Source organism: Solea solea, chromosome 8, assembly GCF_958295425.1.
Source record: "Solea solea chromosome 8, fSolSol10.1, whole genome shotgun sequence".
Classification (NCBI taxonomy): domain Eukaryota; kingdom Metazoa; phylum Chordata; class Actinopteri; order Pleuronectiformes; family Soleidae; genus Solea; species Solea solea.
Genome location: NC_081141.1, coordinates 13840439 through 13962334, shown reverse-complemented (window position 1 = coordinate 13962334; position 121896 = coordinate 13840439). Strand labels below are relative to the sequence as shown.

The window sequence follows — 121896 nt, the reverse complement described above, 5'->3', positions numbered from 1 at the left end:
TGAGGAAATACTGCAATTTCAGCTTCTAAATAATAACGTTCTAGTTTCTTCTGAATATCTTTGTTTTCAGAACAGAACGTTTAAGGATGTCGGTTGGGAAACATTGGTGGATATGAGACACAAATTTATACACAAAACATCAATCAAAACAACAATTTTTTTTCTAATTGACAGATTAAAGTTCAGAAATGAGTGACATCTAATGGTGAGACTGCAGATTGTAACATACTGAGGACAACGACTCTGTTCACCTGACTTTTTCAAACACAGTGAAGTATGTCGCTCTTATTTGTTTGTGCAGTAAGCTTCTGGTTTGTACGTTTAGGTTGTGTAGAAGCACGGCGGTGTAAGATGGTGGCTTCTGTAAAGTTACATATAAAAGGCTTATTCTAAGGCTTTAAAAACGTGTGGCAGTGGCATGAATCCTCAGCTGCTGTAGAAGCTGCATCTCAAAACGATCTAACTTCTTTATATACTCACTTTATCACCTCTTCAGTGGGAACTCACAAACTCAAAGTCTTTGTAATAAAATACACTATGGACCCCGTAACAGTGAGGGCCAAGTGTAACTACCATCAACACCCTCATTTCAACACTGGGTGGCAGTACAGTTTCACAGTCAGGAGGAGTTGATCTTTTGCAGTGACTGTTTGAGTTAGAGGAAACACCCCCTCTGATTCTTTACTGTACAACCATTTGACTGTGAAATCGTTACGAGCTACCGGAGGCCCTGTGTCCCGACATCGATTCGTCTCTGTGTGCTGGCGTCCCAAGGTCTGTTGAATAGAGAGACTCCAGAGGAATGAGTCAGCACATGCAAGAGGGGACAAATGCAGAAGGATGATTCGTTTACAAGAAATGAGATCTATAAGAATGCAACTGTAATAACAACTGAAACACACTTCACTTTTTTTGTGTTGGATTTATAAAGAAATATGAACACATTTAAAGGCGTCAATTTGTAAAAACAAAAAGCACAACTAAGACAAATAACAAACGTAACAACTTTAACCTCCGTTATAACAAACACGGATCAAAACACACGCCGCCACTGAGCGTCATTCTCCTACAGCAAAACCTCACAACTGATTACAGAGACCTCATAATCTTCGTCTCCTGTGGCTTTATGCTAATGCTATTACTAAAGATAAACTTCAAATCAAAGTCTCAAAATCAAAATACAATTAACCTGAAGGGAAGAGCATCCCAGCTCAGCGTGAGTCTTTGTTTTTTAACACTAAACACAAGCTTTTCTGACACCAACATAAAAAAAAAGAGGTCACACTCTGAAAGACAAATGCGTTGAGGCCGTGAGTCAACATTTTAATTGTAGAGGTACTGTTTGATGAAGTGCTGCAGCTTCTGCCTGTTTTCCGGCAACTGGAACAAAGGACAGACGCGCAGGAAGACGCCTCCCTCCTGACGTTCCTCTGTAATGACCTGAAGAGGAGATAAACACCAGCGCCATCAGAACCACAGCCCTTTTTTTTATTCTCTAACCTTTGACATGGTGAGCATGCAGCTTCTCTTATCTTTAGAGGTGTGCTTTTTTTCACAAGGCCAAATAAACAACGCTGAATTAATAGAAGACCTTTCAAAACAAGAACACTTCAACAATTTTCAAAGAAAAACACAAGTGAAGAAGTTACATAAATAAGACTGCACAACCTCATTCACTTGGCAACGTCTGGAATAATGAGAGTCGACTGAGACGTCCTTTGTTTTGTCCTACAGTTGCATAAACATTAGAAATTTGTCTTGACATCAGGAATTGTAATTATCCATGAAAATGCCAGATAACAGCCATTTGTGACTGACAATTTTAATAAGAAAGCGAGATTATACAGGTCAATGTTATTCTATTTTTAAAGGCAGTGAATTCCACGGTACAGACTGATCGGTGCTGTCTTCAAAGTTGAAAGGCTGAATGGTGAAATGTTACAGGAGGCAATTTATGCTGAAACTTACTGTATATATATTGTAGATATAGAAAAATTCAAGATTTATGAAGGAGCTTTTCCATTTTTATGACTACAGTAGGTCAGTTTCTCTCCATTTCTTCTTGGGTTTTTTCAAGTTTGTGTCAATCAGTGAGGTTGTTCCTTCTCCTGATCATTATTCCTTACTGTCGCCTACGACGGCAATACGATAACGAGATGCTCATATTGCTATCCGCAGGACAGACCATTTGTTTCTTCCCTTTCCTCACTGTATGAAAAATAACACACAAATGTGAGCATTGCTGCATGATAATCCATCACCATAATCCTCAGTTATTGTGCCACAGTGGAGTATTTTCATCACAATGCACAGGAAGAGAAGAAAAATATGTTTAACCCCCGCTAAATATTCTGACTCTGTCCTTTGGTAAAAAAAAAAAAAAATAGCAAAACCTCATTGTAATAATAATATACTACAATTAAAGTCTCTACTTGGGTAGAGATTTTAATATGTGTAGAAAACTCACTTTGGTCAACGGAAATAAAGGTACTGATCGTTTTAGTAGTCACTGAAGTGGAGCAACAGATAATTACTTTATATTATGCTTGGTAGATCTACCACAACAAATCCTACTTGAAAACAGATTGTCAGTAAAGATTTGAAATAAAAAAGCACAATATTCGCCTCAGAAGTATAATTAAGCTGCAAAGGAAAAAGTATATAAATGTAAGTACAAACACATACACTTGTCCCAGGAAGGTGTTTTTATTGATAAGCTGTTTTGTTATTCTGCACAGCTGTTTAACTTGATAAAAGTTTTTTTTATTAGAGATCATTTATTTTCTGTTTCTAAACTAAAGTCTTCTATCCAAATTCAGTGGCACTCTGAAAAGTAATAACGTAGATACAATAGACAATTGTATAATAAATACAATAATAATAGTAATAATAGACAATTACTGAATTAGACACGTAGATATGGACATTAAAGACATAGTTCCAAGTGTTAAGATTAAGTGTGGTTATGTTCGAGCAACTCTTATCAGACCTTTCTTAGGAGCTCTTGGAATTTATCTGTGTTTCATTTCTTTCATTCTTTTCATTTCAAGTCTAACCAAGACGGCAAGAGGAAATTGTTTCTCCTTATCTCATTTTGCTTGTTAATGACCATACGAACTTTGTTTTACTTACACAGCAGAAGCTGCATCTTTGTTTATTTAAATGCCAAAAGGTGTAATGACTGTCATTGTGTTCCTCTGTGTTTGGACAGAATAGGAACAGGACGGCTTTTCCACATGTTGATTACAACTGTTGACTCAGAACAGCTCTGTGTGGAGGCGTGTCTGTTTCATTCTAGAAACACTGAAATGCACATGCTAGTCTTTGTACAACCGATGTTTTTTAGGAATTCTGCCCTATCGAGCTGGATATAAAGACTTTGTTGTATTTTTATTAACATTGTTGTTTATTACATTTTTAAGGACAATTTGATCTTTTAAGAATCCTCATTTTTCTAAACATAGTTAGCACTGACTGCAACTGACAAGCTTGAGACACGGGTGCTCGCTCTCAGTGAAAAGATTGTATACGTTTAACAAAAGGCTCATCTTATGTACACATGGTATGTTTACTGCTTTATTTTGCCATTGACAGCTTTTTCCAACTGGAAACATGTCACTTTATAAACTATTTACTCCTCACGTCAAATTCCATACCCTGCCTATTGCCCTGTGTCAGCTGAGATTGGCACAGCATACCCCGCGACCCTCATGTGGAGGAAAAAGCGGTGGAACAAGGATGGATGGATGGATCAAATTCCATCGCGAAAATCAGTGATTTTATATCACAGCACGTTGGAGTTGTTGATCCACTGCTGCCTCCATGATTAAGTTCAAATGTGGTTTTTTTTTTACTTTTGTTTTTGAAATCCTTCCTTTGGATTGACCAAAAGGACTCAATCATAGCAACTGCGGCAGCAGGAGATCAACAGATCTTCATCCCCATGAGGTAACAATGCTGGTTTTCTCTTTGGACTTTTTATGTGCAGAAGAGTGAGCAGTTTACAAACTTCAGTTTCCATTTGTAAAAGCAAGATCAAGCATCATCATCATGTCGTACGCCATCTTATTGGGTGAGCCTTGTGTTAAGTGGCTAAAATCTTCTCTGGCAGTGAGAGTGAGCATCTGTGTCTCAAGCTGGTTATTTCCCCTGGTTCCTGGTTCAGTTAGTGTTGACTCGTAACAGAACCACAACATACAACTACACTTGAAAAGACCTGAAATATCATTTCAACTTTCCTGTATCTCTGACTTTACTGACAGACTCTGTTTACTTTATTATAATCATGATGTTTGATTTAATGCCATCCGCTGTGTCCTTTTCCATATTTGTTATGGGCTAAGAGCCAGGTCCTGACATTCTCTTACTCAATTTCTGCTCTGAAATGACTTGTATCTTTGACCCAATGAATCCTGTTTATAGAGTAGAATAACATTTCTGCCTCAAGCCTGACTAGACAGAGTTCACAGAGTCCTGTTTTAATAATATATCACAATCATGTTGCATTCCTACTGACACTTAGAAAGTTGAAACTTGCCGCCACAGATTAACATCTAGCAATTTTGGGTTGTTTTGTGTTCAGGTTCACTTGAGAACAGATGGATGTTAGAACTCAACTTTTTGGGAAGTTTAACTGTGCTTTAAGAGTCAAGCCTTAATTCTTGGCAGAAAGAGAGATTTTGACAAACACACACAAATAGAGAGGCTGTCACTCACCCCCAGGTCTATTAGTGTTCTAACTGCAGTGTATGCAGCCTCCTCTGAGCAGCTCTCTGTGAGACACGACACAAAGGCACACATGAATCTAAAGAACAGACAGATATCTAATACAGAAAAATCAGGTCAGGATGACAGAACAAAGTCGAAACCAGTGGGATTGATGGGATTTTTCACTGTGTATTACTGAAGGGTGTCATTTTGGTAGTTCCTGATTGTCTTGTATGTTTTTAAGAAGAAGAGAACAGGAGCTTGTGATGCGACTGAGGGAGGCAGCTGGGCGTTTTCTGCGGTCTACGCTGACTTTGAGTCAGTGGCACAAGAAAGTTCAGAAGCTTTTAAGGATCTGAGTGTGTATGTGTGGATTTGAGAAGTTGTGCCTATGGGAGGGAGATGTCAGGTTGAGCTCACCATAGTGCTGTTTCTTCTTATTTGCTGTGTCACACAGACAGGAGTGTATCTGAGCCACAAACTTTGACTCTGAGGCACGAAAGACATGAAAAGTGAGGCAATTATTCCAGACAGTATTCACAGTTAAGTGACATGCTATTATACACATGGAGAACACCACTAGCATTAATATTGAACAGAACAATCATTTTAGTGTGTTAAAGTATAATATGTAATGTGTCGGCACTAACTAACTAAAGACGAGACTAATGTTATATATTTGGTTGAGTGGTGTACTTACGTTAGACAAAATGTTTCCAACATTCTTGAAAAGGAAGTAAACATTCAGTACTAACAGGTTAACCAGTGTGTTGTCTTTTTTTTATTTTTATTTATTTTTATTGTGTGTATTTCACTAATGAAACATGACTACTCATTGTTGTTGGAAGCTGTTTCTGTAAAGTGCAAAAGCACAGGAGAACCCCACACTGTTTCCTGATGTTCTGTTACTGAGAGACCCCCTAGTAGCAGACATTACATACAGTGCTTTTAACTAGTGCTGTCAAACTCAACATGTTAATTGCTGTGATTACATTTAAATATTTAACATGATTTGAAGAGAATAAACACAGCTGCTTTTATGCTTGCTGACATATGATCTTTGATGACAATGAACTGACAGGAATTATTCAAAGAGCATTGGGAGAGACATCTTAAAGTGACCACACTATATGGTGAAGAAAGAGGATGAAGATACTTGAACAAGCACTGGATGCTGCCGCTCTTATAGGAGACCACTGGACTTCTGTGAGTAATGACAGTTACTTGGCTGTCACAGCACACTTTGCTGTTGAAGAGTGGAAACTGCAATCATCTGCATTTACAGAAACTGATGGGCAGCACAACACTGAGGTACTGTATGTGCTCAGCAACAGCACTTGTGATATGGATGTGGGTTCATGGCTGTGTCCATCAATTATTGCAAGCATTACTATTAAAATAATCCTGATTTATCACAGCAAATGATTTTATTGTTTAATTGTTTTTAGACTGGATGCGAGCCCCGGTGCTAATTCAAACACAGTTCCATAAAGACACTGAAAATATACCCGGCAGAGGTGTGTCAATGAAGTCCAGTGCAGTCGTGGTCCAGCACAGCGCCCTCAGATGTCCGGCCAGCAAACTGCAGAGGAAGAAGAGCATCTCGGGACATTGGCTAGGCTGGCTTATCTGGGAAAGGTAGAAGAAAAAAAAGAAAAATAATATAAAGAGGATTTTCCACTACAGCCAGCACATGATAAGTCACTGTACAGAGAAAAGCTGTAGATGTTCTGTAGATGTACAGCTGCAAGATATAGAGGTATATCTCTCTGGTTTTGTGGTGTCTGAGACTTCAACACTTGATCGGGCAGCAGACTCTCATGTGGGAGTTCAAAATCCCCTAGTAAAGTGTTTTTTGGATTTCATTTTGTGGATTAAAACACAAGAATGTTCATTTTGATGTGCCTTAAAACCTGGGAATACAATTTCATAACCACAGTGCCACTGACAATGCCACTGCGTGAAATTGGGGCTTAGTGACACACCATGTACAGCACATAAAAATTGGAAATATTGTCTTATTTGCCTTGTGATGGCAAAGGATACATATTAAATATGTTCATATAAATACATAATACAAAACAAAATATTTACACTTAGGCTCTAGACTAGAGCTTAACTCTAAGATATTAACACATATCTGCAAATTCACACAATGCCGATTAAGCCATCATCTTCACACGGCTCTCTCTGTGTTTCTCAGTATAGCAGAGTATAAGATCTCATGTCGCCTGGAAACATTCCCAAGTTGCACAGAGGAAGTGATTTGTTTTATGTCAAGACAGACGGAGGCACCAGCAAAATTGGCTGGTGATGGCTGCAACCAGATTGGAGCATGACTGAGAACACAAAGAAGTGCCCACGAAAAGGTTCAGATGTAAATTCTGCTGCTAAAAAAAAGCAGTTTGATGGTATAAACACTTCTTGCCCTCACTCACCCCCTGCACTGCCCGTGTAAACACTCAGGTCATGTGTGATAGTTTTGCTTGAGAGAGCCCATTTTCAGATGAAGGACACAGCATACAAATGATGTTGCACTGTTTCTGTTCACAGAGACCAAACAGAGGCAGAATAGCAACATCAATAAAAATGAACCAGCCCCTACCCACTCTCACAATACATGTGTGTGAGAGAGGACGGGAGAGAGAAGAGCGTCTTTTGATGTTGTTTCTGTGATACTTTGGTTAATTATGTGTTGTATGTCTGTCTTTTAAAGTAGTTAAAGAAACAGCAGCAGCTGTGACTGGCACATACAAACACACTTCATGGCTGTGGGAGGAGCATGCATTTTCAATATCGGAAGAGCACGTCCACAAAAGCCAAAATCGTGATTGTGATCAAAATATGATTATGAAGTCCTACTGTAGAATCAACTTTGATATTATGAAGCTGTCTCACTTGTGCGGGAAGGTCGTCACATCCATACAAATAAAAGAAAAAACTGCTATACTGACAAACACAAAGAGAATCATGTGGCGCTGGTTGGCTTAATGCAGTGGTATTGAAATACACTACTGAGAACCTGATAATATTTATTTATTTATCAGAATAAACCACTGTATGAGTTGTCCCGCCCTGCCTCTCACTGCGCCCCCCCCACTGTTTGAGGATTACTGGCTTGATATTGAAGTACTGGCTTAATGTAACAGTTATATTATATATTTTATATTTAACAGTTACAAACTACAGCTTTAAGTAGGTTAATAAAAAAAAAAATATAAGCAGTGTGGTTCCTCACAGGAACCAACGTCCTCATATGTACTAAATGACATGTAGTGGATACTTTACATTGTAAAAGGCATCTGCTAATGTTATTTTAACTGTATTGTATGTGCATGGCAAAATAACACAGATGAGGAGCATAACACCAAGGCTGAACCACAGATTAATTCAAACCTGTGATAGTTTGATCCCTGCTGGATCTCTGTAAAGTCAAAATGTTTTAAACCATAACCACTCAGTTGAACAGTATGACTCAAAGGCTCTTGCAAATATGAGCGTGGTTAACTATCCAGCCAGCACTGGGTGATAAACATTTGAAAGCAGTTAAAAGTTAAAGCAAAACCTATTCAAAAGCTGAGATTGGATGATAAGACCTGGCTCAGGTGGATCTGCACCATCAGTTGAATTCTTCAACAATCACATTAGGGATTCCTTTTCAGTGTGAATTGGGGCATGTTTCTGTTTAAATTGAACAGGGGTATAGAACACAAACATACAGTTAAGTAGAGGGTGCCCATATCATGCTTACTGTGAATGTTATTTGGTATATGACACATATTTCTGTTCTGCATTTATGTGTTTAATATAAAGATTGTGCTGTTGGTTGCATTTAGTAATGATGGGGTCCATAAAACTGGGGCTTCGTGAAACCACTTTATAAGTGGGTTCAATAGTGTGTACTGGGCTATTATAATCATATAATATGCACAATATGCTGCTGGTGCTGTATAAGTGTCTTGTATATTGTTAAGTCTCACAAGGGATGAGTTCCCACATCAGCAGAGCATACTAAAGAGTTTGTAGTAGATAGTGTGGTTTCTATACATTCAGTGAATCAAAAACCATCCTGGTAAAGTACAAAAAAAGGACTGCAACAACAAATAGATGAATATGGACGACTAAATTAATCACCAATTATTTTGATGATTGGATAATCGATTTGAGAGTTTTTTGTTAAAGAGTTCAGGTTATTAATGTGAATATGTCCTAGTTTCTTTGCTGGTCTATGACGGTGAACTATGACATTTGAGGATGTTGTCATTCTGAGGTTTACAAAACACTTATTTTGTGGACCAAACTAATTGGTCGAGACATTTCTTGAAATCATTAGCTGCAGCAGTAAGAGAAAACAAAGTGTATTTGTACTTGTCAGAGTTAAAAAAAAATAAAGTTATAAAAGCTTAGGGGTGTTTGAGCATAAATCTTTCAAACAACACAGGAGAAGCAGCCACAGGCGAATTACTGCCAAGACCACCTTAAGTGATATTGTGAATTTATGCAGTCAAGCTGGTAACAGGCAGTTGAGTAGGAGGTGAGGGAATACTGGATGCAGCAGAGCAAAGGCATTGGCAGAAAAAGAGTGAGTGCACTGAATGGAGAAAGTTTAAAGATTAAAGATGAGAAGAGTAACACTGGACAAACACAGGTGAGGCTGTTTTTCAACAGACTAAGCTGAAGTTAAATAACAGCAGAATGCAAGGAGGATGGGAGTGTAACAATCTCATCCCTATTTGGTGGAAAGTGAAAGTCAGAGGCTATTTTTCAGACAGTCCACTCATTGCATTTTACAAGACACAGTGTTTAAAGAAACCATGAGGAGTATCTGGATCTGTGTAGTGGAAAAGCACCAATAGTGGACTGATCTGAGCTGCTCTATTAAAGGTTAGATCCAACCACAAAACTCAGTATTAAATTAAATTAAATTAAATTAAATTAAATTAAATTAAATTAAATTAAATTAAATTAAATTAAATTAAATTAAATTAAATTAAATTAAATTAAATTAAATTAAAATTCAGTATTAGTCTTATTGACACATAGCTACAGTTTGACCCTTGAAGCTGTCACATCAAAGTCATTCTGCAGTTTTTGTGACTGCTACATCTGCACTGTGTGCGCCTCATGTTGCTTTGACAAATCATATGTAACAATTATGAGAGTTAGATTTACTTCAAAGCTGTCATATACTGCTAATTAGCATTCAAGATAGACAAGTGATTTGTGAAATGGAGATTTTCTGTAGACAATTCATTTTCATGTGGTGTTTCTTGTATTTCTGTATTTTCCTCTTCATCCAATCTCAGGTGATTCTCTATGGGATGTGAGGAAGCCAGAGGGGTTCAGCAGCATTTTTTTGTACCTTGTAGGAATGCAGGTCCTGCTCTTCACAGTCAGAGTCACTTTGGTAAGGGTCGTCAGAGGAGGTCCAGGCCAAAGCACCCTCCTTCTTCCAGAAATCACAGATAGGAACATCTCTGGGAATCTATGTAGGTTGATAGAACAGACAGCATAGTATGTGAGCGCAACACTTGTACTGTTGCTGCAGAAAACATGAGATGACCTCAGTTCAACATCACTCCTACACTTGCTGGACCAGGTTTCTGTTTCAGTCACTGACAGTCATCAAGTTATACTTCTTACTGTGTTTCTGTCTGTTTCTGAGTTTCAGGTGCAGAGTGGGAATTAAAGAGGCAGCTTTATCCCTGCTTTAATAATAATAATAATAATGATAATAATAATGCAATTTATTTATGGGTGCCTTTCAAGACAGCCGAGGACACCTTCCAGAGACAAAAGGTGAGGTGGGATTTGAAGGTGGGAAGAGAGTCAATGTTACAGAGGGTTTGTGGGGGAGAGAGTTCCAGAGATGGAGAGCTGCGTGACTGAAGAAAGGCATCAAAATTAAACCTTTTAGTCTGAGGTGCATTAGTCTCGTCTCCTTTTTACATTTGATGTCAAATGTACTAAGATTTCCCTTTCAGACAACAAGACACAATGCCTGTTACAATTAACCTAATAATATCTAATATTTAAAGAATTCACAACTATGAACAATCTCTTTTCCTGGTGCATTAATACTGTGTACTGTGTACATAATACTAATGAAAGTTCATAAAATGCAGATCAGATCACTTACATTCCTAAATAATGAAAAAAAGTTAATAAGTTATATAAAAAGTTAAAATTAATAATGTTTCAGAACACTCTTCTTTTTTTTTTTTAAAACTTACTTCTTCCATGATCAGGATTCCACAGCGTACAAGACTGTCAATGGCATCGAGAGCAAAACTCTGCGATGATTGACAGGGCTGGAGAGAGAAAGTAGAGGTTAGCTCAATGGTGAAGAAAGGTTAACAGCAAAACAATCATCAGTCCATCTATCATATACGTAGGAAGTCAGACAGACTGCATGAGGTATGTAGTAGAGATGTAGCAGAGAATAATAGATGGCCAGAGGGGATATCAGATCAGGAGCCACATGAGAAATAGTGTTAGAGGCATAGCTGCAAGCAGAAGAGACAAGAAAGAGCAGCTTCCAAAGGGAAAGGTGTGCAAAACAAAGAAAGAAATTGTATTTCTGGTTCAGATTCTGTGCCCCTAAAGTTATTCTGATGGAGTTTGTAAATATATATATATATATAACCACAAAAATAAAGCAACACACACACACAACCAAAAACATCTCAAAAGAAAGAAATGCCTGTTCAGCTTCAATAAACATCCACTGAATGAGACCCAACAGGTACACGTGTGTGTGTGTTTGTGTGAGTTTTGAAACTCACTGGCATGAAGCCTGGAGGAAGGAGATGGCAAAGCTGCAGGGCGCGCTCAGTCAACTCAGACTGGCAGAGCACCACATCAAAGTCCATGTCACCTCTGACCTTCACTCCATCCACGCCGTCACTGTTCACACTGCTGCTGACCACACTGACGGCAACTTCGCACAGCATGGCGGACACTGCGCACGCTGAGGACAAAAAAGAAGTTGTTCATGCACATACACACTGTAAGAAAATGTTTAGAAGTATTCAAAGTACTATATACTGTATACATCAGTCACTTTTTGGAAGGAGTGGCACCCAGCGTAGAGGGTCTTCTCTCCTGACCTCTGGCATCAATAAGGCCAGCGCACTCTCAATATATTGTGTCATTTTTGGACCATTCTCTATATAATAATAATAATGATAGAAAATAGAATTACATTACTTAAATCAAATTTCTTCCACATTCTGAAGCTCTGTTTTGGTTACAGAGCATACATAATGTTTCTGCCAGTTTCTGATGAAGATATTTGTGTTCACAAGCTGTTGACCAGGTGTTTTCTACCACATACATGGGTATTGTTTCTTTAATTATAGCTTGCATCCTGCTCTTAATGTGCTGGTGGGCCTGAGGTGCTGCGTCCACACTGTTTTATAATGTTAAACCTAGAGGTTCACTACTGAACAAAAGTCCTTAGAGATTAGGAGATTAAAGTGTATGTGTCCACATATAAGTGTTTTTATATGGCTATATAAGTGCTTCAATATAACTGAATTAACTTGTTTTTATTACTTGTTGACTAGCACTGCACAGCCCACTGTGCAGTGACTTCAGTCCAGAAACACCCAAACAGGTCATGCAGGAATAATGAGTCATCCTAAAACAGACTTAATTCCAAGTGGGTTCCTTTACTTTGAAACAGCACATGTCTTCTATCTCCTCCAGCAATGTTAATATGAGGCTAGCGAGGCTTTCACCCCAGCCGTCTGTCAGCATGTTCACTAAAATCTGAATATTTGACTGAGACAGCGTCTCTTGGCTTCAGGATCAGTTAATATAATATTAAGTGAGGATTGCAGACCTAGGATTCCCATCACCATTGATTACCACACATGACTCATGCATGTACAATGCTGTCTTTCCTCTCAGACATGAACACCAAATCCTTTGGCACTTCTGCCAAACCCTGGATTACGATCATGGCCAGTGCTTTCAAAACTTTCATTTTCTGCAGGTATCAGCACATGGTAGGTTATGTCAAATTAACTATGACTGGAGAATAGTTCAAATTGACATAACAAAGCAGTTTCTCTGCTGCGTTCCTCTTAAAGTAAATGTCATGCATTTTGGAGTTTTGAACAATCTTTTAATTAATAAAGTGGGTGTGCAGCTCATTAAAAGTGGACTGTAACAGAGAAAAGGCCTGGTTTGAAGTTTTTGAGTATGCCAGCTGACTTACAGTCTACTTGTATGTTTCTACTGCCTGGTTTCCATAGGTGGCTTACTTATTATGAGTGCATTGCTTATTTATGCTTTTGATATGTGTCTACACATCACATCTTGACATTTAGGGGGAAAAAAGCTACAAAGAAGAACTGACGGTTCAAACCTGTGTAAAAATGTCCGTTCCACTAATGTCCTGCCCACATATCACCTGCTTTTTAAAATTTGTTTCATAGAAGTAGGGGGAAAAAATATGACGCATGTGCTGCACCGTGACATAGCTTGGTCTCCCTTACACATTAAGATTAAGTTTTAATACTTCCAAATGTCATCGTCAAACTATTTTCTATAAGAACATGCCAACAGTCAGAGCAACTGCCAAGGCCTCCCACAAAAAATAAGGTGCCTGAAAAACAGTGATCCTTGAGTGTTATCAGTAAGTTTTCTCAGCTACACCAACTGTAAGTTACTTACCACCAACAGCTTCTGGTATAAAGGTGTGTATGACAATCTGGGCCTGGAGGGAAAGGTGAAGTGCTGCAGTGAGGGAGGGACGAGGCACAATGAAAGGGTCTTCCCTACAAGTAGAAGAAAACATTTGGTATTTGATAAGCAAGAGTTTGGGTATAAGCAGCTTATCTTGGTTCACTGAAAACCAACCTGGACGGCAGTGCAGCAATGATGAGGTGAGGTGCAAGCAGGGACAAGGAATAGTGGAGAACTTCCGTTAGATTTCCCCCAAAGCCGACATCTTTGTTTCTGAACAACAGTTCCTCTGTGAGCCAAGCGACATCACGACACAAGACAGAAAGTCTAACGCCCTGTGGAGAAGGATGGAGAGGTTAAGCAACAAAAACAGATACCAGCATTCACCATCTGGTGACACTGTGTAGAGACTGGTGAGTATGACTCAGAAAATCCCTGTCACACTCTAATAAACTAAAACAATTTCCAATTCTGTTTATGGGCCTCTTAGAGTACTGATGGATCCTTAGAGGGGCAGATTTTAACAGCATCAGGGGCATAAAGATGATGCCTGTACCTTGCAGTGTTTATAAAGCAAAAGACTGGACACCAGACTGGTGGACATCACAGCCATGCAGGAAGTTGCCGCTATAAACAAAGACACACACACACAGATAGAGCAGCACAATTTGCATGACATTAAAATGACAGCTTAAAAATCTAATTTTTTTAATAATTCAGCAAAGGTTGATAATCCTGGACCTACAGAAGACAAGGTGGAGGATGATGGCAATACTCAGGGTATCTTTATCTGGAGGAGTTGGCTCTTTAAGCTCAGATGCACAATGAGAAGGCAGGAGCCACGACATCTGCCTCCGGCCAAATGCTCTGACGGTTCTTGAGAGTGAGATGAGAAGAGAAGAGAAAGGCGCCAGGATGAATAAATAGTGATCTCACTACAGACTGTGAATTAAGATAAGATAATATTTAAATTTTTCCAAATGTTTTGTGTTCTCTTTAGAGTTTTCTTATTTAATAACCATTCAATGTACTACATCCACTGACTGTTTTATATATCAAAGTTGTCTTGATTGTAAGTGGTGGAGTCAATTTATCACTCCCTCACCATTCAACGTTGGCACTCTTCTAACCGTGTGAGAGCTGTATCACAATAAATAAAAGTGATTGACTGAAATAGTATGAGGTAGCACTGAATGTGATCTGGCCACAGGAAATTTGACTTTATATTGCAGTCACTCCTAACTGTGACTGTTTATAAGGAGTATGTCCACAAAAGATAATAACCACAAAAAGTAGCAGATTCAAATATGGCAGTGAGTAGTGAACAAGATGGAGTCGTTGGATGAGGAGCTGCGAGGCTGATGCCATGATGGAAAATTACCAATTACTGACCAACTTTTGTAAGAACTTCAGTTTGCATTTTGGCATTTGGCATATACATTAGCAACCTCCTCCAAGGGAAGGGTGGGGCATGGAAAGGACCCATTTCAATTATGACTATGTGATAGGGTGTTTTGAGCTTTAAAGGGACTGTTATGTGCCATTATAATTAATGTTTTTGTTAAGTATCAACTTCACCAAATAATACAGGACTAAAAGATAAGTTGGTGAACTTTAGTTGCTTTAAGTTGGTGAAATTGTTAGACTGGCCTTATATCATTTGAATGTTTTGCAGTGAATTTCATGAATTGCAAAGACAGTTACATAACAAATCATGCAAGTCTCATGTGTATATATTACTGTATATTAGTGTTTTTTTGTTAAAACTGAATAAAATGGAATGGTTTAATTTAATTATATCATATGGAGCATGCAGCCACTTGATTAATTGTTTGGTTTATTGCCTACTGCAGAAATACTGTTATTCAACACTTAATGACTCTGGTGGGTGGACTTTAGTGCAGTGTTTCTTTTAATGTGGGTATTGGGGACTCACCTTTTAAACATGACAAACCATTACAACCACATTAACAATATAACTCGTGACAGAAGCAAATCTGTGCATAACATAACTTTTCTGTTTATTTTTACTGCCATATCTTTAACAACTAATATTATTTTGAATAGGTAATGAGTTACATGTTGTATGTGGTCTACTGATACCAGTGCTTGTTGTACAGTCTTACAGCAGCAGAATAACTGACTTACTGCTGTAGTGTATGAGTATTTCTTATATGGCCTGTGTCCCTCTCCCTAAGAAGAATACATTTTTAACGAGAAGCCACACTGCTCATCAGAACCCAAGCAGTGGATGTTATTTTGCTGTTATCTTTTCCACTGGTATACATGCTGATGAAAATTGGACTGGAGTCTAATAGGGTAAAAACTCTCATCAGGGCTTCGTATCTGTGCCAGATTTGTGGTTTGAAGGAACGTCTATCTTCAAAAGTTCAAAAGTATGCAACTTTTCAATTTCAAAGACGCAAGATAAAAGACTAAATCTAATTGTGGTTCGCTCACATAAAGTATCAACACTCACGAGTGCATACAGGTACATACACGGGGGTTTAATTACCCATTGTCGAGGATAACAGGCAGCAACAGGTCCTGTAGAGGGAGCCATTCATCTACTCTGCACCTGCCTGACTCACACATCTCCTACACAAAAAGAAAAATGCATAGAAAAAGGAAAAAAGATAAAGGACAAAGAGCTACAAAGTAGAATCTGGGAGGGAATATTTTTGGTAAATTGCTCACAGCTCCTATAACATGTTAAGGTGTCACAACTTGACATAATGATGTGTTTTTAAAGGTCACAAGACTAAAAAAAACACTAATGCATATGGCAAATAGGTATTTTATGAATAGCTCTTTCTGATGTGCACCTTGAGAGAAAAGGGCTGAGCAAAGTGGATCCTCACACTTCCTTCTGGTCTCTTCCACATAACAGACCAAAGCCACTGAAACACTGTGCTTAAACTGACCTGCAGGGACAGATAACACACATATTCATAGGAGTCCCACATAAAGCAGAATAAGTGATTATACCATAATGAGGTCTTCGCCTTTGGAGGTAAAATTCCAGCAAAAATACCACTAATGACTATGATGAGCCCCCATGACACAAAACAAGTCGCAGAATATGTATAAGTACATGAACTGTGAGTACAATACTGTGTGTGTACTGTTTCTGAATGGCAGAACAAAATGATAAGGCAAGCACCTTACGGTAATTAAAGAAACATAACAGCCACTGTCAGTATCATAAATTGAAATTGGACAAGATTGGGCGTGAACTGGGTGATGTGGCCTAAAGCAAGGGCAAGACAAACGTCATCAGCTAAATAAAATGAAATGCAAACCTTTAACTAATGAATCAACACCCGGCTGTGAGAAAACAGCCGGGTGTGGGCAGTGTTGGCTGTGAGAAAACGGTTTCATACAGCTGTGAAACATGAATCTTAACGTTGAGCATGAGATCCTCACTGGCAGACAAAATGGAGACAACTGTACTCACCACTCTTCCACTCTGATGTTACAAGCTTTATGGAATAATAATTCTGTAACATAACATGAGTTAACAATAACAAAACTGCTATTATTTTGATTACTGATAACGATTTGGGGGAAATTACTGAACTACAGTTCTCCCAGTTTTTGCGAACAGGAAGTAAAATGTTAGGATTTAGGCTGCAGCTAAAAAGCTGCTTTCAATTTCTGTCCGCAATATTCCCATGGATACAAATACAAACATGGTGATTTGCAAGCTGTTAGGAGCATTTTAAAGGTTATTAAGCAGATTTATGAGCATTTATTAACAAATGAGTGCCAGCTTACAAAATATAAGAAAGATATTTCAGTAATTATACAGTATGCATCATGTCTGTGCATTAAAAACTGACTGCGTTATGACCTTAAGTCTAATGTATTATTCTAAATTGGATACTAAGAATTTTAAAATAATGGATTTTGAATCACGGCAGTTGCTGCTCCAGCTGTTGACCTTCATGGTAAGCTGTCTTAGTTATGGTGCCTAACTAGAAACTTGGTAGGCATACTGTTGTTTTTAGAGCATGTACCTGTCCAATACTCCTCATACAGAATCTCTGCCTCTCCTCTCTTCCTGCTAGTCATTTCTCTCTGCTCTAAATCAAATCTGTTCACTGGCTTCTGAGGACACTACTGTTACAAATGGTTCCTGTTAAGTGTGTGCTTCAACGTGTGTGCTTGCATGCACCACCTGTATGTTGGTTTCGGGCACACAGTCGTAGGAGATGCCCACAGGGACCAGACTGACGTCGGGGACAGATCTCTCTTTGATGAGCTGTCTGATGTGAGCCAGCCACTGGCCACCTTGGCCAGACTCTGCTGACACACCAACACTTATCGCCTGGCCCTCATGTAGCAGCTCACGTACCAGCTGAGGACAGAGAATGGGGAAGTGGAAATGTGGCAGGTACAAAGGTCTGAAAAGCCCTGGCAGCAGGGGTGCAATTAACATAAAATGCTTACCATGCATTTAAAAAATATAAACAAGCAATACAAAAATCAGAGCTAAGAGAGCAACACTGAGAAAGAAGGCGGAAGGACAGGGAGAAAAAGGGACAGTGGTGGACACTACATGACATTCAGAGATACTTCCCTTGCCCCAAGTACTGTTTTCTCCTCACAGATAAGGAAAATTCAATTACCATTGAACAGCAGCTAAACAGGCATACACTCAATAAACAATAAAGGTCTATTAACATTGAAATACATCCAACAAACAAGGCTGCTTTCTCATGCATAGCCAATATGCTTACTCACATCAATGGTCAATGAAAAAAAATTACTCTTGCTGCAGTCATAAACAACCTGCTCATGTTCCACAGTGGCTTGACTCTTGTAGATTAATGTCAGACTGAGTCATTGTATTGAGCTTTACAGCACAATATTGATCTTAATAAAGCCAGTTGCTTCCCTAAATGAAATACATCTTTAGGCAAAGTGATACAAAGCACAAAGGTCTCTCTTAATACAAAGGCAGGAAGATGTTATGATGAATGGCCATTGATCATTGATAAAAATCAAGTAAATAGAGGTACTTAGACAAAAGGCTCATCAAAGGTACTTGAGAAAACTGTGATACATGCAAAGGAGGGGAGAGAGCCTTAAATAATCATAAATAACTTAAAATTAAGGGGGAAAAAAATACACAAATTGCCTAAACCAAGGCAACCTGCTCAGACCTGCCAAACCCACACAATCAAACTAACCACTTTTGTTTTTCCCTTAATGCTTTGTCACTCCAGCCATCTCAAAAGCGTCAATCTCTTTAGCAAGACTGCACTCCCTTGGTAGTGGTATGAGAATGAATGAAGGGTGAGTGGGGAGAGGCTGCTGAATGGGAGAGGGGCAAAAGGACAGGTTGTATTCTGATAGTGAAATCGACTATGATAACACTCCATTATGGAGTGCAAAGAAAAGTGTGTGTATGTGCAGAAAAATGAATACAAGTGAACGCAGACACATTGCAAGGACAAAATGATTTTGCTTATGTTGCAATTTTATACAATAACCTGCTGTCAACAAATGTTTTGGTTAAAATGCATTAACATCATGTTTTCTCATTCATGGCCCTGTGTAACGATCTCATACACAAGTGAACAGGCTGTTTCTGGTTTCACTTTGACTGCTAATGAGGAACTGCTTCAGCAGTCAGCTCCAACAGCTCAAATGATATATACCAAGAGGTTGTTTTTATGGTTGGTGACTGACAAGGGTACATGAAACTTGAATTAATTCTGACAGTTGAAGGGGACATTTGCATATGGGAAAACAGTTGCTAAAATCCTTCTGTGCCTCAAAGAGCTTTGCAAAACATGCAGCTGTTAATTCAAGTCTCTTCTCACTGGGGTTGGAGATGACACATTTAAAACAAAATCAGAGTCTTTGATTGACGTCAATATTCACAAGCTCCAATTGAACATGATGATTATAAAAACTATATTATAACAACTTGTAACCATGTGTCGCTTTTCCAAATACACTGACAATGTTCGAAGGACTGCTTTGTTGGTCTGTTTGGTCAAGGCTGAAATATCAGGACTGTAACAAGATTCTGTTCAGCTATACATGTGGTGAGAAATATTCCAGATTCCTTAGTTGCAGCCACAGGTTATGTACAGTATGCAGTTTCTGGAAATGATGGCAGACACTTAAAATGTGGTCATTTCTGAGAGACATCAGATTCTCTTCCTCTCTTAAAATCACCCATTATATGCAATGAAAATTAAAATAAGACAATGTGAAAAATCATTTTTACATGGTCTATTTATATGGTTCTACAAATCTTTTTTTTTTTTTTTTATTTGATGTTGAATTTGAAAAACAAATAACATCTAATACTTTGGTGTAAAATGCCAGTCCCTTAACTGTGCTTCACAATGGTGGTACTATTGAAATGAGCCTTCAGATAAGTAGCAAATGTCTAATAAAGATTTCAAATCAGGTCAGACTTACAGAGGCCATGACAGGTGAGTACAGGCTGTCCATCTCAGCTTCCTGCTCAGTCAATGCAGACAGTGGAAGGAGGACCACACCTACTCTCTGCAGGATTGATCTGTTGGATAATTAGAGGATATTGGTAGTATCAGTTAAAAGGTTGGGAGCGATTTACATCTTCTACATTCTTCAGACTATCCATGTGTGTAAATTTGTTTTCTGAATTCTTAGAATAAGCCTTTTAAACACACTTTAGGCAAGGAAATCATTTGATACAGGTCACACCACCATCTCGCACCACCATATTTGTATAGCACGCAGAATGGACATGCAATTCATGTTTTGAAGCAGAAACCTACTAAGCATGGAGGAAAGGCTGATGCATAAACCAATGATGGAGGAGGAAAGAGTGGAAGAGTGGAGAGACTTGTGAAAATGTGTTCACAGCTTTTCTGGTATGCAAAGTCCAACGTAGTTTCACTTGGGAAAGGGAGAGGTGTGAGGAGAAGTCCTCAATTTGTTGGACTACCTTTAAAATCGAATTGACAGGCTTAAATAGGGTGTAAAGGATTTAATTTCCGTCAAAATGTTGTCCGTGTTATTTTGGCTGAAAGACGCTGGATGTTTACTTGTTTTCATGGGGCAACTTCTCTGACAGCTTTTGTGTCTTTGTGTGTTTATACCTTAGGGGGGAGCTGTAAACCTGATGAGGACAAACAGTGTATGGAACTCTCAGGTTGTGACAGAGAAGCACCAGAGGGATGAGAGCACAGTCCATGATGCTCTGACGCACATGGACATAAACCAGCAGAGATCCCTGAATAAAAGAACAGAGGCAGTTTTAGAGGAACAACATTCTTCACATTGCAATTCATTATGGCAAACAATGGCAGACTTTGCTGACTAGAGTGCAGAATAGGAGTGGTTCTTGTAATCTCATATTTAATCAACATTGTAATCAGACATCACAAGCTTCAGATGGAATCCTCAGAACAGAGTCGAGAAAATGCAGGTTTTATTGAAAACCAGACAATCGTTCTGTGTGTACAATCTTATACTGAGAAGTTTGAGATGCAGGCAGAGATTGTGGTGAGTTTGTTTTTATGACAGTGTGTACTGGGGGAGGTTCCAGCATACCATGCATTTCTTCCCTACGGTCAACAACAGCTCTGTTATTCTGTATGTGGCACTTCTGTGAAGAATTTAATAATTTTTTATTTAAGACACAGAAATAAATAGCCGCAGCCACAAACTCAATTATATATTTAGTGAAGTCAAAGCAGCCTGATAAAACATTATTGTGCTTTTATGGATTTGATAGTTTTAAAGATTTGCAACAAAAGTGCTGAAAAAACATGTTCTTTTAAAGCTTTTTTCTTTTTAAAGCTTACTTTGATACTAACTTATCCATCTGACAAATATGTCACAAGAATCAGACATTATCTGTGAGAGTTGATGTGATGACAGTGATGTGATATGAATATTTAAGTTGTTATATTTTATCTGTTATAAGCAAAACTTTCTTGATTAGGATTTAAGTGAACTGGATGAAGACATCTGGTCAAGATTTCCTTATTTTTCAGGTATTCATATAATGTTTCTAGAAAAAAAAAATTAATAGATAAGAAAGGACACTATTCAGGGGACAAACCTGAACACTCTTGACAAACGGCTGATACCCAGTGAAAACCATCTGCCTCAGTAGAATGATTTCTTGCTGAATTTGCCTCAATTTGTGGATGTAATTCATTTATGCCAATTTTATGCCTCTGCAGCAGCATTAGCCTTATTTACTTGTTTTTATTCAGTCAACCATGAAATTAGAGTGTGGTCTTCAGCAAAATAATTAAGTTTAACTTGACAGGTTAGAAAAACTTGAGATAAAAAAAAGTTCCATAATATTTTAAAGGAGCAACTGACACTCCAGTTATGGACACATTTATTTTCCTATGAATTAAAATTAGGATATTTGATCTGGATAAGCATGTGTGTGTGTGTTTAGATACTGTACATGTACCTCTTGTGAGACTGAGTGCAATGCAGACAGATGGTTGAGGTTGACTTGAATGTTTCCAAAAACAGAAGATAACATCTTCAGCATCACCCAGCCCATGAATCTAGTAAAGAAGATGAGAAAAATGTAATGACAATGAATGCGATTAGTACAACAAACAACCCCTAAAAATTTGATTGTGAGCAAAGGGGAGCTGTAACAATGAGAATGAGGTATGACAACATGAAAATATCGGGAGGTAAAGAGGCATCAAGATATGAAATACTGTAAAAACACAGGGAAGAAACTAAATGTCAAGATTAAGTCAGAGACAGACGTTTCAATTCAGCTTCACACACACACACACAACATCATCATCAGATAAAACTAACTTTTTTCACAGAAATGGAAAAGTTGGTGTGTCCATGAAAGGTAAACGCAAAAGACAACGCATTGGAAAATAAGAGAAAACTGGGGATATGGCGGATAAAAGGAGGAATGTGTGGATGAATGTAGAAACCATCGAATTCTTTAACTTAATGCAAGACGCAAATATTACTACAGTAACAGATAAAAGCCGCATTAACTGTCAATCATGTTGAAGAGCATTATAAATGACAGAGAATCAAGCACAAGTAGGTTATAAATGAAACATAACCATGGCAACCATAGCAACACCAAGCAACTGTGAAACTGTAAAAAACAAACAAAAAAAAAACAGAAAGAAAGCCGTCTACAAAAAAATTATTTCCTTGGTTTCTCTTCAGAGCAATGGCAGCTGAAGCTGCTGGCTACAGTTGGTCTTAAGGCACTGTCAGGTACACTATAATTTGGTTTTGCAAACAAGCAAGTGGAAATTCTCCTCCAGTTTGTCCATTTGCCTCAGTTCACTGATTCACACTGAGGAAGGAACTTTTTAAAAGCATTTTAATTTTGATTTGGACAAAGACTAAAAGCTGTATATCCGGTGCTTTTTTATGGCAGTGGGCCAGCATGAGGATTTTTGTAATCTGACAATGCTTATTAAAAGTAATAATAATAATAATAATACTACTACTAATAATCATTTCTGTATATTTCTTGTTTGTTCTTGTGAAAGGCTGGCATAGTTCACCTTATAATCAATACACCAAGGCATCTTATACAGCATAAACAATAAGCAACCATCTTTAAACTTCACCCTTTGCCCTCCACTCATTATGTACACTTGAAGAAACACACAAACCGTAAGAGGCCAGGAGAGATGCAGGTCTTAATGAGAGGGAGGAATGGTGTGAGGCGGTTAATCTGCCCTTGGCTGTCTTGCCCCGCAGGTGTTTTCTGGTCTGCTGCAAGCACCTCCTTAACCCTGAAAATACACAGTCACGGGACAGCAGGGTTAACACCACACAAAGCCTCTCTTGTGATGCACACAGACAAGCAACCACCTTCCAGCAAGACAACAACATCATTCTCATGTTGAGGGGTTACATAAAGGTTAAACTCAATTACACTGAAGGGGAGACAGCACCACATACAAACTGAGTCTAGGACAGAGATAGAGAAAGTGTGATAACAGTCCCAAGTTATCACCTTTTCCTTCCTTCATGATAGCCTTCATTTAGTATATCTGTGTGTCTGTTATCTCCATTCCACCTTCAGTTTCCCTTTCTCCTGAACTGCAGTGGCCAGTTTCCGATTCTGTATCTGTCTATCATTCATTTATTCTCCTCTGGCATCCCTTCTCCCATCCTTCTCCTGCTCATTCCCCTTAGGTACCTGTTGCTCTGACAGACGTTCTCCAGTCTGTTGACAACAGGACTCGCATACACTTTGCACCCGCTCACAAACAGCATGCAGCAAACCCTCCGCACCAGCCAGCCACGGAATCTATGATAGAAAACATACAATTCAGAGGCAGGGAAATTAACATGATGGGACGGACACATTTATGTGTTGAACTGAATATTGGATCACTACCTGGTTTGCGTTTCATTGACACTCAGCAGGTTACGAAAGCCAAGTGAAGAGTTTTGTCCATGCTTCTTACGCTTACACATGACAAAATACATAAACAGACAGATGAGCTCCACTGATCACAACCAAGGTCATTGTATGCAGCTCAATGATGCCATCAGGATGTATGTGTGTATGAAAACATCTTTAAAAAGATCCAATATGCAACAACTGAGAGCCACAAGTGGATGCAGTTGAGCATACATATCAGACCAAAACATAAGTGATTATGAAAGCTAAGGCTGACCGATGAATCACATCTTTATCGCCATTACGATATGCGCATGTACGATTAACACATCGCAAAAGCCTGGACAGTTGTATTTATTGGAGGCTTCATTGTGAGTTTGAACTGTTTGTTTGCTTGTTGTTGGTCTGTTGTGTCTCATGACATATTTACGGTTTTAAATTGCACACCTTGGGTCATATCTGCTCCACTCGTTCATGTCCATAGTCTGTCCAAGGACGGCTACACTAGGTTTCATAATTAGTTGTGGCACTTACTGGAGTTTATGGACTTTATGTTCTCCGACAGCCTGAACATCTGTTAATTTATTGCAAATTTTATCATCACCGATTAACCAGTGTAATCGCACATCTCAGATGTTGCTCTAATGCCCTAATGACAGTCATAAGATATAGCCATTTACCAATACAAACAGACATGCAACACAATGTATGCATTAAGTTTGTTATGAGGCCAGGAGGAGAATGCAAGCTCCCTGTGAATTCGAAACTGTCTCAGTGATTTTAGCGCTCTCCATCCTGGAAATGCCAGACCAATATTAAACCTGGCCTTATTTCTGTCCTTGTCTGAAGCCTTTTAAGCCAAAGAACATGCTGTCTTTAAAAGTAAATCCAGAGAGACCCTTATTAGCTGACACTGTGACCCATTTTCTGCCACTACTGATTGGCTTGTTACGTGCTGTGTCTATTACTACACTCAAGTGGAACATGGAATCACAGCATATACATTGTACGTTCTGAACTAAACTCAGAGCTTTCAGAAAACATGTAAATTAACAGGTTGTGAGTGTGACAAGGAAGTATTCAAATCAAGTTTTCTTGTGAAACATTGGAACACTTATTCATATACTGTACATGGTATGGCATTTTCTGCAGTACGCAAACGCAACGACCAGGCAAGCTTTTTTTAAATTGATGAATTTGTTTCCTGATATCTCTTATGATGCAGAATGTTGTGTATTGCAACTGTCTTGCAACTGACTGTGACTGAAAAAGCTCAAGAGTGTTTTTCTCAGTTAGTAAATCAGTTTAACTATAATGTGGCCTCTGAAGCAAAACAAAATAAAGTCTCTGGATGCTCTCAAAACAAAGCCGACCTCTTTCATTTGATTAGTCTCACTTTCTACCATCCCTTTTTTCTCCTTTCTTTCTCTAATCTTTGACCCAACACTGCACACTCACCAGGCTGTCCGGAGTGCACTGGTGGCAGCACTGACCCACAGCTGGTCTGAACTTGCCAAGACAGGGAGGCACAAGCGTCATCTTGTCCTTGATTGTAAATTGCCATGACAACTGAGGAGGAAAGAAATACACAGGGACTGAAACCACATCTACTTAGGCAAGGTAAGGTAAGGACAGTTTTATTATCTCTCATTTTGAACAAGGCAAATGAGAGATACCTGATGGGTGACCGAAATATTCATGAAATACAGTAACCATTGCATTTACTTAATGAGGTTGTTGTTTGTTTCCTGTAGTAAACAGATGAGTTATTTTTATTAGATTAGAGAGAAACACAATTCCTGCAGAACAAAGATTACACAGTCATGTATATTAATAAGAAGATTTCAGATTTTCATTATTACATACAAGTATGTGTTTGACAAAGACTGTGACAGCAGAAGGAGGGAAGGTCAGTACACCAGTAATGCATTGTACACACAGTAATGTGTCATGACAAAGCAATGCATTATGCAGTTCATAACACAAAGCATCTTCCACAAGTTTGAATATGTAACGGCTTTTTCCCACACTTGAGCAAGTGAAGACTCCCTCACACATAATAAACATGTAATGCCCCCAAACAAAACTAGAACAATGGGGACAATCTGATAACATTTTCACACTCTCATTGGGTTGTTTTTAAGATGTGTCGATATAAAGGTTTATCGCTAAAAATGTAATGGTGCATTTACACATCACATCAGCGTCACTGGACATGACGTGGGGGGGTCACATGACCAGTTCACTTCAGATAAGATGGTGTGGTATGTGTGGATAGAGTTCACCCACTGCCTTTGCCATATGTTGAAAACAATCACAGCAACAACAATAGTGGCAATCGAGATCACTGTTCCAAAACCATGGAAAAGCAAAAATGTTTTCGGGCCATCTTCCTCAAAGTGGAGTCTCGCGGGACGAGATTTTAAGAGAAAATGTTGCGAGACTACTCATCAACTACTTACTACTCATGCTCATCAACACCCTTCAATGTAAACACCTACAGGTAGCAATTGAACTTTGTCGAAATCTTCAAAATATTTCAAAGCTTCGATTAATCAATTAATAGTTCTAATGACTGTACTATTTCAGGGGAAAGGTGTAATAAAAGAAGGGAGAATTGGAAACCATCATATGGTTTTACTTTAACATGACGATCAGCTCACAGAGCCTCTTTGGAGATTAGTTAATGCCCTTTCTCGTTACGCCAAGGTGAAGGCCTCTTTTCATTGTAAGATTGTGGGATGATTGTGAGATGCAGTTGTAAGAAAAAAGTGTTTACATCTCTGATTATCAATATGAGAAAGTGGTCCTAGATCACAATCTACTCTAAAATACTGATGTCTTATTTGGAGCTTTGGCAACAAATTACAAGCTAAGGTAAAATTATAATAGTGTGAATAACATAGACAAAAACCATGAAGACATGTTTTTTAAAAACACAAGAACAATGTAGACGGATGACATCGGCTGATCTCAAATCTCTGCTCTTATATAGTTTGCCTGCTTACATCATATTGCCATAGTTCACCACACATGCACAGCAAAATCAGACATGTCTTGACCAGAGAAGTCTGAAGAAGATTCTTGGACTTTGTTATAATGAGTTCCTTTAAGCTTATGGTCTTATGCTAACTGCCTCTTGGGTCGAGCTCAGGCATGTTTCTAGATACTTAAATATCTTCCTTTAACATCTAAATGAAATCCCTCTACATTTCATGACTGATAAGTGTGACTGACACATCACAATCTGGTAAACAGAATTAAGCACATGTCTGTGCACTATTCATGTTCTCTAGTGAGGAAAAAAAAAAGAGTGATTTATATGTAATAAGTGGGAGAAAACAGTAGGAGAGAGTCATGCAGACAGTGTGCTTACTGTAGGTCTGTTGTCTTGAATTGGCGGAATAATCATGTCTCTGTTTATCCCGTCATTCTCCTCTTGCACCATGGTGAACCCCCTGCAGACTTTTACCCAGAAACCTACCACAGAAAAGATTGGGAGAAAAGAGAATATGATACCATAGGACCATTTCTGAGCACATGTGAATGTGAGTGGGAAGTCATTTTTAGGAGAAAAGGAATCATCTCTTCATTTTAAAATAAACACATATTCCCAAACAAATAGATTTAATTTTCTATTGGAGAAAATGAATTTTATAAAGAAGGGTTAGCAGCCATCATCAATCCTTCATTTAGTGCCTAAGCTACAATTTACCCCCTAAACAACAACTTCACAGACCACAGAGCAGTCATACCCTTCATTCTTTTCATGCTAAGGTAATGTATCATCTTGCTGTTAACTTCATTGTGTAGGTTCCTCATTGTTTCATCTTACTGAGCTTGTTAGTTTGCTGTATACAGGTAGAAAAAAACAAAACCCAAGGACAACAGAGCCTCTATTACGAGGGTAGAGATGAAGAAGAACTCCCAGGATGTGCTCAGCAACATCCAGGTGGAGAAGGGCAGATACTCACTAGTGGCTTATAAATCATTTCATGACAAAAAATGAAAAAGAAAAATGCTTTTATGCAACAAATGCTGACTTATATGGCCATGGAATTCATACAACTGAACTTGGAACAATGTAATGTGATCAAACTGAAATTTGTTACCTAATTGGATATTACAAATTATGTCAGAACTCAAATGAGCAATCGTGTGGGTTTAATGCAGATCAAGAGCCTGTGCATGCTCTCTTAGGAGAGATTTAATAATATCAAAGCCACCATTCCCTTCAGCCTTGTGTGGGTCTGTTTCTATTCCAAATGGACATTCACATCCTGTCAAACCAACTCTCTTGAAATAAAGTGTTCTCCTGCTAAATCTTACATGTTCAACCTCAGGTTAAGGCGTCTCATTAGGTTCAGTGGGAAACATTTTCATTGTATCCTGCTCTGTTGATCCCACTCTGCCCCATTAACTTGGGTAATTAAAACTTAATCCTTCCCCAAGGGGAGATTGGTCTATTTCAAGTAGCACACGTTCCCACATTCATTATCAACTCCAGTGGGAACCAAGGCATTGATAGGAGGTTCCCAAGACCCTGTGATGTTTTGCAGGTACTAGGGTGAAGAAAAAGCCAAGGCAGCGAAACAGGTAGTAAATGGGGTAGCAGCATACATCACACAGCCAAAGAATGAGCAAACACTGTAATAGGGTTATATAAGCTACACCACAGGGAATACAAGACCACATGAAAACAGTTCACAAACTTGTTCATACACCACATTCCAAGTCACACAGGTTTATCTGCATACAACATCAAATATAATTGCACAGTGGTAAATAAGAAACATGACACAAACATACATTCACTTGACATATTCAAATCTGGGACACAGGTTCTTCCATGCTTATATTTATGCTTGCATTAGTACTCCCGGGAACTAAAGTGGCCCTGTGAACCAGCAAGGATGTAAAAATTCATAACTCGCTTCACTCTTCCACTCTTGTATTCTCTCTAACATTTCACACATAGGACCCATAGTGATCAGTTATATTCTTCCATTAAATCACTGTAGTTTTGCTCATGTGATATCCAAGACCTAAATGGGCCCATGATGAGAAAGGTTTAAAAATTAGAATCTATAATTAACTGCCAGATCTGATTAGGTTGAAGATAAGCACGAAGAGATCAGTCAAAATGCTGTCAGCTGGTGCATCTTAATCTATCCTCAGAACTGCCCAGTGATAATTCTTGTCTTTTGATGCATCAATATGAAAATGAGCCAAACATGGAAAGTTAACACATTTACAACACACATCTTTATATTAAGGGCACATTAGTTCATAGTACCTAGTACCAGCTGTGATTGTGGAAATAAAATGTAGAGATTATGGAGACCAAGGTATAACCTCAAGTCAACAACAAAATCACTCACAGCTGAAATCCTAATGACAGTTAATATCAAACCAACATCATTTGTCTATCTGTGAAGAAAAAGGAAAATTATACATTTGAGTTTCCATATTTTTAAGAAAGAGGGTTATAATTAAAGTTTTGTTACATTTATCTCAATATGTTGCCAAAAGACAGCTATTAAATAAAGTTAGGAATTAATAAAGCTGTGTAGTTAGGATGTCTATATTACAAATTATTAATACAGGACAGACTAACTGGTGGATAACAGACACACAGTGGTATTGCAATAAAATTAATTACACCAATATACAGTATGAGCCAAACAAGATGGCAGATTACCAGTCATCCATTGATTATTGATATTGATATTGTGCAGGAGCTTCTTTTTTGTTCTATATCATCACAGGTCAAACATAATAGTGGTTTTCTGACAATAATAATTTTGTGTAGTTGCATTATGTGTAAAAACATAAAGCCACTGCTGCCAGAAGCTGTAACAAATATTTCCTGCCAGTTGCTGCTTATGGGCCTTTTGAAACAAACCAATTAGGAACAATGATTCTACAGACTGAAGAGGCAGTCAAATAACACCACAGGGAAACAGGGTTCTGGGTGTAAACCGACCTTTTTGAAAATAATGTTAATACTGTCATACTCACACCATATATCAGTCGTCTATTTAACACACACACACACACACACAAAGAGACACACATTTACACAGAAAATCAATTTGTGCATCAGTAGCTGTGCGTCATAGAGCCACAGAGAACCATTGATTTATCCGAACAAAGGGAATTCTTTACATTTACTCTATGCTCTCTTCCTCCCTTTTGCTTTGCACTTGTCTTACTTCAATGTCCACGGTGCGACACTTTTAAACACTCCAGTGCTGCTATATAACTGAAAAAAATTAGAGGTCTGTTATATTCAAACCATTGTCAAATTAGTTCACATAATGCTGATTAAGCTAGATTAAGCTCCACACACTCTCCATATTCCTCAATATTGCAGTGTTTAGTTTTTGTGCTTGTGCTAACAAAGAGTGATGAATTTTACATCACAACTGATGGAGAGAAGCATAACAGCAATGGTAATAAAATGAGAGGGCAGCAAACTTAAGGTTAAGGAGGCCCGCTCCGGCGCTGGTGAGGTTCCAAACAAGCTGAGCCGATACTAAAATGTGATGTCAACAGTCTGCCAGCCACTGATTGTCAGAGAGCGTTGTCACTGGAAGAGTCATGAGCGTGACGTCCGACAAAAATACACCGTGGTCTGTCGACAAGGTGCAGACGTGCCTGTGTTCGGGGGCTGACGAGAGGATCCAGAGAGAGCTGGACGTCGCATAAAACAATGTCACAGCAGTTTTGCACAGCCGTGCTATGACGACTCCACCCATGTTGAGGAGGTAATATAAAAACAGAGTTAAGAAATTAACCCTGGGTTAAGAAATAAACCTTTTGGTTAAGAAATTAACCCTTGGGTTAAGAAATTAACCCTTGGGTTAAGAAATTAACCCTTGGGTTAAGAAATTATCCCTGGTTCTCTGAAACATGAGTGAGGTACTGAAACAATTTTTAAAAGAAAACAGTTGGAAAATGGACCTAAAGATTCAAAAGTCTAATGACCAAAATCTGGAAACCAGGAGTTAAGACAATCTAAACAATATATTACAATATAAAATCCACTGTTGTTTCATGTCACTCATCAGGATTGATGTGTCAGTCAGAGTTGTGTGGGGGGTAGATCACATTAGACAGAGTGCAGGAGACAAATGAGGCAACAGGTGTTAAGTTACATCTCCATCAGCTTGTAATCGTGCAAAAGCAGATAGTAGAGATACTGCGATAAGCTTCAATTTTAACCTATGTACAATTAATAATGGAGGCCTTGTGACAGAGTAGGAGCCCAGTAAAAGGTTGCAAAAGCAGCAAACGACACAGCCACCCCTTCCCATATTCCCGCCCATCAAAGCAGACAAAAAAGAAGCCTGAAGCCGAGTGGAGAAGAGAGCACCTGGAGGGCATGCAAGCCATCCCAAATAAAACTATTGGTAGTGTTTATAACAATATTGTGAAGGCTATAGACACAAGAATATTTACTTTTATTTTTGAGTTAACTTTGTTTTACTGATGGCTATTGGGACATGAAGAGGATTCCAACAGATAAAAATCATTTTAAAAACAAACTGGAGAAGGCAATTTCTGAATAAATTGCAGTGGGATTGCTGCCTTCTGCCCGAGCTGAAGCCAATTTGGCATGCTGCACTGAATTGTTACGAACGAGAATGAGTGTGAGTGTGTAACTCCCATGGAAGTATCTAGAACTAGTTCATGGACGAAAAAAAACGCTGAGCAAAAAGATAAAGAAGTAGAAAAAAAATGACAGCCGCAGAACAACATATGGTGGGAGCGATCCCACTAATAATGAATTTCAGCATTAAGTTCAGGGTGACAAACACTTAGAGCCCTATTTAGTTTATTCTAAAGCTTTAAAAAGGTTTAGAGAACTTTAACGAATTGTGCAAAAGGAAGGTTTAATGTTAAGAACAAGCGCCACAAGTCGATGGTGATGAGACAGGAGCGTGCAGTCACATGATGTGCAGCTGTGACACAAATAATTGTTGTTTTCCATTTAAGGCGACACACAGTGCTGGCACTACTGTGAAAGATACTTTGCTTGTTCCAATTTCAAATCTCAGCTTAATCAGCCATATAACAGTTTACTCATGGAGAGGAGGAAGAGACAGAAGTGCAGTAGCAGATATGAGTCCTGTAACCAAGTTGTTGAGGATGAAGGATGTAAAAGACTGATCATGTAAGTTTTTCGGCTGTGATTGGATGCAGACTTTTTATAACCTTTGGGTGACCCCACTCATCGAGTTACAAAAGTTACGATGAAAAAGATAAAATGATTAAATATAAATAGAGAAAGTCTGAGGGGAATAAAAGAGTGATGTGTAATGATGTTTGATGTACAACTTGCGCAAACACTGTACTGGGAAGAATTCACACTGATCATTGCTAAGTGGTTTGCACATGAAACCGTCACATTGTACATTGTATTAGATTCATTAAAAAGAAGAGACAGTAAATAACACTTCAGAGACCATCATCTCTATCACCTCAGTCATCGCCCTTTGTTCTACCTTTGAACAGGTTTTCACCCTTTTCTGGACAGCCATGTTTTATTCACTACTGTGGGATACAAGACTTTTGAGCCTGATCTGCCAAGTAAGAAGAGATTGAGATAAGCAATTGTGATTTTTCTGAAGAATATTGCGCTGTGATTTCAGGTGTAATTAGAGGGATTCTTTTTAAGTCAAGTACACTATATTGTAATACATGGATATTAATTTAAGATATTAATTAATATTACAAAAAAATCAGATATGATACTTATCACCAACCTAAATTGCAGCCTTTGTGATTTGCTAATTGCATTGTTTCAAATTGCAATTTTGATTTTAAAAATATGAATTGTTCAGCCCAAATCCCCATGCTACTCCTTAACTGTAGGCTGCTGGTGGCACGTACACCTGCAGTGAACACAGATGCATTAAAACATGTGCAAATATGTGGACAGATAGGCAGGAATCCTTTACAAATGTTTCAATCACAGTAATGCAAACTGATGTCTTAAGCAACAACTTGGGAATAAATATGTGAAAGAGCATGTGTTGGTGCCGCATCAAAGGTTGCATTGATAACTAACAAGGAAGCTTGTTTACGCGCCAGCAACTGCCAAATAAGACACACATTTATCCTGAAAGCGTGACACAAACATGTATACCGTTATAGTTGTGCTCAGTTAAGAGAAATTCCACAGAAACTATAAATAACTCACTTACAGAGAGAATTTAGTTGATTATAGCAAGGCTTTGCATTAAAGCCAGTAAGGAAATGCCGCAGATACTGCTGAAAATGCTGAATGAGCGAGTATGCAAATGTATGTGTTCGATGTGACACCATGTCAGTCTATTAGTTTCACCAAGATAAGGTTAATGCTACCACTATCGAAAATCACTTCTTCAACACTCAAAAAGAGCAGTTGCACTACTGGCTCATACTACAGAGGAATGAAGAAGAAATGATTTCCAATAATAAAGCATTACCCAGTGGGAGTTAAAATAACAACAGTTATGCTAAACATAAAAAATACCATTTTCTTTGGACAGTTTAAAATTTCAAAGGCCTTTTCATTTTACAAACTAGAAGAAATAGTGCTTTATTCCTTGATTTATTTATCTGTGTTTCAGTTATGACTGTCAAGCTAGTTATCACAATTTATTTTTCTCTAACTTTCCCTGTCTACTGTCTGTGCTTTGTTTCCAAGCTGTATACTAGGTCACTGAAAGGAGGCCATGCAGTTTCAAACTCCTCCCATTTTTCCTTAGGATAGACCAGCGACCATGGACCACCCACAGCCTCATGATCATGACTAATGACTAATTGTCTCTCTTCTATTAGTTTCTGTTATAATTCCTATCGTCTACATTTTACATTTCTGTGAATTGTGTCAATTCTTTATAAATTGTATGTTTTTGTAATCTGCTGATTTTTTGCTCACTATAATTTTTCCTCACTGGATGTGAGGGTATCACTGTAAAGGCTGTAAAGCGAGATGAACCATGCTTGTGATGTTGGGCTATATAAGTACACTTGACAAAAAATCAAAAGCTGCACTCGCTGTATGCATTTATTTAACATGAGCCAGTTTATCCTGATTCAGGCCGTGCAGTGACTGGAATTGAGTCAGTCAGGTACTGAAAAGGGAGGAAATGGTATCAAAACATGTCTGATTTGAACTGTATATTTTTCCTGTATTATTTTGCCATATGTTTTGCTGCAAAACAGCAGCCTAAATATCCTGCAATTTTATAAATAAGTCAATTATCAATTAGAATAAAAGGTAAGTTTGACTTACTAAAACCTCTGCTGCTGCTTTTAATTCTGTACATCAGTTACTCATCTCTGGCATCTCCAAATGGCTAATGAAAATGACAGGTCTGCAAATTATTTTCATTAAAACGGTACTGATAATTAGTTAGCTTCCCACTCTACAATGCGTCAGCAATTAGCATAAAATGCTAATTATACATTTGCATATCTAAAATATTCAGTTTCGCGTTCAGTTCAGTCTTGGTTCGCTTCAGGTGGCCATTTCATCTACTGATGTTGTCTATAATTAATAATAACAGATTCATTAGTCAAACATATGGCCAATGAAATGCTTCACTGGAATTTTAAGAGTGCATTCAATTGTTGCAAATCACTGTTACACCTACAATCTTTGTATGTATGAGAGCACTGAACACTCTCTCACACACACGCGCACATACACACACACTAGGGTTCAATTTAAGTGTTATGGACGTGGGAGACAGACTGCACTATAATGTAGAACTGAAAGGATGCTATATTAATCTAGTAACAAGGACTGAGTGTGTGTGTGTGTGTGCAAGTTATGTTCTTCAGTGATGTCGACCTGGAGATGAATAATGGGAGAGAGGATGGTGTATAATTATCTATATTTATCTTCATGGCCACAAGAGTTATAAAGCTGATGTACTAAATAAGTTGACAGCAGCTTTAAATTGCACAAGGAAGTCGGTCTTTTCCTGGAAACAAAACAGACCTGCTCGAGAATCAGATACATTGTATAGCAGGCGAATTTATCTTGAAAACTTGAAAAATGAGCTATTGCAAAATGACAGTGTTATAATTAAACTTAAAATGAAATGTTGCTTGTGTACTTTGATTTGCATTTTTCTCTCTTTTTTTGCCCATCTTGGATTTTTTGAGTTTTTTCATTACCATAAATTAACAAAGATTCTGTCTGTTGCTGCTTCATTTGTCCAATAAAATGTCAGTCACATCCTTCTGTGAAACAGTCCAAAGCTGAGGCAGCAGAGGCCCAGATAAGCGGACTACCAACTCCCTTTATGATATAAGCTCATGGATACTTTAAGAAGCTGCCACTCGGCTTAATTTGCTGCCAACTGAAAGTCTTTGTCTCATATTCATTTTTTAGACATCCAAAACAAAGGAATTAATCTTGCCGTTCCAATAGTTTTTGAGGATATTTTGGCGACAAAGTTGGTGCTGGAGAAGCCTTCTCAGAGCAAAGACTTGTGGTATGTATTACGTAATGATCCTGATAACAGTCACAACTGTTAGCGGATTAAGTTTTGCTGATTATTTGTGTATAGTCACTAAAAGGGTTATGTCAATATGCATGCAGTTTTGCCACATGGTTTCTGAGAAAAAAAAAGAAAAGAGGAAATTTATTGAGGTCTCATGATCCCAACTTTAACAGCAGATAACTCTGATACAATCAAGGCTGAGGGCTCTGTGGTTACATGTCAGACTGGGAGAGAGAGGCATGTGAGGGTCATTATTGGTTTCAATGAGGGGCCTGTGGGCTGAGGGTGAATATTATATGCGAATTTCAGCTCCACTCTCTATTCCTATCTCTACCAATGTGGGTCTATGGTTAAAGGAAGACGATAGAGTCAATGATTACCATTTTTGCTAAGCTCTAACACTTTTCTGTGAATGGAGAATATTAGACCCTCCTCTAAGGCTAATTCTCAAAGTTGCAATTGTTTTTTGAGTCCAAGGAAAACACGACCACACACACCCGGCATAAAAATATTTCCAATTTAGAAACAAGGAAACAAATTAACTTAGAGGATGTGAAACATGAGGAAAGGGAGGGTGTTTGTTTTTTGTTTGAAATTTAGAACATTTAAGGAGGCTTCATGAAGTTGGCTGGAAACATAAATTGTCCTGGGAGTTTCAACAAGACATAGCTTCCTGTTAGTTTTACATGTCGTAAGAAAAACAAACTTCATTCAAAACTATGTCAGACAAACATTAACCCCTGCTGCTGTTATAAGTGGGCTTCCTGGGGTTGGAGCCAATCCCAGCTCAACATTGGTTGAGAAGCAGGGTTCACCCTGGTTAAGTCACCTGCCTATCACAGGGCCAACATACAGAGAGAAACAATCATTCAAAGTCATAGGGCTGTGATATTTTCCAAAAATCAATTTTTTGTGCTCTCTGCCACACAGGTGCCACCTTCACTGATCTACTAATAGTCCACATTAAAATGTTACTAATTACAGATTACAGACTAATTACAGATTACAGACTAGATTTCATTTTTGGACACGCTCCCAATTTCTTTAATGGGAGAATTAATGCTAAAAAGATGATTTTCCTATTGTTATACCTATTTCAAAACATCCCAATTCTACTCTTCTGTAGTAACACTTCTTCACACAACTTTGCTCTGTGCCCAAGGGTCCAATTGTTCTGGAACAATATATGTAACTTTATGTCTGAGGTCATAAATACTTCAATCAAACCCCTGTTCATCATTCTTGGAATGTCGGAGACCTTCAGGAAACTGAGTGTGGTGCAGCAGTGTTTTCTCTCTTATTGTCTTATAATAGCAAAGAGATGAATGGTCTTATGGAAGACCACAACTAAACCTACCTCTAAGAGGTGGCTAGAGGATTTAACTAACACACTTCATTTGGAAAGTCTGCAGTCTGCATTCTAGCACACAATATATTATGATTACAATGGTTTTAGAGTGAAGGTCTCTGCGAGGGAGGGTGGATGGGATGGCGATACATGGGAAGGGATTAGTTGGGGCGGATAGGAGGGTGGGATAGTATGGGGGATCATGGTCAGCAAAGTGGCAGAAAAAGGTGGTTCTAGGTGGTTGTGGATCAGGAGGGGCGAAGAATGGAGTAGCACACTGCTTGCACACAAGCCAGTGTCTGATCAACCCCACCTGCGTTGCCCAGCTGAGACCTGAAACACCCCGTGACCCTGGGGTTCCTCACTGATGATGTATCCAAGCTTAAAAATATTGAGATATTATTTATAAGCCATATCGCCCAGCCTTACAGAAATATTGATTTGATCAATGTTCTGATTTCCACAAAAGAGTGGAAAAAGGATAAAGGGCAATACAACACAAAAAAAATGTAGCAGAGGTCAAGCACAGTTACAGCAAAGGTTTAGTGGTTGACCTGCAGATGTTAAACTAAGCTAAATTAAGCCCTGTTTCCTGCATCATTTACTAACTGGAATACCATTTCGGGCTCCTCCCGGTGAATCATTGAAGAGTCCCAATCACAAGACAGCACAGTGTGAAGTTCGACCCCGCACAGCAATCCTACCACTGTAAAAGACTGTGTAGTGTTAACTCAGCTATTTCCCAGTGGTTTGATCCTAAGAATTGATCTTTTTTACTCCATTCCCTCCTGAATTCCAATTATGTGCATGAGAGCATCAGAGTCATGATGTAAGCTGGTGTAAGGTAAAAGCAACCTGTTCAAGAGGACTTTGGAAAAAAAAAACAAGCAATCAATGCGCTTCTTAGCTTAAAGGGTTTTTTAGAGTTTAAAATGTTGAAAGGTGTTTATCCATCTGCCCAATGAGTCGTACAATATATGATTATACAAAAATATAGAAATCAGTCATTTAGCTGGTTTGTGAAAATTCCTAAGGTAAATGCTTCATTTGAAATAGCCAGTTTTCATAATTTACAGTCTAGGGAACCTCAAAAACACTAACAAGGAAGTTTAATAGTAAATACTCTGATATAATAACTTAAAATATTAATACTATTGGTAAACTAGTGGTTAACAAAGAATTAGATCAGAATAGATCAAGTTGGATTTGCAGTAGCTAACAGGGTTAGGTAAGTTATTTATAAAACTAAATGTGAATTCTAAATTGCCTCCTGTGTCTATATTTTACTGTGTCGGTTTCTTCTTGGCAGCACTTTGTACATTATGGTCTTGTGCAATGGTAGATTTAAAGTAAATCAATATTTTGCCTACAAAGGAAAAGGGTGCAACATCACTGTTTACAGTTTAAAATACCTTTTTCCAATGACCTTTACTGGTGTTCCTGTGTTAGGTAATGCTGTAGAATGTGTGGATCCAAGGAAAAATAACACACACAAGGTTTCCTTTCAGTGAGAGCAGTGGAGTGGCTCCAACAACCTCAACCAAGCGTACACAAGTTATGTATTTCCTGCCATTTCTGCATTCTGTGAGCTGTTTTGTAAATTTGGTTTATTCCATAGGGGTGGGTGATATGGCCTACAAATCTTCTTAATTTGTATTCTAAATGAGCAGTATTATATCACAGTACTGTGCAAAAAAAAACAAAGAAAAAAAAAACTTAAATTTAAAACATGATCTTTCTGAATGTTGCATTCCACCCCTTCTCTCTGTTATGTCGGTCAGCTGTGTAAAGGACCTCATCACAGAACCAGGACATAATTCTCGACGACAATTATATCTGGGCCTAGTTCTGTGCGTGTATTAATGGCCATTTACGCTGCACATGTCTGTGATGAAGAAAATCCAGCAGTGCTTGTGTAACAGTGTGTCGGGGAAACATAGAACTGCAAAATTCTATGTTATTCTATTCCGAAAATCCATATTATGACTGACTGTGACATTGTCTCAATTATATACCATCCACCATTACTACACACGATTTTTTTGTAGTTCTATTTTAATGTCATCTGTTTTTATTATTTTATCTTTCTGTAGTACTGTATGAGCAGGGGAGAATTATATTTAGTTTCTTATGTATGTACAGTATAGTGCACAAGAAATGGCTTCTGACCATCTGCACTTTCACAGTATTTTCACTCTTCTAAATGGGCAATAGATTGATTGATTTGTGCCAACTCCAGCAAACTTGACATTTATCACCTTTATCCCCTAATGTATACAATTTCATGTGACAGCAGTGTGACTGACTGATTTTTTTTTCCTTTCCTTTCCTGACAGTGCCCACATGTACATTCAGACCTGTTAGAAACATAATTGTGTCCTTGTGAACCTTGTGACATGATGTTCCATGTGCAGTTGCTTATCAGGCACAGATGTGAGATCTGTACACAAGTGGTCACACGAGACACATCCAGGTCGTATGTTAATGCCAGGTGTGAACAGTCATACCAAATGTTGTCCACTTCTGGTAGACTTTCTCAGGACATCCCAATACCAGGTCTAAAGTAAGCCTCAGAGCTTCCTTTTTAGGATATACAGTACATTACATGTCATTTAGCAGACGCTTTTATCCAAAGCAACTTACAATAAGTGCATTTCAACATTTGGATACAAACAAGAGCTAGAAGTGCTTCAAGTTAGCCAAACTATACTGTAAATTGCTACTCATAAGTGCGATGTACAAGTAAGTGAATTATTTATTTACTTAATTTTTTTGTGTCGTTGTCATCGTCTTAGTCGAGGTAGTGTCGAAAGAGATGTGTTTTTAGTCAGTGGCGGAAGATGTGAAGGCTTTCTGCTGTCTGGGAGCTAGGACAGCGAACAGTCGTGAGTTCAGCGAATGACTCTGCAATCCTCTCAGTGAGGGGGCAGCAAGCCGGTTTGCCGATGCAGAGCGGAGTGGGCAGGCTGGGTTGTAGGGTTTGATCATGTCCTGGATGTAGACTGGACCGGATCCGTTTGTAGCATGGAACGCAAGCACTAGAGTCTTGAAGCAGATGCGAGCAGCTACAGGAAGCCAGTGAAGGGAGCAGAGGAGCGCTGTAGTGTGAGAGAACTTTGGTAAGTTGAAGACCAGTCGAGCTGCTGCATTCTGGATGAGCTGCAGAGGTTGTATTGCACACACAGGGAGACTGGCCAGGAGGGAGTTGCAGTAGTCCAAGTGTGAGATGACAAGAGCTTGGACCAGAACCTGTGTCGCCTTCTGGGTTAGAAGAGGCTGTATCCTTCTGATGTTGGGCAACATGTATCTGCAAGATCGAGCTGTTGCAGCAATGTTGGCGGCGAGGGAGAGATGGTCATCAAGTGTCACACCCAGGTTCTTTACGGTATGAGAGGGAGCTACCACCGAGTTGTCGTGTAAATTTTAAGAAGATAAAAATAAGGAAAAGTAATATTTTGAATGAAGGTGGTATGTATATATACACATATATATGTATGTATATATGTGTATATATACATACATATATGTATATATATATACATATATATGTATACACATATATGTGTATATATATATACAGTATATGTATGTATATATATATATATACACATAAAAAATAAACAGCCCAGTTAAATGACTACATTCTATAATAACCTAAAGTCATTTGCTTTTACAGAATCTCAGATTCTTTCTTGCAAAAGAAAAAAGAAGGAATGTAAGATAAATAGACAAAGACAGAGGTGTAATTCTGTGGCTTCAGGTTCCCTGTGGAGTACACTCCTTATCTGGACAACTTGACACTTTCATTATCACAGTCTTTGGCTGTTCTTTGGAGCACATTATGGATGAGGATCATTTTTATGCACTCTCACTGAAAATGTACAGTGTTGCTCGTGATAACTCACCTTTTTATGCAAATTTGAATGTCTACACAATAAAAAAAAGAAAAGGGATAAAATGACGATAAATAAAGATCTGATCATAAAAGTATCACAAACATAAGTGATATTGCTGAGACTGCTTTACTGGTCAAGGTCTACAGTTAAATAAATGGCTTTGAAAGAAAATTCTATGCACCCGGGCGCACTAGCTCATATATTGCCAACTCACATCTCTACATGCACAAACAAACAATATTATTCAAATTTTTATTCAAATATACATATATATGCATATACATATATATATATTTATCATAATCACTATAATTCTTACATCAGTGGGTAGCAGTTGTAGGGCAGCACTGATAAAGTAAACATTTGACTTTATTATTATATATTATAGTTAGGAAATAGTGTACACACAAGTGGGCAAGTCCCACAAATGTGTCAAATTTTTATCAAATACACGACTTCCCACTGCTTCACTACTCTCCACCTTGTACACTCCACCTTTCTCTCAACCAGCTGTGCAGATAAACAACAAGGTGCTCAAGTGGAGAAAAGAAACATCCCCAATGGCAGCCTTAGGTAGGAGCTCTTCTAATTACACTACAATACACAGCCTGGACTTCTTCATGCTATCTCCACTCTCTCATCTGCTTGTTGGATACCCAGTCTCTGCACCACTTCTTGCCTCTCTCTTTTTAACAATCATAACAAAGAGGTACAAAATCATTTATTGACCCTTCTGTGATGTGAAACACATACATCCTCTGCTAACACCTGTGCACGTGGACTCTCTTTTCTCCTAACCACCTTTCGTTTTCGAATTCATTCTTCTGTTAATGCTTTTTTCAACGTCTGTTGTCTTTCATTACATATTTTTCTCATCTTTATCATCCCTCTGACCCTGATACATTTCTATAATTTACTGTCTCCACTTCTCTATTCATCTTTTGTAACCTGTACTTCATATCACATTATCACAGGATGTGGCGTCTTTCTAAAATAGGTGCTTGATTCGGTTTTAACACAGACATCCATCAATACTTGTATGTAGCTGGGTCAGCAGACCCAGGTGACAGGACATATCTGACTTCTTAAAAGCAATTTTTCCTCAAAGACTCAATATCTCAAAAGAGTTCCATATCACTCTTTTTTTTTATATAAATGGAGCTGCGACAATTACCAATTTAATCAATTGACTAACCAACAAAAATTTAATACCCAATTATTTTCACTATTGATTAAATATTTTCGTTAATGTCAAAAAGTGTTAAAATGTTCCATCTCACATTTTGTTATGTTGATACTCAAGAAAAGGATATTGCAATATTTATTGTTAATGAACAACTCCCTCGCCCTGGATTAAATTGACTAAACAATAAGTTTATTCAGAAAACTATCAGTATCAATCCATACTAAAAAAAAAAAACAAGCGTTGCCATGATGTTGTATTCACTAACCTTGCCCTAAGCTTAGCAATGCTGGTCAGGTCTCTTGCCTCAGGTTATGGTTCTCAAAGTGATAGCAGATTAGTTTGATGAATCACAGTATCTCACACCTGGTGAAAAATGTCAATCAAGAGGCAGGCTCATATTTCCTGTCATGGCATTACTCCGACTTGATTTACAAAGCTAGAGCAGTCTCACTCTGTGGTCAGTAGATCATAGAAACATACTCGTACAACAAAAAGGCTTTTCAATGAAACTTGTTTTATAACAAACTGGATTACATTGGCATAACATAAAAGACAGTTTTATGCACTAACCTAATCTCCAAGGATTGTTTTGATTAGGACTGCACAATTCACCATTAGCTGTGTTGGCTGTGTTAGACATGAAATGAGAGATGAGATCTAATTATGAGCCATGAAGGACTGAGCAGTGAAAACACTTATTAGCTACCACAAGAATGGTATACGAAAAACGGAAGGATGGGACCCTCCAACACCCTTTTCACTACCGCACCGCACATGCCAAGGACTTAAGCCCACCCCACACTAGAGGATAATTGGCCAGATTTCATTCCCGATCTGGCACTTCTGACAATCATGGGGTCTTTTCAATTCGAGGCTGGTTTGAACAGATTACCTGCCCAAATGATCCTATAGTGTGAGCAGTTTACAGATGAGTCTTCCCGATATCACATCGTAAGTATTAAAAATGTTTGATATTTACAACTTGAACAGCAATTGGGTGTGAGTAGAACCCCACAATAACCATTGAGATAGAGTTGACCGGGGGACGGATGTTGCACTCAATACGAGCAAACACACACTCAATAGCACTCCCCACAGATATGTTACATTGACTTATATCGGTGAGTGATGAACAAACATCTTAAACCTCCCCGTGGAGCCTGCAGGAGGGGTGCTGGTGTGGTGGTGGTGGTGGTTGGGCTTAACACATGAGCAGCAACACCAGCACAGAGGAGAGATGGGACAAATCTGCAGCAGCCCTCCAAATTGACAGGGGGTGTACGTGAGGCGTGTCTTATGGACATTGAAATGCAGCTCGAGTTGATTGCCTGAACTGGCTCGCAGGCTCGCATCATTTATGATTTTGGCCACAAACTATTGTCTTATTTGGTACAGATGGACAACCTGAAAACACAATGCTTCCAGCCGCAACCTGTCATTGTCACAAAGACATAAGAAGACTTCTCATCACCTACCGTGTGCCTTTTCTTTATTTTCCTACTTTTAAATGATTTCTGTTATCACAAAGGACCGACTACACTGCAGCCCATCTTGCTCAGGTCTTCACTTTTGACTAATAACTCTAGTCATATGTCTGTTCAGTTATTTTGTTCATTATTTCATATAATCTTTTTTGTACTTTTTGTCTTTGTGCTGCTCACTTTGCCTGTCTCTCCTTCTGTTTCATTCAGCTTATCTTTCCTCCAGGAGCCAATCTAGCTGTGATTGATCCACTCATTTCTTCCGCATTAGAGTGCCAGAGGAACAAACCATAGTATTAACACCACCAATAAAACTGATGATGGTAATAAAGAACCACACTGGCATTATCTGCACTGTTGATATAAGTAATGGAGAGCAAGCTACCTTGGATGGATTTCATTTTCTGACACTTACCCACACACACAAATGATGTATGCATATACACACAGAGGAAGTAGACGAAGTAAAATCTATTTAACTGTGCAATTTATGTGATAATCTGGCCATAACTTCCAAATTCATAAGATCTGCTTATGGAGACTACCAATCAAATGAGCCTCAATCATTGAGGCTCTCCAGCATCAGCAAGATTCCCAGGATCCTCTTGCTGCCTACAAAGAGCTGACAGGCAGGAAAACAGCAGAATAAAACAACTGTTAATGAAATGTAGTCCGATCTGCTTGTCTCAGCACATTTTATTCATTGGGACTAAATCAATAGGGTCCAGGTGATGGTCAGGGTTATCTCCATCATCAATTTGTCTGACTGACAAATTCATCCCTTCACAATTGGCTGGAAGACAAATACTCAACATTTTCTCTATAAATAGATTCTGGATGGATTGTATTGTGTGCGCAAGTGTTTATACATGACTTCTTTTTTTCCCATGTTCATGAACACAGCACTAGCTGTCCAATTAACTGTCTATACGCATGACACATCACGCAATGTTAGGGGGCGATGGAAACAGACATTCTGTATAACCAGATTATTATCTACAAAATGTTATACAACACCGTAGCCCTGCATTTAAAACCACAATTCCACTTCTAACAAGCTGCTGACTCAGTTCTATGGTCATTTTTGACTTTTCAGTTTGTATTGGTATAGTTAAAAATATATATATTTTCTGGTCAATCTCAACAATTACAAAACAATACACTTAAGTCAACAAATAACAAACCCACAACCAACAGATATTATTTCAGCATTAAAAATCAGTACGTTTTGCCATATGAAATTTAAAAAAAACAACAACAACAACAACAACACTCTAGGAAAATATCATAAAACGCCTACTCTTGCCCAGCAGGTACACAGCCCTATGGTGTCACTGGCACTCAGATTGATTTGACCAATAATTCCAGAAGCATTTAGCTGAGACCAGAGTCACTGCTTTCCATGGGTCTCTGACTCTCTCTCCTTCAGTGTTCCGACCCCGGATTTCATCTACCATCTTATTCAGGAAGGTAAATTAAGAGATAGCACTAATCAATAAATAAAAAACATGGAAACGAGTCGTGAAAATTTCATGCAGACAGGTTTCAAGTGAGTGTACTGTAAAAGTCAAGAACATGTTGTCATGATGCAAAACCAGGTTGAATGTGTCATCAGAATACCAAATGTGATACAAAGTGTAGTTTGAAATGAAGATGCATGATTCAAGCACCAGCATCCAGTTTCACCAGTGCAGAATGACTGGTTTTATGCCATGTTATCATGTTATGTGCCTTATATTTCATGAGCACCATAAATGAGTTCAGATGACAGGATTTTAGGTGAATCTTGATTAATTAGGTTTAAAACTACAGGTGATTTAAAACTACACTTTACACCAGCTTTATAAAAGTGTCAACAGTTGCCTGGCACTGCTGCCCTGCTCATGTATGAAACTATGTTACTTCAGTTTCTTCAGAATGTCACAATATGTGTGAAAAATCCCACTCCTTCTAGAAGTCGTTAGTCTGACAACTCCAAACATGCAGACATGATGAGTATATAACTAAATTCATGAGACTTAAACTCTCTCGATGTATTATCTCTGTCTATTTTAAACAAAAGCCCATTCATTCACTTTGGGATAAAAGAAGCTCAATTCTCCAGAACTCCTGAATAATAGTTTCTAAGTTTTCTTCCCAACAACGCAATTAATTAAAACGTGTTTGTGTATCCATTAATCCATTGTCAAGCTACAGAAAATCTCTAATAGGATTTACTGATTCAGCACACTAAAAATGGGGGTCAATTGCTAATGAAAGCAAATATCAAAGTTAATGCTCATGTTGCCCAAAGTGTGACTGAATCCATGGTAAACCTTTTCCCCCTTCATTAGTTTATCCTCAATATTTCATAATGACATAACAAAAACAGAATTTTTTGTTCCTGCAACATCATTACATCAAGTATTGAGATTATTTGCTCTGTCCCCACCCCCATCTTTAATACATTTTACACCTACTAGACTCAAAATGTGATAAAAACCAATTGAATGGGCATGATTTAGAGAGTCACACTCCTGTCTACATGTGGCATTTCAATGGCCTCATAGCCGACAAACCAAAACTGACCAATAACCAAGTCATAAGGGTAAAGGAACAATGTGCAGAGCTCAGAGACAGGAATGTATCGAGGCACAGATCTGTAATAGGCCAGAACACTTCTTCTGGACTGATGGTTCCCTCAATACTGTCTTAATGTATGCAGTTTGGAGCAACTGTTTGGCCTCAGATGTCCAAGAGAAACCAGACATTTATTTCCTCCATCCGGAATCTGATCTCACAGTAGTTTGTTTTAAAGGTCTGATGTGACTATGTTCACATCAGATGAGTTACTTAACGATCTGTAACTCATTTACCATCGCAATTACATCAGCCAATAAATAATTAAAATTAACACCAAAAAAACAGTGCTGCTAACAGTTGACAAACTACTGGTTAGGAGAAAAGTTAAGCCAGACATAATCTGGCTTGCCATCTTCTGCAGTGGCCTTGTTCCCCCCTGCAGTGATTCATTTTTACTGTGCCAGCGACAGCCCAGTGACATGTCCAAAATGCCTATGATGTCTCTGATGTCAAAATGTGAAAAATGCCGGTGACTCAGGATTAGTGTCTGGATAAATATGGTACTAAAAAGAGGTAATTAAAGTTTGCGGCTTTTGAGGAGAGCTGAGTCACATTGTGCTCTACACTGTGCTCCACCAGCATAACAATTGGTCTGGAGCATGACTGATTAGACGTCAACCAATATGTGCTTTTCCTTTGATGGATAGTATAGAATAATAATAGATACATAATGATCAGAATAAATGTATACAATAATAATAATAATAATTCACTAGGTTGCTTAACAAATAAATGTTTATTAGGGATGGGACAACGCCACTTTCTTGTGTCCGATACTGATATCACAAACTCAAGAATCTACTGATACCGATATCACTCTGATTTTTTAGACCATTTAGGAACTATGAGGTTTGTGCTGAGTTATTTCAAAGACATAATTATCAAACTGTGTAACAAAATATTGTTCTCCCAAATAGAAGAAATAAACAGCCCAAACATGACTGAGAAAAAATGCTTTTGTTGATTTTTATTTACATATTTATTCTGTGCATAGTGAAGCATGTGATATATAGGATTTTTAACATTTTCATCTGTCTGATTTCCGATTCCAGTGATTTTGGCCAGCATCGGACCAACACGACAATACAGATTCCCATCCCTAATGTTTATTGAACAGCATTTATGATCCGTCTCTCTAATCTGCATTTTGTGTGTGCACCACTGAGACAACAATAAAACTGGTAAATGCTTCTACTGTTATGATTGTGGGGTGAATATCTTTGCCCTGTTTTATTTCTAACGTTCAGAAATTCTCCTTGACTTCATGGCTTGATCAGTATATATTTATAATATAGTTTAATATATTTAAACTAAATATTAAATACATGAAACAGTTAACCAAAAACCTCAACTTTGTTGAATAAAGATTTAGTGATTTAGCATTATCTTTAAAATTTCTGACAACAAAAACATGTAAAATAGCATAAATAAGTAACGATTGGACTGATTAATTTATCAATAATTGGCCTATGCCCTTTTTAAAAGAAAATGGTAAGAAATCTGATTGATTAATCAGACAATTATATCTAAATCAATCAAACATAAGGCCAATGGGACAAATACTGCCTTTATGAAGTTTGTTCCTGATCAAACTACACTGAGAAGAAACTAGGCAGCAGAGGCAATTGTTACTATGCTGGTAGCATTAAACTGTGCAACATCATAACTACAGCTTTTGACAAAGTTCATTACGTGGGTACTTGTAGCTCTAGGCCACAATAACCAGGAGCTGGTCTGTGTCTCAGTGATTCAGTGATGACTCAAGATTTACTACCTCAGCCAAGGAGGTTAAGTTCTCATATACGTGGGTTTATCTGCAAGTTTGTCTGTCCTCCCATTAGTAACTTCCTGTCTAATATCTTTGACGGAACAATCTAATTTAAAACAATTTGTGATGGGTAGGTGATCACTCAAGTATGTTCTCATATTCTCATATGGTAAGAATCTACCCACTGATGACATCACAAAAAGGGAAAATATATAATGGGCAAAAATCATATCTCTGTCAATTGGATTTGAACGTGTGCAGGATTAGACACTTTACCCTCAGACTAAAATTCATCTGGATCCAATCCAGATTACAGATTTGGCAGGAATTTTAATTTAACATGGAAAGTCCCATTTACCCAGTTCAGATGCGTATATCTCAGCGACATCTTACCAGATGAGGATGAATTTTGTCATGTGTGTTTAAGCCTTGGCAGAGGTCTGTGCTCTCTGAGTGCTTTTGTTGATTCAGCATCACAGTTTTTCCAAAAACACCACAGGCCACTGACCTTGAGACATACAATACACATTAAAAAACATGCCGTAAATAACAACAAATTTGCAGTAGCTGTAAGGGAAGGCTATTGTTGAGGGTTGTCACTGCTTCTAAAAATCAAGTTTGAATGACAATTATGTGACTAAGATATTAACCTATGATTGTGACAGTCTGCTCAGTAGAAGGGTTTAGCAAACTTGTGTTCGCCATTTTCACAGCAAAACAATGTAACATTACGTCTTATTTTTTTGACAGGCCAAAAAAGGCATTCAGAATGGATCCAAGGCCAAGCAACAGTCATATCACGCTCTGCTGGACCATGCAGTAATTCATTCAGATGGTCTGTTAAGCCTTTGGGCTGTATATTTAGAACGTCCATGGGCTTTAAAACCTTTACAATAGCCCTCTGACATCTGCTCGTCATTTTACCTCTTTAAGCAATTGAGAATGGTTTGGACTAGGGCTGAACGATATGGACAAAATTTCATATCTCGATATTCATGGCAGATATCTCGATATCGATATGATACGATATGACTACGGGTTCGGTGAAAACCAAGCATTTTTCCAAAAAATAAAAACATCATAATACAAAAGACTGTGGAAACTTTCCACATGGAAAGTGCAGTTTTATTGATGAGAACTCACTGTGAGACTGTGTACACGGGTACCATGTCTTTTGCAATGTGGTATGTTATAGCGTCTGTAACGCCTTTATGTCCGGTGGACGTCGACTCATATGTTGTAACGCTACTGAACGCATCAGTAAACACACTTTGCTTGGGCTTCTTTTGGGATGACTGAGAAGTCCCCGGTGTTTCTCTCATTGTAATACACTCTTTGTGCAGCCCGCGATGGTGTTGTTTCAGGTGGTGAAACATGTTTGTTGTGCTACCTTGCTTCGTCGCAATTTTTGCCAAGCACGACCTGCACAACACCTCGCTCTGGTTGACATCATCCTTTTTAAATCCAAAATACGATGATTTATGTTTTGGCACAAAATCGCCACTGGCCGCATTATTTTCCGCGCTCATGACACTTTCTTTCCCGCTGTGTATGTCGTGTGTTTATGTGCAGTGCAGTGTCCGTCTCCCTCCCGCCCTCCTATGTTTGTCATTGGTTGGCTTCAGCTGTCGATCCACAGCAAGCATGAAATAAGGTTTGTGGTTGGCTGGCCGCAGTGGTGCATTCAAGGGCAATCGTAAAAATGAAGTTTATTGTGCCAGAAATGTACATGTAGGGCGAGCGCGGGGGGAAATCTATATTGTTTATATCGTTGCTTTTGCGATATGAATATCTTGAATGTTCATATCTATATATCGATACGATAACGATATATCGTTCAGCCCTAGTTTGGACTGACTTTTGTGGCTGCTGCCTGACTAGCGTTGTCATCAATTATTTAGCACATAAATTAGTTCTTAAAAATGATGCCAACAGCATCTGGAGTAAGTAGCTACATATTTCATTTTTAACAAGTGTTTCTCCTAGCTTTGGTGGTGGGCTGCTGCATCGAGGACGATGTTCGCTTTAATAAATCAGACAAACAGGCTGTGCTGCCTAACATTTATCAAGTATTGCTTTTGTAACTACATTTTTACATGATACCAGGTTCTTTTCTTAATCAGCCCACACTTTTGAGTGCTTTTCCACCATGATGCTGGAGAGTACACAACAAAGCTGGTGTCACAAGTCTTGTAAGTATAACTAAAACAGCAGCCGATGGTCCATTGAGAAGGTCTGTGCTACCTTCTGTCCCTGATGTATTAATGATGAATTTGTTGCTTTTAGTATCACAGCTCCAGTGTCTCTAAAAGACCCCAGGCCACTGAGTTGATATTAACATACTGTACAGTTTATAGATTCAAGAACACACCATCATGGTGCACATTAGAACAGATGCATATAAGCTTGTCCATAAGAGTCTAAAAAACATAATTTGAGTTAGTTATTCATGATGGTGAAAGATTTTTCTGCCTTCGCTGTGCCATATGGTGTATGTGTATGCTAGTCACGATACCACCTATCCTGATTGGCTGTGAGGTTGGTGAGAGTGCTTGCTTTGATAAGGGGGTGTGCTGTGACTGAGAGGAAAAGGAATGAGAAGAGAAAATGTAAAACGTGCTACAGAATGCAGAATGGTGCATTTGGTCACTTTTTGTTCCATATGTTCAAATTAGGGTTATTAATAATTAAACATTAGTTAAGACCTTAACAGGGCTCCATACTGACATGTTGCACTGGCTACACTGGTGGGCCTAACTTTTTCAATTTAGGTGCACCCACATTTTTCAACGTGCAACAACTTTAAGGGTTGTCATTTGGTCATTTCCCATATACATTCAAACTTATGTAAATGATTGTAAACAGGAATAAGTTTGTAGTAGTTACATGGTGAATATAGGGTGACATACATACATACAATAAACAATATAAATGGCAAGGCAGATGTTATCCAATTATTACTAACTAACTCTATTGTATTGAAAATATTAAACTACTATACTATATAATGAATATTACTACATTATACTGGGGTGTAGTGTGGTTTACTGTAGTATGTCGTCAGTCACCACCACCCACTCGGGCTGAACTATTTTGAATAAATATCTAATTGTGATTATTTTGACTGAAATTGCGATATGATTTGCAATATCAGAGGGAATGGTTATTTTTACATAATTATACAAATTTTCATTTGAACAACATAATTCAAATGATTACCGTGTAATATTAGATCTATGTCAAACAAATATCAGTCTGTAGAATATGATGTGTATAGGTCAGGACAATATTTTATCTAAAATGCTAATTTGACACACATTTTGGCTTAAAGAAAAACTGCATTGCGTCTCGTGCGATTTGAAAATTGCAGTAGGCCATATAGCGATCTTGATAAAAATTGATTGTTCAGCCCCCCCAGTCACCCTCCTTACCCCACCCAGTGCACACCTGCACACTGACACTCGCGCACACACACACACACACACACACACACACACACACACACGTGAGACAGAGAGAGCTGCGGGTCAGGAAGATGAATGAAGGGAACAATAAGTTGTATTTTTAAATCACATTGGGAGAAATAAAAGAAGAGTCAATTTGCCTTAATCAATGTATGGGAAACTCAGGAAATGTTAGGTGCACCAGTACAACCAAAGAAAAAAACGTTATAACACTCCAATTTTTGGGTGCAAATGCAACCTAACTGGTCACACTGTAGAGCTTCACTTAATCAATTAAAAAAAGGTATATTTAATAGAGCTGAAGCAATTAATCGATTAATTGATTATTAATCGATTACTAAATTAATCGTTTATTTGATAATCGCTTAATCGGTTTGAAGCTTTTTTCATGATTAAAACAAGATTTCCGATTGTTTAAGCTTCTTAAATGTGAGTATTTTCTTAATTTCTTTGCTATGGATAACAAAGAAATAATTAAAAGTTAATCATTTTGGTTTGTAGACAAAACAAGACATTTGAGAACATCATCATTTCCAGCTTTGACGAACACCGATCAACATTTTTAAAGGTTTTCTGATATTTTATGGACCAAGCAATTAATCGAGAAAATAATCGACAGATTAATCGATTATGAAAATAATCGTTAGTTGCAGCTCTAATACTTAAATTCCTTTGCATATCACATGTGTGGACCTCATATACAGATAAGTATGCAACCTTAGAACCGGGGGTTACTATTTGCAATATGACAGTGAACGCACCACAGGCTATTAAAGCCATCAAAATCAAAATAAACCACAGTGGCTTGAATGGATGATTGAGTAAATAATTATCACCGTTTACAGTTGAACAAGAGTTAATTAAAAGGAACTTATGGTTGTTAATGGCGAGTCTAAAATGTTAAGTGCTGGTGATAACTCAAAGTGTGTGTGTATCTGTGCAGGGGGCTAGAGGGTGCTTCCTCCTGGATATAACAATGTTTTTGTCGTTTGCCATTGAGACTTAGTGAGTCTGTCCTCACTGCAGGCCTGTGCACACAAACACACTTTACCCCTTTCCCTCTCTTCCTACTTTCCCACCAGCATAAATTAATACTACAACCACTTGCATGACAGTCAGAGTACGCTTCAGTTTACTTAAACTGTGTCTGGCTCCAAAACAAAATACAGAATGCATGTCGGGCCGGACAAAAAAAAAAAATGAAGGACGCCTGTCAGGTTCTCTCGGAATTGGTTAAGACGGATAAATGCAGCCCGAGCCACACTCTACTCTCCAACAGTCACGGACATGGTAATGTGTATTCCATAAACATATTTGTACAAGCTACTCATAATGGTTTGCACATAATGCACTTTTCATGGAGCTGATTATATTTCAACAGTATAGTACTAAAATGGATGGTGCAACACTTCACCATCAACAGCTTCTCTCATTTTGCACTATTCTGCTCACTTTTCCCTAAAAGGTCAGCAATGTTTGGATGGCTATTAATCAATGCTGCAATTCCTTGTCAAAGTTTACCAAGTTACACTCAATGCAAGTGGGAGCACCAGGAGATCAATTCTGCTTACACTTGGTGGCACAGAGGAAATTTCACATGCCTACCACTGCACACATTCAGATTCAGTCAACAGTTGCCAGGTTCAGGCATGGCTGGATGTTCAGTCAAACAACATTGTTATGTGGTGTGTAGAAAACACACCACATAAGTATGGCCAATGCAGTGGCAACTCCTGTAGCTACTGTAAAGCAAGGGGAAACACACAGTGAAATAAAATGCCACATATGGAGCCAACAGAGGGCATCGTGATTCCAGCTCCTAACAAATATCCATATGAACACAGATGTTTCCTCATCCCACAGCACCTAATTAGGTGTACAACATCTTCTGTTGCTCAGGTAAAAGATACTGCAGTCTCACAATAATAAGAGAACATAAATAACTTACCTTAAGAGTACTGTGATGGGATAATGTTTTATTCTGTATCATTTTACTCTTACTTTACTTTTACTTTAGCAAACTGGTAGAGGTCAACGGTTGTTAGTTTAATACATTTTTAAAATCCTTACATTTTCAAATCCTTACTGACGAGCAAACATTTTGACATGTCACAATGAAAGCACAGGTGTCATTTATGAAATGAATTGCTGGGACTCTTGAATTAAACGGAGGCATTAGTAACCATGGTAAATTCCCTAATGTAACACAGTTTACTACATTTTATTTTATTTTATTTTATTTTATTTTATTTTATTTTATTTTATTTTATTTTAACAAAAAGGTCAGTGATGAATGATTATAAAACCTGACCACCTTGTTTGGCAGACAAAGAAAAAGTCACATACTGTAATATTTTGCTTTGTGCTTACTGTACAAGCCTGTGGGGGCAGTGTTATGATCTGGGGTTTCTCGTAGTGGGTATGTAGTAACATTGGTCAAGTTATCGCAACAATGGCACAGCGATTGTAACCCTAACCCTCAAGCTACAGGTGGTCCAACAATAAATTGAGAGTGAGTGATGTTTTTTGGCAAGCCAGTGTAGGTTTGTCTTATGCTATCGAAACCACAACTTTTGCAATGTAATGATGGAGCTTAGGTTATAAAGGTTAAAAGTGGCCAAACTCTTTTTAATTGACAATCGATTTATTTTTGCAAAATGTGAAAAGAAATTTACTTGGAGGTTTGTTAATTGTAGGATCAATAGCCTGTACCATGACCAACAACTGACTGTTTTTCTGCTCAACCGGTTCAGTAAATTAGCTCAATTAGGTGCTATATGGATTTGACTTTATCTTGCACATGGGCTGCCTGTGTGCAGTACTCCTAATGTAAAAGAATAGGACTGAGTGGCCTTCTCTTTGGTAGGCCTCAACATCCCTATTTCTCTACAACACTATTTAATACTTTTTCAGTATTTAATTTATTACCAAGGTGGCATCTACGTGTTTCCCCTACAAATTATTTTTCAGCCACGGTGCAGTTGTGCTGGTGTCCATGAGGATGCCATGAGAGCTTATTTTCATTCCATTTAAAATAGTTCCAAATCAAATGGCCTAATAATAATTGTAGAGTATTCATTTATGTCTATTGTATCTGTATTTGCAGCTCTTGGTATTCACTTGTGCAAGTTATGAGTGAAGTTATCCATCAGTCACTTATTACCAAGTAAGTGTTTCGGAAGGACTGATCTTGTCACTTAGATACTAGAGCGACCAAAGTGGATTTTTATAGGCAGTAACAATAACAGTTTGAAACATGAATATATAACATATGAGTGTGTAAGTTTGTGTGTGTGCCATTGCATAGCAAGATGAAAGGGTTATTATAATGTAGCCGACCAAAATGATTTTATGTCATAAAAGATCCACAGCAGAGTAGAGTAGCTTTTGTTCAGTCAGAGTGCCTCACCTCTGCTCAGACCTGCAAAGTTTAAGTTCATGGTGAACACCGTGAGTGAGTGTTCAAATAAAGTCAAAGGAGTCAAGTCAAAGAAAGTCAGAGAGGAAGGGAACCATTGCTGATGTAAGGCAAAGGAAGATAAAAGTTTTTTTTTATTTAATAGTCCTTTGAAAGATTCACCTTGGATCAGGTATGGAAGGCATGAGCCAGGACATTTTAAAATGGATTTTGACAACTTTTGACAGCCTTACTGTAAATGCACCAACTTAATCTTGGCAAGTTCTTACTCATAGCAGGTAAAACTTTCCTCTAAAACATGCATAAAGTATTTTACTCCCTTTATGGCAGGGGAGCCCCTTCAGTATTTCCTAATATGGATTTGAGTATTATGCTTTTCATATTTTTTTCCTCAATAAAAGGAGGTCTTGACAGTGTTTCCCACTAATTATTTAAACAGTGGCAGACAGCCTTTGTCTTATAAGCCAGGCCAAAAAAAAACGACAAGACAAGACAAGAAACAGTTTTACAGCTCCTATAATGACAAGAGAGATCATGACTTAGAAGAAGAAGGACATTAAAGGAGAAGCAAGGGGAAAGAGAGCCACAGGCTGTGCAGCACAAGTACAGAGAGAGAGAGATGGTCATGGGTGCTCACAGTGTAAAGAATCTCGACACTGAGTAGAGAACTAAAAAACAGCATTGGCCTTGGTTATGATCAGCTCACAATGGCCCTCATTTATCAAACGTGCATATACCAAAACAATGTATCAGTGTAAAAACCTGCACTGCATTGTGTGACTGTGTGGATATAAGTGCATGAAATAAAGAGCCTCCGTCCGCAGAATCCTGTTCACTGCAGCCATATCTGAGACCCACACAGAGGAGACAGGACATTGTTCAGTGTTTCTAAAATGTAAGTATGGAATACTTGTGTTTGGTCATTCAGTTCAAGAAACACATTGAATTTTTTTCTTTGACGCTTATATATTTTTTGGATTTTTGTCTTTTAGCGTGTGCAAACAGAGAGCGATTAATGTCTGTTTTTATTCATCAAAATCCAGGGTCTTGGATGTGAGGGTAGAGGACCCCTCTCTCAGCTGGTGGTTGCCTGGCACTGTTGAGACCAATAAATGCCTCTCAAAACTAAAGACAGTTACACGTTAGCCCCAAAGCCACTGACACCATTTTCTTTAAACCACAAACATTGCGGGTTTTGCTTAAATGAGCTTTAAGTAAAAACTTTGATGTGAGATCTTTTGCAAGGCCCAACGACTTGCTGTGAAGTCTGTCAGCCCTGCCATGTTAGCAGGCTCTCTGCCTGTCACATCAGATAATTGGAGTCCAGCAAATACAATATCTGCATTGCTCTGCATACATACTTGTTCTCAGGTGCAAATAGCATATTTCTTTTCCATTACAAAGACGTTTCCTCAGCACAAAGAGGTGAGGAGCACTAGAGACGATGGGCTGTCTCTCTATGATCAACACAAAAAGGGAGCATTTCTCGTACAACCAATAATGGCGTCAACAGAAATATTCTTTCAGACAACTCATGACACAGCGCCAGACACACCAAGAATATAAAATGATAAATCTAAAGCATCTATAATACTAGGCTTCAGCTGTAGCTCACTACTGATTAGTGTCATGTCCAGACTTGAATGTTTAACAGCAACTGTTTTCACCCACTGTTCAATCTTGGTCATGCTGGCTATCACACATAAATGCAGTTCCAAGGCACCAATACCAACCTCTGTCTTCTGCTGCCCCTATAGCCTCAAGAACAAGTGGAGTAGATGGTGGGTTTAACTCACATTTATTCAATTCTTACTGTGCTCTTATAGAGATTGACAGGATGCACAGCTTAAATAAAATGATGGCCCACACAGATACCACTGGGAACCAAGTTAGGATGCCCCACAGGAAATATTGACTCACTTTTTATAGATCATGCATGAGCTTGCTCTCACACTCCCCCTCTCTCTCCCCGGCCTCTGTTTACTTTGATAATAGCAGTGTTTCACTCTCTTGACATCTGCTGACTAGTTCTGGCAAGGTTCCAACCCTGATCTGTTATCCACGAAAGACGGAGGAAGTTGTTCTAATTGAAGACCTGTGACATATTTGAGATTGATACCCATGAGCTGTTTAGTTAGTGTGATCAATCATGCCGACTGAAAACAGAGGTAATGTCTTCAACTAGGCTACATGTTTATTTTATTGGGAGTGATATTTACAGCCAAGGAGTTCAATAATGTGGTTTCTTGTTTGGCAACAATGAGACTGGAAGCATGCTTGCAGACTCATCAATGAGTTCAGCATAATAGAATATAAAGTGTACTTTTGATGTATATGAAAGCGTGCTAAGTGACAACTAAACACTAATTTCTCCAGTGAGCGAACTTTAATTCTTCTGATATACTAGTCCTATTAATTGTTGATTCTGTAGATGTTACAGTATCTCTGTACCACCCCATGCCTTATATAGCTATTTGGGACTGTGTTGGGTTACAATAGGCTTTGCAGGATAAATTGGAAAGAACATTAACATTATTTGTCATCAGAAAACCTGGTGATGAACAGCAACACCACTGATCTGTAGAACATTCATCCTGTGTGTTTACATTTTAACAGTATAGCAAAGGATGTCTGCGTGTTACTCTTGGTCACGGATGACCCTAGCTGAACAAACGGCAGGGTACAACAAGAGGAGATTGTCCACTCGTTTACAGAAGAAGGGGAATAAAAAGACAAATAATTGCTAAACTGGGTTTCTGGGGTTAATATATCTTCGCAAAGGGCCCAAGTAAATCTGTGGGTAAAATGCTCTACTGGCTCAGCAAGATTTACAGCTACATTTTGATCAGTCCTGCTTGGTTTGCAGTATTACCAAACACTGTATATGCATTAACACTGTTGTTCGCCATTAGTCTGACAACAGCTACATATGCGTTTTATTCTATACCCATCATGAAATTTCATCTTGAGCCATTTTCATCTCTCAACAGTAATATTTGCTGACACTATTCATATTCTGGAAAGATGCTGCACGTCAGTTATGTTTTCATATACAGGGAACCTTGTTCTGCAGCAGTAAAGAGAATGCTAGACCCCCCATGAATGTCAGGGTGTGGAGCATTTGTGATAGCCCAAGAGCGAGGCCACCACAAATGTATGTCAGAGTATTGCAAATGTAGACCACACCCTGAAAGCTTCATACAGGCTTCATTATTTAAGACTTCTTCTTCTTCTTTTTCCAGTGAGAGGTGTGGTGTGAAATGGTGTGCTGATTTAGAATAACAGCTGAACAACCCTGATTGTTGGATACTGTATGTAATTGCCCATTGAGGTAGCTATCATTCTTGACTGTCTGACTGCAGACAATGCAATGCTCAGCAGAGCTGGCAGCCCGTGGAGGCTTGGCTCTGATGAGGTTCTCAAAAACTGGACTGGAAAACTGGAAGGTTTGGCAACAAGAAGCCCTGAGGGCTTTATCAGTGAGAAACATTCACAGCAAATCAGTTCAAATAGCCAATTTATTGAAACCATGAACACTCAATGACTTGCAAATGGATCTTGACCAATATTGTGTCAAGAGCTGCCACCGCAGTCCTATTGGAGAAAGTTATGTTGAAACCTGTTTTTTATTTGCTTTAAAATATATATATATAAATGCAAAAGCTGTGTAAAGACTTCAAATGTGCTGCCTCTGTGTTAACTTTAGCTTTACTTTCTTTAAGATGTAACCCGATGAGCTAGATACGCTTATGAACACGTTTCTACTAAATAATGTTTCCAAAGGCAAATAGTAGGGACACTGTTGTTCATGGCCATATTGTCTTTTTATTATTTCTTGTGCCAATTGGAGCTTGGTGGATATGATGCACTGTATCCATTTATCTATATTGAACATTTTCATTATTCTTTTTTGGTGATGTTTGATGTGCCACAGTACTTTCTGTGGATTAATGGCACTGAAATACGCTTTAATTCAGATGGTAATGTTAATTGACCCTTTCCCCTTTCTCATTTATTTTTTTTCCCACCATCACCAGTACAGTCTCTTCCTGCTCTTGTGGGTGTTTTATTATTATTCAGCAAGTTGTTGCAGTAGCCACTCAAATAATTAAGCAGTATGTATCGCTAAAAAAATCTGTGTCAAAGGTGCGTTTCCATTTACAATAAAATACAGTCATTATATTATACTACACTGGCACTTCAGTGTTGTCCCCAGTGTTAAGTTGCTTAGGATAAAAGCATTTGTGTAATGAGGAAATATTATTGTAAAGTGCCCATGCAACTATCCACGGTCGTAAAATCCTATACCATTGTACATTATTGTAAACCACTGGGCAGTATTTTGGTGTCTTATCAACCTTCACATTTATGAGTATGTTATATCAACTGACATACCAAGATTTAATTTTATTTGTCACAACCTGAAGCAACTTGTCCCCACAAATGCAACACCTGGCAGTGTTCTAAAGCTAAAGTCTGTAATAACGCTTCATCTTCTTTGATGAAATCATCTTCATGACCTGATAGCCAGCAATAACTTGTAACTATGTTGTTCAGAGAGAAAAGAATGGAATTAGAGAAAGTACTCAGAGCGTGCAAACCTCTGCCAAAGCTGCTGAGGTTGTGTATCACTACCAAAACCCAATATCTCAATCTGCAGAGAGCGGAGTCTCCCTCTAGGCTCGAATATCCAAAATGATGTGCAAATGCACAATTGGAGCAGGTAATTACAGGTTGAATATGAACTTTCATTATCCCATGTTCAGAATTATGTAAAATTTAAAAAAAAATAAAAAAAAGTGACTATAACAATTATGCTGCTCACAAACAAGGAGAGAGAGAGAGACAAACATAACCTCCTTGGTGGAGGAAAAAAGCTCTAACTGCATTCTAACTAGCGCTGCAACTAACGATTATTTTCATAATCGATTAATCTGTCGATTATTTTCTCGATTAATCGTTTGGTCCATAAAATATCAGAAAACCTTAAAAAATGTTGATCGGTGTTCGTCAAACCTGGAAATGATGATGTTCTCAAATGTCTTGTTTTGTCCACAAACCAAAATGGTTAACTTTTAATGATTTCTTTGTTATTCAGAGCAAAGAAATTAAGAAAATATTCACATTTAAGAAGTTTAAACAATCGAAAATCTTATTTTAATCATGAAAAAAGCTTCAAACCGATTAATCGATTATCAAAATAGTTATCGATTAATTTGGTAATCGATTAATAATCGATTCATCGATTAATAATTCATCGTTTCAGCTCTAACGCTAACATATATTGCTTGTCTGGCAAACCCATCTGACCCACTTGCTGACCTGCCTACCAGGGTACACCAAGCATAGGCTTGTTGTGAAGATCGGAATCTCAGCCCTGACAAGAAACACTCCAGACCTCATTAATGCACTCAAGACAAGCTTTCTGACACTCATTAAAGTGCTCTTTCATTATTTATAGAAGGCAGTTTAGTATTTTAAAATAAACTACATCGAATACTAAATGTTATGTCACAGGATTGAAACACAGAGTGGGTGGATTCTTTCACTTAACCCAAAGGGAGGGAATCCTTACACCCTCCTCTCTCGCTAGACCCTTTTGTGCGCTTGTTATTTGCTAAATGGAATTTCTCATGCATTTGTGCCCTAAAAAGCTTGACCCCTGTTCACTGTTTTATCTTAGCCCATTTAATGCATTGAAGGGCAAACACATACAATTAACTCAGGATGGAAAAAATGAGCTGTCAAGCTAGTGGAGGCCAATCTAACTGCATGGAGTGAGTGGGTTTTACACAAATAACCCATTTAACTCAGTTTGAAAAAACATCTGGGTCTCTGAACTTTGAATCAATTTGTTCAGAACCCCCTGACCCTCCCCTCCTCCGATGACAAAGACAGAATTAATGCAAATAAATAAAGTGGTTTTGTAAACAAAGCATTTTGTTGCACCCTAATGTATCGAGAAGTGTTTTGCCCTGCAAAATTAAATGTATCTAGTTGTGTGCACTGAGAACAAAATTTGTTTTGATCGACTGTGTTAAGAGCTCTCTTCAACATCATATTCTTTTTCTCACTCTTATTCCCACAAAGGCTACCAGACAATTTCGTTGATATCTCCATCATGTTGTATATCAACTATATCTTTTATTGCAATAACTGAAGGGATAATAAATGAACAGAAAAAAGGTAAAATGCAACTTTATCTATTTCAAGTCGTAACGTGTGGTATATTTTTGTCTTTGATTTTGAGCTTGGCCACGTGGTTGGTGTAGTGGTTAGCACTCCTGCCTTTACAGCAAGAAGACCTAGGTTCAAGTCCCGGTTGGAACAATGGCCTTTTTGCATGGAGTCTGCATGTTCTCCCCGTGTGTGTGTTTTCTTCGGGTTCTCTGGGTTCCTCCCACAGTCCAAAAACATGCAATATGGGGATTAGGTAAATTGGACACTCTAAATTGACCATAGGTGTGAGAGTGAGAGTGAATGGTTGAATCGTGGTATGTATCTATATGTGGCCCTGCGATGGATTGGCGACCTGTGCAGGGTGTAGCCCACCTATTGCCCTATGTCAGCTTAGATTGGCACAGCATCCTCCTGTTGAGGATAAAGCGGTAGAAAATGGATGGATGGGTGGAGTTTGAGCTTTCAAACAAGTGAGACAAAGTGTCAGTGCACAAAAACGACATTATATTGGCTAATTCAAAGTAGTTACATATTCATAGACAAATATGTATTGTTCAAATTTTGCATGAACTAACATGCCAACAGCTGAAAACATAAGATACATAAATGTTCAGCTTTGGGTTGTCTACTAAGGGAGGATTAATTTAGTGGATTAAGTGGGAGCTGCCAGAATCAGTTTTAGCCATGTCATTTTGTGGTTTTCATTTACCTGTCATTTTGTTCTGTGAGTAAATCTGGATAAAAATGCTTTACCAAGCATGTATTACTTTTAAGACTTCCTGTTGTAAGCCGTGTCCGACTGACCGAGTGCTTAAGTCATTTTGGCTGTTATCAAATTTCAATATGCATCAAAACCAATATGTCATTCACTTTCACAGCCCATTTCAGGGACACCCATCAGGGCAGGAGGTAAGTGTCACACTGCATTACAGAAAACCAGAAATGACAACACACAGTTTTTCAGAAACAGATGCTTTTTTTTCATGTTTTGCTAAGTTGAAGGCCATTTCATGCAAAGGATAAACTTGTTTTCTGTTTTCTTATTTTCTTAATCTTTATTCTATGTCTTTGAATTTAAATTTAAGAAAAACAATAATTGTCACTGCTATCCCTACAGTTGGAAACAGGAGCAATGCATCAAATTCTTACACATGCTACCTCAATCACACAAGTAAACTTGTGTGTTGATTCACCTGTAAGATTAGATTTTTGCCATGGGGATATCAACCAGTGTCATTGTATAGAAAAGTAGCTACTCAGTGAGGGTTTCAAGGTATAGAGTTTCTTTTTTACTAAGTAAAGGTAAATTCACTTGTGTTCATATATGGCCTCTCAGCTTTATCTGTACTGGGGTATGTTTATGGCAACAGATAATAGTGTAGTGTATTTGAATGCATGGTACCACTGCACTGAGCTATTCATTCTAACAATTCCCATTATAAACCTTACATACTGTAATACAATAATTAAATCCATTTGAACTATTTATTGTTGTTTTATATTGGCTTGACTTGATCACTTGACCTACTTACAAACTTTTTTTCTGGAGCCTGCCTACATAGTTTGGACCAAATATTAAAAATACTTGTTACACTGTCTGTTGGTTCTGTTGTCACACTAATCCTATTAATAGCAATGACTCAGAACCAGCCAAGATAATCAGTTGGGTAGTGAGGCAGCACTTTTTTTTAACTGTTTTAATTTTAGAGATGTTAATGCAGTTCAAACAATTAAGACTGCATGTAATCATCATCAGTGTTATGACAAATTTGGAGCAGCTGCTGTCTTTGGTATACCTTACTCGGAAGTTTAAACAGTCACAATTGCAATTAGTTTTAGGTGGAAGTGTTTTGGGTTGTTTTTTTTTTTTATCATAATTAATTGTTAAGCAACTCTGAATGCTAAGTGTTTCCTTGGAAGATGTGTGTCAACTCAACATTAATTCATGCAAACACACAAAAAACAACAACACATAAGGGGCTTGTGACTGGTGGCTTTAGATGGCTGGAGTTGTCTGTCAGTGTGTGGTGTGAAGAGGTGACCAAGCTTGTGAGTAAGACTTTTTTTTATTTAGGCTTCTTCTAATAATAAGCTGAAAGCAGAAGTTGGGATTTTGTGGTTTACCTTTGTTTACTGTTGGGCATTAGCATGGACTTGTTGCTTGATATAACTCTTCTTTGGGCCCTGTGTGTGATGAGTGTTTTTAATATACTTTGATTTAAAATGATATTGTTTTCATTAGTCAATTACAGTACACTGTAACTCGCTTTTTAACTTACTCTATATGTTGATTTGAATGTTGTCATTCACACAGGACAAGATGCATTATTGTGAGAATTATCATTATAGCTTAAATGGTCTAATTGTATGCTTATCACACTTAATGGTGATCATAAAAATGAAAGATATGAGAAGAAACACAGAGGCACATGCAGAGGGATTTGGCCAGCAGAAGAAAAATCCTCTGCTGAGTAATGAAAGCTAAGATTATTATGACTACTGTGTAATAACTTCTACTGAACTCTCAGTGACCTGCATTAACTGCCAAAATGTGAAGGGGGCACCTCAAGTGGAGGCACTCCACACTACAATCAGCATTGATAAGGGAGACAAATCTGACAAAATATAGATACTGATATTGAACTACACTGCAATATTAACTTTCTGTCACATCAGCCCAAGGGCAAGAGAACGTAAAAGAAGCATGGTGTTGAGGTGCAATGTTTCATCTGGATGATATGAGAGGTCTGGTTTGAAATATAGCCAGAAACTTCTTCATTTTTAGTAGACATGCCTCTGAATGATGACTGAGGTGATTTCAAAAACAGAAAACTAAGAAACTGCAGTGCCACCCTGTAACCTTAATAGTGAGGGCGAAAGATTTCAGTGGCAATATGATATACCAGACATAGCTGCCTGGACAAGACCATAGACAGTGTATAAAGAGTGGATGTAGTCTTCCCGACTGAGGTCAGCACAGAAGTATGAATATATTGAATAGCCACCAGGGGGGCAACTCTACTGGTTGTTCTCACTTGATTAACAATGTCAGTAACCATCTTCATGAGGAGTGCATGGCCTCAATAGCTATTTTTAGGTTTTAACTAGCACATCAAAGCATGGCACATGAATGGACACTGGACAACGGTATCCGTTGTCAGTGTGATTGACATCGTCATGTAGCCATTGTCATGACAGGTGCTTCAACATCATTGTGGTGCTGGTCAACCTGCAAACATCTAAGCTTCAAAACGAGTTTGGATTCTTATGGGTGAAGGAGAGATGGTATTACATACCATGCAATGTAGTCACATATTTTAGTTGCGAAAAGTTAGTTATGAATAACTATGTTTTTGGTCCCGACCCATCACCTAATAAAGATTGATCCAAAGTAACCGATAAATGATTAGCGTTGAAACAGCCTCTGTCATGGTGATTTGCTTTGCAGAAAAGTTGCAGAAAAGTTGCCATGATTAGGCAAAATTCATGGTTGTGCCACAGTTGAGGTAATCAATGCTAAAATACTGTTGAAATGATACCATAGTAGCCCTTGTTGTTTCATTGAAGAGCTGTGTGCAGTGCTGTTTACCACGTGTTGGCTAACTCTCTCCATCAGCCACACAGAAAGAAACTCCTGCTCGCCGGTGGGCAATCAAAAACATTCATGAAGTTATTACAGTCCACCCAGGCAGCCAGAATCATCATAGTTTCAAGTGTAGCTGTAGATATGATGATTCTGGCTGCCTGGGTGGACTATAATAGATTCATGAAAGCTTTTGATTGCCCACTGGCGAGCAGGAGTTTCTGTGTTCAAGCCATCTGCAGGTCTACCTCTCCAGAGAACTTCTATGATTCCATAGTCGGTGTAGCCGTCATTGGCACTACGTTGTGTGTGGTGATGACTGCGTGTGCTTGAACATTACAGCCACAGATTAGAATCAATTCTGTGCAACATACTGACAAATTCACTCTCATTATAACACAGTCTGGTGCTGTGACTATGTTTATTTTTATTACACTAGTTTATTACTCTGTTCAATTCAAACAACTTTTTGGACTCTTATGGGAAACACAGACAACACAGCCCTACCACCAACACATTTTAACTACTTAATCAGACAAAATATTTGCTTGATTATGATTTTTGAGTTTGGGGAATGATTTAACTGTGATGAGAGCTCACAGTAACAGTGGTATCTTTAAACTTTTAGATATGAAGACCACAAGAAAAAAATAACATGATGAAACCCACAAAAGACTGTAAAACAAAAAAATCTCATCTACACAACAGACCACATCTCATCCTTCAATCACCCCAATTCACTTCCTCAGCTCCCACTGCCACTACAAATTAGTAAAAATAAAAACAAGAATTTCAGGTAATGTCTAACAAAAACTAAAGAGGGACACCAAGTGAGAAAAAGAAAAAGAATGAATGATTTTGGTGAGTCAAAAAAAAGCCCAAGGCTAAGCACCTGGGAGTAATGTGATGATTGGAAAAGAGGTTGAAAAGAAAACTACTACTATTTGTATTGTATTACATGTCCTAATACAGGGATGTCTCTGACGCATTTCCCTTGACAACAATACATTGTGCAGAGTTTCCTCACACATACATTTCATCGTGGCAGCCTGTTGAACATGACACAAGATAGACTAACTGCTGCGGCTGACATTGTATTATGATGCCTCTTTTTGATCCACTGTCTCTTTCCTCCCAGTCCTGGTGCGCTCTGATGCGCACACAAACACTGTGGCAGTCGGATCGCTCAAAACACGCATTAACTCATCTTGACAACAAAAACAACACCTGTTAGTGTGTCATAATGTGATAGTGTTTCATAGATATGTGCACATGAGATAAAAAAAAAGAAAGAAAAAGCTTCCTGGGACGTTATGGTCAAAGTTCAGTCACTGGTTCACTGGCAATTTTTTTCTCGTTTATTTGTGTGTGTGTGTGTGTGTGTGTGTGTGAATGCTTTCTTTTTTTCAACATGGTTTTTTCATCTCCCTGCATGTGCGCTCTCTCTCTCTCTCTCTCACACACACACACACACACACACACACACACACACACGACAGCTGTTACATCTGCCTGTCCTCTACAGGCACAGTGCATGCAGCCTTAATCAAACACAAATAAGAAAAAGCAGGATATATGGCAGAGAGAAGACATTGTCAAAGTCTCTCAGTTTGCAGGTGAGGTAGACAGCATTAGCTTAGTAGCACATCTCTCTATTGGTCAAGACAGACATGGCCCAATAATAACATTATCTCCCTCCCTGTTGCCTGATGATTAGGGCGGCTGGTCTGGGGGAGGGGCGGTATACTCACTACAGTAGACAACATTATACCACTTACGTAAATACACCCGTGCTCAATCTCACCTGTCCAAAATTAGGATTGACTCAGAAAAGGTCAGTGTAAAATCACAAAACAATTTTCTTTAATCTTCTACTGTATTGACTAATTCCAGATAACATTTCAGTTGTCTGATAGGGGTGGAGAAAAACATTGATTCTTGCATCACGATTCAGATGTGGACGATTCTGAAACGATTCACAAATGTACAAATTCCGATTATTTAAATGTTAAATCACATCAAATAGAAAGCAGAACTCCAGAAGTGCAGCACACCGTCACCCGAACATTTTATGAGGAGCACATAACAAGCATGGAGTGGAGATACGACGGTGCTATTTCACTAACACTCAACAACAAAACCAAAACAGAAGTTACTGCCTCATGGTTGAAAACGGGTAGGATAGAAATTACATGTGATGCTTGGACATCTGTCGTCATCGTACATTACTGTAACTGCACAGTGTGCGCCAATGACTGGAGGCCAATGTCACATGTGCTCCAAACAAGAGCAATAACTGAGAACCACACGGGTGCTTATGATGCTGAGCTGTAAAACATATTGCACATAAAAGCATGAATTGTGTGAATTGTGATTCAATGCAGTTGTAACTTTCCGGTTTACACATTTAATTTACTTTCATAAATGATGATGGAAATTAATTCAACTCTTGTTTCTCATAACAAATGCACTGATGTTAAAAATAACAATTGATTGAAAGTGCTTCAAGATGCATCTATGAACGTTTCATAATAAAATTGTGGCCCCTGAATCCTAATCGTATCATGAGGCACCCACAGATTCCATAAAGTCCATAATAAACAAAGTTCCAGATGCATTAATATCAAGTAAGAAAATGTAAAACAAACTTCCAAAGTGTAGGAAGGAAAATAAACAACACAGAAGCAAAATATGGAACAACATGAAAGAGTCAAAGGAAGAAACGGGAGCACACAGGGAGAATGGAGTGAGTGAAGGATGAAGATAAATGTGATAGTGTGGTGGGAGGAAACATGAGGGAGGGAAAGCTTTTTCCAGTTCAAACAATCTGATACCTTAAGAACCGAGAAAAGGAGAGTGGGACGAAGACATCTGAGAGGAGTGGTAGGAGCTAAGGGGCATAGAGGAAAGGAGTAGAAGAACAGGACGACAGAGGATAAAAAATGGTTAAAGCTGACATCTCTGATAGCTGTGGAAGATCGAGACGGAGTGACCTCATGAAAGGATGAAAGAAAGGGAGAGAACAGTTCAGGAGGAAAGCTTGTTAGGCTGGAGACAGAAAAATTACATGGGAGGAAGACAGAATGATGGGGAATAAAAATTCATGAAGGCAGTTGTTGGACAGCTGTCATTTCAGTAAACAGGGACACTGCATGTTCTCATCTCATTTCACTGCTACAGCTGAGAGACAAAACAAGCAGGCAGGAGATGAAAGAGGAGTTTAGTGTGAATCAAAGACAGCAGGAGTGACTGAGGCAGTCGCATCTGACGTCACACAGATTATAAAATGTTATGGATCAGAAAGAGCAAAATCTCAAAGGCCATCAGACAAGAATACAAATTAATTTGTGAAGTAAAAGGCGACTTGTTTATAAAAAGCCTGTTTTAATGTAAACTTATGGAGATGCCACCCGCCAGCCATGGAAAGGTAAATGTTTTGTTTAGGGTTTTTTGTCCTCCTGGTAAGACTAGAAGATAAACAATCTTGAAAGGGGATGATACGCTTTGGACCTATTTACTCAATGACACACAGCAGAAATAAACGCAACTGTCAGTCATCGGTCGAAGTGTGTCTGTTTGCCTTGCATGCTGGAAACATCCACCGTCTATTGTGAGCAGAGTCTGAGTTACATGAGAGAAGGTGAAGTCAGACAAAAGGAAAAACTAGTGAAAGAGAGAAATAGGTAGGAGGAACTACATTGATGTTGAAGTGAACATGCATTTTACTAATAAGATGAGGACATTGGGAATCAGAACAATTCTAAATTAACAGGCACGTGTCCACTCTCTGTAATCTGCATACTGTTTCACCCATTTTTCATTCAATAAGTCAGGGAGGGAGAAACCTCAGTATTAAGTGATGGCTCAGAAAGGGTGAAAAACAGAAGAACCAACAACCAAAACAAATTTCTCTAAAGTGACAACATTAGTGAAGGAGGAGAAGGAAAAAATACCTGCGCTGCATTAACTAATGCGATGAACAAGTGTAATATGGGTAAACATGAGGAGGACATGGAAGAGCACATGAGCAGTTATTAGACAGCCATCATGAAGAAGGACTGTTCAAGGAATGAGGGAGAAAGTGTGATGACATCCCCCAAGAACCATCACCCAGAGGTTATTAATGTCATATTTGTTAAGATGATATCTGCAAATCCTAGTGCAGCACTTCAACCAGCTGCTTGCAATGTTGATAAACTGGGCTGAACAATATATAGTCTTGCGGTCAGAATGATGCAGGAACAATGTCAAACTTAAAAGACTTATTGTAAGATAAGCAAACAAACTCAACTGGTATAGTTGAAGATTTTATGACAGTAAATTATAGTAATAGTTATAATTATGAAAGGGCATCAATTTTATGGCTAATACACTTGGTAAATTCATTATTTAAATTAAAAAAGGAGCAAATTGAGCCAGTTTGTAAAATAAGCACAACTGTTTTCCACCTCCTGAAACAGTTCCATCCCAGTGACCACACTGTCCTAATGCCAGCAGGAGCCCCATTCATCACACACTGCCTACAAGGTTCACCGGTTTTGGCTGCATTACCAGCTAAATAACATTGTGCTGTACTGACATCCAGAACTATATGTGTGTGTGTGTGTCTGCGCGACCTCACAGGATTAGAGGAAAGAAAAGACAGAAATGCACGACAAACACACATTTAACTGAAATATAACAAATGTCACTCTAAATAAAAGGAAGAGGAAACACTGAGCCCACTTATAAAATGATCATGTGAAATTTTAGCAGCGTCCTTCGATGTCATAGCTGGAGGAAGACACAGCGAGGCGCTCTCAGTGGGGGAGTGAGATTATCAATGCCTGTCTGGATTTGTATGTATGAATGGTAGGTGGGCGACTACGAATATGATATGATAATACTTTATTGTCAGGACATGCCTGAAATTTGTCTTGCATCAATCTAGCTTATTTGCAAAAATATACAGTACAGAAAAAAAATACAGATATTAAACATTACAAATGCCCAAAACATCACAAAGTATCTCATAATGTAATTTGATGACTTGTTTCAAATCTAAACCAATCTGAAACTCAGTCAGATCATAGGTCCTGATGTGCACACCAGGTTTGGTGAGTTTTCATGCATGGCAAGGACCATTCAAAAAGTAAGTGAAAAAAGGTAAAAAGTGAAGATGGTGGACAGCAGTTGTGCACCAGAATGCCGGTGCAGTCAGGGACAGGCTAATTGGAGAACATTTTACTGGATCACCAAAGATCCTGAGGACGGCAAACGTGAGTCACAGCTATAAAACACTCAAAGTGGGCAAATAAGACGTAGAGATAGGAACCTGCAGACAACGGATTCCTCTTGTAGAGTGATCACTTTCATATCTTAATTTGACCTTAGCAGCACGATCATTAAGTTAAAGTTTCCTAAACTGCCGAATGGGAAGCTGTGAATCAGGATTCCAACCAGCGACATCACACGTTCAACCGCTAATTAACTTTAATATCTTGTTTATTTTAAATGCTTTAATAGTGATGAGTAAGCTTTTCTGAGATTCTCTGCGAAGGACAGTTTATCAGAAAGTTGAAGCTGTCATGCAGCAGGTTTGGAATAATGTCTGCTCTGGCTGTTTCCATATTTGAAAAGCACCCAGGAGTTTTGTAAGGATCAGATATATTCAGTCTGTCAGGTTCTGTGATATATTGCTCTGTGGATTTTAAGTGCAAGGTGAACTCTTAAAGCTTATATAGTTCACTTAAAATACCAATCGGTGCTCAGGCCCTAAAAATGCTGTGTTCTTCATCTGAAAGTGTGCTCTGTCAAACAATACTATCCAACAATTGAAGCCAATTTTTTTGGCCCATATATTTGACAGATTTATTTCTCCATTTGATAAAATATAACTATATAATAACAACTATATAACTATTATAATATAATACAAAACTTGCTAAACTTCAGTAACCAGTTAAAGGTGACATCGAATGCTTGTATCACACATATATGTTAGTTATGGAGGTCTACTTAGATATATTAACTTGTTTTCATGGTTAAGAACCTCCTTATCGCTGCAAACGAGCCGATCAAAATATCTCTTCACTGACGCTCTCGTCAGCCGCGCTGTTTCAGACCAAAATCACCCCCCCAGAACGTTGACTGTGTTGTGATTGGCCAGCCAACAAGAGCTTTCCCACTGTCCTGTGATTGGCCAGGTACCTGGAAGTGATGTAATTGGTAGGCCAGCACACAGCTCCCCCTCTGGCACGGTGGATGCTCTGCATCTCAGCAGCTACAACGAGAGTAGTTCTTCTTCTTCTGCAGTTGAATGTACGCAACCGGATGTGCCCACACCAGGAGGCTCTACGGTGGTGAGAGGAGTGGTGAGGTATAATGATGACAACATCAACATACGGAAGTGCCGATCCGCTTCGCAGAGCCCAGGAAAACAATAAAACCCTATTTTCTCAGCAGCGGCTGGTAAACCCGGAGCCTGGGGACCGGCCCTGCAGACGTACTTAGCTCCGTGTGTGGAGCTTCAGGACACATTTAAAACACAGAAAGCTCTTGGCATGGCTGGTTTTTGGGGTATAATTAACAAGCGGAGGCTGTTGAAAGTCGGTTTATGAAATAATGTTGTTCTAGCAGCTCGCATCAGGATGAACTAGCATGGTGCTAATGGATAACTCGCACTCGCTGTGCGGCTTCGTAGCCTCTGATTTCAGAGGTTAAAGAAAAATATTTAACCTCTGAAATAGCAGTAGCACACACACGCTGTTGTTGTGATCATATGGGCTCTATATGCATCCAACACACAGAGCCTACATGATCAAAACGGGCGCTGCTGGATAGCGCTGGAGTGGAATAGACTGTTGTATCGGAGCACATATATCAAGTTTCTGAGAACAAAAAACTGCTAATGCTTATTATTAAAGAATGAAACACTGGGCTTCCCAGTGTTACTGTATGTGATTTATTGGGGTTCATCCAGTGAAACAGGTTTTCCGAAACGGCTGCCATACCAACCAGCATGTTTTATGGGCACAAGAAAAGTAAGTTATTAAAGTTATCCATATATTGTGTCGTTAAAAGTTTTTTTTTTTGTAAATAAAATAAAAAATTAAAATACAAGTTTTGAGGTGGTTTTGTAAACAGTCATTTTGAAGTTACTGAAAACAACAAGTTTTTCCAATGTCCTCATGGTGGACATGGGGAATTACTAAGTGTCTTTTTCATATAATGCAAGGTACTTCATTAAAACAGGGAACTGTCAGAGGCAGAGATAATCTTACTAAGTATTGTGGAAGGAGGGTCAGATCTAGAGCTCTCAGAGGATGAGGAAGAAATTAATGACATGGAATAGAACCACAAAGAAGCTGTATGAGGTGGTCCAGAAAAGAAAAGTATCATATCAGTGTAGAGCTGCAACTAATGATTATTTTCATAATCGATTAATGATTTTTTGATTAATTAATTGAGTATTCGTTTGGTCCAGAAAAAGTCAGAAAACATTAAAAATGTGTTAAAAAGTGTTTGTCAAACCTGGAAATAATGAGGTTTTCAAATGAGATTGACTTTAAAATGATTCACTTTTAATGATTTCTTTGTTATATGGAGCAAAGAAACAAAGAAAATAGTCACATTTAAGAAGCTAATACAATCAGAAATCTTGTTTTAATAATGAAAAAAGCTTCAAAGCGATTAATTATCAAAATAGTTGACGATGAATGTAGTAATCGATAAATAACCTCTTAATCGAGTAATTGCTTCAGCTCTACGTCAGTGTTTCAAGACCTGCAGTTGTGTCTGACTACAATAACAACATGGGAGTGGGTATGTGTGATTGCATGATCAGTTTCTACCGGATGTCAAGCTGCACCAGAAAGTGGACTGTCCACACAGTGCTTTTTATCTTTCTGCCACAAACAGCAGTACATGTTGGATAGCCAGGCCTCAGGGAAAAAGAGGAAGGCCTTTCTCCAGTACATTGGATTTAAGCTGCTGTTAGCTGAGAAATTGATTTCTCAGGCACAATCTGGTACAAGCCAAGAAAGAAAGCGATGTGATGAGCTCTGATGATGAAGGAGAAGGTTCCTCCACCCAAGAGAAGGTCTGTGAAGCCACATCCTTAGTGCTATAAAAAAAGTATGATTCAGTCAACTGAACTGAAAGATGGTTGATGCAACAAATGCATCAAGATGCAGAAATGTAGGCTTCAAAGGCAAAATGTTTGTGAAATGGATCAAATGTGGCATGTAACAAAGAAGAACCATTCATAATGTGACTGAAAAAGTGTGGCAAAATGCCAAAACCAACAGTTTTCAATATTTTGTTCATGTTATAACTGAAAAAAGGAAATATAAAGAAATATAGGCAAATAAAGCTACACATTGCTTTACATTGTAAATAATTTCTGTTTTATAAAAACAATTTTCTTGCTCCTCTCATCAAAACTGTAGCAAATGTGATGAATTAAAGAATTATTCAGTTGGCACTAATAAATAAATTAAACAACTTTTATAATGCAATCAATCTACTACTACAGGACATACATTACATTATTGAGATAGAACAATAAAAAAAATAATAATTAAAGACTCATTTAAAAGTTGACAATGTCATTCAGCAACAGTCCCTGTGCCTTTGATAGAATGGTTGACATCAAAGGATAGGGTTAAGATCAAAGACCAACCATATATACTACTACTCACTCACTATTCATCCTATTTGATAGAGATAAGAAGAGATCAAGCATTGTTGCAGCATTGCGACAAAGTTAAAATAAAACTTGGAAGATGAACATCCCTCCAAACAGTCCAGAGCTGCCGATGGCCACGGCCACCTTCAACATCAAAAACCCAGAGATCAGCAACAACAATGGGGTGAAAGATATTGTGTACGCTTCCTCAGCCAGGAGAGGGAAAAAAGAAAACGGCAAGAGAGAGAAGTTGACCAGGGTGGACATCGGCTCACCCACCAACTTCAGGCACGTTGCTCATGTAGAACGGAGAGAAAACATAGGCTTTGATTTGAATAACTTGGCTGCGGAGCTTATACATCTCTTTGAAATGTGTGGCATCAGTATGCCTCAGCTGGAAGGCAAGGAAAATGGTGAGGTCATCTCTGGCTTCACTGAGAGGAAAGGAAGCAAAGGAGATGTCAAATGTAAGCTAATGAGACAGAGTCACCTGCCTCCAACAGCACAAAATCAATGTGCCCCAACAACTCCACCAGCTCACGCCTCGATTCCTGTCGTCTCTTCCTGTCCTCCTCCTGCACCTCCTCATGCTCCTCCACTGTCTATGGTTAATAGCAGGGGGGACAATAATCTTCCCTCACCTATGAACAGGTCAAAATTGCTGAGTCAAATTAGAGAGGGCACCCAGCTGAAAAAGGTGGAGCAGAAAGACACTACTGGTGTACCTCCACCTCCTGTGCCCCCTGGCCCTCCAACTTCTGCTCCTCCAGTCAACTCCAAAGTTATTCACAAAGGGGTCAGTAGTCTACCCTCATCTGGGAACAGGTTAGCACTGCTGACTCAGATCAGAGAGGACATTCAGCTGAAGGAAGTGAAGCAGAGGAACACTACTGGCGTACCCCCACCCCCCCCTACTCCTGGCCCTCCACCCCCTGCTTCTCCACCTTTTATCGTTACTAGCAGAAGTGATGGCACTCAACCCTCACCTAGGAACAGGTCAGCACTGCTGACTCAGATCAGAGAAGGCATTCAGCTGAAGGAGGTGAAGCAGAGGTACACTACCGGTGTACCTCCACCTCCACTTCCACCTCCTCTTGGCCCTCCACCCCCTGCTTCTGCAACTATTACTGTTACTTGCAGGAGTGACAGCCCTCACCCCTCACCTAGGAACAGGTCAGCACTGCTGACTCAGATCAGAGAGGGCATTCAACTGAAGAAGGTGAAACAGAAAGACAGTACCAGTGTACCAGCTAGGAGAAGGGACAACATTCAACCCTTGCTTAAAAAGAGGTCAGCACTGCAAAGTCAATTCAGAAAGGGCATCCAGGAAAAGAAGGTGGAGCAAAGAGACAGTGGCAGAGTACCTCCACCTCCTTCTTTCCTCACTTTGACATCTCGCACTTGGCTTTAAACTGAAAATGTTTGCTAATTTCATATACAATGCTAAAATGTATTGCATATAACCACTCAGGCTTAAAGCTGCAAAATAAATCAATTTTCTAAAAGTTCTCTTTGAACATTTGTTTTTGTATCTCACTACCTCACTTGTGTTTCAGAGTATAAGGGTTAAAACATTAACCTTAAGTTCTATTTCAACATTTATTTTACTTAAGTCATGTTTCAGAGGAACAGGGATCATTTGTTAACCTAATGTTTGCTGCCGTCTCGCTTTGGTAGCTGTTATGCTTCTGCTTTCTCTTCTGCCAGCACCTTTGGAATGACAATCACTTAACTATGAACATTAATATTAAACAAATAAATTACAGTATTTGGGTAATGTTCTTAAATCCATAGGAACCTTTTGCTTATCTGATTGCTTATTAGTATGGTTTTATTTAAATATATTTTATTATATATTTGTAAAGGAAATACTTGCAAGGATGGTGTCAGTCAGTCACATGGTATATGTGCTGCCAGTTATACATGTCTGATGATTTGAACAGAGGGGCTACTGGAGCTCTATTGTTAAGGCAAGTATAAGCTACAAATAAGCACCATGACTAGTAGTGTGAAGACCGATCAATGCTATATTTGTCCAGGAATGTATTCAGCCTGAGATCATGGAGCAGCAGCCTGCTGGGTTCACCCCTGTCCTTCTTGCTGCAAAGCCCAGCAACAGAGTGGAAGAAATCTGTGGGAGTGACCTTTGGCAAAGGAAAGCACTTCACTCCCTGTCTGAGTGTTTAAAGGTTTTATGTTAAGGTCATGTGTATCAGACTCATAAAGGCTGAGTCCCACTAGTCCAGGATCGGAGAAATAAGTGCTGCACACTCTTAGAAAGTGGGTTTGAAAATAAAGACATGTGACGTTCCCAGGGCTGGGCAATAATCCAATGTGAATAGTTACCACAATAGAATTATGTTGAAGAGCAAATATAACAAAAGTTCAATAAATATCAATATAATGTTTTGCCCGAGCTTGACCTGAGCTAAGTGTAGTCAAGATAAGCTGCCAGAGTTTTGTTTTTATTCAAAATGTACACACAAATGTACAATATCCTGGGGCAGATCAGACAAGACATAACATGTGACCTCAATCAGTTAAAAAGAAAATAACAGATAAAGAAGTTTACCGACTGCTATTTTTGTAATGCATATAAATAAGACAATCTTTATCTACCTGTTCCAGAATCAAATAATAGATTGTGACATTTTTCAAAGCGTCAAGTTGAACTTGACGCTTTGTGCGAGGATGAACAATAGAAACTGGAGTGTAAAGAGAGAGTGAACACAGACTGAAACAGGGGAGACGAGACAAGTGGAAGATGAAGGACTGAAATCCTCTCTTTTAAAGGATAGTCTTCTGAAATGACTGTGACATTTCAAAAGGCCAGACTTCCTGAGAGGCATTGACTCTTCCTCCATTAGAGACAGGCACTCCATGATTACACATATCAATAACATCTGAGCACAGACCCTGTGTCTTTGCTGTAATGTTATGTACCATATATACATTTGTGTGGCTCTCTCTCGCCCTCCCCTTTTGTGTATGTCATGTCTGAGTATATGTTGCACTCTTAAAGGATGTAAATAGGACAGACAGGATGAGTCTTTAATGGTATTTCGTATTTTTTTTTAGGAATAAAAACGGTATAAAAGGTTGTTTTTTTTACCTCTTTTGCCTAATTTCTACTTTAACCTTATAACGATGCAACAGATGTAATATTATGCCTGTCAATTCCTAAGAAAGTTGGAGTACCAACTTAAATTCTGATCACTGTCTTTTCACATAATGTATACAGCAGGTTTCCACAGCTGCTACTGCAATAAAAGGGCATGATTAGACACCTCGCTACACCTTTACAAATCAACTCACCTGGCACTGCTCCTGCTGGACCAGCTCCACACCATCTCTCTGTCTAACAGCAGAGTGTCCCTACAACTGATGTCACAGAGCTGTTGGCAAGTTTATTGTAAAAGGATTATAATGTTATTAGTATTATTATAACCCTTCACTATCATGAAGTCCCTGAAGACCATGGCCTCTGGTGCTGGGGAAGAAGTTCTCTCTTGCATTCAGTCATCCACAGCAGCACACTATACAGTAGTATCAATAAAAAGTATATCAATATGAACTATGACCAGGGAAGTTGAGGGATGATCTTTATGTACAGGGCTCCGACTTCTTTTTTTCAATGCAATTTAAAAACGCAACGTACCACCCTTTCATTCACCTCCCTGGTCGCTCTCTCACTCACACAGACTGACAGCCGATTCTTCTGCTCCACCTCTTCATGCAACCCACGTGCAGCCTTTATCAAACAATAATATGAGGAAGTAGGATATCTGACAAAGAGAAGATGGTGTCAAATAGGGGTGGGCGGTATACCGGTGTCATAGTCAGCACCGGTGTGACATTGCGCCATGATACGGATTTTGCAATACTGTCAATACCGTGATAAATCAATTGAGTGCCAATAATCTCCTAATTCTAAATAATAATGCATTACATTTACTTCAAACGTTCAGTGGTCTGAATATCTGTCCTTATATACTGTATATCTTGTTGCAAATAAAAAAGTAAAACATATTCGGTGGTAAAAGGGGAGTGGCCATTAAATTAGCGTAACGAGCACTTGCCAGAGCTGTACACGGAGGTACGGGACAGAGTAATGAACGAAATTCGCCACCACCATGACGCCTACTCGGCCACTACTGATTTATGGTCCAGCCGGACTACTGAGCCATACATTAGCCTCACCATCCACTTCATTGACAATGACTGGAAGTTGTGCAGCAGATGCCTCCAGACCGCCTTCTTCCCCGAAGACCACACCGGAGCAATAATTGCGTTAGGCCTGAAGGATGCACTTTCTGACTGGTGCTTGGATGAAGCGCGTCTGATGTGCATGACAACTGACAGCGGTGCAAACATGGTGCGCGCTCTGGAAATTAATAAATATACGAGACTCGCATGTTTTGGACACAGACTTCACAACGCTATTGGTAAGTTACACTATGTAAACCTAACATTTCATATTCAGAAAATTTGTCAAGTCCTTTTCTGTTTGTATTAAAAAAAGAAAACAAAAACAAATTTAAGGCCACCACATTAGTATTGTATTGTTCGTTGTTAGTATTGTTTAGCCGTGATTCCTCTGGGGACCGGATCAGAAAGGAAAAAAAACTACAAATATCAGATTAGAATATTATTAAAAAATATGTACTCCTCCCAAAACCTACCAAAAAAAGTAATACCGTGATATTATACCATCACCGTTCAAAAGATGAAAAATACCATGATATTAATTTTAGGTCATATCGCCCACCCCTAGTGTCAAAGTGTCTCGGGTTGCGAGTTAGGTAGACAGCATAAGATTGTATTGGTGAACCCAGGCACGACTCACTATCATTACTCATTGACTCATTAACATTATCTCCCTCCCTGTTGCCTGATGATTATCTAACCAATGTGCCGTTGCTGGTTGAGGGGTGGGGGGGCAGTGTACTCACTACAGTAGACCACACAACACCACTTACTGTGTATACTCAATGCTCAATCACACCTGTCCAAAACTGAGATTGGCTCAGAAGAGTTTAATGTCGAGGGTGTGACCCCTCCTTTCACCTTATGTCAGCGGGGATTGGCTCCAGCTGCAGTAGACAAAATGAATTAATGAACACAATGTTATTATTATTAATATTAGGTCCAGAGAAATGTAACTTTTCAGGTTGAGTGACTCTCTGCTCATGCATAAAAAAAAAAAAGACCGCTGTATCCCGTGAAATTTTGAAAAATACCGTATTATAAATATTTAGTCATACCGCCCAGCACCACCAGTCAGCACCACCAATGCCTACTGGGGTGCAGCATTTCACAATCTCCCTCAAGGCAATTACTAAAACAGCTCCATCCCGTATCAGGGCACCAAGTACCTCTCTCTCCAGAGACTAATTTGTTCTGTGTTCCAATGAGTTGTACCTTAGCACACATATTCATTTATTTTTATCATTTTGTTCTAGTTAATTATTGTTGCTGATTCAGAGTGTGCTCGTGGCAGGCAAATCCAAACAGGAACATGGACAATTAGCCAAAGAGTTTCTGAAGAACTCTATAAAACAGTGCAAGTCCTAGACTGCAAAAGCTGATTCACATGGCTAGGATCGGATACCAGAGCCTAATAGGAAACATGCTGCTGCCACTCAGTCTTTCATTACAGCTTAAGTCCTCTGACAGGCCCTTGTGTGACCTGGATAATTTTCTGGCACATGCATGCATACTCAATAGAGGCTACACAAAGGTAAAATACTTGACTGACAGATAAAAATCAATATAATTAGCGACAAAATAGAGGCTGTATGACAAGACAATCGGTATAATTAATAGAAAATTGTATCAGCTTCTCTCTGCTCCTTACATGCTCAATCTCAGCTTCCTTTTAAGTCTTATTTAGGGTTCATAGGAAATCCATTAGAAAACTGTATCAGCTTCTCTCTGCTCCTTACATGCTCATTTTCAGCTTCCTTTTAAGTCTTATTTAGGATTCATAGGAAATCCATTAGCAGAAAGCCACAGACAGTGTCACAGGGGTTGCAAACACGCAGAGCCATTGGTGTGCAAAGTGTGCATGAGTGGATGGCAGAGTTGGAGTATGTCACCTGATTGCTGGTCTGCCAACTCACACATAAATTCACACTAACTGCAGCATGACAGAGCCATTGTAGGTGTCAGGGTCATACTGGTGTCACATAAACAAAGGCTCAGTCTTTTCAGCAATGGATTTTAAAAGAATAAAGTTAAATACAAAGAAATCTCAACAGAAATCTTGCACGTTTGTTATAATATATGTAATAAAGCATGTCTCTGTGTAACAGCAGTTCCCACACCTGCTTGTTTATATGGTTCACGCCACACACACCATTTACGTAGAATTAACTGATAAGAGATGGATGGATAGATTGATGGATGGATGGATGGATGGATCCAAAAAGTATCAATGTGTTACTCAAATTTCACATCAAATTTCACTGCACGTTTGTCTTATATTTAAATGCTAATCAAGCCTGAGGTGTAGTAAACCATTTAAAATGTCAATGGTAAATCATGATCAATCAGTTGTTAAATTATCAGATCAAAGAAGATTAAATCTGTACAACAGTGGATGAGAAAACCACATTGTTCGAAATTATAATTTGTACAACAAAATGTAATGAAAAGGCTTGTTATGTATTCACTCATTTTTCCATGCATGGAAATGAGGCAAGAGTAAACTCATTTGCAGCTCTCATATCAGCCAGATAAGGGGAACACCTGTTCCATTAGAAAACTCAAAGAGGAAAACCTCAGGGATTTGCTACATTTCCCGACCTCATCTTTCCCTCTAGGTTCTCTTATTGTGCCACATGATATTCAGCAAAAGTGCTGATCTTAGAGTATAAATGTATATGGCATTGATATTCTGTGGAAACGGACTGAAATATTATCTGTAAGGCCACATGGATAAAGCTTTTATCATCATCATCATCATCATCATTTGTGGAAACATTATTTAACAGCTCTTACTGGCTGACATACCCTTAATGATTTAAACTGAGTTCAGTCCCAAGAAACAGAATCAGGGGAAATGTTTTAAAGAGCAGTGGTCTACAAAAAGACCTGCATAAGCAAAACTAAAAAGACTTAAAGAGAACACTGATAATTACAGCTTTGAAACATTGAATCAAATAGCTTGTATAAAATGTTGTTCAGTAATGTCTGGAGGAAATTAGTGGTTTGGAATAGCCTTAGTCAAAGATGGAGCAAGGCCAGATGTATGAATGTCAATTCAATATCAGAGGGCTACATTGAATTTCAAAAATAAATAGTTTTTAAATTATCATTTAAAGCAAACAAAAATGAGTATGTTCTACTGGATTCAAAAAATAGATTTTCCAATTCACATTGATCTTCATTTGAAACATTCAATGATGATTCATTAAATCATTCGATTGATCTTTTAATATACGCCACTTCCTGTATCTTCTTGAAATATCTTCAGGTCAGACTTGACCGTGATAGTCTTGCATGACCGTGAGCTGTTAACTACAGTGAAGTGATGGACAGAGAATGCAAATGGAAAAATGTTAATGGAGTACCAGGTGTTTGACCAGAGAGGCAGTGGACATGCTGATTTTTATCACAACATGTAATATACTTTACAACAAACTGTGAAGCTTTGTACCTAGATCAGCAAATAAACATCGTTTTCACCCGGAAAAAGTGGTTTAGGGGTTTAGTTACATTTCAAAGCAGTTGTCAGGTTGTCTATTTTCTTCTTGGCTGTTCCAGCAACTCTAGCAAGGTCTTCATCGAGATGTTTACATCTTGTACTGTCATATACGCTGGGGACACTTTCTCTTCTTTCCCTCTCCCAGGCTGGATGTCAAGGTTTTGAAAAGGCAAAAAACAAGCTCTGCCCCTCGTGTGCCTTATACATAGGGCTGAAGAGCTAAACAAACCAACAAGATGTATTTCAAACGTGCAGGCTCATTTGTGTAGTGTAAAGACAACATTTCTTTACAATGCACAAAATAACTGTTGATATTTAGAGATATAATGGGATTTGGCTCTTACAGAACAAGGATAAATAACTATGATTTATTGCTTTTTATCAAATATTCTCTACTGCCTCTAACCTTGTGTTTACCATATTGTCAATATTATCTTAAGTATGTGACTCTAGCTTTCTACTCCTAAGTTGCCAACCTCCACCTCACCATAATTACTTTTCTTCTCATCCACCCTCCCCATTCTTTCTATGGCTGTCTCATACTTCTCCTTCACCACAGCAAAAAGCTACTTAACTCGATCTTAACTCCAGTGATAAACAACAGACTAGTCATTCCCCTATCAATCAACATCCCACCATCCCTTCACTGGGTCCTTGCAATTTCTCTGTGCTCTCAAGGTCTGATTTACTCCCCTCCTCACTATCTGCCCTGGCTTATTCTAGTAAATCTGTGCAGTTGTCAATTTCTCTTCTACTCCACTCTGTCTTTTTATGTTACTCTGAAACACTTTAATCTACCTTAAAATTAGCCTCCATCCCACACAAAGAAAATTATTTCTAAAAAATCATCAAAAAAAAGATCTGCGAAAAAATAATGTATATTCAGAAAAGTTTAATTAAACTACTCCTGCTGCAATTGAGACTCATCCATATTTAACAGCACTTAAAATATCAATCTGAAGATAATCTAATGAGGAGAAGAAAATCAAGCAACAGGGGATACTCTTGGCATATAATGAAAAATGGCTTTCCCCCAGAAGCCTTCATAATAGCTGCTAAATACAGGGGGAAAAGATTCAACAAAAACAATAGCATTAGAAGGAGCAAACTGCTACCTTGGGCTGTTCATACTGCACAAAGCACCATGCCTCTTCTATTAGATGTTAAAATAAATTATTGGGATGAAAAATGCCAAAAACAATCATCAACAAAGTACTTTTAGCCTCCAGCCTCTGTTTCAAAGGAATCAAATTAAGCAAAACTTCTAATAAAATATTTCAGAGCCAGCATAATCACCAAATTACGAGAGAGAAAGACAGCAACAAAGAGGAGACAACAGCAAGTGGAAAAACTATATCTAACAGTAGATTTTCTATAGCATGCACGCGTATTATCTGCCTCTTAAACACCATCTATGAGGAACAACATCAGAACCCTGGCTGGTTGAGACTGGAATTTGAAGGGACAGTTCTGGTTTTCAAGTGTGGTTGTATGAGTTATTTATACATAGTGTTGACTGCACCACTGGTGCCTGAAACCATCTTAAAAATGGAGGAAAAAATGTTTCCCGCAGGGACACAAAGAGACAGATGCTAGCCATTTAACAAAAACGCTTACCTAATAAAATTGATACCTGTTCAAGTCTACAATATCTGAAAAATGTTGGGTGCTTTTTCTTACTGTTAGAGTGCCTTGTCTTACTGGAAAATTAAATGTTTCATTTAGTAAATCGCCTTTCATCCGCATTGACATCCATAAGGAAATGATTATGTTTAGATCACCATTGCCTCCATCAGTAAGATCAAATGTGTTGTTTTAAAATCCTTTGGATTTACTGAGGTGACAAAATGATACAGCAGTAGAAAAAACAGCTCCTGTGTCTGCGGCCCTAACCTGCATGTTTAGTAGCTTTGGCCCTAACATAAATAAGCCATTGATAGGCTGATGTCTGTGTTGAGGCACACTGCCAATGTGTTTGACATGGATGTTAGAGGAGGTCTGACTGTAGCCTAAAATGAAACGCTCGAAATTAAATAAAACCACCGGGCGTTCTTTGATCTATCAGTCTCTGGTGGGTTGGGGTAATCCAAAATACTGAAAACAAGGTGGGTGTTCTCTGAAGACACACTGTAACTGTGAAACAGGGGTGCTCTGAAAACACCCCCATTAGCACTTGGTACACTTGGTAGCACCTGATGAAATCAAATTAACCATAGACTGTATGAAATGAACACGGCAAAAGTCGACCAATCAGAATTTGAGTCAAGCCAGAATGTATCAACTCAGAAATCGACCAGTCGACTGGGACTTTACAGCCCTAATATAAAGTATCTTTTCCACGCCTACTCAAAGTGATTTATGCTACAGGTCACATTCATAAAGCACGTCTACAGTGTACGCAGTCCTTTTGTTCTATCACTCATCATTCACTTACTGCCGACACAGATGTCAGGGACAATTTGGGGTTTAGTGTCTTGCCCAAGGACACTTGATAACATGGACTGGAGGAGCCACGGATCAAAGAACTGAACTACCCATATGCTGGGTTGCAGCCATCATGTGTCAAAAGAAACTAACAATGCAAAAATGCACATTACAAAGATGAATTGAAATCACATGAAATAACATTTAATATTAAAATAAATGTGTTTTCTTGTGGTTTTTTTGTCAATAACTGAGGTTATTGACAAAAAAAAAGGAAAATTCTATAATTTAAAGATTAATAACTCGTGTCACTTTCCTACTTATTAAAAGGTCTGGTTCATTACTGAAAAAAACTTTTTTAATTTTACCCTTTAGTAGTGTGATAACAGAAAAGCTAATACGTGACTGAAAAAAAGTAACATTACAAAAAAAAACAACAACATAACAAAGATGAGAAACAGTCTGGGGTTAAACACGACACACAGTACAATGCAGTTATAGTATTCTGACAAGTATAAACTGAAGCACATAAACACAAATATCAAGTTGTGAGCCCTGTAAAGCAGCTGATTTATAACATAGGTACAGCAAAAATGTACTAAAAAGGATAACATGTCAGTGTCATTACAAAAAAATAATGTTTTGGTGGATGATAGTGTGTGAAAGAATCTAAACAAAAGAAAAACTGAATAATAAAAGCAAAAGATTGCTCATGTTTTTGAAACAATCCAGCCTTAGATAAATTAGATGTGACTAGAGACAAATGCAGTACTGCTCCATTATCTAGAAACAAAAGGGCCAATCCAAACAAAGTTTATCTTAGAATTTTATTTTAACTACAACTACAGTTAAAAAAATATTGTCCTTATATGGAGGTTTAGTGTGAGAGCACATATTTAATTAGTCACATACTTGTCAAATGACCATGTAAATAACAATATCAATATTTTATAGATCACCTCCATACCCCATATGCACACCTCCAGGAAACCCAATTAAGACATCAAGAAGTGACTCATTAAGATGTCCTCAGAGTAAAAATGAGGGATTTTTATGATTGTACATTTGTCATTTAACTGATGTGAAACGTATCACCAATTACGAATGTATTCATTAACTGACAATGTCTGTTGCCTTTCATTTGTGTGTAATTTCACTAAACCCAAAATACAGTGTAGATATGATTAGGTACTTACACTGCATGTACATGATAGAGCACAAGATGTACATCAACTAAACCATTAACGCAATCATTCAAGGGACTTGGATCAAATGTGAAGTTAGGTAAAGCGGCATAGAGCTGTCCCTTTGCTGGGGCATAGCGCTGTGACTGTGAGCAGAGGACAGTGCAGCTACAACCATGATGCTATAGCTTGTGGAACAGTAACAGTGCTGAAACTGCAAGTAAAAATCCTCCTTGGTCCCAACAGACTCTCCTCTGGACATAAACCCCACTGACATACGGAAAGCAAATGCACCACATTTCCCCAGGATAGACAGGTAATATCTGTGTATCCCACAAACATCTGTCATCAGAGAGAGTTTCTCTGCAGCCTGTTTGTTGACAGTACACAAGTGGCTTTTTCAAATATGTTTCTTCTTCAAAAGGTCAATGTCCAGTTAATGTACAATGTTTAAAAATGTAAAATGTACAGTTCTACTATTGTATGGTTAACAATGAACTGTCCATTGTTTACTAATTGCCTTATATAGTTTCAGCTACATTGTAGCTTTGGAAACATAAATGAAAAGCCTAACTACATAGAAATAATGACACTTTTGATAAACCATTCTCACAGTAGGCCTACTCTCCAAAGTAAAGCCAAATACTTTATCAGTAATTTGCATAAACACCCTAGCAAATGCACACAAGATCCCAAGTGGCCAAATTAGTAGCAGACAAAGAGAAGTTAAAATAACTTCCTCAGACACAGAGACAGAGAGAGTAAGCTGTCATGGTTGATGCAATACTGCAGTTACAACATCTTGTCATGCACATCGCAGAGTCAAACTCACCCTCACAAAACCCACATCAGATCAGCTCTCACAGGAAATGGTCGTAGCCCTCCAGGGCTCCAGACTGACTTTTTGCATTGGTTGCACTGGTGCGGCTAACTTTTTTTCTTTTTTTTTTTTGGTGCACCAGCACAAAATGTAGGTGCACCAAAATGTTTCATTGCTTCGCCTTTAACGCCATAAGGTCACCTTTTTATCACTCTCCATAACTTTCATATAATGTGAATAATTTTTTAAACAAGAATAAGGTGTATAGAAATGCTAGTCTTTATTTGAAGCACAATTATATATAAAAAGAAAAATATAGTGTTTAAAGTGCTTCACTAAGCTGAAATAGAACAATTAAGACTAAAACATTAAGCAAAATAAAACGTTTCCAAATAAAGGTACTTCCAATTCCTCAGATTACCTGAGTATTACTGCCTGCCGCTGAAATGCACTTTTTCTACACACTTTTCATGGCATATAGTGTGTTTTACAGACATGTTGACACGCTGACAAATGCGCTATTACCAACCATATATGTGCGATTCATTAGCAACCTGGACGCGAAGTGGTAAGGGTCTCCTCTCTGCTCTGACTGCAGACTGGGACTGCTGCGGAGGCTACTGTGAGACTGACTGCCTGTGAGTGCTTTGGGAGAGGGAGGGGATCCCTGCAGCACCCGCTGCTTGTTGAGCACACTAACTGCAGAGTGATATGTGCATTCACTTGAGTCTCTAATCACCACAAAAGTCTCCAATAACACCACAAAAAGATTTGTCGCTAGTCGCTTCTGACAAAAAAAGTCGCTGGGAGAAGTTGGAAAGAGTTGGCAACACTTGGTCACTTGCAATTTTTAAACACACACAACTTAGAGCAGTGAACAGTACCACAGCCAATCAGAGACAAAGACCCGCCCTAGCGCTGTCTCTTATTGGTTTAGACCACGCTATGATCCTACCATGAGTGTGATTCCTGTCACAGGTGAACACAAATTGCAAAAATGCAATTTGAATATTTGATAGTATTATTCATAAATTTTATAAATAATCTAAACTACAGCACATGGGAGCACTGAGAGTAATGCAGGGTTCACTGTGTGTTGAACTAACGGGAGCAAGATGCATTCAGAGACCCTGCTAAATGATATCACTTCTGCAGGATCTCTAGCGTTTTGAGCTTAGAGTAGCTTCAAGGTGCATTCAAGAAAATAAAACTTTAGTACTTGGGTTAGGGTCAGATTCGTCTCTACATTGTAGTCGGCATGATTCTTAATCGGGACATCACCTTTTTTGGCTCCTGGTTCCAATCGTATCTTTTTACCATTGACTCTTTGCTAATAGTCATTGCTGGTAATGTTTTGAAGCTGCTCTTGCTAGGTCTGGAATCTAATCTGATATTTCAAATCAGGATTGAGACATTCCTAATTCTCAACTTTATGAATTAATTAAATCTGCTCAGCATTGAGCAGAATTTTGATATTTTACGTTTCAGAGCTCATGGGTCTTAAGGAACACGGTGTGTTGTAAATTTTTATTCATCTCCCTGTGCTGCCACAACAGCTGAACACATGAGTAAGAATGGCTTATTTTGAAATGATAATGAAACTCTCACACCCCTTTTTCATTTTATATCTGTGTGTAATATTGTATTACTTATACAGTGCCTCAAGAGTGCAGCTTATATTAAATGCATCCCAGTATTTGAAGTAGTATGAATGGTTTGACAAATATATGATGTAAGAAAAAAAAAAACCTATATATACACCGCAAAAGATAAAAAGACAACAAATTGAAACATTTTAAATGCAAACTGTGAGGTATTGAGTGAGAGACATTAAAAAACATAGAGCTTATTTGAAAGAGGTATAAAGCAACTCATATAAAGCGAGTCCTGCAGGGATACTGAAACAAATAAACACTCTACAAGCCTCTCCACATCATGCAGACGTGATAGTACTGCAGGCACTACAATGTGAAGTGGTACAAAAAATGCACAAACAAAGCCCCACAATGTCCCTATGTACACTGAGGCCACCAGTGCAGAAGTGAATTTACGTCAGCAATCCCTGACGCACTAATGATTTGCTTCCTCTTAAAATCCCTGTGAGCCAGTGCATTATAGCCAAGTGCCATGGGTCGACATTCACTTGTATTAATGTGTAAGCATACCCGACAGTGCTGAAAAGAATACTCTGCTTATGTAACCAAGTCCACTAAAACTGAGGATGCACTGTGGATAAAATGAGAACAGCATTTTTTAAGGGTCTGGGTGATATGGTCAAAAAAGTTAGCACAATGATTTCAAATCATTAAGATATTGAACAACTGCAAATTAAATCACAATTTGTATGAGAGACAACAACAAATCTTCTCCCTTAAAACGATACCTAAAAACTATTATATCCCCGAGAAAGTTTAAAAATAAAAACTGCATGAACCTGTGCCAGGGTCAAGTCAACTACCCTCACATTCAACATTGGACCAAGAAGAGACAACATCAGTATATCTTTCATTGTTGGTAATATGATTCCTACTGCTTCCCCCTCCCCTGTTATTTTTGTCTTGTTTCAATGTCTGATCCTGTTTCCTCCTCCTGTGATTCAGTGGTTCTATTTAGGGCTGTCAATCGAAAAAAATTAACTAATTATCGCACAATTTCCTGTAATTAATCGCGATTAATTGCGAAAATAAACCTGAAGCTTATAACAGATATTTATTTATTTATATAAAATCATGGAATGAATGTAGAATCAACACAAAAAGTGTATTTAAATTCAAAGACCATTTTAATGGCTTTCTGGCATGTCAGCTCTCAGACCCGCAGCTCCCCCTCTGGAAAAGGCGGATGCACCGCTTGCAATTATCAAAACATTGAGTAATGTAGTCATCATGACCCCTCGCCGTAATCCCTTACGCATTTGATCCGGAGTCTGACCCAGAGTCAGAAGACACTGTCACAAGTGAACCACCTCCATCGCAAAGACTGCTGCAGGACGCCTGTAGCTTGGATAACGTTGTGGTTACCGAGATGATAAACACACATACATGCAAATGAAACACGAGCGAACGCGTGTAGCTTAGTCTGTAGCCAACTATCGCTAATGCTAAACGACAGAACAAGCAAAGACAGTTTTATGGTTTGTAAATATTGTAATATACGTATTGTTGGCACTGTTCCTTCCTTTAGGTGAAGTTTGGTGCTGTGTCCTGCTTTATATTGCCGGAAGTTTGTAATGACGCAGATACACACCCAGCGTTAATTGGCACTTCCGGGCTATGGCTTCTTGAAACATGTTAGTAAATCTTTACACAGAGAAATACAACATACACAAAAAACACTGGTGGACACTGAAAGAGCGCACAAATGCACACGAGTCAGGGTGGGCAAGAGAGAACAATGCTGTACAATGTACTGTATCATATACATTTCCCTTACTGGCTCCCACTGTAAATACTTGAATAATTTTTTTTTTCTTTTACATATCCTTCTAATTTTGTCGAAGGTGTTGGTGCACTGTTTCGTTCTTCTTCTTCTACTCTTATCTTTGCACTTGCACTACTAGAACTGTCCTTCAATCTCGTTGTACACTGTATAATGACAATAAAGGTGATTCTGATTCTGATTCTGAGAGAAAACACAAACTCACATAGAGAGAAAGAGAGAGCGAGAAACAGCGCATGCACACACACAGGCACACACAGTTTTGACCAACAAGCCGTCGGGTAACTTTTTAAAATTAAACTATCCGCACTTATCTATCTTTGTGCTGAAGACTGTCGCCCCAGAAGTAAAAAAATAACGTTAACTGCGTTAATTTTTTTTAACACGTTTTATTTTTTTAATTAATCACCAAAATGAACGTTAACATTGACAGCACTAGTTCTAATACAACAAAAGGCCAGCAAAATAATAGCCCCATTTCTTTACTCTATTATCAGTCATAATGTACAGTGTATCCAGTGTATTTAGTGATTTTCTAGTCTTGATGACCACTGAAAGCTGCTTTACACTGCAGTTTTTGCCATTCAAACCCTTTCACTAACCCAGTGATTTCACTGAATGCATACGCGTCGAGTCTCCATTGTGGCATCAGAAAAATTTGCATCCACTTTAGTCAATGACTACGTTTTCGTGCACCGGCCGCATCATTGCAAGAGTTCTATATTGCCAGACGACGGACCACAACCCTCAATTCAACAGAATATAGCACAAGCGGGACCAGAAGTCAACAACGATACAACATCAAAGCATCCAGTTAATTTTCAGAATAAAAGCCCCCTTGTTGACGCCATGTAATATTTCACTTAACTATATCAACGACAAATCCCTGTCTCGCGGCTCCAGCTCTCCTGCCGTGCCACACAGCCAACAGAGCTGTGAACGCATCCAGCAACAACTATTGATCCCCATAATAGTGTCTTATTTTTGGCTGAAGACTGACCCTTGTTTGCTCTGCCTTAGATTGTAGCCCTTTGGCTTCCTGGTCTGCTTGGTTCGCTTAATTCACCACAGTGAATTTTATAGCATATTTCCACCAGTTCTACTCGCCTCGCCATGCCACGCTTTAAGTAGCGTTTGCACTAGCATAGTACATGGTACCAGGTACTATTTTTAGTACCTGCTCAGGCGAGGTTCCAAAAGCGTGCTGAGTAGGTACTATGCTGGCCAGAGTGCCGTCACAGGAAGAGACGTCCCTATATTTAACAGAGGAGTCTGGTGTATTTAGGGACAGCGCCGGCGATCGCGAGCGGCATCACAGCCCACTGCCGCTGTAGTCTGTGGAGTAGGAGGCTGTGCTCCGGAGACGTGTGGACAGAAATCAAGCCGAACAGTGCCGAACTGTAGATCAGTTAAAACTATTTAACAATACTAAAAACGTGGGTTAATCTCCAACAACTACAGGAGTCTGGGGTAAAGTCACTAGTCACTGCCGCAGTTTCGCTCAGCCGTGCAGTGATGACTCCGCCCACATTAAGTAGGTACTTTTATGTAGTGGAGAAGCAACCTAATCGTGCCGTGTCGTACCATGCTGAGGTGAGGCGAGAAGAACCGGTGGAAATACGCCATAAGATTTGAATCCTCTCCGTTACCCTGCAATTATTCTCTCCTGCCTCTGTCTGCCCCACTCTTACAAAAAGGATTTACTTCCACCACTACTTTTCAAGTCCTATATTTAGGTCCAAAGGAAAAAACTTAATTAAACCAAACAACAGTGGCCAATAGTTATGATTTAAACTCAAAGATGGAGCACACTGCTGGTTATGGTTATACATGGTTATGGTATATGCAAAGCCACAGGTGCTTTGTTGCATGTCAGGTCTTTTTTTCTTACCTGTCCTGGCCTTTGTCAAATAAAAGCAACTACTCACTATTACTGTGACTACTCTCTGGTGGATAAGCTTTGTAATTACATCACTCTAAATTATCATCATAATATTTGTATTCCTGTGTTGCAAATCCTAATAACTTAGTGGCACTCTATACACCAGTACTGAAGTCTGGTTTCATATACAATTGTTTTAGTCAATTGTGCTTTACTTCATACAAACTGAACAAGTAACAGAGGGGAAGGCTGTTTTTCTTCTTTTTTTAAAAGTCATCTCCTATCGCTATCCCTACTAGACAAAATATATCTCCTATCACGAGCACAATTTTAGATGAATAGTTGTTTACAAGTTTTGCTAGGGAGAGGGGTGGGTGATGGCACATGGTTGACAAGGTGTTTTGAGATGTTAAGAAAAAGATAAATCCTAATAGATACATCAGCACCCACAAGCCCAACCCACTGTCTCCTGGTGAACACAAGTGTGACACGATGAGTAGCAACGAGAAAGAATGCCAGCTTTGTATGAGACCATATGCTCGAGGAGATTAAAAAGGAGGGCAAAAGTGAAAAGGGAGGAACAGAAATCACAAAGTCTCCCTCCAGCCTGTTCCTGTGGTTCTGCAGTCAATGACACCTCAGGAAGAGCAAAACATAAGTCGGGTGGGGGTACAGTGTCAGTTGACTGTGGTGGACAAACACTGACAGCGGTACAATCAGCTCTTTGAGTTAACACTTGGGTGTGTGATATTATAAATCATCTAATGTCCTAACTGTTGTTTTGGCAGACCTTATTGACCATGTCACACAAATTATTAATGTATTTATTAATTTTATAGAATACTGTCAGAGCCCTGAGAGACTCATGTAACTGACTAAACACTCTTGATAAGCAAAGGCATACAATGCAAATAAATTAATTCTGATTTGTAAAGAGCAATGGTAAAGCAATGAGACGTCCAAGAAAAGTGACTGATGCTCAAGAAACTCAACGTCCAAGAAAAGTTACTGATGCTCAAGAAACTTGGCGTTCAGAGAAAGGATAAGAATCTACAAGAGAAAAGGAGTGGGCAATTATTATTATAACATTTATTTAACCAGGAATAAAATAAAAATCTCTTTTGCAAGAGTGTCCTGGCCAAAACAGGCACCAGGACATACAGATAAGGGCACAGATACAACAGCTTCACTAGCTCCAAGCTTCACTAAAGCTCTAGTTGACAGATTTTCAGTATTTAGCAGTAGAAAAATGGACTTACTTGAGTTAGGTTTGAAGAAACATCTTCAGTTGTGACCTGAACTGAAGAAGCCTCTTGGATGAGAGGTAAAACGTCTTCAAATCTAACTCAAGCCTGTCCAGTTGCCTACAGCAAACTACTGAAGACAACAATGACCTGGATGATTGAGAACCTTCGCAGACTACTATTTTGACCAAATAACACCGGTTTCTTAGAGGTTTTAATAGAGCCGTCTTTCATTTATTATTCTGTACAGCACTTTTAGTCCATTGTGGTTGTAAGCTAGTTTTGAGTCTAACATATGGAAATTAGAAGTTCTTTCATGTCATTAACAACCTCTGTAAGGAGAGAAACATATTCTACAGGTGATGAAGCCACTGCTAGTATCAGCACCACCCACAAACCTGCACTAAATGATGCTTATTCTGCCTGCACTTGCCAGGGTCTGTTTATTTTCTGATGGTGGAACTGAACAGGCCTGTTATTGTATGTTGTTCTGTGTGTGATTGTGGCACTGACAAACCCAAGCAGATGATTTTGGACAAATAAGCCATCAAAGAAAGGCGCTTGTTTAGCTGCAGTTGGTGCAAAGATAGAATGTTGTGTTTGTGTTAAAGGAGAGCTCAGTGCACATTTTGGCGAGAGCTAACAAGGACTAAATTGGTGAATGAGTACCTTGGTCCGACAGTTCCATCTGAACAAGCTCAATGAAAGTGAACGTCCTCTGGGTGATGTCGCATTCAGTGGTGCACACTTACTGCACATGCTTACGGCAATGAAAAAAATCACTAGGCTTACCAACAGCTGTGAAAAACTGACCCATTTACAACAAAAGAATATTCGATTTTTTTCCGTGTTAATTTCATACAGTCTATGGTTAATTTCATCAGGAGGAAAGTACCAAGTGCTAATGGGGGTGTTTTGAGAGACCTTCAGAGAACACCCCCCTTGTTTTCACTATTTTGGATTAGCCCAACCCACACAGGGCGAGTGACTCATCCTGCAGGTAAACTCAGAGCCCGGAAACAGGCACTACAGACGTACTTAGCTCCGCGTGTGGAGCTTCAGGACACATTTAAAACACAGACAGCTCTTGGCATGGCTGGTTTTTGGGGTATAATTAAATGGAGGCTGTTGAAAGTCAGCAGGTGGCGCTGTTTTTTAAAATAATGTTGTTTTAGCAGCTCGCCTCAGGATGAGCTAGTGTGGTGCTAACGGCTAGCTCGCGCTGGCTGTGCAGCTTCGTAGCCTCTGATTTCAGAGGTTCAAGAAAAATATTTTACCTTTGAAATAGCAGTAGCACACACATGCTGTTGCTGTGATCATGTGGGCTCTATATGCATCCAACACACAGAGCCTACGTGATCACAACCGGTGCTGCTGGATAGAAGTGCTGGAGCGGAATGGACTGCTTGTATCGGAGCACTTATTATCAGAGATTTTAGAGGCAGTCCGATATAATCCGATACTCGTTTTTTGGCTGATATCGGACTGATATCCGATATCAATATCAGATCGGGACATTCCTACTAATGTTGATGGACAACAATTGTATTCCTTTTCCCCTAGTAATGATAAAAATAATACATTTGAAACTCAAATCTGAAATAACCTGGTGCAGTGGATTTCCAGTATCTTGTGTTCTTTTCCCACGATTTAATGCATGTAATTTTAAGGACAAATATTAGAAAAATATCTTAGCAGAGACGTGACATTTTCACCTATGTGGTCACAGTTTAATGATGTTGTTTTTCTCTACCAGCAGTACCTGTAAACTCACAGTCTGTTTTGCTTTCTCTCTAAACTTCAGTCAGGAATATTATTTGTTTTACTGTCAGAGACCATTTTTCAAAAACAGTATATTGTGCTGCTCTGTTATCTAGGAAAATGAAACCAGATGAACAGGACTCGGTATTGGCAAACAATGAAGGGAAAAGATCGGATTGGGATTGTGGGCCAAACTAGATGACTGGGATATTACTAGTAAACACTTTTTCTGTCTTCTATATTTAACTGTTCTGTCAGCTTATTATGAAACGCAAAAGTACAGCTGTCTGAGGCTCAAAACACAACTTGAGTCATGAGAGTAATAACATAAATTTGAACACCTTTAACTTGAGTCCAAGTGTTGCTGAATGCAATTTCTTTCAGGGCGTTGCTGTAAATGTAAGCAAACTATTGATTAAGTAGATACCATTTGTTCCCCCAGCATCAGTTACACTTGAAAGTTGGACAAAGACATAATTTTGACCAAAGAATTAACATGATAGATGTTAATATTGAAGAGATTATTAGTACAACTTAAGTTCTCAGAACACTTGCAGCTATAGGACTGGAAAACAAACACATCCCCATGCATGGACTAACCACACAATTCCCTTAAGAGCACTCATACTCGGGGAGATGGATGCAATCATTGCCCACCAGATACTATGAATCACTGTTTCAGTTCCCCTGACACAAGACACTCACAAGGCACAGCACTTCAAAGTATCACATGCAAATCAAATAGGCTGTATCCCAGTTGGTTTGAAAAAAAAAGAAAAACTGAAAACTAGGGCAGTACTTGTAATCTTTGTCCAAGGTTTGTAGTGCAGTTCCATTTAGACTACGAGTGGGTAGAAGAAAGAGGGAGGCATACTAAATGTACTATAAAGTTAACCAGAGAGCAGATCAGTTTTATTATCAGTGTAATGCATTAATGATTAGTGTTATTAAGTAGAATAACATTCACCTTACAGATAAGATAACTATGATCAAACCATCATTCTGAATGTGATTGTATATAAAGAAATCAGGGTAGGTTGAGAATTCAGATGAAATTGTTTTCTGAAGATACAGAAAAACACTTGTATGATTGTAATGACCGTGTACTGTTATGGTCCCTTGTAATATTTGGAATAAGTGATATATTCAGCAGATTATTATTCACCAGACCAGGGCTGGGTATCGCGGCCAAATTCCTATATCGATTCGATTTCGATTCATAAGGTTCTGAATCGATTAATCACGTTTCGATTCGATTCAATTTGCTCTTAAATAATGAAAATGGCTCAACTATGTTACAAAATACAAATGTACTGTAGTGACCTGCAGTAATTTCTGTTTATAAAGTGTACCTGTTCTGTTTTGATCAGAGTGTTGACTGTGTGATGCAGTGAATGTGTGTGGTTAAGACAGGTATTTGGTTGGATGAGAGATGGGTGGGTGGGGGCTAGTATGAGGTGCAGATGCTGGGGTGTGTGTGTGTCGCTGTGACTGTGATGAGAGCAGAAGTTCGGAGTAGAGCCAAGTTTTATGACTATTTTTTTGGCGTGGTTGCGGCCGACAGTAACCGTGAAGTTTCTGCAATAAAGTCGCTGTTGCTGACTAACGCCGAATTCATAATTTCAAGCGTCCGGCAGGATGCAGACTTGTAGGTGTAAGACTGGTTTGACAGTGATGTCCAGGTGTCACAGGTTATGGCGACCCTCTTGCATTTTCGTTAGGATGTCGTCTTTCACACATATTTACACATCATGGAGAGAACAGATGCTCACGTAGCACCTGAACGAGCCGCTTGAAGCCTTCGTTTTCCACTACCAAGTATGGGCGTAAATCTTTGCAAACAAAAGTTGCGATGGCCTCTGTTATCTTAATGGCCCGCAGAGAATTGGCTGGTAATGTTAGTGATTCCCTCAGTTTCTTTTGTTTTGCCCCGGACAGCTTGTTGTCAGAAGCTAATGTTAGCGTAGTGATACCTTGTCAAGTGGTTTCTGAGGTTTGTAGTATTTCTACAATAACTGACCTCCGCTTGGCAGATCTTGCAAACCACTTTGGTTTTATCCAGCTCTTTGTCCTGTGTTGTTTTAAATCCGAAATGTTTCCAGACCAGACGACCAGGATGTAAACGTGCCACTGCTTCATCACGCATGAGAATACTGGGGTTCATGGGAAAAAAATCTATCTCATGCCTAGGGATGTAACGATTACCGGTATGGCGATAAACCGCAGTAAAATTCCCGACGGTTAGTACTACCGTTTCAAATTTTAATTATCGTTAAAACCGTGATTGATTACCGCAACTGATTACCGAAAAACTCACAGTGATACTGCTCATTTCCTGGAGAAGCAGCAGCGCCTGAACGGCACTCGCTCAGAAGCGAGCGCGCATGCGCAGTTTGCACTGTCTGTCCAGCGACAACACGGCTGAAGCCACCTGCGCTCCAGAGATTTCCCCCCCGTAAGATCAGAAGTCTGGGCATATTTTGTATTTTTAAACGATGTTGAGGGTAAAATAATTGAAGACGATCAATCCTTGTGCAGAAAATGCAAAAAAAAAAATCTCCGTGAAGCCACTTCCAATATCCATGACCACCACACACAACTTTTCAGCGGGTAAGTCAACAAAAACGGGATTTCGGAATAGTGGGAAACGTCATGGTTTGTCTCGCGAAAGCGAGTAGTGTGCAGACGACACATACCGTAGCAGACCAAAATGTGTTTGTTTCTGTGTTTTTTTATTTTATTTTTATGCTGTGTACGACTGCTGCTACTTAATTATTATCCGACACAGAGTGAGGACCTGTGTGTGTGTGTCAGTCAGTCAGATGATGATAATTATTATTATTATTATTATTATTATTATTATTATTATTATTAATAATGATAATAATAATAATAATAATAATAATAATCATCATATAATATAAAATATATTTTTTTAAATAAAACTTGGTTAAAAGATTTCAGTGTGTGTGTTCAGTACTTTTGGAACATTTTGAACACATCTAACAATACCGTGATAATATTAATAACCGTGATAATTTTGGTCACAATAACCGTGATATGAAATTTTCATATCGTTACATCTCTACTCATGCCCTATGAATCGATATTGCAAAATGGAAATGAAATGGATATTAAATCGATTCTTGTACCCAGCCCTACTGATGATGAGCAAAAACAATGATCTCACACACATTCATATGCACATAACACATGAAAATGTATTCAAAGACACAGTGGTCTTATTCTACATCTACGTCTTAATTCAGGAACCACTCTCTTCACAGAATGCAGATTTGCCCTCATTGGCAATATTCTAGCAACAAAACGGTGTTAAGGTCATTAGATTGTATTTTAACATGTGCACCATTAGCTATTTAATTGGATTTAAGTATTAGGTGTGATTTTTGTATGTTTTTATTGTTGGCCACCAATATCTCCTTTTAAAAAAATCTCTGAAACACAATGAATCCTGGGATAGGCTGGGCCTTGAAGGATCTGGGAGTGAAGGACACATTGTGGCAGGCATTTCTGCCTTCAAATGAAACCTCCTGCAGGAGGCAGCCCCTGGATTGTCACACAGCTTGCATGTTGTGCACAGCCCGCATCAAGAATACAGATGTTTGTCCTACCTTATTCTGAAGCAGCAGCAGGAATTGATGAAGACAACTGGTTTCTAGATATTCAATGTCATCCTAAAAGCAAAACAAAAAACACAGCTGAGAGGTGTGAAGTTTAGTATTATCGTGGACAAAAATATTAAAGTACTAACAATAAAGAATATAAAAAGAATCGGTAATAAAAATAAAAAATAAGGATGTTTGTGTACTTACATATACATACATATATACATATATACATATGTATATATATGTGTATATGTATATGTATGTATATATGTATATGTTTGTGTATATATGTATATATATGTATATATATATATACACACACACACACACACACACACATATATATATATACATATATACACATACATATACATATATACAGTACATACATATACATATACACATATATACATATACATATATACATATATATACACATATATATACATATATATATATATACACATATATATATGTATATATATAAATAAACTGGGCTTATGGCCATGAAGGAAAAAAACAGCACATTGCATCTTCGACAAAACATGATCGAGGTTGGGGTCCTATGATTGTAATAACATGCATGGCATGTTTTATGAGCCTGCTGTGACATGCCCTCCCTCTGAGCAAGGAGAAAGTGTCACTCTAACCATGAGATGAGAGCAAAGGAGAGGGATAAGAATAAAGCCTTCAGGGAACGATAGTATGGCATCTTCAGCATGATTAGGTATTCACAACCAGACAAGCCAAATCAGAGGTAACAGGGACGACATCAATGCAGTGAGAACACAAATGAGAGACAGGAGAAAGAGAAGATGTGAGGGGAGGGAGTGAAAACCTCTGACTCAGAGCTTATTTGATTTTAGTGAACAAATCATTTTCTTTTATTTACTATGACGTACAGAGATGCACAGCCATTTATACACTACATAACAGTCTTTCAGCAAACCAGGACAGATGGACATTACTTTGTTCTTTAATAAAGTCCAGCCATTTTACTGCAGAGTGTTGCTACACAACACTGTGCGTATGCAGGCACTTGAAATGTGGATTATCTCACGTACTAGCACAACACAAGTACAGGTTTCCCCTTTCTACCCTCCATCAGAGGGTGAAATGACATGGTACCTCTGATCCTGTTAGAGCTTAAAAGCATTTCATGAGTCCTTAGTCATGCTTTCAATTTCTCTCAATTTCACAGGTTGCTCATTTTCCCTCAGACCACACATCAAGAGTTGTTAAAAATAATTTCAATCTTTTAAAAAATTATTGATATTATGAATTAATTAAGGCAGCAATGTTAAATTCAAGTAAAGCAAGTGAAAATCAATCTGCATTTCCAAATTACTTTTTCACCCGGATTTTTTTTCAGTGCCACAGCTATTACAATAAACCCTCTGCTCATTTGAGCAAAAAAGAGCTGGTGTGATCATAGCAAACCAAAAATAAATTTCAAACGCCCGGAGATTTGAGCCAAATGACAGGGATAACAGATATGTTAGTTTATGTACAACATATGTATGAATTGAATGCAATAACATATGTAAATATACTGTACGTATGCCCTATTATTTCTTATGTAAATATGTGATTGACATCTCTATTATCAAATGCAGTCGAGTTTAAGGAAAAAAAATGAGTCTGCCGTTCCATCACTTACTAAAGATGACATATACTTAATTAAACTTAATGTTAATAAAATGCACAGAATCTGATAAGGACATTACACATCTGTCCGATTATAGCGGCAGCTGGCATGTACTTACGTAATTTATGCAATTTCTCACTTTCATGTAGCTGATGTCAGTCATTTTTTTCCATACAAATAATTGTGTGCTGTTTAGATAAGTAAGATGTATGAGGCAAAAAGCCAACTCTGGCAATAAACATTTAAAGTGGCCTGTCAATTCATTTGTGATCATTTAAAATCTTGCTGAAATTGTACATATTTTTGAACGTGTGCTCATCCAAATCTGTTAACAAATATGTGTGCGGAAATAGATGTATGGTTCAGAAAACCCTCATGTAATTATTTTTATGCTGTGAAGCTAATAACTTCTCTGTGTGTATTTGTCTTTGAGCGTATACACTGGACGCTGTCATGCTGCAATGTTTTTGAAAAACAATCCCTCTCAATGCAGCAGCGCAAGCCATTTTGAGGGGGAAGCTTATCTCGAGGATTTATACTTCCACTAATTCTGCACACAGGAAGTGAATGTATATCTCCAGATTTATGATGACAGGGAGAAATAAAATTATAGTATGGTAGTACATACACATGGCAGAGAGAGAAACGTACAAGACACTATCTCATATGAAATATAACTTCAATCAGGGTGATTTAAGTACCTGCTTTGACACATATTTGATTTCCCCAAATGTATTACAGCCAAACTTAGCAAGTCTGGTCAGTTTTTGCCTTTTTCTCTAAAGAGCACCCCCTACAGTTTCAGAGCACATATTTTTACTAGGGCTGCAACTAACAATTATTTTTATAATTGATTAATCTGTTGCTAATTCTCTCAATTAATCGAGTACTTGTTTGCTCCATAAAATATCAGAAAATGTTTATCAGTGTTTTTCACACCTGAAAATTATGTTCTCAAATGTCTTCTTTTGTCCACAAACCAGTTACTCAGTTGTATAGGTTTATTTGTTATACGGAGCAAAGAAACTTCTGAAAGCTGAAAGATCTTGTTTTGATTCTTCAAGAAAAAGACAGCCCTCAATAATCTCCTCGCAACAAGCCATTCAACCATCACAAAGTTGTTAAATTAGGGTACAAATACTGCATCGTTCCGCTTTAAAATTAAGCCTCCTGTCCAAAGAGACACTAATATCTAAGCGTATTTGTATTCCTCTTATTGATTTAATCAGCTCTGTCTGCAATTTGAGTTCTGTGGGGTGTAAAACAACACTTTCTATTTCAGCTACCAGGAAGCCAAATCACAGGCTCTGAGCAATTACTGTAGTACAGGGGCTCTCTTCAACTACTTGAATTTAAAGGTGTTTATTAAATTAGATCTGAACAAAGCGTCTGCACATTCACTTGTCATCTCATCCATACAAAATCCCTGACAGCTGTGGTTTCTCTACAGTGTGATATGACTGAAGGTTTTATAATAGCATTTCTCTTTTAATCAGGGTTTTCATAAGCTGCAGCTGAAACTTTAAAATAGTTCCAATGTATTACTTTCTTTCTGTTTTAAGTCGCAGTCACTTCTGACATCCTTTTCACAACATTAACCTTAAAAAAAGGATTTTAGTCAACTTACATGATCAAAGAAACAATTAGCCCCCCTCACAAAACCTCCTGCAATCACGTGTAAGCTAAAGAGCTAAGAGAAAACATGAATTTACATGAAAATGTTGGAGGTGTGACAGAAAACTTTGACTTCAACTGCCTCAGGTGAAGTCCAGGCCTTAGCCACCTACAACAAATCTACCCCCACAAAAGCTATATTTCAATAGTCTCAGCACATTCTATGAAGCATCAGATACATGGAGAATAATAAATGATTTTGGTGTAAATGTTTAAGTGCTGGACTCTTGGCAAAAACAAAATTTGGTTTCCAATTATTATACTATTTTGTACGACATCATAGTTGTGTATGAATATAAGATATTCTTCAGTATAATCTGTGAAACAGATGGCTACCCTGCATGTTCTCATTTTAAATCAAATGTATGCATTTCACTTTTTGAAATGAAAGTGTACTATGCAAATGAAGAAAAACTACATCCTTTCTTGTATGCGAAAGCCACTGTAGTTGCCTGACTCGCTTGGGAAAGGAACATTATTGTAATTATACATTCGAAATTGCGAGCTCAGATGGAGGGTTGATCAGAGGCACTGCGACTGAGCGCGCCCACACAAGGGACCAACCTGACCGAATGTGTCTAACATTCGAAAATTCATACATGTTTTATTAGTGGAAGGAAACTGGAGAGATTTCTGTTGCCACTCGTCACTTTATTTTTTTTTTTTAAGATAATGTAAATGATTTTACAGGGCTTTTTTACTTTCATTAGGGTTAGCCTTGTCCAGAGCAGACTTGTTCACCACCATGTACTTACTATGGGAACATTCTTTTAAGCCAAAATGATGGAACGGAACTCCCACTTAAATGAGCCAGGCACATCCACTTTCCCTTAATCCTGCTTCATGGAATACCCTCCCTGAAGCTTGGTGCTAGAGGCAGCTATCAGATTGCCTGTTTATTTGTTAAGCTCTTAGGGATAATCAAATAAACATGATTTAATTGTCTCGTGCTTGTGCTGGAATATTTGCATAATACGATTTGACGCTGCCACTTGGCTTGTCGAACATGTCTCAACTTCTGCCGCACGCAAAGCGAGAAAATCAAAGCAATGGACCAACAATACAGTTGGGCAATGCTTTCTACAGCTCCTTTCAAAGTGAATAAGAAGCCTTTCAGCACATACATGTGTCTGCCATCAGATGTTACACAGAACGTTTCTGCATGCACTTACATGCCTGCGGCTCTGTACATACAGTACTTAAGAGGGTCTGCATCTGTCTCGATCTCACATTTTATTCCAGTAATGGAGATTTTTTGGATGTTCTTGTATTCTTTGAGTTGTACATGTGTGGGTACCAGCGGACCTCCTTGCATAATCTCAAGAAAGTCACCATGGTTACCATCTTGGTTGTCTCTTTTGACCAAAGCAAGAGTACACCACCAATTGGATTATAAAGTGTTGTGCTACAGGGAGCATGAGCAGTCAGTGCAGAAAGGGGAGGATGAAGAAATTGACATTGCGTGGACCCTAGTGAACCTCTGCAGACACACCAACATGGAAAGTATTACACCCGGACCTAAGTCTTAGTCACTGGATCTTCAAAATAATTTTCACACCGCAGAGCATCACAGGAAGTCATTCATGCCTGGGGTCATCAAAACTTTACAACTAGAGTGTCAGACACTAGCTGTATCTCAATCCAGAGTGTGGATCCCCCCCAAGTGTGCAGCCGACGGAGGAGATGACCCAGGAGGAGACAGAAGTCATGCGCTGTGTGAAATGAGACGGTCTAACCCACACAACTCACAGGTTCCCCTTCTTCTTCTAGTAAATTCTGGCAGGCTGTACCCGAGCAGTCAAATGCTGCCCTTCAAAGTTCAAAGTCTTGAATTTGTGATTATTAGTTTTGATGGATCGTCGAGTTATTATTTTTTAAATATTTTATGTTATACTGGAGGAAATGGAGATGCATCTATGCAGACGCTGCTGTGTGATGTATCTCAGGCTGAGAGACAAATACAATCATTTCCCTTAAAATGATTGTTTACTAAACTGGAATATAATTTACAAAATTGACTTTTTTTGATTTATGATTTGGACAACAGATAGAATAAATAAACACCATATATGTAAGTCAACTATTCAACCAAGGCAGTCAACTCTATAAGTATTAATTATTCACGGCAGATAATTTTAGACATAAAGTAGAACAAACAGGTTTGACAAGGTCAAATAAACCTGGTTAAGATTCTTCTCCCCAAGTTTTAATCCACAAATGTAAATTCTTCAGAACTAAACCTCGTTTAAATGAAGAATGAGTTGAAATTACTTAGTATGTCCCTGTATGAAATGATAAAAAAGCTTCAAAGATAATAATATCTTCTATCTTCAATTTAATTTTATTTATTTATTCTTTTCATTCTGGGTTATAGTCGGCTGTGAAGGACACGCAGATGTAGCCAAAAACAGGCAAATCACAGCCACATTCGAAGGAACCAATGATTCATGTGTCAAGTGGGACAGCCTACGTCGTGGTGTGTTTACGCATTTTCACTACTGATGAATCCACACTTGGGAGGATCCATATGTTGTTAATTTTGTCCTATATTTTTGAGTATGCATAGGCATGTTTTGTACATGTTTGTTGTTTTGTAAGTGCATACTCCGTGTTTTGTACATGTTTTCTTTATATGGTGTGCAAAGAGGCTGTTTTGAGTGAGCGCAGACAATTTTGTGTGAGAACAGATGTGTGCGCACACAGTCGAGTCTGAGAGGAAATGACTTGAGTATTCATGTAAAAAACAAAGAATATACATACAAAACAGGGGGTATGCACTTACAAAACAACAAATGTGTAAAAAAAAAAAAAACATGCCTGTGCATGCTCAACAATATGGCACAGAAATAACGCCATATGGATCCTCCCAAGTGTGAATTCATCAGTAGTGAAAATGCGCGAAGTAGGCTGTCCCACTTGACACATGAATCAGAGCAGACATTTTGACATGCAGTAGCAGGAAAAGCACAGGTGTTACTGATCTCATTAACAATGGCTTTGTACAGTTCATGTAAGTCAGGACACTGTGACAGTGAACCAGCATGGACCCAAACACTAAGGAACCTAAGTGGAAGTCAGTTATCATTTTGATCGTTCACACCTGTGCCTTTCCTTATGTAACCTGTCAAAACACCTGCCATGAAAAAGATTCATAGACTGGTCCTGGACTTTTAACCTTCTCAGCACATTGTATATACAGTACATAAGCACCTACAGTGTTGTGCAGATGAACAGTGACTCAGCATCTCACCACATTTTAACATTTTCTGCATAAATATAGTGTTGTATTGCAGTATCTTTGTTTGTTCACAAATACCCCGCACTATGGGGACACTGCAATTTGACTGAAAGCTTGTTTCAATATATAATGGAATGTGTTTCACTATTTTAATTTGGCTTGTATTATATTTGTACTATTATTCTGCACACTTTAAATGCTTTCCATATTTGTATCCTTTTTAAATACTGTTAAAACAATTTTCAGTAAAAATCAATTATGTATTTCAGACTTTGATTCTCATTTGTGTTACATCCATATTAAAAAAAAAACTGAAACAAAGGCTAAATGGCTTTCCCTGCAGCTAACGGTGAAGTTAATAGGCTACAGGTTATGTAGCCTGCTATCACGTTTTAGCCTGCATTCGTTCGGTAAATTTACGGCAGATATCATTCAAAACAAACACAGTAGTCCGCGAATATTTTACCGTACAGTGGGAGAACATTACCTGCGTCACGGCGCGCCAGTCACTTCAACCGTGCCAATGAAGTTAGCACACCTGCTAGTTCCCAGTGTAACGACAAGTAAGGACCGCAGCCCCCTACTGGGCTTTGTATGTATTACAGGTGCAAGCCGTTGGAGTGGTATATGAAATATTTGCCAATTTGGCTCAAACACTTGGCTTTTTGATTGTTTGTTTTTTTGTTTTGTCTCTAACTAACCTTAGGAGAACCATGGACTAACGTTCTTTTAACGTTATGTGTTAGTAGGGTCATCGGCTATTTCATTAGGAACACCTATTCAACTGCTCAGTAAATATCTAATCAGACAATCACTATGGCAAGCTATGGTTTTAATATTTAATCGGTCAAAAAGGTTACAGGTAATTGTAATTCAGTTTTTAATAGTCATTCGTATGGAGTTTGCCATTATAGACATCTCTAATTCCAGTTTAAGATATCTACGATGTAATTATTTAGATTCAAGATATCTTTAATTATCCTCAACTGAAGATATGTCCCTTGTCATATGACAAAAGTGATGTCATTTTCACAAATAAGAACTGAATTGCAGATATGTGTAATTCCAGGTAGTCAAACTAGACGGTTACATGTTTAAAAGGCTCATCATTGCCATACAATTACAGCAGCAACTGGCTAAAGTTCAATCCAAGCATCAGAGTACAGGTCATTTCAAGGTCCACTGTGTAGGAATTAATGACATCTAATGGTGAGACTGCAGATTGTAACTAAAAGAGGACTCTGCTCATCCCTAATGGCTTTAATGGCTAAACAATAAAAAAAAAATAAAAAACATACAACATAGTTTATCAAAATTTTACGCATCTGATTTTAATAACCCTCAGAATTTATTTTTAATATACGGCATCCGTTGAACATCAGTTCATCCCTTATACAACATTACGGCTCCAGATTGAGCTAAACAGAGATGACAGCCAGAAATGACAATGTTATTTCTTGCTTCTCCGAAGAAATTAATGATTTTCAAAAATCATTTTAACAAATAATAAATGTATGAGTTTTTCCATGAGCCTTTTAACTGAAAACCTTGGACATTATTGTAAATAAAAGGTCCAGTGAGTAAAATTTTGGTGAAAGTCTTTTCATTTGGCTAAATATTGAAAATAAATTACACTTCGATCACCAAATTATTGCTAACTGAAGGCTTGTTGTCCAACATATTTGGAAGGGACAGGTGAGGGATAATCAGCTACAACATTCAACTTCAATAAATGTTAGATTTTACACACTACAACTCGCAATTACTTTTTCATTAATGATTAAACTGAATAATGTTTAAAGTGACAATGAAAGCTATTTGAAGATAATTGTAGATCAATTTCAGTTTGTAATCGTCTCCGGGCAACACAACTGAAAATCATACACAGGGTTACACATTTATCCCAACCGCAGACATCATTTTAATCCACCCATGTGCCTTGAATGTCAGACACTCACTGTGTACTGGTGTGATGTTTTAAATGAAATAAAAAAATATTGTGTTTAAAGCTAGAAATGGCCCGTGAATCCCTCATATTGGGCCTCCCAAGTAGACATATGACATAAAAAAAACATAATGGACTGATGAAAAAGCACGGACTGTTAAAAGTTGGAGAAGACTGCGTCAGGACTTGGTGCCATTGGAATATCTCACCTGTACTGAATATGAAAACAGACCATATTTACCAGATCCCTTTTTTGAAATATGAAGATCCTGAGATATCAGCAAACTTATTTCAAGGTTTTTCACTTTGATTTGTCAACCCCCTCTTGATGTGCGTCATCTATATCAACATTGTACCTTCTGGCACTGGATGCATGAATCTGAGCTATTGTTCTGTGTCTGTTCCCTTTTTTCTCTCTTTTACTTAGTGCCTGCCACTGTGCTCAGTCATTATATGTTGTAGAGGTTGAAAACGAATAATCAATAATCAACTAAAATATATGTATATTTTTTTTAGATTTTTGATTACATCTGTGGAAGAAAATTAGCAAAACTTCAAAAATATAAATCGTTTTTTAATATAATTTATTCCAACAGCAAAGTGCTTCGGCTGCTTTACATAAATACTACTACTTCATCTTCCTCAGCCCTCAGGAGTCACAGATTATTCACACACTGACTAACAGACTTTGACATGTGTTCTGTATCGTTTCATGTCATCCTGAATGTATAAATGCCTTGCATGCAATCGCCAAAACAGTTATGGTTGAAAATGGAGGGAAAAGTCAATTATTTCATGAAATAATGTCCCAAAAACAGGGATCACGGGTGCGACCTGTGGAGCAGCTTACTTGTGTACGTGTATGCTGGGCGGCTCTGCAATAAAGGAGGTATGGTTTTGTCTTGTGCTGCACTGCACTACACTGTATTGCATTATATTCTATTATTGTGGAATGGAGACACAGGCTTGGGCTATAAGAGTTTCATTTATTTTAACGGAATAGTTTTTTTTTCAGTGCAGGATAACTTAATTTTTTTTCAGTGTATATGGGCAATTTGTGAGGGGGTTAGTGAATAGAGAATCATAAACAGCTATAAATCAGTATTGTTTTTTGTTGTCAGACACCACCCCCATATACTATAGTATTCATTTAACTGGAGTGGGATGTAAAGTCCTTGTGCTTGAGCTATTGTAGAGTTAGATGACCCTATTATTTGAGTTCCAGGTCATCAACTGAGGCAGATAAACTGAAGCTTGTCTAAAGTAGAGGCTAAAAGGGGAACAGGGTCTGGCAGATAAGAGTTCCACAGACTCACCGAGTCATTTCAAACATGAGTGCAAATACAAAATACAGAGAATTCAAATGCAGTGTATGAAATTAAGTATTGTAATCTGACTGAATGGTGAATCTCAATAATCTCTGGGGATACATCACGTCAGCAGAGCTGATCCCGTTTAAGCAGATGAGGATTTGTTTGTCGGGTGTTCAGTAATCATCTCAAATCTTCTTTTTGCCCCCGACTAATGAAAAGATACCTATTTTCACAACATCACATCGACTGTGGGTGGGTTTGATATTCATCCAAGTTTAATTTCACTGATTATTTCCCTCCCTCTGTGTTAATATACTGTACATAAATCAGTGGGATTCAGTCCAGAAGGTCCAAAATAAATTCCTCATTTTACCGGGTGACATGAAAGCCAGTACAGGAGGCATCGCTGTTTGCCTCAACAGAAGAACAGATGAAAGAGATTACTCTTGATGATTTTTTTATTTATTTTTTTGGAAGAGACACAGGTGTTGCCTCCTACCTGAGCTTTTGAAGTTTCAAAATACAAATCTTAACAGGGGAAAAAACACTATCACAGGCAACACATATCAAAATAAAATAGACAACACATTGGCTGAAACTGATTGCACAGTGTAGTGTAAAAATAGAGAAATTACATTATTTATGTTTATAATGATCCCCTATAAGCCTTACTTTCAATACGCTTTTCTGTTTTCTGTTGACCATAAGGACGGGCATTTGTAGAACAATTTTGCCTCAATTTACAACACAAAGGAATTGCTTTATCCGTGTAAACGCCAACAGAGAGAATAAAATTTGTCTTTTGTTAGTTTTTCATGCAGTGGTGCTTATTATAACACAACACATGCTCTGAGGAAAGGTATCTGTGACACAAATCCCTTTCTGTGCACTGCATGGGAATCGACAACACAAGATCTAAACAATGCTGTACTGAGAAATAGAGAGAGAGTCATGTGGAGCTGATAGGCTTAATCAGAATTCTGTGCCTTCATATGAAATGATTTTTCATGGAGCAGACCTTTGTTTAGGTTTAAAAGTTAAAGTACAGCTTTATTGAAAACACCTAAGGGCAAACCTTGAAATATCACGTTTTAATGTGGAATGTCTTTGCAGTCGGCTACTTATACCTCTGGCAGATGCATGGCAACGTTAGTATTCTTATCATGTAATGTCTCTAGATATTGATTTATATTTTCGCTTCTTTTAGCTCTGTTTTGATCCAAAGGCTGCCAAGCTTATAGAGTAAAACATCCAGCCTATTAGGTGCCAAAATACTCTATTCATCATCCAGTTGCTGAGTATGTCCGCCTGCTAATTGGCACTTGGTAAGTATTTACTCATTTGATTTCGGGCTTTTGCTGAAATCAGCTGCGTATTGCTGCTGGAAACAAAGGTTTGTGAGTTCAAGATGAGAGAACAAAACAAATAGTGTGAACGCGAAAGAGGCAAACAATTCAAGTACTTAAGGTAGTCAAACTGATAATTCTCTGCAGGTTTGAGTTCACAGGTAATTCTCTTTGTGTTCCAACATAGTCATTTGATCTTCAAAACACAAAAAATACAAAAAAGATCAGAGGTCTGAAACTCGCAGCCCGTTATAATGAGTTTTAATGAGTCTACACAAAAGTGGCTGAGGCACAGCTATTTTCATGAATAGTGACCAATATGTTTTCATAATAATAATAATAATAATAATAACAATATTAATACATTTGGTTATATTTATCACACTTTTAAATGTATTACATTCCATGTAGAATCATATACATGTTATGTACAGTTTTGTATGTATATATATATATATATATATATATATATAGATATATAATTTTGCCATTCACCCATTCACACAGGGTTAAGTGTCAGCTCAAGAACACATAAAGACTACCAGAGCCAGGAATTGAACCCACAACTTTCCAGATAAAAGACAACTTGCCCTACCACTGAGCTACCACGGCTCAATCCTAAAAAACGTCATATACTTTAAGTGATTTGATAAAAAAGTGACTTCAAGTTCTACCAGAGTCATTTTCTGGTAAAGATACTTTTACTCAAGTATCCCCATTAAAGTACTTTATACAAGACTGCCAACATTCCACTCATGTCACCATAAAACCTGTGTGCAGGCAAAACTACCTTGATAGCTCGTTACTAGGCTGAGTAATTTATTCCTGCATTGCACCGTTGTGATTACAGCTGATGATGCCACTGCTGTGTGGGAGCGGTCTCCAGGTACATCAGGCATTAGTGTGTGACTCGTCAATTGCTTACTTTGTATTCAGCACAGTGCAGGTGATTTCAGACTCAGTGAACATCACTGGGCTCAATGATCTGCTGCTGCTGCTGCTGCTGCTGCTGCTGCTGCTGCTCGATGAGAACTTGTACAATTACATTAGTGGCTGAAAAAGTACTTAACATTCTTAATGTGACTGTGTTCTGTGTGTATCCAGCCGTGAGTGTTACAAAGTCACACACACTTACGGCTGGATAGAGATTCCCAGAGTCGCACCGTGTCATAGCCACCATTAGATGCCATTTTTGCATTACCTTCATGTCATGTTTCATCATTGTTCTTCCCATCACTCAGTGGCTGCAGTGCTTGATAAGCCATCCCAAGAATTCCTCTGCTGTCAGTCAGTAACGCCCATCCCAATCAATATAGCCTCTCCTCTGCCCTTCTGTCTGATCGTACAGTCAGTTACCTTTGTCATCATACACACAACAGCAGCTGTAGACAGAGCTCTGCCTTCTTCAGTCACCACCCACTGTGAAATGTTTATATAAATACAAACAAGTGTGTTTGTAAGGTTGTCATTTTTGTTTGAGTGTCCTCGAGTGGCATGAAAGAAATTCTTTTCTCTTCAGGAAATGATTGAATTTCACTTTGAGTTGTTGTTGTTGTTGTCATTAGATACAGTAGTTGCTTTATGAAAGCCGCCACAGTGTCCAAAAGTAAATTCAATAAAGGTAATCAAGTCATGATCAACTGGTTGTGACATCACTGAAGATTCATCCTGTGGCCAGTACCATACATGCAAGGTTATTAAAGTTAAGAAAAACTAACAAAATAACTAAACATTTAAATTGAAAAAAATGTTTTAGTTAACTGAAATAAAAATAAAAACTAGATTCGAAAAAAACAAACCCAATAACCAACTGAATCTGAATTGTGTGTTTATAAAATTAACTCAAATTTTAGCGAAAATGTGCTTCGTTTTTGTCTTTGGAAATTTACTTTTGGGTTTGGTTTATAGGTCACATATTCAGGCTTTAAAAAATTTGTTTTTTTTCATCTTCTTAAAGGAATAGGAAAAGGAAAGCATCTTTATTGTCATTATACAACTGGTATTCCACAACGAAATGTCAAGGTCAGATGGAGGGTCGATCAGAGCCGCTGTGACTGAACACGCCGCCACAAGGGACCAACCTGACCGAATGGAACTAACATTCTAACATGTTTTGATGGCGGGAGGAAACCGGAGAGCCCGGGGGAAACCCACGCAGACTCCACACACAAAGGTCCCAGACCAGTAATTGAACCCAGGACCTTCTTGCTGTGAGAGAACAGTGCTAAACACTACTAACCACTGCGCCACCATGCCTCCTTACGTGTTGTTGAGTCAAAGTTATGATTCATTTTATCACATTTTAGTAGTTTAGCCGTATTTCAGAATTTCACAAATCTTATCAGATTTTAAACATTTTGAGTACTTTTTGCTCAGGTGTGTTTATATAGTTGGTGAAAATGATGATCAGATTGCCTATAGGTTGTGCTGAAAAAAGGGATATAAGAAACTCTGTATTGTACATTCCTCTGTATATACTGTACGTTTAAACATAGTAATGGAAAAAAAAGCAGCCGAATATACAGTATGTAATGTATGTTCTATGTTTTCCTTTTGTCCCATCTTTTCAAAATCGAATTTCCCCAAGGCACCAATAAACTAACTAACTAACTAACTAACTAACTAACTAACTAGCTAGAAAACAATATCCACTTTCAATATACAGTCTGTGGTCTGCCAGCAAATTCTACCCAAACGACACAGGTTTAATGTCTCTGCTCTGCAGTGTGCTTCAGGAAACATGACAGCCAAATGTTGTCAATGGTTCAGTCAATTGACATTCAACTTTACCGAAGTACTGGTATGGGAAAAGTTTATGTGCCCTCCAACAACCTGAAATAAGCTTGTAGTTTACAGAGTATGAACTGCCTAGCACAACAAGGCTCACAGGAAATATTAATCTCAAGCATGTAAGATGACTCATCTGTGCACGGCAAACAAAGATTTCTCTCTTCACTCTAAAATGTCTACCAAGAATAGCACACTGTGTATAAAGCAAGGTTACTCCATCCTCCCGAGTTGTCAGCACAACTTTTTCAGATAACGCTGAATTTTTTTAATGTATAAAAACATAATAGTCACTGCCAAAAGTGTGAAAATTGGTTAATAGATCTTCATTTAAAAAAAAAAAAGACTCCTGATCTTTCTTCATTCTTGGTTTTCTAATACACACACACACACACAAACACACAGTGTATATATATACACACACAGTATATAAAGTTAGAAACCAGTGAAGAATTTCCCTGATACAAAGTCACAAAGAAGGGTTGAATGCCGAGACTGTAATCACTGTAATAAATGCCTCTTTCTCTTTGCTGTGCTGCATGTTCACCTACTGTTAGTCACATGAAGTTCTCCACATTAACCGCTGACATCGTCACTGTGAGGACTTCAAAGTAAAGCGGAACAACTGTTGTATGTATGTATCTGTATCGTTGTCCTCGAATGGGTGATGTGAGTTTTGTCAATGAGATGAAATTGATTTAGAATGAGTCACAATCTCTTCTTTATTGTTCTTATTATGAACACTGAACACTGCTGAATTAAATGCATTTTCAAAATACAGAAATGTACTGGTCCACACTGATAACAACAGATTGTGCGCCATTTGCGTCCAAAGCCTGGATTTATTTATTTATTTTTTTTTTGGATGATATTCTTTATTATGTTCTAGTCTGGCTTGCTCGTCTGTATCTTTGAATAATGTCTTGTAAGCCAATTTGAGCTGGGCATGTTTTCTATGCATGACAGAATAGTAAAAAAATAATAAATCCCTAAATGATTAAGGAGTATGCTCAGCCCTTTTAATTACACAAATTATATATGAATCTCAAGCAAGCAGCAGATACTGCAGAAGATCACTTGTGTATTTAAGGAGGATTTAGACCTGCACTGCTCTGCACCCGGCTACTAAGACTCTGCTTTAATCAACAATAATTGCAATAAGTCTAAAACTGCAGACATCAACCAAACAAAAAGAAAACGCTGTGTAGGAAGAGTTTGTTTCATTTGTAATGGAAACTGTTGGGTTCACTAGCTGCACAGGGACGACGTGAAACTCTCACGAGCAAACAGCAAATCCTGTTTTCTGTGCCATAAGTAACACAAATATACTGTATAATGAACACAAACACACTCAGACTGTATACTGTGTGTCCACAAACACCCTTTCTATTGCATTCTCGTTTTCTCTTCTCTCCCTTTTAATCAGCCACACACACTCGCACTCTCACACACACACACACACACACACACACACACAAGCTGGTTTTGCATTACTTGTGTGGACACTCACATAGGCCTGCAAGTATCAGAAGAGCCATTTTTGACCCCTCTCCATACAAATATAATTAATCTGGAGGCACGAAACCTATTTGACCCATACAATGAAGATAACATCATGTAATAGGTCTTATATATAGACATAAAAGAACAATAGTTTGTTGCATTCATGAAACATAATAACTACAAAAAGAAAACTATTGACATTTATTTCATAGCTGTTTTTTTTTTTTACCTGTTAACGAAAGAAAACACAGGAACAAAACAGTGACAGCATGTGAAATAAAACACAGCCTTATCCGTGTCCTGACATTATAAAATAAAAAGTGACCCACTTTGAAATAAATAATAAAAAAACCTGTTTAGATTTTATGTAGTTCATGCTTAAGAAAAACTGCTGGCATAAGTATGTGGATCCAAAGCACTATTTCCTCATGTACACACAAGTGGCTCTCCATTATTCAAACACAAGTTTGTCAGGTTCTTTTTAAACTGTGTGTGTATGTACTTTGACGTAGACATAGGATGTGACGCATATTTTTAGTAGCCAACATATTAAAACACTTTCATTCCTCGGCATCATCTCTAAAAAGGAGGTGTACAGGGAGCCAAGGTTGCAGACCCCCTGCCCTAGCACCGTACTAAAACCTTAACCATCACAAATAAATGCCAAATCTAACCTTTACTCTAATTCTAACCCCAAAACCAGTACTTAATCCTCAAAAAGCCCATTACAGTAGTGTGGACCTGCCAAAATGTCCTCACAAAGAGAGGTTTGTTTGACAATTGGTCCCCCCCCCCCCCCCCCCACACACACACACAGAGACTCTGCTCTAATAAGATTTTAATAAAATGTTTCAGACAAGATGAATGTTACGCACATTACTATGTGTCACTGGATGAAAATACTACTGCTTCAACTTGAAATGACACACTGAGTCAGAAAATCAATTAGTTATAAACACAGCAATTGGAATATGTGTTTGTGTGTGTGTGTGTGTGTGTGTTTTGGCATGTCTGGGCCTGTGTGAGTGTACGTCGCATGTCTGTGTGTCAAAATGAACTTTGAGACCTTCCACGATTGTCTGGCTAAATAAAGACGCCGTCGTCCCTCTCCACTCTTCATATTTGGCAGCCCTTCCTTCAAAGTCCCACGACTGCACACGAGACGTCTGTTTTATTGTGTGCTGAAATTTCACGGCCCGCTTCATAGCCTGCACAAAAGTATATATATATATATAAATATATATATATATACCTTTTCAATCAGATGATTCACTTTTGATTTGGATTCTCATTAGAGCTCTGGCTTGACTTCGATTTTTTCGACAAAGCGCAGCACTAACAGAGTTATTACAGCGCAGCCTGACGCTGCTGCCCATGATTATGATGTGACAATTTGGCCTCACGATTCTTTTCTTTACCAACACCAGGAGGCACAATAATGCGTCAGGGTTTATATCCATGAAAAACATTGGAGTAATTGTGTCCTCGGGGAAAGCAGAAATGAGTCTCCTTTGTAATTGAATTTAAAATATTTTTTTATTTTTTTTTTTTTTTTACCAGCATCTCAGTTCCAGCTGGAAAACGACATGGGCTTTATTTTGAGACATCCCTTTGTACATCTCCTTTGTATCTCAGTCTAGAGGACTGAAAGTGACACACCGTTCTGTGTGCATATTTGAGAGGACACACTGAGATGGTGCTGTCTCCAACCCCTAACACTCGGAAGGAAATTGCAGTGACAAAAGTGAAATACTGTCGTATCTGCGCAGAATAAATCAGACCAACAGTCGGAATTTACGATGAAGAATGATGTAGGAAAACATATTTAGAAGCAATTTATCTGGGCAATAAAGTGTTGATAAGTGTGGGTGTGTGTGTGTGTCATATGTTACATTTGAGAAAAGAATGTTGTGTTTGGGGCTGTGCTCCCATCGTAATTCTATTAATTCCAGTTCAGTGCAATGTTTTTACACCTGCAGGAACAGTGAAATGAAAATTGAATTTGCTGAAGCTCAAACAGTCACAAGACACAAGTATATAAGGAAATGTAGAACAGAAACAGAGAGCTGAGAGTTATGCGTGCAACAACATTCCTGAGGATGCATTTTCACGTCAGGTGTGAACAGTCGTATTTAACACTGTCCACTGGTGAATTAATCACTCGGGACCAAAGTCAATACCAAGTCTGAACGGGCTACAGCAGAGTCAGGATAGTGTAGACATGTACAGTAGACTAAAGAAAACATTCTTGTTCTCCAAAGAAAACAAGGTCTCAGTCTGAACTCCGTCTTCCCACACACACACACACTCACACACACACACACACACACTTTCTCTTTCAACTATTCTTGTTAAGATCTGGACAGCCTAAACCAAAACCTTAATCAGTTAAGCCTCAAACACTTAATGCCTAACACTGACCTTAACCCTTAGTGCAGGTGCACCCATGGTAAATTGCCGCGGGAACAATACACATCTCCTTATATGGGCATCCTGGGGGTGTGTGTTTATAGTTGACACGTTCAGGCTTTACATAATGCATGTTTCCGTCTTCTTATGTTTTGTTGTCAAAGTTATGGTTAATTTTAATAGTGAAATTTGAACTGTGTTGTGTTTCCAAATTTCACAAATTCAGTCCGATGCTCCAATCCGACTTTTTGCTCAGGTGTGTTTATATAGTTGGTGAAAATCGGATTATCAGATTACTTGATTGATAGGTTGTGCTGAAAAAAAGGATATAAGGCACTATATAGTGCACATTCTTATAGCCTCTGTATATACGCTTTAACAAAGTAATGGAAAAAAGCAGTCAAATGCTCAGTGTTCTAAGGGTTGACCTAACCTTAATTCACATGGGGTTTGGTCTCCACGAGGATGACTGGTCCTCACAATGTGAGTGTTTATGCCAGAGAAGGTCCTAAGTAACAAAAGCACAAACACACAAACTAATTAAAAACACATTTAAAGGGAAAAACAAACTCGAGTGAAGAATAGAGAAACAGATAAACACTTAAGTGCAAAAAACAGTCACACACTTCTAAATGTCAGACACACACACACACACACACACAGGTTTCCATGACTTCAGAGGACATTGCATTGACGTATATTAAAGTTAGACTTAGTCTAACCTAATCCTAACCTTAACCTAACTTTAAAACATGTCTTCACCTTAAAATGTAATAATTACCGTTATGGCCACCATAATGTGATTTAGGTCCCTACAACATAAGGAATACCAGGTTTCGCACTCAAATGCCTTTGCCCCCTAACAATGACGTTTTTATCACAGATGCCACAAAGGGAAAGTGCATTTTTTGTATCTCTGCCTTCACTGGGCCCAGTCACACAGTCTCTATCTTTCACTTTTTTCAGCCTCTTGGGTGTTTTTAACAGCAAAAACTTACTGAGTAAAGAAACCTCTCTGTGTAATGTGGAGAAAATTGGAAATAGAAAAATGCTCAGTGCTGTAATGCACTCCAAACACAATACATACAGTATTCATATTTCAGAATGCATCATCCGTCAGTCCTGCTACTATCTTGTGTGAATAAGAAAGAAGTGAGTGTGTTGTGCGTGGTATTAGCTGCTGGACTCTCCTCCTCTCTCTCAAGAGAGTCCACTGCTTTGTATTCTAGCTCAGGCTACAGAACAAGGAGCTCAGGGACATTGTGTTACACACTGTAAACATACACCTCACCGTTCCCTCGGCTCGGCTGCAGCGCTTTCCCCGCTTCCTTGGGCACGACCATGAATATGTAAATAAAAATGAGGATGTAAAGGTGGGGCACCACTTCAGTTTGAGTCAAACCGCGTGTGTGCGTGAGGTGAGCGTGTGCTGAGGAATCCACAAACTGCCCATCAGCATAAATCAATTACAATTCACCATATGCTCGCTGACCTCAAATATAACAAGCTGTCACAATAAGTGTGTGGGGGCGTGGAAGAGAGGGTGAGACTCTCCATGACTGGAATTCAGTATGTGACACTTGGCACAGGATATGAGAGTCCGTGTGTGTGTGTGTGTGTGCACGAGGGCATATGTGATATTTAGCAACACGCTTTAATTCCTGATAGACTTCCTCTGTGTGTTCGTCGACAGAAGGAAACCTTATGCCGCGTCTGCTGTGGCCTACTTCTCGTCTCCCATTGAGATTTAAGATTTTTCGGGTGACATTTTGAACCGCTAATAGCACTCAGTGTCAGGGGTTACTTCCTGAAGTTATTTTTCCTATTTCATAATGGATGGACGTCACTTTAAATTAGACGTGCAACTAATGATTATTAATTTTGACTGTAGTTAAAATGGTGGAACAGTAACGACGGTGGACCAAAACAGTCAGTGTGATTATTAATTACTAATGAATTAATTGTTGCAGCCTTGTACTTTCCTTCAGTGTGTGTATATATACAGTATATATATATATATATATATATATATATATATATATACATATAAATATGTATATATATATACACATACACACCCATATGTACATATACATACATATACACACACACACACACAGTTACACACATCCTGCTAAAACACTTATTTCTTTCCTCAGTAACGACCTTATTTTCTCTTCTCCTCCATCCCCGATGTTTTATTGTGAGAATATATAAAACAAACGAAGCGGTGAATGAATCAGGCTCTTTCAAGTAGCTTTATTTCCAAACTGAGAAGGGATGATGACAGATGGGGCGGTATAAAAGATTGTGTATCTGAGACCATGCCGTTTGGCCCGCACACACACAGTCGGGGGAAGAGTCAATACAGAGGAAAAAGGATGGTGATGAGGAGGCAGATTACTGCATCTGTTTCCTATAAGCCACAATACATACTTTTTTTTTTTTTTAAACAAGCAAAAGCTGCATTCTGACAACATAAACCATGGTCGGGGAGGTTCAAACAGAATTACTACTGGGTTATTGGAAGCAGCCATGAACCGTGACCTCTGTGGCTATTTCTGTTATAACTGTGTTGCCATAGCCGATTGTACTGTTGCGGGCGAAGAATAATAATTTTAGTTGAGAGCAGGGAACAGACCTCAGCCATTTAATCAGTTATTTGACTCTCCCAGTAGCACAGTGGTGTATGGATCGTAGCCATAATATAATGCACAAACCCTGCATATCCTCCAACAGAGAGTGACGGATGGTATTGACATGGCCATGGTCGAAGCCTTTTTCAGGAAGGGGTCCGACACTGATGGAGAAACATGTTCCAGCTGCGGTATACATCCGTTAATGTGCTTGTGTCCTTCACTGCACACTTCAGATGAAACGGTGATGACAAATGTTGGCTTCTCACATGTTAATGTTACTTCAGTTCCAACACAAATACTCCCGTCCCGCCCAAACTCAAACACAGCTCAGTCCCGCAAAAAGCAAGAGCTTGTATCCCACAAGAGGATTGATTTTGCTCTCATTCAGCATATTAAAAGTCTGTACAGTGTTCGTTGCTCCTTGAGAAGCTTCAATTCGCTAGACTTTCACAATAAAAGAGAAAATTGAACGTTAAATAGAAAAACAGACAGAAAACACAGAATAGTCTGTAATAAATAATGCAGTGTTTTCGATTGTTGCCTCCCATCACGTACACTAAATATAAAGTAATATTTCATTCGAAGAAAAAAACAGCCAATATCACTGGATCCGTCCTATGGTCCCTTAAAAGGTGATCACTAAAAAGCTGTGTTCTTGATTGATATCACCGATATAATCAGCTCAGTGAACCTCACAATGCAGGGATTAAACCATCTCTCCAGTGAAACATCCACGCGTAAGACACAAAAGCGTTGCTTGCCCCAGGTAATCTGGTCTCATGGTCATATTAATATTACAGTAGATCTGTAGCGGCCAAACGAGGCACTGACACTTTCTACAGAGAGAAAAAAAAACCAAGTACACATTAAAGTCAATGCACACATCAAACGCAAACTCACACATACGGTATCAGCAGAATTAGACATTCGGTAAATTGAAATGTCGCTGCCGACAGCCCCTTGTCCCACTGAGTCAATAAACGTGTGTGCTGTTTAGAGTCACAGACACATTTTTTCTTTTTTTTTTGTCAAGAAAACTGAGAGCGCCTCAGTCTCTCCTTGAGAAAAAGACATGGACCATTCATCCTCTCGCCTCTCAGCAATGAACAAATGTGCGATGGAGAGGTCCACCGCAGGCAGTGATGTGCCAGAGGTGTTGCTTAAGAATGACTCAGCCAAATGTGTTTTCAGAAAAAAAAAAAAAAAACCTGCGTAATTAGGGGCAACATTTCACATCCATAATTGCATTGGTCATCTGTCCTTCACAGTTAATAAATATCTACCTGGTATAAAGCAATTTCAAGCGGCTCAAAGCAGTGAATGTGAACAAATGTCCAATTACTGACGCAGGTCATTGGGAAGAATCGAGTCAGGCGAGTGGGACTGTCACGCTTAAGTCAAGAAGGCAGGAAACAGGAAACGGCAAAGAGGAGGAGGAGGAGGAGGAGGAGGAGCAGCAGAGGGATCACACTGTCTTACTTTATGTCTCAACAATGTTCACATGGTTTGAGTCCAGAATCCATCCATCATGCTGCAGCTTATTCAGCTTATGATAGGCGAGAGCCAATGTGTGTTATTACAAACAACCTGAGTGTCCACTATGCCCCTTGGCCAAGTCAGCATGGAGTCTGACATGAAGGCATTCTTCTGTTCACTTAGTTCACTTGCCAGTGTTATTACCTTGGAGATCATCAGAAACCTCGGCTTGTTGTTGCGCTTTCAGATAAAAATCGGGAAACACATGTTTGCCCCGCAGCTGGGCAAATTTGGACTCCAGATGAAAGAAAACCCCACTAACCTTGTGCTCTGTACTGATAAATAAAGGGCCCTAGGCTCAAAGGAATCTTAGGTCACTTTTATTTATTTATGTATTTTATTTGCTAGTTTTCTTTCCCCATTAGTCCTGGAGTCTGAAATAATAAAAACATGATATACTATACAATAAAGACCCTTATTCCAGAGTGGGTTCTAAAAGTTTCCCCACATTCATCAAAACCCTCTAAAGTTACAATGCGTCGTGTGTTTCTTTGATGCCGTCGCACCGCTCTGTCTCCTAATCATCTATTATTGAGTGTGATCGGGAGTTGAAACATTCAAAAGTGTATAGTACTGGTGAAGACGAGCTCTGCCTCTGTCCACTGTTCTGTTTTCTGCCACACCCTGGAAAACTGTGGTTGTGTGTTTTTGATGCAAGCTGTTCACAGTTTAAGTTGTTTTTTTACACACACACACACACACACACACTCACTGGCTGTAAAAAAGGAGTGATCAATTCTAATTTTTTATGTTGTCATTTCCACACTTAAACATCTTTTAAAGACCTTTCAGTGTTCTGAAAAATTGTAAATATTGTTGTTGTCCAATAATGGACATGGGCATAATGTGTAAGCTAGAAGAAAGTCCCCTTGGTGCCACTGCACAGTATTTTTTTGAAGGCCTGCCTGAAGTCTTTGTTGAAGATGGTGTATATGACTGGGTTGAGCGAGGAGTTACAATAGCCGATCCAGAAGAAAAACGTGAAAAGTGGTTCGGGGATGGCACAGGTCTCCGGACACACTGCCTGTAGGGAGTAGGAGAAGAAGAAGGGGAACCAGCACACCACAAACACTCCGATGACCACTGCCAGGACAAAGGTGAAGCGTTTCTCTCTGTTGACCATCGCTTTACGCCTTGCTGCTCCGGGGTTATTGTCTGTTTTCGACCTTGCTGCCAGCCGAGCCCCCTTTGAAGTGGCAAGCATGTCCCGGTACCGCTTGACCGAGGCTGGGGAGTGGACCCCTCCTCCAGCAGGTGATCCTGGCACGCTGGAGCTGCCCCGACCTCTTCCATTGCTGTGCTCCATCTCACTATCTGAACTGGAGCTATCGCCATTGTTATTGTCAGCTTTTTTCCCTCCCTCTTTCTTCCCCTTCCTCCTCTCCTCTTTGGTGTTGGCAGGGGCAGACTGAGGCACAGGGGAGGTAGGTGAGGGACTGTGAGGAGATTTGTCAGTGACTGGGCTCACTGCTGTAGAAGGGGGCGGAGGTTGCAGGAGCTTATTGGATGTAGGATTCTGGGAGGTTTGAGACTCTACCAGTGTGGGAGAATGGGAGATAGCAAGGGTTGGGGGTCTGACACTGGAGGTTTTGTTGGATGAAGGTGGCGTGCTGTCCTCATCCTCCTTCCCATTGGCTTGCTCATGACGTGGAGGCTGACTTGGCGTGGCACCACCAACGCCATCCTTCCTGGGCTCCCCAGGGGGGCAGCGTGTCCTCTGTTTGGCTATTTGGTAGATTCTAATGTAGACCAGGATCATGATGACGCATGGCGCGAAGAAGGAGCCAATGGTGGAGTAAAGGATGTACCAGCGTTCATCATTGAGCTGGCACTGTGGTCCTCTCTCGCTCCCACTGCTGCCTGCCTCGCTTTTGTTCAGAGAGAGGAGGGGAGGGAAAGAGATGATGGCAGAGATCAGCCACACCACCACTATAGCGGCTTTGATGCGTCTGGGCGTGCGCTGACGCCCGTAAGTCACTCTGGAAATGGAGAGGTAGCGGTCCAGTGAGATGGCGCACAGGTGCACAATGGAGGAGGTGCAGAAGAGCACGTCCAGCGCCAGGTAGATCTCACACCACAGGGACTTGAAGTACCAGTAACCAAGAAGTTCATTAGCCAGGGAGAAGGGGATGATGAGGGTGGCCACTAAAATGTCCGCAGCGGCCAGTGACACTAAGAAAAGATTCTGCGGACCTCGCAGCAACCGACTGGTCAGCACAGCGATGATGACCATAATGTTGCCCGCGATGGTGAAGAGAACCATCAACGTGATGGCGGTGGCGAAGGCCGCCGTGGCTTCGGGGGAGTAAGGGCCGAGCTTCAGGACGCTCTGGTTGCAGGGGACGGAGGCTCCAGAGCCGCTCACGCTACTGTTCCAACCGCTCAGCTCCATGGAGCAGCCGCTGTCCGGGGCCGAGGCCATGCTGGGATTAGCTCTCCAGGAGTCTTTACAGATAAAGACAATAATAATAAAGTCAATTGACTTATTCATGTGTGCGTTTATTGTATAAGAAATGTTTGAACATTAAATATCACTAATATTCCACTAATCAATGTTGTTTGTTTGTGAAGAAACAAACGTTTTATTGTAATAACAATAATAATAATAATAATAATAATAATGATTTAAACGTAATTACAGATGTTACCTCAGTTGCTGTCGTTATAGTCTCTGTGGTGTCTCTGTGAGCTCCCTTGCATCCGCCACGGCAGCTCATCCAAGTCCATTTTAAGGATACAAACAGTTCTGGGCAGTGCGTCAAGACTCGAATCAGTGCCTTTCAATTCAATTAAAACGCCTCTGCCACTTAGTTGAACATATTTCCCCGAAAAAAAAGAGACAAAAGAAACAACCCCAGAAGCACC

At 38.7% G+C, this 121896-nt stretch overlaps 2 protein-coding genes across 2 annotated transcripts; both read right to left on the bottom strand.

Moving 5' to 3' along the window:
• Positions 1-262: 262 nt before the first annotated feature.
• gpat2 (glycerol-3-phosphate acyltransferase 2, mitochondrial) lies at positions 263-104135 on the bottom strand. The gene is made up of 24 exons (XM_058635278.1): positions 104041-104135; positions 96997-97059; positions 27159-27262; positions 25241-25351; positions 23777-23847; positions 23576-23686; positions 23043-23165; positions 21842-21941; positions 20508-20641; positions 19843-19942; positions 17582-17761; positions 16227-16325; positions 15917-15999; positions 14147-14277; positions 13958-14028; positions 13576-13736; positions 13390-13493; positions 11493-11677; positions 10941-11018; positions 10070-10192; positions 6216-6336; positions 5128-5196; positions 4717-4772; positions 263-1440 (listed from the first exon to the last, which is right to left on the bottom strand). Exons 3-24 carry the CDS (start codon positions 27228-27230, stop codon positions 1324-1326), a joined length of 2400 nt encoding a protein of 799 aa, XP_058491261.1. The 5' UTR covers positions 27231-27262; positions 96997-97059; positions 104041-104135; the 3' UTR covers positions 263-1323.
• A 12965-nt stretch (positions 104136-117100) lies between these two features.
• Positions 117101-121896, bottom strand: adra2b (adrenoceptor alpha 2B). Its single transcript, XM_058635079.1, has 2 exons — positions 121680-121896; positions 117101-121476 (listed from the first exon to the last, which is right to left on the bottom strand). Exon 2 carries the CDS (start codon positions 121451-121453, stop codon positions 119885-119887), a length of 1569 nt encoding a protein of 522 aa, XP_058491062.1. The 5' UTR covers positions 121454-121476; positions 121680-121896; the 3' UTR covers positions 117101-119884.

What these genes read in the sequence shown, in the direction of transcription:
- gpat2 (XM_058635278.1), bottom strand. Translation starts at nt 27,230, where the DNA reads ATGGTGCAAGAGGAGAATGACGGGATAAACAGAGACATGATTATTCCG. An exon ending in GTTTACAGCTCCCCCCTAAG is followed by an intron (nt 19,943 to 20,507) that starts GTATAAACACAC and finishes ATTATCCAACAG; the next exon opens with ATCAATCCTGCAGAGAGTAG. An exon ending in GAATCCTGATCATGGAAGAA is followed by an intron (nt 10,193 to 10,940) that starts GTAAGTTTTAAA and finishes CAACCTACATAG; the next exon opens with ATTCCCAGAGATGTTCCTAT.
- adra2b (XM_058635079.1), bottom strand. Translation starts at nt 121,453, where the DNA reads ATGGCCTCGGCCCCGGACAGCGGCTGCTCCATGGAGCTGAGCGGTTGG.